The sequence below is a fragment of the Schistocerca americana genome, chromosome 1, assembly GCF_021461395.2.
Source record: "Schistocerca americana isolate TAMUIC-IGC-003095 chromosome 1, iqSchAmer2.1, whole genome shotgun sequence".
Taxonomy (NCBI): domain Eukaryota; kingdom Metazoa; phylum Arthropoda; class Insecta; order Orthoptera; family Acrididae; genus Schistocerca; species Schistocerca americana.
In genome coordinates this window covers 417,419,671-417,563,849 of record NC_060119.1, presented here as the reverse complement: position 1 = coordinate 417,563,849, position 144,179 = coordinate 417,419,671, and the positions used below count along the sequence as shown (strand labels likewise).

General features: G+C 43.0%; 1 protein-coding gene across 1 annotated transcript; it reads right to left on the bottom strand.

The window, feature by feature from the left end:
• Positions 1-46,076: 46,076 nt before the first annotated feature.
• LOC124555660 lies at positions 46,077-119,252 on the bottom strand. Its single transcript, XM_047129683.1, has 6 exons — positions 119,183-119,252; positions 103,005-103,172; positions 74,420-74,542; positions 68,910-69,026; positions 68,727-68,792; positions 46,077-46,204 (listed from the first exon to the last, which is right to left on the bottom strand). The coding sequence occupies exons 1-6, from the start codon at positions 119,250-119,252 to the stop codon at positions 46,077-46,079; spliced, it is 672 nt and encodes a 223-aa protein (XP_046985639.1).
• Positions 119,253-144,179: the final 24,927 nt, after the last annotated feature.

Below are 144,179 nucleotides of genomic sequence, written 5' to 3'. Positions count from 1 at the left end.
AATGTGAATGTGGAATTAGAAGACATTCCAAGGTCTTATGTGGACAAACAAAGCAGTTTCAAACAAAAAATTACGTTAGTGTATCTTATATGCAACGAACTGATGGCCCATATACAGGATGAAGAAATATTTTCGCACTCGGACTTCGCAAAGCGATTCCTCAAGTGCTAACAACACAAAAATGTCTATCACAAAATTTCTCTCTGCGCATGTTTTCAGTAGTAAATGGACGTCAAAGACAGGCAGTCTGGCAACACTGTAATCCACATGGACGGTAAGTACCTCTGTCATGTGGTAGTTGCATGCTGTGCAGTCGGAGCAGTGACTAGAGTTTTGGATCAGCAGGCGGGAGGTCGAGGGTTCGATTCTGGATCGAGGTGAATTTGCTTTCATGTGCTAAATGCAGTCTTCATGGTATGATATCTGTCGTCCTAATCAACATACAGCGATTACAGTGAATCTTCTGCAAAACATTTGCAGTTAAATGCTACGACCACAGAAATTGAAGTATAATCATTTTCATTGGCCAGCGTTTAAAGAAGCCTTTTGCACGTCGTGGACGCGAATTGTTTCGCACCACTGCATCTACTAGATTCCAAACCTGTTTTCTGTGCGCCCTCCCCAAACGTTCTATCTATTAGTACCAACTATTGTTCAAAATGGTTCAAATGGCTCTGAGCACTATGGGACTCAACTGCTGTGGTCATAAGTCCCCTAGAACTTAGAACTACTTAAACCTAACTAACCTAAGGACATCACACACATCCATGCCCGAGGCAGGATTCGAACCTGCGACCGTCGCGGTCATGCGGTTCCAGACTGTAGCGCCTTTAACCGCTCGGCCACTCCGGCCGGCCCCAACTATTGTTCTTGCCTCGTTCAGGTACGTTACATTTCGTTAGGTATGTACTATGTAAATGTCGGATATGTGTAGCTAAGGAAAAGGTGTATACTACAGTATTATGTGGCAGAATGAAAATGGCAAATAAAGCCAAATACGCCTTGGCTCAGAATCGAGCCCTCGACCGCCTGCTGAAAATCCAAAACGCTATCTATTGCACCAGCAGTACTGCCCTCCGCTGGCTAAGGTAGTTACGATACATATGATTACAGGGTTGGCAGGCTGCCAATCTTCAACGTCCATTTAGTGCCGGAAATATGCGCAAGGACGAAATTTTGTGAGAGACTGTTTTGTATTGCTAGTGAATCGCGCAGCGAAGTCCGAGTGTGCGAATTTTCACTCTGTAAGTTATATTTAGTTATTGCAAATGTCACAGCAAAGTTCATAATACAAATGTGATTCAGACATTATGTCACGGTTGCTACTTAAATTATTTTGTTTCATGCTTCGATAATATTTCATTAGCTGTGTGTAGCTACGATCACTTAGATACAAAAGTGGATGATGATTATGAAGGTATTCTAGAGGCACCAGTTCAACAGAAATTTGAAAAACAGCATGGTAAAATTAAATGCCATAATAAGAAAGATGTCTTTTATATGGATCATCAAATGTAGCAAATTTTATGATGTGGTAGTCGTGAAAACCCTTGCTCTGCCTTTCAATAAAGTGATCATGTCCAAAACGACAAAATTACAGAAAAAAAGCACTGTTAGAGGTAATCCATCTGTAAACAAGACAAAGATTAGTTGCCATCCAAGGCATTAGTTTAATTTTTCAGAGCATTGTACAATTAACGCAAGAAACTACATGCGTGTTATTGGTTAATGTTCGTCTGAACGAGACTCAGTTAGTGAAATTTCACTGACACCGATATCAAACCAACTTTTTTTGAGAGAAAGTACTGAAACATATTCAGATAATTTTAAAGCACTGTACTGTATCTGCAATGTTTGCATTCATAAAACGAGTGAAACCAGTCACATCCATTGTGTAGTACTTTTCCATGAATGCTCTATTTTGCACATGGTTAAGGTACTTGCAATAAAACTAATAAATTCAACACTTTTGGACTACAAGAATGTGTAAATAGTAGATTAATTATAGTGGATGGTCCAAAGTTTTCGACGGCCCTTTCATGAACGGCCACATTACATTATGCCAAAAACTCCTTTAATATTGTGTTCCACTACCCATATATTAAGAGGTGCTGTATGGAACGTAGGAATTTGAATTTTTCTTTTTTTCTTTTTTTTTTTGCATAGGATCTGAAAAAACAATTCAGATAAGTGCGAGAAGATCTCGCACACAGAGTTTGGAATACAAACTTAGTTATGTATTTAGACAGTTCATCCATCCTGGAAACAGAGAATCTCGACAGTTTTGGCCTGTTATCGATTTCAATACAGGCAAGCTATACGTGTACCCATTCCTGAGAAAAAGGACTGTTAACAGAAGGAGAGGCAGTCGGATAACAAATGACGAAAAAAATATTTTTTGAGTGATATAATTAAAAATTAACAGTTCTGTGATTATTTCCGTTCATGCACTGTGAAACCTTGCTTGTTGCCAAATTTCATGATTCTAGTTCGAAGTTTTAATGAATGCGTTTGCTATTTTAAAGTATGTGAATTAAATGGCCGTATCTTTTGATTGCATTGACTTTGAAGCTTAAAGTTTTTCCATAGCCAAGAGACCATAGACCTTGGTATGTGCCACAAATGTCGTGATACGTCAATATGTCCTGAGAAAAAGGGGTCTTAACAGACGAACAGACAGGCAGTTGGATAAGAGCCGACTGATTGCTTTTATCGATTGGCATGATAGGAGACAATAAACTTTTGGATTTGTTAATTTAGGTGTATTATGCAACATCGCTTCTTGTAAAATTTGATGATTCTAGGTCAATTGAAAGTACCCTAAAGGTTTTGATAAGTGAGTTTGCGAGTATCAAAACATGTAACATAAATGGCCGTATTTTTTGATTGTATTGGTTTAAGTTTTACATCGCCAAAGGACCTTAGACTCTAGTATTTGACGTAAATTTATTTTTAATACGTCAACCCATTCCTGAGAAAAAGGGATCATAACGGAAGGACACAACAACAGTCGGATAACAAATGACGAAAGAAAAAAAATTACAAATAAACAATTTTCGGGTTTTTTCTTTTATTTGTACTGTAAGAACTTACTTCTTGCCTAATTGCATTATTCTAGGAAATCGGGAGTACAGCATAGGTTTTGATGAGTGACTTTGCAAATATCAGAGTATATAGCATAAATGGCCATTGGCGTACTAGCTTCACTTTTTTAAACTGCAATGAGACTGGAGACCTTAGTATGTGGCATCAATATCAACTTGAGACGTCTAACTGATCGTGAGAAAATGAGTTTTTCACAGTCGAACAGACAGAGAGACAACAAAGTGATCCTGTAAGGGTTTCTTGTTCACTAGTTGAAGTAGCAAACCCTAAAAAATGTATGGAGTAGAGTTAAATCAAATGGCGCTTTATAATTTTTTTGTTGATTGAAAAATATTTTTCAATAAATGATCTATAACGATAATTACTGAGAAATGTCTTTTTTTTCTTACTTCACCAGTCATTTCCATAACCCAGCATTATCTTTTTCCTTTACCATAAGTCCGAACCCACGTTATACTTGTCTTCACATCTATGAAGGTGGATGCAAGTGATAGTGTATTTTTTGCATTGAGGGTATTAGCTTATATTATGCTGCATTACAAAAGTAGATGGGATCCAGCATATTGCTAAATTGTAGAGTGAAATTAATTTGTTATACCAAATACCTGGACACTGAGTTAGAATGGAGAACGTATTGTCCAAAAGCAGCTCAAAATAAATGGCGGCCTTTTATTATTCATGTAAATCTTTCTTTTAAGTACTTTATTCTGAACTCTCTGCAAATCAGCAACGTCATGACGTCACAATTACACACTTTGAAGTGTTGAAACACCGCATCTCATAATTTTTACAGCCAATTTTTGTTGAAGGGAGTGGACTCATAGTGATGTTATTGTGGTAATCAGCTAAAATTATGGTGCATTACAGTAGTAGGTGGAGTGTCTTGCGTATTACTGAATTGTAGAGCAATAATTTATTATACCAAACAACCTGAACTATGAGCTAAAATGGAAGACATACTGCCGAAAGCAGTTCAAAATAGGTTTAGCATTTATAGCAGTGGAGGGTGCTCATACAATGTTGTGCTTATAAAGAATGTCTTGCACTATGTGTCTTTGATGCCTCATTGGATTTGTAATGTGTGAGACGTCTCCAATAATAATTGTCTCTAGAAATGTCACATCTCACACTGTTACCGTCGTTGGTCGGCTCTCTCATGAATACGTGTTTATAAACAATCCAGTTTAATCGATTGCCATATAGCATACTACTCCTTCCTAAAAAACGACCACTTTGTTCCTTCGATCCCTGATAAGACACATATGTTGTGCATGTGCTTGTGGTGGTGGTGTTGATGACAGGATTAATTTTCACGAACCACACTATCCCGAAATGCAGCTGCACAGATTGAATGCATACTTTACATATTTAGGTACTGCTGCAACGTAAACATTGCATTTTATTAAATTTTATGACTCATTTTAGAATGTTGTGACATTGCAGATGTGGTAAGGTAATTAATTTGACCCTTGCAGAGTTTCTTCCTGTGCGTAACCTCAACTGGGCCCATGATAATCTATATGAAAAATGCACTTTTCGCGTTGCTGACGTATTTTGTAGACTCTTTTATAATATTGTGACGTCACAGATGCAGAAAATAATATAGGAAATACAGTCTATAAGGCTTTTAAAAAGTATTGCCTCCGTAGTTGTGATTGCAAACGGCTTCTATTGTATTTAGCCTGCAGCAGCATTTGCAATAGTAGCAGTAAGTGTTAGTACCGTCAATTATTTTTTTTGTTGTGTATGACATGATGCATTACCTTTGTCCATCCTAAAATGGTGCCTGAGAACAGCTTTAATGTGGAAATATCTACTTTGAGGGTGTATTTTGAGTAAGCTTAGTTAGTTACATTCAGACTGTCAACATGCTAATGCCTTGTCTGTTTAGTGTAGTATTTAAGGTAACACACATATTTCTGCAGTTATAAACCTCACCAAGTCAGTTTTACGACATTGATTCCTTAGGCCTGCCTTACAAAATGACAATTGTTTTATGCAAGGAGGACTAGCTTTGGAATACATACTGTCAAATTTTGGGCACTAATTTGGCGAATTTCGTATATGTGGAAATCAGCTTCCACTTTCTGTACATTTCAGACGTATTTTTGGAGACGTTTCGGAACACTGTCACCATAGATGAGATACAGTAATTGATTTCAGTCTCATAGCGCTATTTCTTGTACTTAACCTCAACTGGGTCCTAGATAATTGGCGTGAACATTGCACTTTATTGAGATACCGCCTTTTTTGAGACGTTTCAGAATACTGCAACATCTCAGATGTGCAAAATATTTAATTTACTACTGGGTTGGGTTTTTTAACAGTGAAGCCATCTGTTGGTGACAGTGGGGATTACTCACGGTACAACGAAAGAACAATTCACGTTATTTAGAGTGAATCCATCTGTTGGCAACAGTAATAATCTCAAAGAAAGTTGTGCTACAAAGGTCGAACTATTTCCCTATTCCAGTTCAGCTATCAGTTGGTGACAGGAGCAACTGAGACGTGAAGCAGGACTTCTTTTTATTTTGCGTTTTCGGGGTTTGTGGGACAGTATTTCAGATGAAATCCATATTCAACAAATGTGAATTTTTATTTCGTTATTCATATTTTAGAAGCAAATGTCAGTTTTTCATTATTTATGGAGAATTATGCTATCTACTTGAATCGTTGCTTTTTGAATAATAAATAGAATATGCTCCAATCGTTTAATTACGGCCAAAATACATTAAGAATAAATTTTCTCTAGGTAAACAAATCTCTAAAGTAAGGAGAAGAGGTCACGATTTAATGTAAGGAATGTATTTTTTTGCTGTTCCGATAAAGAATGTTCCAGAGAAATGTTATGTATCGAAACTGTAAAGCAAGTTGAAGGCAGTTGCCGCAATTTGTTTTTGGATTACATAAAAGAAGTAGCTGTGAGCTCTCTCTCTCTCCTCATCTACGCATCTGCTTTCCTTTTCTATTAATACCCCGTATCAAATTATTATGAAGCATTTTAGAACTTTCTCGAGCTGCAGCGAAGGATAGTTGCCGACGAATTGTTTGGTGGCCACAGCTACTAGAGTTCAATCGGCTATTACTTTATCAAACTTTTATTTCAGCGTCCCTGAGGTCTCTTTTACAGGTATTTTCTGTCAGTATCCGGGTAATGTAATTACGCAAACTGCGTAATTTTTTAGATCGGTCACTGGACTCTAAACATTGCCGTCGGTCAACGCTCTCGTCGGTCTGATGGGGATCTGAGACTGGTCGGATGGATGTTTAATTTCGTTAGCCACAAGTAAAAATTTTCTATGCACCCTTTTACTATTTTAGAAGCATGCCACCAACAAAAGCGATGATTTTTTTTAAACCGGTAATATTAAATACTGTCCCAGTACTAGATGAAGAATAGTATACAGCTTTAAAGATATTTACCAGTGTGACTGGTGGAAAAGTCCTTAAATGAATATTGGGAATTCAGTAATGCAAACATAGCTGATAGCCTTTTTAGTATTTTAGGAAATTCAGATACTGTGTCACTGCTGCTGGAGAACAATTTGAGCAGCTACAGATCCCAGTACGGCCTTGGAGATAAGGAAGTTCTGGTGCTCAAGTAAGCGAAATATGATATGCACAATTGTCCAAGCTGTAATATGACACCACAGATAAGAAACCGCTGACGCTGATGTCAGCGAAATTTCTCCCATATCTGCAGTGGCGAACTACCCTGCCAGGCCGACTGCGTTTTGCACAATTATTTTGCGCACTATGCCGCACAGGGTTCTTTAACATTCGCCATGGAGGAGTCTGACTACAGGTCCCCAGCTCTGGCACCACATCTTTTTGCTAGTTCATGCATCACATCCTCCATCCTGCATATTTCCTCCCCCTCCCCTCCTCCCTCTCTGTCCCCCCTCCATTCCCACATTTGGGAATTGGCGGCAACGCTCTATCTGTGCTGAGCTGTTGGTGTGGAAGAGTTTAACACTTTTTTTGGGATTTTCAGGTATTATCCTACTGGAAGAATTTTTCAATACCGCTCGAAATAGCGGGAAAAGCTCAGGAAGGTAAAGTTTTACCCTGTCCAGGAATTACATGCCCTGATTGCACTGCTAAACATCATAAGTCTAAAAACAATTCATAAGCACAGGTACAGATCAAATAACACATCGCAAAAAACGGTAACAAAAACCTCACCTACCGATCATATAATGATTTCTGAAATACTGCAGAAAACAGTACCCGAAAACAGCTACAAAGCTCACCCAAAGATTATATAAAGATCTGAACATACTGCAAATATAATGAAATACAGTATGCCAACACTCCCAGACCTCGCCTAGACATCATAAATACGCACCATACATACTGAAAATGCAATCTATAATAATACTTGCACTGTCTGATACCAGCTACAAACATGCGCAATGCTGAAAAACACTGTTACTGCAATGTGCTGAGTGCCGGGACAGCTGAAGGCGGGTCCACACTGAGCGTGCTGCGCCGCGCTGCGCGAAACGGCCTTGCGCGGCTCTGCGCGCTCAGTGTGGACGGCGAACCGCGCTGCGCCGCGTCGTGCCGCGCCGCGCTGCGCAGTTTTGCGGCTGTCGTCGGTACATCAAAGGAAGTGGCGGGTTTGCGCGCACTCAGTCTAGACGGGGCTTCGGCTCGCTCCATCTTCAGACCGTGCGCGCGCTCCAACTGGAACACAGTGCGCGCCTCAGAGCGGTGCGCGGACGGCGCATTCCCCTCTGTGCGCGGGATGCAGCAGCGCGGCGCAGCACGGTGCGGCGCGGCGCGCTCAGTGTGGACCCGCCTTGACAGCTCCGAACAGAAACATGTCGCGCACTAAGCCGGTTTTGCCGGCGGCAGCGCTAACTGCCGGGGTCTGGCACCACTAGAGGCGACAGGCACTCATCCGGCAGTTAGGTAATATCATTCTTAGGTGTTACATTGAGTGGTGGACAGCACAGCGAAAGTACAGCATGGGACAAATAAAAGTGGCCTGGAGAACAGAGATCCAGGTTACAAAGAAACACAGCAGAGGAAAGGAAATACAGTACTAACTGGATTATAGCAGCTGCTGAAATTGACCACCATTCAACTCTTGGCACTTTTGCGCCCTTGTCAGCAAGTTGCTCAAGGCGGAGCGAAGATGGACTGCTAAAACTGCTGCAGTATCTTCTGAAATGTTCTATTGCAGACTCTGAAGGCTATGAGAGTTATTGCAGTACACCTTAGATTTGAGGGCTCTCCACACAAAGTAATCGCACACTGACAGGTCAGGTGTCCTGGTCAGCCAGCTAAGGCCGTGACCAGACTGGTCTCTACTAACAACTCTGTCAGGCGTGAAGATTGTGTTAATGGTCTCCAAGATTCTGCTGTCTTATGGGCAACTGCTCCATCCTGTTGCAAGTTGCTGTAGGCCTTTTCCACCTCCGTTAATGCTGCCACAAACAGTTTCAAAATGTGCGCAATGTAACGCACCGAAGTCAGCATCTGACGAGAAAGATATACAAATAAAGCGGCGTGCAGACACTGCACACGAAACACAAACCTTCTGATTACACAATTGTGTGTTGTGGAAGCTATGTAGTCTCCACTTCTCAGATCCTGTGTTTCTGTGTGTTGAGTAACCAATCATGTGAAACCAGGGTTCATCAGACATAAAGAACAGATCCATGTCCAAGCCATTCATCGTTACCTCGGTGAACAGCCACTCACAAAACTGGAGGTGCTGAGGCGCATCTACTGGTTTTTAATGCATGAGCACTTGGTACAGATGCATGTGCAGGTCTAGGTGGAGTATTCATCTGCTCGATATACCAGTCTCTTGAGACAGGCGTTGAGTTGATTTGGTAGGACTCTGAAAGAATTTCTGGTGAACTGTAGCCACATTTTCCGGTGCGTGCGTTGGGCTCTTTTGGGAACATTTTTTGACTTGTGTAATGTCGTTTTCGGACGAAGTGTTGCGTGGCACTCTTTGCTGGCACTTTGACAACATTAAACCTTCCAGCAAACGACTGACCACACTGTTTCTGTGACTTTGTTGTCACGTAACTTCCCACACCAACAACTGCTCCATTGTGAGTGCCATCATCCCCTTTGCACTCCTCCAATCACACTGACACAGCCTGCACTACACTCTGAACTGGTGTGGATCACATGGCTGGCGTATGTGTGTTGCGTGCATCGCGGGGTATACACATACGTTCACATTCAGTCATATGCACTCACCCGGGCCACTTTTATTCCCTCAACCCTGTAGTAATATGACGAAATAAATATGGTTCTCCCTGCAGCCAAACAAATGGGGTTACAGTGACCTGTCATCTTCCACAACCCCAGACCAACCGACCTCAACCAGAGGGCGCTCGAAATTGTGGCTTCAGGGTTTTTTTCCACCTCCTCTCCCGTCTTCCCCACACCCACTCCTCCCCCTCCCCTCCCCTTCCCAATCTTGGTATTCATTATGTCAGGTACCTGCACTGCTGCTGTATCGACCGATTTGTCACTGGAGGCTGCTCCACGATCTCAGGGGGTTGCACACCATTCACTAACAGTTCCCAGCGGAAAAACCATTATTGCACTGAGCTGCGGCCGCTGAAAGGTTATCACAGGCGGCAAACACACAACGCAGATAGATCAGGGAATATTCACAAATAATCACACTACTAAAGACATCAACATTAACATCTGCTATGAAGTAGTACATTTCATGACACTCGAAAAATCTTTAAATTTATCTAGTTAAACCTCTACAAACAAATGGATTGTAATATGATAACGCTAAATATGCTGTCTCGTTTATTTTACTGACGTATTTCTCTCATGGACTGGCTGTGGCTGCCAGGTCTGTTGCGTGAGCTTCAGTAACAATTCCGGCAAATATCACTCAACCTTTCCACCATGCACCACTGGCGCAAGACATAAGTGTCATCGGGAAACACTTTGGGAGCTACCTGCAAAGCATAAGCTGGAAGGCGGTGTGGATATCCCGAGACCGCAGCCGCTACCTTCGAGCACTGCAAGCCGTGGGCACCATCTGGTAGTGGCTGGGGTATCAATAGTTTGTAGTCATACTGCACTGCTTAGATAGAGTCGCTTCACAAATCTTGCGCATGTCAGCTTATGTCTATCGTTAAGTGTGACTTTTTACGCCGAAGTGTGGAAGTGACATACAATACCAGCGGTCTGATTACGTATGCAGTCTTCCATAGGGTTAAGAAACATAGTTTCGTTCCCCTGCAGAATAATACTGTTAAGATCTGTGCTGTAGAGTTTTTTCATATGATCCGGTAACAGGTGCTTTGCTACATGTAGCCCCCTTTCACACACACACACACACACACACAACAACAACAACAACAACAACAACACAAACACACATACAAAGCTAGTAGCGACTAGCTTCTGTATAGAAGGTACTGCAGGGAGAAAAAGGAAATCTGAGTGCTGCCTAAGGCTATGTATCACATTATTTTAGTATAAAGCATTCTGCAGCATATGTAATCGGAGTTGGCAGTTGAAGGTGCTTAGTTTCTTAATGTGTGCACTATATGTTATATGGACGGATGATGCCATGTATCAGTACTTCAATAGTGAAATGTCTATGCACTCTAGAGGTATTGTATCATATTCTATAGTCAAGAACGTAGTGTACATTAGGAGAAATTCTTATGGATGTAGCGGGAATATAAAAAATCCGCATAAAGCAGAATTGGTTGACGCTGAAATGGACTATCAGCCTTTACATTTGCAATGGTCTTCAGCAGATGACTGCTAACTTGAGCAGTGGCATAAAAGGCTACTTTTTTTTATCAGAATAGACATGTGCTACTACATGATGTTTGGGGGAAACGTTTAAAACTTCCTCTGCTAAAAAGAACCTGGTTTTAAAGCTCTGAATTGTAGCTATGGAAATTGACTGTTCGAGTTTGATCCTGTCTAAATGCTAGCGATTTAGAAGTACATTTCTAAAATCACCATCGGACATATATTATGAGGAAGGTTTAATGGAACCTTTAATAATGAAAGAAGGGTGCAACATACATAGCACCAGTGAACTTAAATACGGCTGATACGGTCGCAAGTTCGAATCCTGCCTCGGGCATGGATGTGTGTGATGTCCTTACGTTAGTTAGGTTTAAGTAGTTCTAAGTCTAGGGGACTGATGACCTCAAATGTTAAGTCCCATAGTGCTTAGAGCCATTTGAACCATTTTTTGATCTTAAATAATCCTGACAGGCGTTTGGAGATTAAGTTAGATGCATTTCATTTCTTTGCAGCGCTGGAATTCTGGGCAATTTTTCTTTTCTTACTAAGAAAATTGTATTTCGAAATCAGGAGGCAATTTGTATGCATGGCATGGAAGACTGTTGTCTTAATGGAATATTTGTTAATGGTGGGAGGGAGTACCACACACACACATACACACACACATACTGCAGCATCACTTTACTTAGACAGCCCTAACAGATATTTTGTAACTGTGTTACATGCATCTGCTTCCATTGCTTCCCTGGATGGGTTGGTATTTTTTCGTTAGCAAATAACATTTCGAAATCAGGATGGAATGAATATGCACTTAAATGTCATGGCAGACTGTAGTTTTAATGGAAGATTTCTTAATGGTGGGAGAGGGTATCACACACAGCATCACCATACTTAAATAGCTCTGACTGACATTTGAAACCTAAGCGACAGTATTTCGCAAATAATTGATTTCTGTATGCTTTGAAGTCCACATTTATTGCATGCAGAACCTGATGTGGTAGGTACACCATCTTGCAATGAACTTTCGCTGACCTCAGAACGATTGAGTGGCAAAAATGATGAACAGGACATCTCCATCTCAATACTGCGACTGTCTTAAGCAAAACCGTACCACAGATCTACTCTTGCTCCACTGCAGCACATACGACTTCCTGCAGAGCACGAGTGTTCACTACACATTACTATTTCAGAAATACACTCCTGGAAATGGAAAAAAAACACATTGACACCGGTGTGTCAGACCCACCATACTTGCTCCGGACACTGCGAGAGGGCTGTACAAGCAATGATCACACGCACGGCACAGCGGACACACCAGCAACCGCGGTGTTGGCCGTCGAATGGCGCTAGCTGCGCAGCATTTGTGCACCGCCGCCGTCAGTGTCAGCCAGTTTGCCGTGGCATACGGAGCTCCATCGCAGTCTTTAACACTGGTAGCATGCCACGACAGCGTGGACGTGAACCGTATGTGCAGTTGACGGACTTTGAGCGAGGGCGTATAGTGGGCATGCGGGAGGCCGGGTGGACGTACCGCCGAATTGCTCAACACATGGGGCGTGAGGTCTCCACAGTACATCGATGTTGTCGCCAGTGGTCGGCGGAAGGTGCACGTGCCCGTCGACCTGGGACCGGACCGCAGCGACGCACGGATGCACGCCAAGACCGTAGGATCCTACGCAGTGCCGTAGGGGACCGCACCGCCACTTCCCAGCAAATTAGGGACACTGTTGCTCCTGGGGTATCGGCGAGGACCATTCGCAACCGTCTCCATGAAGCTGGGCTACGGTCCCGCACACCGTTAGGCCGTCTTCCGCTCACGCCCCAACATCGTGCAGCCCGCCTCCAGTGGTGTCGCGACAGGCGTGAATGGAGGGACGAATGGAGACGTGTCGTCTTCAGCGATGAGAGTCGCTTCTGCCTTGGTGCCAATGATGGTCGTATGCGTGTTTGGCGCCGTGCAGGTGAGCGCCACAATCAGGACTGCATACGACCGAGGCACACAGGGCCAACACCCGGCATCATGGTGTGGGGAGCGATCTCCTACACTGGCCGTACGCCACTGGTGATCGTCGAGGGGACACTGAATAGTGCACGGTACATCCAAACCGTCATCGAACCCATCGTTCTACCATTCCTAGACCGGCAAGGGAACTTGCTGTTCCAACAGGACAATGCACATCCGCATGTATCCCGTGCCACCCAACGTGCTCTAGAAGGTGTAAGTCAACTACCCTGGGCAGCAAGATCTCCGGATCTGTCCCCCATTGACCATGTTTGGGACTGGATGAAGCGTCGTCTCACGCGGTCTGCACGTCCAGCACGAACGCTGGTCCAACTGAGGCGCCAGGTGGAAATGGCATGGCAAGCCGTTCCACAGGACTACATCCAGCATCTCTACGATCGTCTCCATGGGAGAATAGCAGCCTGCTTTGCTGCGAAAGGTGGATATACACTGTACTAGTACCGACATTGTGCATGCTCTGTTGGCTGTGTCTATGTGCCTGTGGTTCTGTCAGTGTGATCATGTGATGTATCTGACCCCAGGAATGTGTCAATAAAGTTTCCCCTTCCTGGGACAATGAATTCACGGTGTTCTTATTTCAATTTCCAGGAGTGTACGTCCTGTGACGACTCTCGAGCTGTTAATTTTAACGTAGCAACACTTGGCACAATTATTATTGATGCACTAACACTGCAGCTGTCAAAGACGTCGCTCTGTACGTCAGGGATGCCCGTTATCGATGCTCTCCTTTGTTCTGGCTATCGACCCGCTAGTGAGGGCCTTAGGAATTGCAGTCAGTGGAGTACCTCTTCACATCATCACTCTTCGCTGCGTCGCCTACATGGACGACGTCGGCGTATTTCTGGCTGACACGAGAGACATAGAATCCACACGCCAAGTGTTGAGTATCTATGAACGTGCATCTGGAGCTGCACTTAACAAAAGTAAAACTGTCCTGCTTCCACTCAGTCTGCACCTTCCTGACGAACGACAATTGTATAATATTGTCCAGGAGCACAAACTGCTGGGACTGAAGGTGTGAGCCACACTCAAAAAATGCAGGCCCTCACGCCGAGACTATGTCTCCACACCATCAGGGGATTGTGCCGTTGCCACGCCAACCGACGTCTGAACCTTCACCAGGCAGTGTCGGTCATTAACACGACGATCCTCGCCAAGGCGTGGTATGTCGTCCAGGTGCTGACCGCCCCGAAGCTTCTGGGAAATTCGGTTATGAAAGCAGTTTACTGGCTGCTGTGGCGACACTCCATCTTCAAAGTGCGAGCCACCACCTGCATCCTCGATCGGTCAATCGGGGGACTGGGATTCACCGACTTCCCGTGCAAGTTCACGGCACTCCTCATCCGCCGAACAGCGACGCTTCAGACCGACCACCCGAACGGGACAACAGCAGCCATATTGGATCGATACCGGCCTCAGTCACAATGAGCTCCAGTTTCAGTAGTGGACATCCCCTTCAAGCTGTCTACGTCAGGGAATTTTATCTCGCACGCAGTTACGTCTTTGAGGGGCTACAGATCGGAATACGTCGGCTCGACGGATGTACGAAGCTCTCCTAGGCTGTCCACCAGCGCACAAACTGGAAATACGGATGCCAACCGTCGTCTGGAAGCAGGTATGGGCTAATATTAACAACTCATTCCTGTCATGGGACATCAGTTCGTTGTGGTACCGAGTCGTCAGTGACACCTTTCCGACTAAGCAGCGACTAGCAGACATTCACCTCAGCCAGACGAACGAATGCAGCCAATGCGGAACTGCCGACACCAGAGACCACCGTGTAGCGTGCCGCCACGTGTGGAGAGTATGGGAATTATGCCGATTGATGGTGGGGCTTATCAACCAGACTGCACCTTCCAGTGTAACACCAATGTGGATTATCCTTCCTAACCTTAAACTGCAGCCAAAAACGAAGAGCAACACCGTGGCCTGGCTACTGGGACACACTGCCTACGCCATTTTTGAGTTACAACTCAGTGACGCCGTGCAGTACATGGCTTACCTGTGCGAATGTCATCAACGATTGCAACGTTCACCGCAGTACCGCGAACATTTTGCCAACACATTATCGGTTGCATTATTGTACGGATACCAGAGGGCGCTTCATTTACAGTGAATACTTTCACTGGGAGTATCCCTTTTGTTTCTCCTTTCTCATTTGAGTTTTCCATTTTCTCTTAGTTTCTTACCTGATACACTTTTTTAAATCTTTGTTTACATTCCACAACTTCAACTGGTTTTTTTTAGAATGCTCTCTGTGAATAACTTGTCACACATTTCAGTTGTATTTATTTCTGTTATTAAAGGATTTCGATTATGTGAAATATTAACCAGCTATTCACAGTTACATTTTTCTGTTCATGTATTGTTGTAACGATGTTATGTTCATAAATAAAAAAATTAAAAAAATTCGCGTCACTCGGGCGCATAATTTTTGGTAGTCAGGATTGCGTTCGCGCTGTCCTGACGATTTACAACAACAACAACAAAAAAAGACAGGGGCGCTGATATATATGTCAGTTTGCTGCACAGCTTCCGCCACCATATTTGAACGAGCTCCACTGTCGTACCTCACTATACATTCTCAGTTTCAGCTTTTCAACTTTGAGTTAATTGTCAGTTGGTATCTCGACATAAACAGGCATAGACTTATCTGCAGTTAGATGATATATACTGGTGAACAGTAACATGTACTCGACAGCTCAGCACTTCATAGTCGCTGTCTGCCAATCCTGTGAGCTAACATCTGTTCGCATTACATGGTTGATCTGCAAAGCAATAGCATCATATTGATGCAGCTAGGATTGTATAGGTTTGCATACTCCATTGGAATATGGATGGAAATAAAAGGTCTTTGGGAAATACGACATATTTCTCCTGGAAACGTAAGGTTGGATTGGGGTATGTAAGGAAGTATATAGACAATCATTTTTTTACTCTATCAGTGCGTAGAATTTGGGTAGAAAGGTAGTCCATAATATTGCTGGGGTGGATCCTCCGCCATGCACTGTGCAGCCTCATACAGTGTGTTTGTTTTAGATGTAGAATCTTCGCAGTTGATGAAGTTGCCTGCAAGAAGGTGGGAAGACCTGTGGTGCAGTTTATAATTGACCTGAACATAACTAAACCTATTGAACATTAATAGGGTTAGAAATTCCATACACTGTCGTTGGAAGCATTAACTGCAGCAAAACGCCTAGCAGTAAGCGTCCGGGACGAACTGAAGTTGAATGTGCATATTGGGCTCTTATTAAGTGACTAGAAATTTAAGGGAAGTAACCCAGACACTGAGAACAGATAAGTCAATGAGCTAAAGCAGTAGAATATGTCAGGATCAAATTAATTAGCATGGATGTTTACTTGGGGTGTAATCCACCCACTAAGAAGTGACAGTGTAGGAGGCGAGTGGCCGCAAATCGGCATTTCACCTTGAGACTTGACATTACAATTCGGATCGAGATGTAAGCGGCACTAAGATGACTGTTGTTGCTGGAGCAAACATCGACATTGATTTTGTCTGGCTTATACTTGCTGGTTAATTGCCTCTCGATGTACGATAGTGCAACATTTTCGTCTTGTGTAACACTGAATCGAAACTGTAATGTATACCATCACATCTGATACAATTTTATGCAGTTTAGACATAAACCGAATCAATCAGTTCCCAGGTCGTATCTGACACCATATTTGCCGTGAACTTTCACTGCAAAAATACTGTAGCAAACTGTCATCAATGCTTTCCTTTCAAATTTTACCAGGGTTTAAAATTTTAGAACCGACTATGCGTTAGGGGTCTAACTACGGCGATGGTCACCCTTCGATTAAAAACCCTGTATTCCAATAATGGCCTCCACACACACACCATTCCCGCCAACCACTCTGGCGCATCTCGACACTCGCTCTCGCAACACGTCACAATCGATTGTTCGCCTTATCGACCTGTGCCGAGTGCAAAGTTATAGTAAGGGCCTACGGACCCCTTACAATGTGGAATGATGATCAATGTGGAATGATGTTCAATGTGGAATGAGGCTCGAATCCGCCTGGCAGATTAGTGTCGAGGTCTCGTGTGCCGGCCAGCCTGTGGATGGTTTTTAAGGTGGTTTTACATCTACTACGGCGAATGCGAGCTGGTTGCTCTTATTCCACCTCAGTTACACTATGTCGGCGATTGCTGCACAGACACTGTCTCCACGTATGCATACACCATAATTACTCTACCACGCAAACATTTGGGGTTATACTCGTCTCATATGAGATGTTCCCTGAGGGGTCCACTGGAGGCCGAACCACACAGTAACCCTGGGTTCGGTGTGGAGCGGCGGTGGGGTGGGTGGACTGCTGTGGCCTATTGTGAGGCTGTGAACAACTGAGAACTAAGGCGGGATGAAGCTTCTCCATCATTTCTAGGTCCTCGCTTTAATACACAATACACACTTGATGATAAACATATGAGTGGACACGTACAAGATCCGTGAAGCAACTGCAGCTAAGCGGTGCAGGACACCCAAGGATGAGTGATTACCCTGGCCCCCATCATGTGGTGCCCACAACGTGCAGTCCTCACAGGTCGGCAGCTGCGGCCCCAGTATGTCTGTACTGTCTTCGGGGTCATGCTTTGCAGGTAGCTCCTCAGGCTGTGTAGCTCATGTAAAATTATTTCCCATGGACCCTTAAGCCTTGCAGCAGCGGTGCGTGGTAGAAAGGAGAGTGGTATTTGGTGCAACTGTTACTGCAGCTCATATGTGACAGTCATGGCAGACAAGACCAGTGCTTGAGAGCAATGCATAAAAAAAAAAAAAAACAAAAAAAAAAAAAATACAAGACAGCAGATTTAGGCTTATCACGTTACAGTCTATTTACAGTGAAAAGGGTACACTGGATACATTTAAAGATATTTTCAAGTGATGTGAAAGGTACCACTTCATAACAGATGTTTATATTGATTATTTCTAGCAGTGTATTTACGTGCGAGTATTCCATGATCTACTTTCATTGTGTCTCTCCAACTTGCAGTAACCTGTCAGCAGTCCCAGCGCAATGCAGTAAAGGTGTTTCTGCTTGGAACTGTTAGCAGACGGTGTCTGCGAGACCCCTCAAGATGTTGGAGCGGCTTCCAACGGTAGTTCAATTGATGCAGTAGCCATTAAGTACCTGACGCAACGAACTGTTACAAATCGGTTACTTCAAGGACAGCTCCAAGCCAGAAGCCTTTTGCGTGTCATTTGTAGTATGTATGGTGTCTGTTTATGATCTCCAGATGAGGTTTTTCACGATATTTGCAGTATATTCTGATCTGTAGCTGTGCATACAGATGTTTACGATTTTTTTAATGATCATGTACGTAACTGGAACATCCCCTAACAGGGTAACGTTTGCACCTTCCCCACAAACAATCAGCTTTTCCCATCAATTTTCGTGCGGTAAAACCCATAGTGTTACATTTTCGAGCTTCCCCTGGTGGCGGTATTGTGAAAGAGGGGACTTAACACATACACACACAACCGCAATCAGAAAAAAGTGAAGTGGGGATGCCAGAAAGTGGGTGCATGGGTTGATATTGTCAATTCTTCTTTCAACAGGACAGCACTTGCACCCTCCACAAATGTCCTTCGACAGCACAGACTATTTCCCATAGATTCCCAAGTGAGCGCTCTAGAATGTTGGGTTGGGTGGTAGTATTGTGAACTAGGCCAGACAAATCCTATTCAAGACTAAGCTGGAATTCCAGATGGTTATATAAACAGCCCAGTAGGTTTGAACTGGTGACTGGCCTGTGTCAAGCTGTGAGGTGGATAACCCCTGAAATCAGAATTTTGAATAACCTCTGGTGGTGGTATTATCAACTAGGCCAATCAGCTCCACATGTAAAATCGAGCACATGTCTTTGGAAAAAGATGAGCGCTTGAGCTGGTCGAAAGTGGGGATGGGGGGGGTGATATTTTGATTTTTTCTTTCAATGGGATAACACCTTCTCATCTCCAAAAATGATGAGATAAAGAAAATACCAACCTATGTCTTTCTACACTGGCCACTGGGCACAAACAGAGCCTTCCCATGATATCCCAGGGGCGGTGGGGAGGGGATGGGACAATGGAGAAATGGGATGGGGAAAGAGAGGTGTAGGGGGAGGAGAGGTGGGAAAAACTTATGATGTCAGAATTTTGAGCACCTTATGGAGCCAGCATTGGGAAACAGGTTAGTTGGTCTTGGGTTGTGGAAGAGACAAATCACTGCAACACTGTCTCTTTGGCTGCAGGGAGAAACATTATTAATTCAGCATGTTACTACTATCAGTGTGCTGTTAACCACACAATGTATTATCTAAGAATAATATTACCCACCTGCTGGATCGGTGGCAATTGCCTGTTATGCTGTCAGACCTCCGGCAGTTACTGCAGGCTGCGGGCAGCTCTGCAGTAACCTTGCGAGGTGCAGGGATGGAGAAGAGTTAGTACCTCTTTAATTCTGACGAATTTTGCATGACAACGAGACATGCACTCGACCCCCTCCTTACTTAGCAGCTAATTAATTACGCGCACAATGGTAACGAAAGGAAATGATGGTGGATTCTACTAGTTGGTAAAATAAGGAGTGCACACTCACAATAATTTAATAAAAATCTTAATCTACTCAGGGGAAAAAAAAGAGGAACTTTATCATATCAAACAACAGGAAACGGGATTCTGCATATATCTACGAAATGATATGCGAATTAAATATTACAGTGAGATTTACTATAGGGTAAACCTTGGTAATTTCGTGAGGATTTCTATATTAACTTAATTTAAAGTACATAAAAATATTCTGAAAGGGTGCTGAATTACATATGTAAGCCTGTCCTTAAATGCATTACTCAATATGCACAATGTTATGATTGGTTGATTCTTCATTCTCTCCCTTATGACTTCATCAACTAAGAATTTGGTAGGTTATTTCGTGATACCACTTGGTAAGTTCGTGACATTACTTGGGTAATTTCGTGATAATACCCTAATTAAATGATGAAAGCATTGTACCTCTATAAAAGATTTTATTTTGACATTTTACGACATTGCGGCTTATTGATGATAATAATGATAAAGTACTGACGAAGTAATTAGTAAAAACACTGAATAGAATTTACTGATTAAATGAAAGCCTCATTTTAGTCTTCATCAGAAAGGTTTTGACACCTGTTGCAGATAAAAACGTCCTCACTCTCTTCAAAAGTATGTTGACACTTCGAATGGTACCACATTAAACAAAAACTACACTGAATCCATAGTGCCCCTGATTTTTTCCTCACGTCTTCTAAATAACTGTGGCCACGGGACCCACATTTATTGTCATTCTTCGTCCTCTTCTTTGTCACTCCAGAGGTGCTGGGTTGTGGATTTAATGTATCTTCCTTTCGTGGCCTACCTATAAATCAATAAATTTCATTTAACTAAATAAACAACAACTGTCAACTCTGTTAATGAAGCACGTGAGATAATATTTTAGAAAATGCACAGGCCTACCTCCGGCTCTTTTGGGAGCTGCTTCTTGAATTGGAGTCAGACATTTTGCCTTGCTATCTGTCTTTCTCCTCCGCTTGCATTTGTTCCCATCATCTGTTAAGACAGGCAGAGCAAGAAGTTCATTCACCTCTGAATGACTTTCTGAATCATCTAATGCTGGTTCCAGATTGTCTTATGCAGGTTTGTCTGTCAGCTATGATGTTGCTATTGCCTCATCAGTCACAGCTGCAGGATTAAATGGATATATCCCAGTCTTCCCAAATGCTGATATGATGATCTCAGGGCTGAAAGCACTGTAGTAAGCAGGTTTCAACAATTTGTGGTAATCAGATCTGTTGGATCTGAGACCTGGATTCTTGACCATGTAGCTATTTAAAGATTTTCCCCACGATTTTTTAAGTTGCCTTTACACCCCTACATCCAATGGTTGCAGAATGTGAGAAGGAAATGTCAGAAGAAAGATCTGGTTCTTCTTGGCCAGATCAGTGACCTCCTCTGAAATATGAGATCCATGGGAATCCATTACTAAAATTATAGGTCTTGCAGGAGGTATACATTGTATGAAATGATTGAACCATTCCAGAAAAGTACTCCTTTTATCCACCCTTTTGGTGATAGTTTCACAATGGTGCCAGGAATTACATCTTTCAGAAGATCTTCTGACATTCGAACACCCGTAAATATCACCATAGGTGGTACCCAGTGACCACAAGCATTGACACAGGGAGGCAATGTGTGATTTTCACCTCGATCAGCAAACGTTCTACTATATACATACTTTTTGCCAACTGCTGTAACGATCTTGGATGCTTTCACCACATATGAGAGCCCTGTCTCATCGCAATTCCATACTAGATCTGGACGATGTTGAACTCCTAGATCTGTGGCTAATGCTTCTAATTTTTGATAAAAGTCAGTAATTATTGGCCTATTTCCGATTGAAGACCTATAAGCAGCTATATTTTCAGGCACTCTGAAGCTAAGCCCATAACGTGTTTTAAAATATTTCCACCACCAATCCCTTGCAGCTTGTTCTTCTTCATTGAAGGGATGTTTCCTACCAGTTGCTGCAGCTAGCTTATATGCCAGTGTTCGAATCTGAATTACAGCCAATCCGAATCGTAATTCCTGCATGGAAAGTATGTAATTGCACATTCCTTGTTCCATTTGTACAGGTAAAGCAAACCGTTTCCGTAATTTAGGTAGACTTACACATTCACCTTTAGTCCTGCTAAGAAAGTCTTGCAGAGTAGACTATGGCACTTCACATTGCTTTGGTGCCTTGTAAATTGAGCACTTCTCCTCTTTTACCAACCTTGCTGCTGTAAGAATATTTGGGTTCGCATATTTGAGATATTTTGGAGGCATCTAACATGCAGACATGGTTAAGTTCGTGATAGATTGGTTAATTCGTGATATGAGATCTGGCTTAAAATGAAGTGCTCTATCTATACCACGGGCATGCTACTACAAATAATTAAATATCCGCTTTTAAATACGTTTATTAGCCAGTATTTACGAAGACTGTCTAGAGTAGCGCAAGATGGCAGTTAAAATGCTAAGATTTTTCGAGCGCTACTAAGGCTATTACGTCTAAACTAACTAACGCAAAAACACAAACCTTAATCAGAAAAAAATATTTATATCACATAAACAACTGTGCAAAATCAAAAAAATTTATCTTGTTAATATGAGGAGTAATCAGCACTCTGAAAAGATGTGGGATTCTGCAGCACGAAAGCAAAAGACAACTACCCCCAACGGAAGAAAACAACTCGCTGTACTGCCAAGGCCGCTGGTAGCGCGGCATGAAAGACAACCAGGTAGGGGACATGTGTTGCTATTTGTGGGTAAGCGACTGCACCTCTAGCGTGGTTGATAAATACGTGAAGAGGAATGCACAAAGTATCACGAAATAAACAATGCCACGAACTTACCAAGGTTTACCGTACATCAGAACATAAAGGCACATGATTACCGACACAAACAGTAGGTTAGAGGCTAGGGTATACTGAACTGTCATGAGAATAAGAGTTGGCTTGAGAAGAAGGGGCTCCTATTCTCTGTGATGCAGTAGACTGACGATAATGACTGGAGGTCCTAATGAATCAAATATTACTCTCCCGACTACATTGCAGTATCACGATTAGTAGTGAGAGCTCAAATGGGATCACATGGAGAAACAAGCAAGGTGGACTTGTAGCAAAGCGAGCGCGCATACTGTTGAGGACTTCGGTATAAAATTGAAATGTCTTATAATGCCGGAGCCGCAAAATACTTTACCGATCCTTAAATCTGTAATTCTAAGTTCTGCCGAAAAAGTGCGATTAAGTCGCAAGACTGTTCGACTCTGATGAAGATTAGATCCAGAATCCCCTGCGCCCGCGCAACGCAAGAGCGAAGCCAACATTGCTCAACTCCCTACTATACTCGAAAACCACGAATCAGCATTCAGTGCTGATTTCAAAATTACCGCACACTGTCTAAGAACATCATTCGCGCCAATAGCGACCGTTCCCTCCAATTCCGAGCAGGGCTTTATGACGTCGACTAGCCTCAGTTTAAGTTGTCGAATCATGCCTCTGCTAATCAGCTGAGGGCAATGAACTTGCCGTTTAACCAGCTATGGAAACAACAGGTCTAGATCACTGGCCACCTGGCGCCAGATAGTCGCACCCAGCAGGGCATGGTCCACAAGTATTCTCAGAATCATGAGGACAACGCAGTCAGTCGGTGCCAGCAGACTCAGACATCTCGCAGGTCATTTCGCCCTGCACACACTAGGCGAAACTCGACCGACGTCGGTCGTTCCACTAGGCGCTTAAGACCATTGATGTATGACCCTCTCAGTATTCTCAGAAGTGCAGCCCCCAACTGGAAACGCAGTGTGCCGCGTCCTCCGGTGCTCGCCTCGCTCAGGCCACCGAGAGAAGTAATCCAACATGCATAGGAATCAAGTGAAAAGTATTTTGAGCTCTCACTACAAATACTCTCATTACAATAACCTTATTTGGCCTGTTACCACCGTGCAATGACATAAAACATTAATAAAATTGATGAAAATGAGAGGCGACATGCAAAAGAGGGAATGGAACCTCTTAACCTGTCAGTGGTCCCTGCACAGTGCAGTAACAATGTTTCTGCTTGGAGCTGTCAGTGGTCAAGGCACGCAGTACAGTGCAGTTTCGGTATCTTCTAGCAACACACGTCTGCTCAGAGCTGTTAGGTGCTGATGCCAGTGTTATTATAGACTCCATTTACAGTATGTAGGATATGCGTTTATGACCTGTAGGTGAAGTTTAGGAGTGCAGCGTACATTATTTAACTATATTTGTAATATGTTTAGATCTTAGTATGATCCATGGGTGACTTTTTTAGCTGTGTTGAGGTACTATTTTCTGCATTATTTCACGAATCTTTTTATGATCTGTAGGTGAGATTGTTGTTATTGTTTTCTGCAATATGTTATTGGATCTGTAGCTGTGCTTAATTTTTTTTTAGATTCATGGTCTGTAGCAGTGTAATTAGGACAAATAGTTGTTGAACAGGGTAACACATTCATCTGTCTGAACTTTTCCCGCCAATTTTGAGTGGTATTGGACAGTTTTTCAACAGGATAACACTTGCACATCCCCAAAAATTATGAAATAAAGAAATCCTTCCACAACAAAATCCCAGCGCAGACTGTGCTTTCCCACCAACTGATAAGTGGAGGTGGGGATTGGAGAGTGTAGAGGACAGGAGAGTGTGTGGGGAAGGTGGGAGGGGAGGGGGAACTCATGACATCATCCACTGATGTCATCAGAGTGACGCTCCTGCATCTACTGACGCCATCTTAAATAAATTTGGCAATAATGGAGACTGGTCTCATATCGGCCTGTCTCCCTCTACTATTGTTCCTCAAAAAGAACATCGACTTCCCTCTAGGGATTCCCATTTGAGTTCCAGAAGCACCTCTATAATGCTCGTGTGTTGGTCGAACCTAATGGTGACAAATCTATCAGTCCACCTCCGAGCTGCCTCAACGTCCCCCACCAATCTGACTGGCGGGGAGTGCAAATACGCAAACAGTACTCAAAACAGGGTCGCACTAGTGTTCTATACGTGGTCTCCCTTACAGATGAAGCATACTTTCCTAAAATTTTCACAAAAAAGAAGTCGACAATTCACTCTACCTACTATAATCTTTACATGTCTGTTCCATTTCATACCACTTTGCAACAGTATCCCTTGATATTCAATCGACATGGATGGTGCCAAGCAGCACAGAAATAATACTGTATTCGAACATTATGGGATTGTTTGTCCCTCTTATCGGCATTAACTTACCTATTTCCGTATTTACAGGTAGCTCTCATTCATCACATCGACCAGAAATTCTGTCTAAGCAACTTGCACCCTCCAACAGTCCATCAACAAAGACCATCTTCCTGTACTTGAGAGAATCATCAGCAAACAAACGCAGATTGCTGATCACCCTTTTTCTCAGATCATTTACTTGTATAGACAATAACAGCTGCTGCATCACACTTCACTGGGCATTTCTGATGGTACCCTTGTGTCTGATGAATACTTGCCATCGAGGACAAAATACTGGGTCTTCAAGCCACTCACATATCTGAGAAACTGCTCTTACCTTCATTAACAGTCTGCGTTGAGAAACCTTGTCAAACGTTTGTCGGATATCTAAGACTATGGAATCTGCCTGTTGTCCAACATCCATGGTACGCAGGTTATCATGAGAGTAAAGGGCAAGCTAAGTTTTGCATGAGTAGATGGGAACTTTGCTGTCTCAAGGAAATTTATTAAATTCGAGCTGAGAATATGTTCAAGAATTCTGCAGCATACTAATATTGGTCTGTAATATTGCTAGGTCCATTTTTTCCACTCTTATGCACAGGAGTCACCTGCGATTTTCTTTATACCTTGGGACTTTGCTCTGGGCGAGAAATCCGCGATAAATGCAGGCTAAGGGGCAGTAGCATAGACTTGGCGACTTATTCGTTTTCAACTCTTTAAGTTGTTTCACTACGCCTATTACTGTGTTCTCTGTATGGAAGTTGGTGCGGTGGTCAAACAACAGTATGTTTCTACAATCCTCATGTGTGTACGATTTCTTCAACGTGAAATATAAAACTTCAGCTTTCCGTTTGCTGCGGTCTAGCGATTCTAGGCGCCCAGTCCGGAACCGTGCGACTGCTACGGTCGCAGGTTCGAATCCTGCCTCGGACATGGATGTGTGTGATGTCTTTAGGTTAGTTAGGTTTAAGTAGTTCTAAGTTCTAGGGGACTGATGACCACGGATGTTAAGTCCCATAGTGCTCAGAGCCATTTGAACCAATTTTTTTCCGTTTGCTGCCTTTTGTTATTGCACCAGACTGGTCAATGGGTGGCTGGATAGAAGCCTTGGCGGCCGCTGTGACCGAGCAATTCTAGGCGATTCAGTCCAGAACCGCACTGCTGCTATGGTCGCAGGTTCGAATCCTGCCTCGGGCATGGATGTGTGTGATGTCCTTAGGTTAGTTAGGTTTAAGTAGTTCTAAGTCTAAGGGATTCATGACCTCAGATGTTAAGTCCCATAGTGCATAGAGACATTTCGATAGAAGCCTTAGATTCACTTAGCGACTTTACGTAAGACTAGAATTTTCTTGGCAAGATCTTTTGCAAAACTACGACGATGGTAGCTGTTGTATGCTTCGTACATTGATCTTCTTAAAGACACACGAATCTCTGTTTGCTTTTGCTGTCGTCATTTCCATGTCCTCCTTTGAACCGATAGTTCAACACTCTTTGCTTCCTCAGCAAATTCCGAATTTTGTTATTAAACTGTGATGGGTCTTTCCCATTCCTAATCCACTTACCTGGCACATACTTCTCCAGAGCTGCTCCAAAATCCTGTGTGTGCGCAGACATCGCATCTTGTTAGGCCTCCTGCATCTTGTGCCGCATGTTAATTCTACCTACAGGCCCACCTCCAACTGGGACACACATGTTTGGCTGTCATCTGGGGTAGACCGAAGGGGTAGTTGTCATACACAGGAACTGACGGCTGTTCACTGTTGTCGGCACGCAATTCATCTAACCATCAACTGTAACTAGATCTAGGCAAACTGCAGTTCCAGTTGATGTCCCTGTCCTTGACTCCACCTCCAACCCACAGACTGGACACCAGGCTTGCTTCCAGCCAAGGCTAACACCCACGACCCATACCCCTGTGCCTGCCTATGGTCTGCATTCTACATGTACCTAGAAGGGTGAGGGGTTCACGGTTCGAGACAGAACCACTCCATCTGTCCCAAGTATTATGAATTCTGGACAGAGTCACAAGGTCACGTGGACTGACGAACAGCAACATGGAGCTAAGCAAGCGACGATGGGCCAGTCTTATTTATAACAGCACATGGACACTGTTAAGTCTCAGATAACCGCCATTCAGGTATCGATCTTGCTTTGAATAATGACTTTCTGGTTTATGTTATGGGTGTTTATACAGTGCTATGCTCACAACAACCTTGCCGTTGTACTGGGACACTTTAGATTGTAATAATGCTAATGATATGGTAGCACGATCACTTTTCTTCCTGGCTTTTGAAGTAGTAGGCAATAACTGACACATAATATCTATTGGAGAGGAGCTCTGAAAAGTGTGAGTAATTGCCTGAAGCTGGAGAAAATAAAGCCATATATTCAATGGTAAGTTGCATATGAGCAAATTGAGATATATTTAGATAAATAATGATGAAGTTACCTCTTTGAGCCAGATCCTTGGATACATACCGAGATGGGGTGAGAGTATGAGGAAAAAACATCCACATTCCCAAAGGTTTATGTCAGACAAATAAAAAGCATTTGCATTCTGATAATGTTATACATTTCAAGATATATGGAGGCTGCTTTTTGTGAGCCTAAGATACTATAAATATTTACTTTGCTAATTCTCATTGACAAGTGCTCTTTAAGCTATATGTTAAATCACCAATAGTGCTCATATGTGCTCTGCAGATAGGAATTCATATGGTACTGCTATGTCTTTTAAAACAAATGGGTAAATGACAAACAGCTTCTTGTGAGCATAAGATTATGACACTGCTTACTTTGCTAAATCTCATTGCGTTTTAGTATGCAAGTTACGCCAGCAGAAGCGTTCATGTGTGTATTTAGATGTATTTAATGTGTGGTACATAGATCGAACTGCGCTCCTCTACTAACCTATAATTTATTGAAGTAGGTTCAATAAGCGACTCACATGCATTTTAATAACTTACACAGACAACTCAGACATGGAAATATTTAATTTGAAGGTCCACAGACCCTCCAAACAGCAATCCAACTTTCGCCCTTCTTAATCTAAAAGCTGTTACCAGTAATGCCAATATGCAAGCTGCATGTATTTTAATATGTAATAAAGACAATTTAGAAATGGAAAAATTTAATTTAAAGGGGTTTTGTGTTCGATAAATTGAATTTTATTTTGCTTTAATGTTTGGATTTTCGAGATGTGTAATTATACTACTATGTGTTATCATAAATAATTTTAAATTCGAGACATTGACTCTGTCATCATCTTTGGCAATGCTTTATCTCTGTAACTGTTTTTGGCCATGTTGTGTGTAAACAAAGCAGACATTCTCGTTGTGTATCGCTGTTTAAGTCATACATTATAAGAAAAGCACCTCTTTCTTGCTTCTTTAAATGGTGTGTCTATGTGTGTATGGTATTTAGCACTTTGTTATTGTTTTAGGGAACAATAGTTGCAATTGCAACGCTTCATTTGCGCTTAAAATTTACTATTTCTATTACAAAAACAATGTTAGGCATTGATTATATTTGGAAGTTAAAAAAAGTTATGCAATGCCAGTACATTTTATAACACACGCTTTAAACTATTTCACCTTCCATGTATTGGATCCCTTTGTAAAACTTACAGATATGAAAATATTTGATTTGAGGTGCATTGAGTCTTACACCAGGGGTGGGCCTAATTAATTATATTAAAATGCCTATTTGTTTATGCGTTTCCCCGGTAGTTTACCTAGCTAGTGTATTCTGCCTGTGCAGGTTAGATTTACTCTGTTTAACTATTATGACTAACCTGAAATTTCAGCTCTCTGCTAATTGTAACTATTTGGCATGGAAGTAGCACTGGAGTAGTTTAAAATCTTGCTTTAGACACGAATTTGACAGATATGTGTATGTAGATGGAAAATAACATTCTGATACTTAACATAAACTTTGCACTATTTTGTATTGCTGACATATGTTTGCAATTATTTTAGACTTGTAAAGAACACTGTGACACTTTCAAAGGGTCATTGGTGTGAAAATTAATTAGTTTATGCTCTTTAGTGCCCAGCATTATGATACATTAATCGAACTATGAGCATTAACAAGTGCAACCATCTGTTTGTGTCGGTGACAACAAGCAACACTAGCATAAAACAGAAGTTGATCTTATTTTGCGTTTTGATCTTTTGTAGAATAGCATTTAAAGTAAAACTCATCTTCAGCAACTACATATTTCTAACCCAATAATTACAATGTATAAGCAATGTTGCCTGTTAACTGTTTACGGAGAATATATTTCATACACGTTCTCATATTACAAAGCGAATACTATACAATTTCCAGTGAAATTTACAGATACAGCTAGCAAGGCAGAAATGAAAATATTTTTTGGTGCAAAGGAGGAGGCAGTCACATATTTTGTGTGTGTGTGTGTGTGTGTGTGTGTGTGTGTGTGTGTGTGTGTGTGTGTGTGTGTACAATACAGAGGTACATATCTTACGCCATTTTACATAAATATCTTTGACTCTCGAGTGAAAGTTTTGGAAATAATGCTTATGACACTTCGTGGCAGATTAAAACTGTTTGCCGGACCGAGACTCGAACTCGGGACCTTTGCCTTTCGCGGGCAAGTGCTCTACCAGGAGAGCTTCTGTAAAGTTTGGAAGGTAGGAAAGGAGATACTGGCAGAAGTAAAGCTGTGAGGACGGGGCGTGAGTCGTGCTTGGGTAGCTCAGATGGTAGAGCACTTGCCCGCGAAAGGCAAAGGTCCCGAGTTCGAGTCTCGGTCCGACACACAGTTTTAATCTGCCAGGAATTTCATATCAGCGCACACTCCGCTGCAGAGTGAAAATCTCATTCTGGAATAATGGTTATATTTGACCTTGGTGCCTATTCAAGAGAAGATTGCGTAATTTAATTATGTATGTCTTTTAACGTGACGACAAAACCACATATAATTTCCACAGCTACATTTTCGTCTGTTGCCTCGCTTTAATGTTGTGCTGTAATTGGTTGGAGAGAGGGAAGAGGGTGGTGTACAAAGCACAAATGGACTACTTCCACCATCTCTGATTTTAATTGGCTGGACAGAGTAAGTGGGTGTAAGGGGAGAGTAGGGGGACGGAAATTGTGGGGGAGAGACAGTGGCTTGTATCGTGACAGATTAACTTTTCGACTAGTAAACAAAGTGAACGATATAAATACTGTGCCATTCCATCTGTACAGACATCACCATCTTTCACATCCATACTGATCAACGTCTAGTCCCAGGAGCAGCAGTTCTTTGTTAGTCACGTCTTCTATACATTTTACTTGTTTACTACAATGGAGGATGAAACGCTCTCTGCACAGTTGCGAGTTTGCCTGAACTTGATAACAGGTAGAATATCCAGATGGTCAGAGAGCTGCGACCACTTTGACCTGGCGCATGTGCACTGGGAGATGCTGGGAAAAATTAAAAAATGGTGGAACTCCATAAGCTGTAGTTATTTCGCTCCGCCCAAGCACTTGCCCACTGACATCACAGTCCCCACATCTCTGGCCAACTAGCCCGTATTTCCTGCACATAAGTAGTTTATTAAACCAAACAGTATCCTACTGATCAGTCGGCACCAGTTCGAATCCAGCTGGTTATAAAAGAAGCCTAACGCACCCCTTCCTATTATTGTCTCAGTTAAACAATTTGCATCCAACACAACCTTGAATAAACAAACCCAAATTTAAATTTCGATGCAAGTTCGTCATTGTCCACCATTCGACAACACAAATTTAGACCTCAAATAACAATCCGAACAACCTCGTCACAAAGTTACCGACACTAAGCTTCTCGAAAACACCATGTCATGCACTCACAACTTCTCTCTGCTACAACCGAAAAACTGAGAACAATATCCGCGCCAATGGCGCAAAATTACTGATGGCCGTCTCGAAACTTATCAATTACACAGATACCACAAGACATACATATCTTATAACAACCGCTTCATGCAAAGATTCGTATTGTTGGCAGCCCCTTGCAATGTTCCAGTACCTGCTTTATTTGGTGTTCCAGGTAAGCTACCGTAACTGAAATGAAAAACTACATTCAGGCGCGATAACAAAATGACAAAAACAATAAAACTCTTTCTTCAAAAACAGCCAATTCCGCAACTGCTGCTACAACAGAGTCAGAAATGAAACAATATCTCATGATATTAAACAAATATTTGTCAATTTGAAAGTCAACTTAAGTGAAAGAAGGAGAAAATTCTTGCATGTCAAAGAAAGTGCCAGTCATAAGAACAGTTGGCAACAGAAATACGTGTACCTTATGATTGAAATAGTGTGTTTAAGTTGTTTTACCTTCACTGGATATCATACGTAAGTTAGAGAGTTTTTCTTTCTTGAACACATTGTAGTTTATATCATTTCACCCATTAGTTTTCACTCCATTCTCATTTATTTTATGAATTTTCAGCACTCTTCATGTTTTGCTATTTCTTGGCACACACAAATACTCGTATGTCAAATACTTTGCAAATTAATTAGAAAAAGAATTATAAAGCAAACAGTATTCTTGTGGCAAATGTATTAGTAGGAGGACTTTTTTGCCTCTCGGGGAACTAGGGTGTCTTCAACTGGCAGGCGGTAACACTTTCACTGCCGTAGCACATCGACCACATATGAACATAATGCTGTGCTTGCTGCTGTACTGACAGCAGACGAGTACAGGATTTTGTTACTGTAATAGCACAACAAGGCCGATGTAGTGTTGCGAGGCAGGTTAGTTTGCTGAAACAGCAGACTCAGCTGTATGGCACAAGTTTGCGCAGCAAGAGCCAAGGCGGATATCCACATTGGCAGTTGCAATGGTGTTTGAAGAGGCGTGACTGGTAGCGGTGCAAATCCACAACAAGCATGCCACTGCCAACTATAAGTACTAGGCATTTTGTATCGAAGTTATTCTCTGTCTTGCAGCTCCAACGGGATAATGAGGCTAAACCAGATGGAAATGGCAGTAGAAGTCACGAGTACAAGGCCATGACAGGTGAACAGCTTTCTGCACTAAGTCCCTCCTAGACGTCTGCAGGAGATGTGGCATGAATGAGTATGCATGTGGCTGCCACAGTAGTCTCACTGCTGGCTTACATGACGAAACGCTGGCACGTGGTGCAGGCTCCTCACCAGTATTGTGGGCGTGCATGCAGCCAGTCAAGCAGAACTCAGTGGCCTGTTGACCACTGCACTGGTATACTACAAAGCACAGATGTTTCAATCACGAATCTGTTAATATTGCAGACACCTTTACTGATCCCACTGGGCTCCCACGTCACCTTCACCACCTGCTTGCATCATCATGGCTCATAGCTGCCCCTACATGCAGTGGGGAGGGGTGGGGGGGGGGGCGCTACAGTTTGGTGACAGAGTCAGCGGCATCATTTACGTTCAACACTGCATTTGGACAATGACCTATGGTGTCAACACACTGCGGTGCGTCATGAACTATTTAGTTATATTTTAGAGGGTGTAATAGACCTGGAAGTGAGGTGTGGTAGTCCTCTCAACTTTAAAGTTTACCTTGTTCAGGCCGGAAGAGACAACTGACTGATTTGAGTTTAGGGGTAATCGCAGAGAGCAGCATTTGGTTCCTGTAAGGTGTATGCAAAACTGCTTGGGCCCACTGCTCCATGCACAGAAAAGCGTCTCTAAACTGTTAAACGTGTCATCAGTATGGTCATATTGCAAGGCAGCGTGGAGCGCCTAGGTGGCTAGTTTGTGATGATTTTTTGGTATTGCGATGTCTTTTTGTACTATTGTATGTAAAGGAGACTTAGTGTCGCGTCGAGCGAAGTGGCGCGGTGGTTAGCACACTGGACTCGCATTCGGGAGAACGACGGTTCAATCCCGCGTTCGGCCATCCTGATTTAGGTTTTCCGTGATTTCCCTAAATAGCTCCAGGCAAATGCCAGGATGGTTCCTTTGAAAGGGCACGGCCGACTTCCTTTCCCGTCCTTCCCTAATCCGATGAGACCGATGACATCGCTGTCTGGTCTCCTTCTCCAAAAACAACCCAACCCAACTTAGTGTCGCAATGACAGTGTCAGAAACACAGGAGCTGCTGCAGTTGGAAACAGTAAGGGCTCTGTTAGAAAAGGTAGCACAGCGGGCAGCAGACAATACACGGGTGTATGGGTAGCTGACAGCTAGGGATAGGCAGTTAGCATTGCTTCAGGCACCACAGCGTGAAGTGGATCCAGCTGCCGCAGGGTTAAGTGTTAATTTTTCTGAAAAATTATTTCAGGATGTTCAGATGTATAGAATCGTCAAAGAATACAGCAAAGTTTGAGCTGTTGGAGAAGGGGCTCTTACAAAGGCGCAAAAACCAGAATGGTGCAAGAGTTTTTGGAAGCAGTTGAGCAGGATTGTAAAGAGGCAAGGGAAACTGTGAAAGATTTCGAATACGGGATAACGAAAGTAAATAACAGGTGTGCCGCAGGGGAGTGTCGTAGGACCGTTGCTATTCACAATATACATAAATGACCTTGTGGATGACATCGGAAGTTCACTGAGGCTTTTTGTGGATGATGCTGTGGTATATCGAGAGGTTGTAACAATCGAAAATTGTACTGAAATGCAGGAGGATCTGCAGCGAATTGACGCATGATGCCGGGAATGGCAAAAGAATCTCAATGTAGACAAGTGTAATGTGCTGCGAATACAAAGAGAGAAAGATCCCTTATCATTTAGCTACAATATAGCAGGTTAGCAACTGGAAGCAGTTAATTCCATAAATTATCTGGGAGTAGGCATTAGGAGTGATTTAAAATGGAATGATCATATAAAGTTGATCGTCGGTAAAGCAGATGCCAGACTGAGATTCATTGGAAGAATCCTAAGGAAATGCAATCCGAAAACAAAGGAAGTAGGTTACAGTACGCTTGTTCGCCCACTGCTTGAATACTGCTCGGCAGTGTGGAATCCGTACCAAACAGCGTTGATAGAAGAGATAGAGAAGATCCAACGGAGAGCTGCGCGCTTCGTTGCAGGATCATTTAGTAATCGCGAAAGCGTTAGGGAGATGATAGATAAACTCCAGTGGAAGACTCTGCAGGAGAGACGCTCAGTAGCTCGGTATGGGCTTTTGTTGAAGTCTCGAGAACATACCTACACCGAGGAGTCAAGCAGTATATTGCTCCCTCCTACGTATATCTCGCGAAGAGACCATGAGGATAAAATCAGAGAGATTAGAGCCCACACAGAGGCATACCGACAATCCTTCTTCCTACCATCAATACGAGACTGGAATAGAAGGGAGAACCGATAGAGGTACTCAAGGTTCCCTCCGCCACACACCGTCAGGTGGCTTGCGGAGTATGGATGTAGATGTAGATATACGAATTGGGGCAGAGGGGTACAGCAAGCAGAGTTTTGTTACAGGCAGCTGAGTAGAGGGCACTCAACGATTTTCTGAGGGGGTTGCCGTCAGATATGTTAAGAAGGCTGTGTAAAAGAGCACTGAGGCATCTGCATTTTATTAGGTTAGCGATGGAATGCGAAGAAATGGACATATCTACAGGGGTGCAGAATAGATGGGCATTTTCTACAGGCGTGGACGGACGGGGCATTTGCAGAGACAGCGTTGCCTGCCACAGGGAAAGAGAGGAAACGGAAGATACCAGCACCAGTTGTTTGGTAATGGATGTGGTGGCGGACGAGGAGATGGTGAGCAGTCGGTATATGCGAGGTGGCAACCAAAGTGCATGTAAGGACGCTCGCATTAAAAGCAGATGCAGTGTATACTTATACAGTGGTGGAACGTGTACTAAAGGGTATTGTAAGAGGAGAAGAGTACAAGTTTATGATGGACACAGAGACGGATGTTTCAGTTTCCAATAGAGACCTAGTGGATCAGAGGCAAAGGAACCCACGCTATAGGTTATATGGTGTTCAGGGATAATGATGTGAGGCCCTTGAGTTTGGTGGATGTAGGTTTTTGTACAATGGTGGCTTAGCAGTGCATAGAGCTGGTGCTGCATGTAAATAGGAGCTAAACCATGATCCTGGGCTAGACTTTTTGTATCAACATTGCGGTAATATTGACATTTGACAGCGAATAGTGCATCTTAGCAGAGTGACATTCCAATTAGGATAACTGTCTCCAGTGTAGAACTGTTACGAGGGGCAACTAGTATACTGGACGAACCAGTTGACCAATGTACAACTACCCTAAAGCTTGATTACTCACGACTGTGTGCCAGTTGGCACTGGGAAGTCGCTGGAGGTGAATGTGCAGCCTGATTTATCCGTGGCTGTGTTATGTGTTGTAGAGCCTCTGGAAGAGAGCGGTATACCGGATCCAGCAACTTATTTATTAAGAGAAGTGTTGCAAACATTCAAGATAGGAATTTTAGGAGAGTGTTACCCATAAATATAGATAGTTTTGGCTCCAAAATTGTGAAGTCAAGGAAGGGAATGTTAACAGTAAGCTACGCCATTTGAGATGAGGATGAGTGGTGCGTGTGGAGTGTGAACCACAATCAGCCACAAGCCACCGTTAGGAGTGCATTACATAGAAAAGTTGAGCATCTAAAGGGAACAGAGATAGAGCAGATGGAAGAATTGCTGTTCGAATATGAGGATATTTTTCCATTAGGCCCATTGTCAGTAATGCCCATGACTCAACGCCAAATATCAATAGGGAACAAAGCACTGGTGTATCAGAAACCATATTAGTTACCTAAATATTTGCAGGTGAGTATAGAAGATATTACCAACCAGTATTTAGTTGATGGGATAATAGAATGTAGCAGTAGTTTATGTTGTGTAGGAATCATGGTCATACAGAAAAAGTCTACAGGTAGTTACAGAAAATGCAGGTTCTGCTGTGACTGCCTTCACCTGAAGAGCAAGACTAATAGATGCACACCCTATCCCCAACATTAATGATAGCTTGGGAGAATGTCCGTACTTTCTAACCAAGGGTTTAATTAGTGGTTAGCATCAAAGGCTGACTGTTCATGAAGCCTGGCAAAAGACAGCATTTTCGGTACCATGGTGGCACTATTAGTTAAAGAGAATGCCGACAGGACTAAAAAATGCGCCTAAATTGTTTCAGAGTTAATTGGTCGGTTATTGAGAGATATGAAAACGTGACAGTGTCAAATTTAGCTAGACGATATCATCATGTTTGCAGAAGACACGGAGCACCATACACAGCGTCTGAAGGAAGTGAAGAGACTGAGGGCTACATACCTGACACTGGGCACAGAGAAGTGCCATTTTGCATCAGAACAGGTAAGTGATTTAGGGCATGGAATTAGTAAAGATGGAATAAGGGCTGACTCTAGGCTTCTGAAAGCTGTAGGAGAGTTCCCAGTGCCTAATTCGATTGAGGAACTACAATTCGTTTTGGGGATCTCAAATTACTACAGACGATTCATGAAAAAGTTTGCTGACATAGCACAACCACTCATGCAGTTGCTAAAGAAAGACGTGAAATTCATATGGACAGAAGATTGACGGGGTGCATTGAAGAATTAAAAAGAGTGGAGACATTATGTCTTATCCTAGTACCTACGGAGTTTCAGATGGAATTTATTTTTTTGTGACACATCTAATAATTCTTTGGGACGTGTCTTAAACCAGGAGATTAATGGTAAATCACATCGTGTAGCCTAGACATCGCGACAGCTGAATGTAGCAGAGAAGAACTGTTCAACGTCAGAGAGAGAGAGAGGTTGAGTCTAATTTATGGTATCATGTACTTTAGATGCTACCTTTACAGGAAAAATTTCGAGTAGACCACGCTGCTTTGAACTGGTAATTGGGACTGAGGGACCCATCTAACGGACTGACAAGAGGATCCCTGTGAGTGAGTTCGACTATGAAGTATTACACAAATCAGGGAAGAAGCATGGGAATGCATATGTGTTAAGCAGGAACGTAACAGTGTTGAAAGTTACGGGTCATGATATTGCTGAATGGCAGGCATGCAGGGTGCTGACAGTGACAGTAAACAGTACGGAACATAATCACAGATTAGCACATGCGACGGACTGTTGAGGAAGGAAATGAAGCTGGGGCCATGGTAGCAGCGTTGTTTAAGGAGAAGGTATTGAAGGAAGCACATGATCAGATGTTAGCTGATCATAAAGGATATGGGGAAACAAACCAGACAGTGGTCTAGAGATATTGATGGAGAGGGAGGAATGTCGATGTTGATCAATACGTGAGCAACTGCGTGCAGTGTGCACAGCAAGCTAACTTGAATCATAAGCAACTGCCATTGCAGAGTCTACTGAAAGCATCAAAACCATTCAAATGCTTGGAATCGACGATTTGCAACCGTTCAATCGTACACCAACAGGAAACCAATTCTTATTAACAGTAATGGATCACTTTTATTGGTATGTGGAGATGGTTCCATGTCAAATCAGCAGGCATAGCTGAGCAAGCAATGGTTCAGAAATGAGTATGAAGTGTGAAGTGCCAGGTACATAACTATGGACCAGGATACGAATTTCGTATCAGACATACTGAAGAAGCTGTTGGCAGTTGTTGCATGTTAATAAGTTAGGAACTAGATCTCTTAATCCACAGGCCGTTGGTAGAATGGAACGGGTACATAGAATAATTGGGAAGATGTTAAGGTACTACCTGAATGAACATTGCAGCAATTGGAATACATGTCTTAGGTACGTCTTCACGTAATTCTGTGAGGGGGTGTATCGTCGGAAAATGTCATCACCGCTCGATCTGATAAAAGTAAAGAAAAGTAAAGCTGGGGAGTTGGTCTGTAAGTTTGCGGAAAGAGTACGAGAAGTATGGAAACGATTACAGAATGTCAATGCAAAGACATTAGAGAAGTAGGAAGTAACAGTGAAGCATACGTGTATATTTGCATATGTAAAGCATTGGAGCGAATAAGTTATACTAATGTAAAAAAATTTCTGTTATTTTTGTTGTATGTGAATGGGATTGCTAGTAGCAGTGGGGTTCCAAGGGGGGAGAAAGGGTGATATTAATCTGCGTCGTCAGGTTCCGATATGTCGACGGCAAGAATGAAAGCCAAGGAGCATGGGATTTCATCATCTGGATCGGAGTGGAGACGTTGCAAAATCTGGACCTGGAAGGAGGAGTCATATTCTCAAGTTAAGAGGATATGATATTATGCGGAATGAGGTGAGGAGGCTGGAAGAAATATTCAACCGATTTCGGCAAAGTGCAGAAGCAGGGTCTGGAAGGAGGAGTGGTGTTCTCGAGAGAAGAGGATCTGATAGTTACAAGCCATCAGTAGAGGCCGAAAGTGGTTTTTAACGCATGGGAAATGTGGAATGAGGTAAGGAAGGTGGAAGAAGTATTCTACAGATTTCAGCATAGTGCCAAGAACAAAAGGATGCTTAAGGAAGTCTCAGGAAAGTGTTATAAAGTGCATAGATCCTAATTACAAGGATAAATGAGACAGGTAGTAAAAGTTGCGCCACACACACAGCAGAAAGAGGATGGTTGGATGCTAGGGCGAACATTTTGAAAACAGTATTTGGAATAGCAGATGAGGGTCAAGTAAATTGAAGATGGAGGGGAGAGAAAGGGAAAGAAAGGGAAGGAACTCATGATGTCGGATGCATCGGAATTTTACGCGGAGTAAGCAACGTTGAGTGAAAATCTTTACTAGACCACGATTCAAACCTGGGATCTCCCACTTTCTTTTTTTTTTACGGCGTCGGGTTAAAATATGTGCCAGACCTAGATTCGAAGCCAGGATCTCCTACTTTTATTCCTTTCTTCACTTTTGGAAAGGAAAGGAAACTACAAATAAAGGTATATTTGCCACCCTCACTTTGATGCTGAAAGAAAAAGGCATCTGCACCTCTTTGAACTTTGGCTTATAACTACGCGTATCCCGAAAGTCGTACCTAAACTAAGAAAGGAGGAAAGGAAAAGGAGGGAAGGTGGGGAGGGGGGCGTGGAGGAGAGGGTGAGAAATTCAAATGTGTATGACAGAGATAAAGCTTACCTTTTTTGTTTTCTTTAGACCTATAGAGTGTAGTCCATTAAAGCCACCCATAATCACGGGGAAATCCATGCACGCCTTCTCGAAATAAAGGGGATTAGCGTTGAGTTGGGGATCATTGTATCAAAACTAGTTCATCAAATCAACTGCTCATTGTAGGGACGTTCCAACTACATGGTGTATCACACAAAGTGCTCCGAAGGAAGTTTGAGAAGTATTGATCGTATTTCGGATTATCGACAATAGTGCAACGCATTCTTTAGCATTGTCCATTGTTATTCTGGCAGGAGTGGCACATGTGATAAAGGCCATAATTCGCTAGAGCAGCCGCCAGACGCCTACTGCCAGGCCACAAACAAAACATTGATCGTCCGTATCTGGCGTCTGTATGTGGAGCAAAGTGGGATGTTGTCAAAGTGAACTTTGTGGAGATAAGAATGATTTGTTGTTTCCCATTGACAGTGACATACCACACACAGCGTGCAGCAGCGTGAAGAAAAGGGCAACTCACCGCCTGCCATATATTGCGCCACTTGTAGTGCGGGAACTTTTGTTCTGTCACACTAGAGGCACGGGCCAGTTGCATCTCAGTGCAGATCACCTTCGTTGACAGTATATGCACAGGTGGCAAAGAGGCAGAAGGGTAGCTGTGCCCCAGGAAAAAGATTCCAATTTGTAGAAGGGCTCTGGACGTCTGACAACACCACCAGAGGGGCCAACAAGGCTGGGGCACATGCATCAAGCAGTAATCTGGTAAGCACAAAGGGCAAAGCCGTCACATCGTCGGCTGTGAGCTAACAAGAAGGGTCTCAGATCTATATGGAACATGATGAAAGCCCATACTTCCTCGAGCCTGGGGAAGGTTGAGGGAATCATAGCGGTCTTTGAAGATCATCTAACAGAGGAACCCACTGCAGCTAATGTGTGGCGGTTCAGGGTGTCTGGGACAGGAAGAGCCTGCACGACAGGAGGGTTCCATGACGCGCTGTTGGTGTTGACATAATGTGTTCATTATGGGAGTTCAAGGGAGTAGAGAAGATGTTCAATGAGTCCAGACCTGATCCGCTGCAGCAGCCATCTGCAGTTGAGGGCCACAGATTGCTGCAGGTCAGATGTAAAATCGATGCCAAGGCTGCCCGACACATCACCGTCTATGCAAGTGCCACCCTGCTATCATTGGCACTTCGAAGCCAGAGAACCAAATCGTCACTTAGGTGGTGCAGCAAAATCGATGTCGATCTAGCGACATCCCCATCAGTCATTGTCACAGGCCACATAACAATGGTTCTAGAGAAAAAGCGTACAGCTGCGCTGACAGAGGGTGCCTCTGTCATACTGAGCGCCTTATCTGGACCGGTTGTGTGAGCCTACCATTAAACAGTGCCTGGGATGTTGCACCAGCCAGGAGTTGTATGACTACCTTGACAATAGTTCAGGGTATCTGATATGACAGTGGACAGCCGAAAGAAAAGAATGGTAACTCGATCAAGAGTCTGACTGAAGTCAAAGGACGCCAAAGCTGCTGAAATGCATTGAGCTCAGATATCCATAGCGTCAGAGTACTGTCAGAAAGTTGTATCCTCTGCCCAGCGATGCCTGATCATAGGACAGGATAAGACAGGCCATCTTCTTAAGATGTGCTGCAAAAAAAATGTGTAAAGAACTTCATGTAACTATTTTGCAGGCTCAAGGGGCCATAGTCACTGATGTGCGGACCTCTGCAGGGTTTATGAGTTGGGACAATGAGAGGTTTCTTCAATGACAGCCAGTGAATGAGGGCGGTTAGTGTACAGCCTTGCATTATGGATGTGAAGGGCTCATCCAATGCTGCATTGGGTATCATGATGCCTGTCTTCATCATAGTGATGGTTTGAATCAAGACCCAGTGGTGTCATCGCCTGTCTTTCTAGAGCTTCAACAGAGCTTCCAAAGCCATATGGTCACAAGCGCAAGCTCACACCACCACCACATCAAGGTGATGGCTCATGAGGGCTGTGATTTGTGGTTTGGCACAGTTCACTACTGTACGTCGTTCAGGCGAAACGGCATTGTAGGGTAATCTCTCAACATCTGATAATAAAATTTGAGAAAATGCCTCCTCTAAGCTGCCGAATCTCTGCCACATGTCGTCATGGCCCACCAGAGGGCAGGTTTTGCACGGGACAGCCATCACAGAAGCGCCACAGCAGTGGTGACATGAATCCCAAGGCACCTCAATAAGCTGCCAATAGTTCTGAGACGCCAGTAGTGTCACCTTCAGCTTCCAAACACCACTTCCATGCCACATCCTCTGGCAGTCTAGGGTGATAGTCCAGACATACGCTGCATGGTCGGAAAAGCACCAGGCCAAATCTCAAACAGACACCCCCACCAGCAGTAGCGTGGAATAAAAGCAGTCAAGGCAACTGGAAGAAGGTCCGTCATAGTGCTTGAATTCTGGGTAGTCGCCATGAATGTGTTCCCACGTGTCCACGAGTTGGAAACATTTACAATTGTGGCAAGCTGTGGACAAGGCAAATGGTCTCTTGGGTGGAGGGTGTAATTAAATCACCACCCAGCATCGAATCATCTTGCCACACTACAAAAGATGTAAGACTGCCCATACAAAGAAGGTAGAGCGTTCCCTTCACTTCCTCGATCCTGGAGGAGCATAGATGTTAATAATCCGAACACCAAAGAGTGTGAGAACCACGCTGCTCAAGTCCAGGAGATATTGGACGTTGTCGCTAGGTAACCCTTCACGGGGAGACGAAAGGGATATACCTAAATGGGTTAAGAAAATCATTGATACGGACTTTGCGCTTCTTGTAAGAGGGCCAAGTCTAACAGCGCCACATGAAGTGTAATGTGTAGCAAATGGTTCAAATGGCTCTTAGCACTATGGGACTCAACTGCTGTGGTCATAAGTCCCCAAGAACTTAGAACTACTTAAACCTAACTAACCTAAGGACATCACACACATCCATGCCCGAGGCAGGATTCGAACCTGCGACCGTAGCGGTCGTGCGGTTCCAGACTGTAGCACCTTTAACCGCTCGGCCACTCCGGCCGGCTAATGTGTAGCCTCGCAAAGTTATGTGGGGTACAGATACCACTAACATACATCGTAGCTAGGCGATATATCTATTTCAGCACTCCTGCTGTCGAGACATGGGATCCATCAGTGACGTCCAGCTGGGCATCCCAAACAAGATCGTCAAAGCAACAGCATTCACCGTTATGAGGTACTGGAGGCACAATCAGTGGAACGCACCCATCCACGGCTCTCACAGCCCATTCCGATTTCTTCTCCACATCGTCTGCCCAAGCAACAGAAGCAACAGCACTGTGTTGCCCCGGAGTGGAATCATGAGGAGACGGCCACATGTCAGCGACTTACAGAGACGACTTGCCAACAAAGAGCAGAGACAGTGGAAGGGAACGTGTCACAAGCTGCGGAGGACGAACACCTGAGGCAGCTGGGGAAGAAAGCATGCTCAACAACAGGCCTTCTGAGATTGATGGATCGTCCAACGTCAGTTCACCATCCTGTGCGTCCATTCTGAGAAGACAATCGTCAGATGGTGTTCTACTGTGTTTCTTGCACTTCCTTGGTGACTTCTGCTTGCGAACTTGTCACTCCGTAATGGACTAGGATTGGCCGTCATCTGACGTCGCCCAAACTGGAAGGACGTTTGTTTGTACTACGCCCAAGTCGACGCTCATCGCTACAGTAACGTCGCTTCTCATGTACTTACGAGCATCTCAGGCGTCGTTTCCACCTATTATGATGGAGAGGGAATCTGAAGACGTGCCTTCCCGTTAGTAACGATGGTAGATCGAAAGCAATCTGGGCCATTGCATACGGCACCTTCACAACAGCGGCGAAGGTGCGATCGGTGGTGTGACATCCCCTACCAGCGTCTGAGTCAGGCATCTGCAGAAGATATCAAACCAAATGTGGCCCTTCTGACCACAGCCTACACAAGCTCATGGCTGACCATCGTACATCCTGGGCACTCGCACACTGCCTATCGTCATATGAGAAGGTACATGCTCTGTCAGTTCAAATTTTATCTGAAACATGCCATTTAAACATGGTAGGTCTTAGAAGCCTACCATTTTTCCACGTTGTGACTGATTACTTTTCTGTAAGGCCAAAAGGCAGATACGGCTATATCTTCCAGTACTTTAAAAGCAAATCCCTGGGTGAAACGTCGCACATCAGCATAAACTTGTTTGGTCCGCTGTTTGACGTACACGATGATGCTCGAGATGAAGAAGTGAATTCCTACTACATTTTGAGGTGCAAGATAAAGTTTGTCACATATGAACTGTTCCACTTCGTGCTCAGCACTGCTGACTATAAGTACTGGACATTATTTAACGAAATTATTGTCAGTCTTGAAGCTCTGTCAGGATGTTGGGGCTGTGCCGATCGAGGCTGCCACATGAACTGCCAGTAGAGGTCGCTGGTTTGAGGTTACGTTGGACCAACAGCTCTGTACACTAATTTCCTCCCTGGCTTAGTGCTATGGCGCAGCAGCCCATCCTGCATCTTATCCAGCAGCAAGTCCCACTTCTGCCCAGGGGCAGCAGGTTCTTTCTTGTGCACTCAAGCCATATTCCACTGCGCGTCAGTATCGTGGGGCATGCAAGCTGCAAGCCAGAAGTCAGCGACCAGCCGGCCCCTGAGCAAGTGTACCACACGGCACAGATGCTTCAATAAAGAAACTGTTACCTTTGCAGCTGCCTTTCTCTAGAAGCCCCTGGGCTCCGATCTCGCCTCCGCTCGCACAATCCTGTGTCGCAGTTACCCCTCCCTGCACGCAGGGGCGGTTTATTGCAGTGCTTTCCGTTTTTATGGCTCAGTTTGAAACGACTAAATGCTTTACAGCCAAAATACAGTATTAGCATAAACAGAGTTTGGTTGTTGATACATGTCACCGTTTATTGCTCAAGTAATACACTACGAGAACACGAAGATGTTGAAAAATATAATTGTTACCGTTATTGAGAAGTCTATGAGGCAATACCACTCCCTATTACAGCCTCATTCTGAAGGTTTCCGGTGTTTTCACAGAATATAACGTCATTGCCTTCGACAAAGAAAGGCATTTAAATCATTTCTCTGTTTTACTACACGGCACAGCAACTTTTCTTGAGAAGTCTTAGTAACAGCAGCCCACGATTTTACAAATGTGGTAAATTTTAAGAAACTATAGCTGACGATGCGGCACTGAATATTACGAAAGTGTTCATTTTTAGGATATTTAAACATTTGCATATTTTCCAAGTGTGCAGCCAAAAAAGTGGACTGAATAACTCTTTTAGAAGTTTATGGTGGTTTCAGAAATGATTCTACATTCTTTCTTTTAAGTTCGGAACTATAATTATAAACTCTGCTAGTTATTCAGTGTCTGTCATGCAGATATTTTTAAACATCGCAACGAAAGTGCTACGTTTTCTATTATAGGTACATCAGTGCTAAAGAGAATTTAGTTACTGTAGAAGATAAACTTACGACTAAAACACTTAAGTGACTAATTTATCTTAAACTACTAAATAAAGTACTACACACATCAAAAAAAGGTTTGCATCACCTCGGTTCCGAGAGTTCCGGAACCTATAAAGAAAACAGAGATCAACATAAACATCATTTCCGCCCTTTTTATTGCTCCTGAAAACCACACATTGCATGTTGCACCATCATACAGCGAGACCTTCAGAGGTGGTGGTCCAGATTTCTGTACACAGCGGTACCTCTAATACCCAATAGCATGTCCTCTTGCACTGATGCATGCCTGTACTCGTCGTGGCATACTATCCACAAGTTCATCAAGGGATTATTGGTCCACATTGTCCCACTCCTCAACGACGATTCGGCGTATATCCCTCAGAGTGGTTGGTGGATCACGTCGTCCTTAAACAGCCCTTTTCAATATATACCAGGCATGTTCTATAGAGTTCGTGTCTGGAGAACATGGCGGTCACTCTAGCTGAGCGATGTCGTTATCCTGAAGGAAGTCATTCACAAGAAGTGCACGATTGGGAGGGGGGGGGGCGAATTGTCGTCCATGAAGACGAATGCCTCACCAATATGCTGCCGATATGGTTGCACTGTCGGTCGGAGGATGGCATCACCTATCGTGCAGCCATTACAGCGCCTTCCATGACTACCAGCGGCGTACGTCGGCCCCACGTAATGCCACCCCTACACAGCAGGGAATCTCCACCTTGCTGCACTCGCTGGACAGTGTGCTAAGGCATTCAGTCTGACCGTGTTGTCTCCAAAAACGTCTCCGATGAATGTCTCGTTGAAGGCAAATGCGACACTCATTGGTGAAGAGAACGTGATGCCAATCCTGAGCGGTCCATTCGGCATGTTGGGCCCATCTGCATGGTGTCGTGGTTAAAAATATGGACCTCGCCATAGACGTTCGGAATTAAGATGCGCATCATGCAGCCTATTGCGCACAGTTTGAGTCGTAACACGACGTCCTGTGGCGTTGCTGTCATGGTTCCTCCGAGCGATAATCCGTAGGTAGCGGTCATCCACTGCAGTAGTAGACCTTGGGCGGCCTGAGCGAGGCATGTCATCGACAGTTCTTGTCTCTCTGTATCTCCTCCATGTCCGAACAACATCGCTTTGGTTCACTCCAAGACGCCTGCATACTTCCCTTGTTGAGAGCCCTTCCTGGCGCAAAGTAACAATGCGGACGCGATCTAACCGCGGTATTGACCATCTAGGCATGATTAAACTACAGACAACACGAGCTGTGTACCTTCTTGCTGGTGGAATGACTGGAACTGATCGGCCATCGGACCCCTTTGTCTAATAGGCGCTGCGCATGCATAGTTGTTTACACCTTTGGGTGGGTTTAGTAATATCTCTGAACAGTCAAAGGGATTGTGTCTGCTATACAGTATCCTCAGTCAACGTCTGTCTTCACGAGTTCTGGGAACCGGGATGATGCAAAACTTTTTTTGATGTATGTAGTTTCAGTGTAAGTATCCGATCTGAAACTCATCTCTCACAATGGCAGTCTAAATGTCAAACGAGGTAGCTTTACGCACACGTGTTTCCAATGCGATTTATCCTGTGTTTGTAAGACATCATCAACATGACCATTTTAAAACTATTCAGCAGAGGGTAAATAAGGGATATGAATGTGGGGTTAGCAGTATCACCGGAAGAAAAACTTAAGGAAACAATTGTTTAATGTTAATCTTGTTGCATTTATTTGATATGATGCTATTAAAAATTGTAAGTCAAGCATTACTCAATATCTGGTAGTAAGATCTCCAGTGGCTTTCTTGACGCAGCGATTTAGGCTCCAAAGTGCCGGGGTAGGTGACTTCATTGACCATACATCGTTTCTAAGCCGGTGACAGAAGGAAGGAAGTAGTTGGTTCCAGCAGTTGGTCAGAGATCTTCGTGTCTCATGTCTTGGTACTCGGGTTCCATACCAGCATACTCGTAGTGAGGGAGGTGCTCGTGGAAGCCATCATGATGCTTCACGTGCGGCCAGCTGTGATGATGAATCTTGCGCTCTGCAATGGTGGACAAACATAGAAGACACAATTAAACTGACATAGTAGAAGAAAGTTATCTACAACAGAATTCACACACAGCAAGACTACTTGTCATACCCATTGGCAGTATACACCGTCCATCCAAAAAGTGTTCAGACTATTGTTATTCCTGACATTAAAGCGAAGTCAGCGCTTTAACTGCAGTGGCAGCTTGAACTAACAACTGTTAGCAACAGATGAGCATTTGATTAGTTAGTTGAGAGCAGGCAGTGTTAAATAGAGGACGTGTGGCCAGAGTTGGGTAGACTGTTATATCACAAATAGCTATGGAGCAACATCTCTAAACCAAGTGTTCAAAACATTCTTCAGAAGACGCCTGCCTTGACTTGATTAAAATGCAAAGAGGGACCATTTTTTTTTAAATCCTGACGGGTGAGGAAACTTGGTGTTATCGATACGGTCCTAGAACAAAACGTCAAAGTGCAGAAATTCGCATGAAGGGTCAACCCTTTGACGACATAACCGAGGTTGAAGCCAGTGTGACCTACGAATTGAACAACATAGCAAAGATGGGCTTTTCTGACAGTTTCGGTTTGCTGTATGGACGTTCTATGCTTCGTACTCAAGTGTGTGGAGACATTAGAGAACACCTGAAGCATTAACATCACTATCTTAAGGAACTTCTATTTTTTATTAATCCGTTCTCGAACATTTGTGGACTGATGGATTATTTTCTAAAGTTAGTAAGAGCAGGCATTGCCTGAAGGGGGAGCGACTGTTAAAACTATGTTTTTGAAAACGACCGTAATTCCACTTAGTATTTTTTATTGGCCTGTTTCGATCTTAAAATGAACAATAGCATCATCAGAATACACAGTTTAAAGTTGGCTTACAGGATTAAAGACTGTGTTTAAAGTTGGCGCTTTCAATGTCGTCAAGTACTACTTTACTTAAAACGTACATTAAACATCAGTTTAGGTACTATAGTACCACCAGTTTAATCTTTGGAACGGTCAGCCAACTTAAATAATAATAATTAAAAATAAGTGCGACTTGTGTCTGTTTTCAAAAACTTACTTTATTTCCTAAATTGGTTGTTGGCAGACTTGTGAAGGAATGGCTATACGCACTGAAGAGCCAAAGAAACTGGTACCCCTGGCTAATACCGTGTAGGGCCCCCGCGAGCACGCAGAAATGCCGCAACACGCCGTGGCATGGACTCGACTAATGTCTGAAGTATTCAAATGGCTCCAAGCACTATGGGACTTAACATCTGAGGTCATCAGTCCCCTAGACTTAGAACTACTCAAACCTAATCAACCTAAGGACATCACACACATCCATGCCCGAGGCAGGATCGAATCTGAGACCGTAGCAGCAGCGCGGTTCCGGACTGAAGCGCCTAGAACCGTTCGGCCACAGCATCCGGCCAATGTCTGAAGTAGTGCCGGAGAGAACTGACACCATGAATCCTGCAGGACTGTCCACAAATCCGTAAGGGCGCGAGGGGGTGGGGATCTCTTCTGAGCAGCACGTGCAAGGCATCCCAGATACGTTCAATAATGTTAATGTCCGGGGACTTTGGTGGCCAGCGGAAGTGTTTAAACTCAGAATTGTGTTCCTGGAGCTACTCTGTAGCAATTCTGGACGGGCGGGGTGTCGCATTGCCCTGCTGGGATTACCCAAGTCCGTCGGAAAGCACAATGGATATGAATGGATTCAGGTGATCAGACAGATTGCTTACATACGCGTCACCTGTCAGAGTCGTATCTAAATCTATCAGGAGTCCTACATCACTCCAGCTGCACACGCCCCACTCCATTACAGAGCCTCCACCAGCTTGAACAGCCCCCTGCCGACATACAGAGTCCATGGATTCATGAGGTTGTCTTCATACCTGTACACATCCAACCACTCGATACAATCTGAAAGGAGACTCGTCCGACAAGGCAACATGTTTACTGTCATCAACAGTCCAATGTCGGTGTTGACGGGCCCTGGCGAGGCGTAAAGCTTTGTGTCGTGCAGTCATCAAGGGTACACGAGTGGGCTTTCGGGACCGAAAGTCCATTTCGATTATGTTCCGTTGAATGGTTCGCACACTGACACTTGTTGAAGGCCCATCACTGAAATCTGCAGAAATTTGCGGAAGGGTTGCCCTTCTGTCACTTGAACGATTCTCTTCAGTCGTCGTTGGTCCCGTTCTTCTAGGTTCTTTTTCAGACCGCAACGATGCAGGAGATTTGGTGTTTTACCGGATTCATATTGACGGTACAATCGTACGGAAAAATCCCCACTTCATCGCTACCTCGGAGATGCTGTGTCCGTCACTCATGTCCAGACTGTAACACCACGTTCAAACTCACTTAAATCTTGATAGCCTGCCATTGTAGCAGCAATAACCGATCCAACAACTGCGCCAGACACTTGTTGTTTTATTTAGGCGTTGCAGACCGCAGTGCCGTATTCTGCCTGCTTACATATGTCTGTATTTGAATACGCTTGCCTATACCAGTTTCTTTGGCGCTTCTGTGTATAATGAACCTACTGTGTGCTACGTCTGTCTAATTTAGCGTTCTATTTTCTGCATTATTTTGAGAGAACATTTGCCTGTGCCAGGAAAGAAGCACACAATTATACCCTCTGTCAAGGTTGTAACGTTACTGTTATGAGAGATATTGATTTTTCAAAATTTGCATAGATAATGACGCACAACATAGCTGAAGAGATACAAAGAACGCATATTTGAATCTTTTATATAAAACATGAATAAATAGAGGGGTGAACTTTACTTAGCCCAAAAGCAATGTATCATTAGTGGAGACACTAGGAGGCAAATTTAAAAATTCAAACTTTGAAATTCCTGCATAACTTTTAGACTGTTGTTAAATAAAAAAGATGAAATGTAATGCTGTGTTTTTGTAAAGAATTAATACACAAAATCATTGTATGAATATGAACCATGCATGCGATTAATTTGTTAATAGGAAATAGCAGTGTATAAAGCATCCATTCAGGACACCACTTCAAGTGGGGTGAAATGGTGGAACTGGTACCACAGTTTATAATGTAATGCTTTTGATGACTTTTTAATGATTTTAGATGCAAGATTTATAGAACAATAAGTATCCGTTTTCAAAACACACTTTGTGCACATGGCTTCACGACTGATTACGAAATATTCTCCGTTGTAATAAATAGTAAAATGATCATTCAATAATTATCATGTAAAATAACAATGATAATATTCAATTATACGGTGGAATATAGCGAACCAAACAAATCCGAGTATACTAGTGGTCACGAGCTGCTTCATACTGCTGCACTGACTTACTACTATTTTCATAGTGATCCTCAACAGTGGCAGCACTTGCGCGTGATGGAAGGACGCTGAACGTTCTCAAATGTATAACTCAGGTTTCCATTTGGGAGAAAATACTTATGTTTTAGCTAAGACACAGTAAAAGGTAGAGTACGCAATTGTAGCCAGAGGGTCTGAAAGAGTTAAGTGACAACAATAACAGTGTCATTTCAACCATCTGTGACAGCGTCTAGAGTAATATCATCAGAATTTTTCCGGTGCCTCTACAAAAAAAAGCACAAACATATTCAGTTGCTTTTTTGGAGAGCACCAGAATGAGTTTACCACGGGCCACAAGTGTCATGAGTGAACGACAGCTGTGGAGACGTGTCGGTCTGACAGACATGCAACTGTTGTACAACTGACCGCCCAGATGAACCAAGGGGCTGCCAACGATATCTTCTCAACGACCACACAGAGGACGTTGCTGCGTATAGGCCTCCGCAGCAGGTACCTGGTTCATGCACCCATGTTCACTGCTGTTCATCGGCGACGAAGATTGTAATTTGCACGCCAGTACCGGAACCGGGCGTCCACTGAGTGGCGATAGGTGGCTTTTTCCGGTGAATAACTTTTCATGCCCCACCAGAGAGATGGCCTTTGGCTTATAGAGCATGAGACGTCTGCAATCAGGAGAGAGTATTATGGTCTGTGTTATCTCGTCATTCATGAAGGCACAATGGATCTATTCTTGGGGATCATATCCACGCTTATATGCAGTTTGTTTTCCCTTATTATGATGGCATCTAGCAGCAGGACAATACAATGTGTCCCACAACTCGCAGTGTACGTGTGTGGTGCGAAGAGCGCCAGCAAGAGTTTAGCTATTCCTTTGGTCACCAAACTCCCCGGATTTAAGCCCAATCAAGAACCTGTAGGACCATCTCGAGTAACACAGCGTAGCATATAGTAACATATAGTAACGGTATTGGAGCTGCCACGGCTCAGCATCCCTGTCGATACCTTCCAGAACCTCACTGACTCTCTTCCTGCACGTCTCGCAGCGGTTCGTGCTGCAAAAGATGGTTATTCAGGCTTTTGAGGGGTGGTCACAGTAATGTGACGAGACTGTGTAAACAATGTTCACCAAACAGCTACAATGCAACAGTTTGAAGGCTGCATCTGGCAGCAGCTAAAAACATGATGTCATAGTTACGAAGTATATCGATATGTGCCGATATATATCGAGCAGAAAGGACATATACCGTATACCAGAGACCCAGACATACGACATATACGAGAAACCGTACTGAAAGCAATCGGACACTGCTCTGGGGAAGGACAGTAGCACTTGTTGTTTACATGAAATCCTGTGTCTTTTGATGATTTGATTATAGGAATTTTTTTATTTTTTAAAAGGCGAATTTCAGAACAGTATTTTTAAAAAAAATTAATTCATATTGTAAGTTTCATCAGAATTTTTCAGAAATCGAAACTTGTGATTTTTATGGCTGGTATGGGGTGGGGAGGGGGATTGCTGAAATTAAGCACTGAGAGAAGCAATATGGCTGTACAAACTCTCGAAGAAATTTCCCCACTGCAGACTGTTCCTGTTCTCCTTGTTGATAATGCATATCTCATCACACTAGCCATAGATCTAGAATTTCACAAGAGATGGAAATACATTGACGACAGCGTGCACTACATTCGTGGGAAAATTCAAGAAGATCACGTAGTCATCCAGAATGTACCAGGCAACGGTGAAGCTGCAGATAATTGCACCCCTTCAGTTAAATGAAATTCTTTAATTTATGTATTTAGCAATATAAACATTTAGGGGAAGACTGAAGTGCATTATTTATGTTGACCTTTGAATGAAACCTCTATGCTACGTAGTAGCGTATCACTGTATGAAACATGTGCAGTGCCTTTTGTTGTCCCAAACATACGTTCTAAGAATTACGTCTCACTTGTGCTTTATTAGTTTAGTTAAAAAATAATGTGAACTTTTCTTTGAATTTCTACAAATGCCTGCAAAGTAGGTATTGATCGTTAATAAGAATACTATTATCAGCAGCCGAATCCGAGTAATGTTCATCTCACTCAGTTTTGTCATACAAAAGAAATCTCTCTCACTACTAGCAGAATATTATGGCAATACTGAACTAGTATATTTTGTATCCGTATTCCGGTTTCTTCCACAGCGAAAAGATTTCCCTCCTCGATCAACAGGCATAATTTTCTTTGTTATGTTGAAAATAAGCAGAATGTGCGATGAGAAAACGTAATAGCGAGTTAACTGTATCAACACGATCGATTGTCGTAATGACATCAAAGGGGCCATCGCTTAGCTTCCCACGCTTGAACTTCAAATTATCGCGTGTCAGAGATCTCTGACAGTGCCCTAGTCAGGAGTTGGTGAAAGTTTGGTACATTCTTAAGATTTCGTTTTCATAAAGTGAAAATTTGATTACAACCAAGGTTTCCGAATGTCGATTATTCAGTAAGATAGTATTTTTCTTAACTGTGTAAATAATTTATTGACGCAAATAGAAATAAAATGAAAAGAGTAGTTTGCAAGTTCGAGCGAGCAGAATGAAATTTAAGCGTATTCGTCTGTTTTACATCTACTTGGTTAGTGCTTAATTTGCTATGTACTCTCAAGGGTTTGGCAGAGGTTTCATAGAACCACTTTCAGACAGTTGCATTCTCGAATAACACGTGGGAAAAGCGAACGCTCATATGCCTTATTTTATTATAAAGATCATTTCCTTCTATGTAGATGCGAGTCAACAAAATATTTTTGCATTCGGAGTACAGAGCTGGTGATGGAGATTTTTTGAAAATATCTCACCACAGTGAAAAATGCCTTTGGTCTAATTATTGCCACCACAACTTGCTTATCATATCTCTGATACTCTCTTCCATATACCACGATAGTATAAAACGAGATGCCCTTTCTTGATGTTCCCTATATCGTCCGTCAGTCTTATCTGGTAGGGATCCCATATAGTGCAGCAAAACCCCAAAATTCGACGGCCAAGCGCAAGACAGGCAGTATTTTCATTAGATCTGATGCATCTTCTAAGTGTACTGCCAATAACACGCAGCTTTTGTTTCATCTTTTGCAGTAAATTTTCTAAGAGATGGTTCTACGAGGGGCATTCAATAGATAATGCAACACTTATTTTTTTCTTCCCCCAAAGCAGGTGGGTCTTCTTCAGGATTCCAATGTACCATCATATTCCACACTCTTTTTGTTACAACATAATCTCCGTTCAGTGCGACGTTCTTGCGCCACATTACTGAGAGGGCATGTATGGTACCACTCCACTAGTCGACGTCGGAGCCAAAGTCTGGCTGCAACAATAATCTCCCCATCACCCACGTACTGCTTCCCGCGGAGTGCTTACTCCATTCGTCCAAACAGTTGGAAATTGGAAGGCGCGAGATTCGGATGTAGGAAGACTGAGAAGAACAGTTCAATGAAGTATTGTGATCTTTTCTCGGGTGCGCAGACTTGTGTGAGGCATTGCGTTGTCATGGCGAAGGAGAAGTTCGTTTACATATTTGTGGCGACGAATGCTCTGGAATTATTTCTTCAATTGCCTGACAGTAGTGTAACACACTTCAAAGATGACTGTTCTACTACCGAGAGAGACGTCCAGTTGAGCAGCGATCTGTTTGATAGTGATTTGTCGATCACCTCGAATGAGAGTGTCCGCAGGTTCCAACATTTCACGAGTCACAGCTGTCTGCGGCCGGCCGGCAGGCAGCAGATCTGACATGTCTGCGCGACTTTGTTGCTATGACGACAGACTCCTCGCCCAGCTCACTTATCGGGTTGCATTCTTCAAGCGGCCATGAGCGCTCTGGTTGGCCGCTAAATGGAACTCAATGAACAGCTCCCTGCTTCGGACGCATCTCCGTTACAGACGCCATTTATAGTACTTATAGTACCGATACCTATCAGAACGTCGTGAAACAACAGGGGCTGAAGCTGGAAAATTGCTGGCTCGTGTATATAGATTAAGAACAGCTGAGAGCCTAAATACTTCCTCGAAGAACTCGAGATATCACGCTGCACCACTTCCCGTCATAACTATGAACTGTGCCCTTGCTGACAGGAAATCACGAATACGGTGGCACAAGTGAGACGATACTCCACAGGCACGTTATTTAATTAGGAGCCACATGTGTAGAACGGTGTCAAGAGCCCTCTGAATATCAAGAAATACAGAATCAGCTTGGGAGCTCCTGTCGGTAGCACTCACCACTTCATTTGAATAAGGAGCGTGTTGTGTTTCAGAAGAACGATATTTTCTGAATACGTACTAGTTATGATATCCTTTTCTTCAAGGTGTTTCATTATTTTGGATCACAGTATATGTTCCAAAATCCTACAACAAATTGGTGTCAATGATATGGGTGTATTAATGTGACCTCTGCCATTTTCCATCCTTTACAACGGATTTTTCGTGTAGTGAACGGTAGTATATAATTACTAAAAATGGAACTCTTTTATCAGCATACTCCGAAGGGAACTTAAATGGTGTATTGTCTATCCCAGAAGACTTAACTTCTTAAGTAACTTGAGTTGCTTCCCTACACTGAGGGATGCACTTTGGAAGTACTCATATTGCCATCTATTCTTTATTCGAATTCTGGAATATTTACTGCATCTTCTTTGGAGAGAGAATTTCGAAAAAACGTGTTTGGCAACTCCAGCTTAGCGACGCTGTCGTTGGAAAGATCCTTTATGATGAACTGAAGCTGAAGGACTTTAATGAATCGTAATTTTTCTTCACTTCATTGAAAGGTGCTCTGTTAGTGATTTGGACCTCCTCCTCTTTGTTTTTCTTTGAGGAATACAGGACTACCACCGCTCCATCCAGTGTAACCACTGGAGCAGTTCACATCGATTGGGGAAGTTGTGCACGCAACGCATGTTACGTTGTTGGTTGTACCACGATTGACACATTGACACAAGGAGCCCCTTACGTGAACGTGACATGTGTCCATACCATTGGCATCTGAACCACCGCTAATGGATGGGATGAACGATTTCACTTTCAGACGGAGAGAGTCAGTCTTATGCACTCTGACAAGATAGGTGAATCAAAAGTTATTATAAAGGCGGCAGTTATTACGAGCCTATCATTTACTCGTTCCATGAAACTTTTCAATTCAATCACTTATTTATCAGATCTCTTCAACTGTTCACCTGAGTTTCGAAAATTTGGTAACCTTTCTGCTTGTTTGCCACTACATGTTTCTATTAGGAGCATTCCATTCCGGAATCGTTTCATGGGCCTCTAACGGTATTTTTATGTAGAAGGGTGATGCCTTCTGTAAAATCCCTTTCTCCCGTTTAAATACTAAGAATAAATTTTTGTACAGCTTTAAGCCAACATCCCATTTTCCTGCGGTACACGATGTCTACCGCCGCGCCGCACCGGGGTCGCTGACGCGTGATCATAGTTTACGGCTACAGAGGACTGGCGCCGTTCATCAGTTCCTGGGTTCGCCAAGCACGTGTCCAGCCTACGTAAGGAGACTGAGCTCCACGACATGTTCGCTATTTCACACTACCCACGACGCATATGTCTTATCGAATGCCACGCATGCACCGAATATTCCTCTCCCCCTCCCCCAAACTTCCTCCACCCTCTTTAATCAAAACATTAATAAGCTCCCAGAATACCTTAGAGATCACAAAGTATTAATGAACTGCTCAGATAACTAAGTTTAGAAATACTTTCTTTGTAGTATTTTACTAGGTTTTGGGACAAACTAATGACCAACATAACGGATTTAGTTTGCATATTTCCATTAATTAGTGTCATAATTTTTTTATGTAACTCATCACTTCTCAACTCCCTCATAACACATATATTCCCTAATAAAATTTGTCATAAAACCGCAGTTATCCAACAATAGAAGAAAAATGACTGCTATTACTCATTATTCATTACTACTCAGGCAGAAGATCATAGGTATGCATAAAAATACAGTGCTAGAAGAAAATTATTACTCCTGGAATAAAGACGTCGATTTTGATCTGATGGCGGCATATGTCGCCCGGGGGATAGTAGATGTACTAGCAATGATTTCAACCTCTTTTGGCATAAGTGTCTCTTAACATCAAGGGGTACCACATTTGTTCACATTAAGAAGAAGAAGAAGAAGAAAAAGAAGAAGAACATAGTATTGAACTTTTACTTGTCATGAAACCCTGTTCAGTGCTAATTCCATAAATCCCAGTTTGCTTCCCACTATTAAGGACGTGTTCTTAACCTTTTCCCCTTTCCTTTTTGTCATAAGTCGTCGTAAGTTTTTCTTTCGTATTACAGTTATTAAAATACAAATCAATAGCATGAAGTGTGTTCCATACCTATAGAGCCAAAGCTATATGGGCTATAGTGGCTACTGTACTGAGCAGTCTGAGACAAGGAACCGCAAGAGGCGAGGTGATAATTGGAAGAAATTTGTCACAACGGACAAAAATAGTCGTGGGATTTGTGTTGCGTAAGTCACAGGGACGTGTAGACGGTTCCCGAAGAAGAGTAGCTCGCACAGTAGATGCTGAAGAGATGCTAAAGTAGCCCATGAAATGTCCACTTCAAAGAATATGAGGGCTGGTCATAAAGTCTGCGTTATCACTCCGAAAACGTCAAGCTACATCCATTAAACTTGGCGACGCTGTTATTTAGCTCTTCTCTAGATAGTCACCCTTCCACGTGACATATTTTTGGCAACGATGGATGCCTTGGTGGACACCTTGGTTGTAGAAGTATGCATTTTGGCTGTCCAGTAAATAATATTCCCCTCGAAAATGACACAGTCATCATTGTGGAAACACTATACAGTTAATCGTTTCTTCAACCAAGGAAAGAGGAAGAAGTCAACAAGCGCCATGTCCCCAGAAGGAGGGGAGTGTAAGGCATAATTTAATAGCCCAAAGAAGCAGCACGAATGACTCTATCCTGTACAGAAGAAACTGTGGCTTTGTCGTGGAACAAAACCACAGACTTGGGCAGCTTTTTCGCAACGTTTCGTTTGTACAGCCACCGTAATCTCGTTAGGAGATTTTGCTAATATATTCCTGTCACTGTTTGCGTCTTATGAGCATAATCTGTTAGCACCACACCATGACAGTCTCTAAAATGGGTTCAGCATGATAGTTGATTCTTTTTCTCTTTCATCGGTGGTGAGCCACATGTTTTCATTGCTTGCTTTTTGGTCCTTTCCTTCGGGGCCGTTGTGATACACACAGCAATCGTTCACACTCAAAAAATGCTAAGGAAGTCGCCTGACACTGCTGCAACATTCCCCAAGCTGCGAAATGGTCGCGAATAGAACAGTGACCAGAAAGTGTAGAATAAACTTCTATATTTCCTTCTGTGATCACAAACTTGTTATGTTCTCAGACTACGAGTTTCGGTCAGCAATGACCATCTTCAGACCTGTTTTAAAATCATGTCCTAATATAATGGAGTCATAGTGTCATTGTCGAAAGATAAGCACAGAATCATCTTAGCGTCGTCACACATACATAAAATATGGTATCTACATGATTTTTAAATAGATCTGAAGATGGTCGTTGCTGACTGAAACCGGTAGTCAGAAGACCTAACAAGTTTGTGATCATGGAAGCAAATAAAGAAATTTGTGTAACATATCTGCTGCTGCCTCGATTCTGCGTTTTCTTTACTTTTTTTTTTTTAAAAAAAAAAAGAAAAAAAACAGGTAGCGACTAATGTCATGTTCCAGTTGCTGTGGAAGATGTTGAAACTGATACTCACTTTTTCCAATATAGCCACAATTGCGGTATGTTCGTCTTCGAGCACCGGGGTCTCGAATCCGATTCTCGGTTCTTCTCAGAGGGACGGCCTGCCACTTCGTTCTTCGTCATTCAGACTTGTTTGATCATACTGGAAGCATCTGCACCACGCAACCGCTTTGTCATGTTGTGGTACATAGTCGCTGTACACGTCCAACAACTCAGCGTGGAGTGTTGCAGCGTCACTCCCTTTCAAATGCAGAAAACGAATCACTGCACGAGACTGCTGTTTATCAGTGGGCTGTGCCATTTTGTTTTGGCTGAAATAACGGTGTAGAGGTAACGTCTTTGATTAGTAATTACAGCGTCTACTGTCCCGGCTTCGAAACCTGCCATCACTTAAGTTTTGATTAAAAATCATCATTAGGCGGCCGAAGACTTCCATCCAGAGATGTCACTTTCATTCTGCCAACGAACCTGTCAAAAGGGTGGAGGAGAGGAGAGAGGTTCAGGGCACTTTCTTGTCCTTGGGGTGGGAAACTGCCCCTAAAGGCGGAAGAATCAGCAACGATCAATGGCATGAGGATGCAGAAGGTAATGGAAACCACTGTATTAAAGACACATAACGTAACGTGTATCCACTAGACATGTGGTCCGTAATTGAAAATCTCTCCACTGGCAAGATTTTCCAGAGACTCCAGGAGCAGACTGCCAAGAGGGTGGTGATCATGAGAAAAAGATTGAATAACCAATGAAAGGATAACGTTCTACGCGAAGGAGCGTTTAATGTCAGAAGCTTGAACGTGGTAAGGAAGCTACAAAATCTGAAAAGGGAAATGTGAAGGCTCTGTCTAGATGTAGAAGACATCAGTGAAGTGAAATGGAAACAAGACAAGGATTTCTGGTCAGATGAGTATAGGGTAATACCAACAACAGCAGAAAATGGTATAACGGGAGCAGCATTCGTTATGAATAGACAGGTCGGTCAGAGAGTGCGTTACTGCGAACAGTGCAGTGATAGGGCTCTTCTTACCAGAATCGACAGCAAACAAACACCGGCAACGACTGTTCAGGTACACACGCCGATGTCGCAACCTGAAGATGAAGAGATAGAGAAAGTATATGAGGATATTGAAAGATTGATACAGTACGCAAACAGAGATAAACATCTAATAATCATGGGGGACTGGAGTAGGAGTCGAAGAAAAGGTTACAGGAGAATATTGACTTGGTACAAGGAATGAGAGAGGAGAAAGGCTGATTGAGTTCTGTAGTAAATTTCAGCTATAATAGCGAGTACTCTGTTCAAGAATCAGAAGAGGAGGAGGTATACTTGGAAAAAGCCGGGTGATACCGGAAGATTTCAGTTAGATTACATCATGGTCAGACAGAGATTCCGAAATCAGATATTGGATAGTAAGGCGTACCCAGGAGGAGATATAGACTCAGATCAAAATGTAGTTGTGATGAAGAGTAGGCTGAAGTTTAAACGATTGGTCAGGAAGAATCAATACGAAAAGAAGTGGGATAGAGAATGCGAGATACACTTGAACTTCCCGAAGGCTACAGATGAAGTAATAAGGAGTAGCTCAGTAGACAGCACAGTAGAAGCGCCGGCCGCGGTGGTCTAGCGGTTCTGGCGCTGCTGTCCGGAACCGCGGGACTGCTACGGACGCAGGTTCGAATCCTGCCTCGGGCATGGTTGTGTGTGATGTCCTTAGGTTAGTTGGGTTTAAGTAGTTCTAAGTTCTAGGGGACTTATGACCTAAGATGTTGAGTCCCATAGTGCTCAGAGCCATTTGAACCATTTGAACCACAGTAGAAGCGGAATTGACATCTCCAAAAAATGCAGTCACAGAAGTTGGAAAGAGAAGCATACGTACAAAGACTGTAACTGCGAAGAAACTGTAGGTAACGGACGAAGTAATTCAGTTGATCAATGAAAGAACGAAGTTCAAAAATGTTCAGGAAAATTCAGGGATACAGAAATACAAGTCACTGAGGAATGAAATAAATAGGAAATGCAGGGAAGCTAAGACGAAATGGCTGCATGAAAAATGTGAAGAAATCGAAAAAGAAACGCTTGTCGGGAGGACGGATTCAGCTTACAGGAAAGTCAAAACAACCTTCAGTGAAATTAAAAGCAAAGGTGGCAACAATAGCAGTGTAACTGCAGTTCCACTGTTAAATGAAGATCTGAGAGCGGTTAGGTGGAAAGAGAACACTGAAGGCCTCTATGAGGGGGAAGATATGTCTGATGTGCCAGAAGAAGAAGCAGGAGTCGATTGAGAGGACACAGGGGATCCAATATTACAATCAGAAATTAAAAGAGCGTTGTAGGACTTTAAATCCAATAAGGCAGAAGGGATAGATAACATTCCATCAGAAGTTCTGGAATCAGTGAGGGAAGTGGCAACAAAACGACTATCCACGTTGGTGTGTAGAATGTATGAGCCTGGGCACATACCGTCTGACTTTTGAAAAAAGATCATCCACACAATTCCGAAGACTGCAAGAACTGACAAGTGTGAGAATTGTCGCTCAATCAGCTTAACAGCTCATGCTTCCAATCTGCTTGCAAGAATAATATACAGAAGAATGGAAAAGGAAATTGAGGATGTGTTAGATGACGATCATTTCGGCTTTAGAAAAGGTAAAGGTACCAGAGAGGCAATTCTGACGTTGCGGTTGATAATGGAAGCAAGACTAAAGAAAAATCAAGACACGTTCATAGGATTTGTTGATCTGGAACAATCGTCGACAATGTAAAATGGAGCAAGATGTTCGAAATTCTAAGAAAAATGGTTAAGCTATAGGTAGAGATGGACAATATACAATATGTATAAGAGCCAAGAGGGGATAGTAAGAGTGGACGACCAACAATGAAGTGCTCTGATCAAAAAGGGTGTGAGACAGGAATGTAGTCTTTCGCCCCTACTGTTCAATCTGTACATCGAAGAAGCAATGATGGAAATAAAAGAAAGATTCAGGTGTGGGATTAAAATTCAAGGTGATAGGGTATCAATGTTACGATTCGCTGATGGCATTGCTATCCTGAGAGAAGGTGAAGAAGAATTACATGATCAGCTGACTGGAATAAACAGTCTAATGAGTACAGAATATGGGCTGAGAGTAAACTGAAGAGAGACGAAAGTAATGAGAAGCAGCAGATATACGAACTGCGATGAAATTAACATCAGGATTGGTGATTACGAAGTAGATAAAGTTAAGGAATTCTATTACCTAGGCAGCAAAATCACCAGTGAGTGACAGAGCAAGGAGGACATCAAAGCGGACTAGCACTGGCAAAAAGGCCATTCCTGGCCAAAATAAGTCTACCAGTATCAAACATAGGTGGTAATTTGAGGAAGAACTTTCCGAGAATGTACGTGTAGAGCACAGCATTGTATGGCAGTGGAGCATGGACTGTGGGAAAACCGCAACAGAAGACAATCGAAGCATTCGAGATTTGGTGCTACGGACGAATGTTGAAAATTGGCTGGGTTGATAAAACAAGGAATAAGGAGGTTCTCGGCATTATCAAAGAGGAAAGGAATATATGGAAAACACTGACAAGGAGAAGGGACAGGATGATAGGACATCTGACATCAGGGAATTGTAGAGGGTAAAAACTGAAGCAGGAGATAGCGATTGGAGTGCATTCAGCAAATAATTGAGGACGTCGTATTACAGCACACAACGAACTAATGTAGACACCGAAACACGTTATTACAGGCCATATGAAACTCTAACAGTGGTGTTATACGAACGTACTACTGTGTGCACTGTAATCGAAAAAAGGAAGAAACGACGCACCACCAAGGAGTTACGCAAATTAGTCATATTCATACAGGTATCGACGGAAGATGCAAAATTGTAAACTTCGGTGGCCGGTGGATGAATGTGTGACGCTGCAGTGCAGTTCCACTGTACAGCTGGCGAGGATAGTAGATTGGAGATATGTCGATACCAGAGTATTAAAGGCTCTGAGAATTTCACTCCGTGTACTGAGTTGGACAGTAACTATGCCTCACAGACAGGCGCGTGAACAATATATGCAGATGTCAGCACTTGTAAACTAACCGGTTGGAGTAATCGGCGAATTGCTCCACCTTTGAATAATAGCGATGCCACTATTCGTCGATTTGGGCATGAATGAGTGAAACATGGCCAAACATAGCGTCAAAAAGAAAGCGGTCGACCTACAGAGACGACAGAACGTGAGAACAGAGCAATCGTCGAGAGGCACTCAGAGGCCCATATTCATCATCGTCATCATCGATCCGACGTGCAAGTCGTGCTTTAGGGACTATAAGGGCCAATAACAGGCGGCTCACAGAAAGGGGACTGAACTAAGGGCGCACCTTTGCGCCGACTACCATTGGCATCTGTTTACACTCGTTTCGGACACATTTGACCAGGAGTCTCATTGGCTGGAGTAGAAATGTCTTCAGTGATGAGTCCATCTTCGAAATGATACCCAATGACCGGCGAAGACGACGCTGGAAAAGCCGAAGACACCGGTGGGATACTAACCTTACTGTCGCCCGTCATACGGTCCGACAGCCAGGAGTGATGGTCTGTGGTGCCATTTCACTTCATAAGGAGGACCCTTTTGGTTGTCATCTGCGGCACAGTTACAGCACAATGGTACGTCGACGATATGGCAAGCCATCCTAGGCTTATATTTCAGCATGATAATGCCCATCTGCATAGAGTGGGAGTTTCAATGCTTGTCTTCGTGTATGCTAAACCCTACCTTGGCCAGCAAGGTCGCCGGACTTCACCCCACTTGAGAACGTTTGGAGCCTTATGGGGAGGGCCCTCCAAGCATCTCAGGATTTTGACAATCTAACGCGCCAATTAGATAGAATTTGGCACTGTATCGCTCAGGAGGATATCCAGCAACTGTGTTAAACTATACCAAGCCGAATAACTGCTTGCATAAGGGACAGAGCTGGACCAACGCGTTATTGAATTTCTTAATTTGTGAAGATCTTTCTCCTGAATAAATCGTCCAGCTTTTCTGAAACTTCTACCGATTTGCAACCATTCGGATAATTTATTTGTGGTGCATCGTCTTTTTTTGTCTTAGAATGTATTTGGTCGGAAGACGACGTTGATCACACGAAAGCGTATTGGATAAATGTAGTACATGATGGAGAATACTTCGTATTTTTATTAGTTTCTGTACTATCCCAACTGTGCAAAGAGCGAGTGAAAATGACTATACTAATGCATCTGCACGTGCTCCTATCTATGATATCTAATTCTCATGATCCTTATGCGAGATATACGATGTATGCAGAAAAATTATTGCGCAATCTTGAGATACTGTGTCCCAAAAAAATGGTTCAAATGACTCTGAACACTATGGGACTTAACTTCTGAGCTCATCAGTCCCCTAGAACTCAGAACTACTTAAACCTAACCAACCTAAGGACATCACACACACCCATGCCCGAGGCAGGATTCGAACCTGCGACGTAGCGGTCGCGCGGTTCCAGACTGAAGCATCTAGAACCGCTCGGCCACCGCGGCCGGCACTGTGTCCTAGAACCAAGAAAGAATTGCTACTTTTTCATTTTTGCAGTAGAGTATAAATGCACAAGAGTATGCTATTTGCTGGTGATGTGAGACGTTGTTACTTGTTGATATATTCCACTCTGCTGCGTTGATCATGAGATGCGTTTCAGAAATTGACCCTTATACCACACTTCTTGCATAATGTGTCTTGAAAATGCACAAGGGATTGAAATGAAGAAATGGCCCATGAAACAAGCGTTTAGTTTAAATAAGAATAAACTATAGTATGGGGAAAGTGACAAGGATTTTAATTCAGCTGTGGACCCAAGCATAACAACCATACATCAATAAGTAGCCTCGTTAGCGAAATTATTGCCTGTTATATTTATGATCTGAAGCTCACATTGGGTGTAAATCCTTACAGATACAAGAGAAACTCGGAATATTGGCTACCAGACGTCTGCTTCTTTTCTGTAATAGAGTGTATTTTACTACAGTGAGGCGATTGGTCATTTCAATGGGGTGAATGGCGTGGCACTGTAAATAGACACTTCAGGTAGACGCGGATCGGCAGCTGTGGTGTGTCTTCTCAGGAAGTCCGCGGCATACCTGACTGAATCTCAGACAATACCTGTCATTTAAGTTATGTCATGCTGATGGTCTTCTTATTACCGTTCATAGCCAAAATTTTGAGCTAAGTCAAGCAGATGCCTCGATTTGAGATGTCACTGTGCAATTGCAAGACATAAGTCTTAAAGAATACAGACGAAGATATGCAAAATGTGTCAGGAGGTTGATTCGTTTGTTTCTAAAACTAGCAATTATACGAAGAGCAAAAGTAGCTGAACATTATTTGAGAAGCACAGTAATATGGTGCTTGTTCACTTTCATCGACATGTACACGGAAAAATATGGAGCACTCCACTCCATTTACTGGTTCCTGCCCACGTTACATATAAATTGTTGGTACGCCACTGTGTGTTGTAGAAAACTGAATATAATGCGTTTCCTCAAAATTTAGGGAGAGTACATTTTCAGAGAAAACTTAACCCTTGCAACACTAAAACTTTGAATACATTCTAATAGTTTTTAGTGATTTCTTATACCAAATTCGGTGTTTTTTTATATTTTTCAGTAAATGTAAACCAACAATTTAGGTCTTAGTACTGACTGCGAATTTTCGTAATAAATGTCATATTTATATTTTCAAGTTCTTGACTCTTCTTGGACATGTTTATATCGTTAATAAGTATGTTGTGAATTGAAGTCACGACAGTTAATGGAGACCTCTACTTTTTAAATTTTTTGAGGTGGTCATAAATCACTCTTCCTCTCTGCATACATAACACAGAAAGTGCACTACTAGTGCTGTGATTGTGCTAAAAGATATTTTCAGATTCTGGACCCTTCTTATACTACTTGTACATCAGCACCTAATTAGAAAGAATGTTATTAATACGGTTGTAGGCGCTACAGTCTGGAACCACGCGACCGCTACGGTCGCAGGTTCGAATCCTGCCTCGGGCATGGATGTGTGTGCTGTCCTTAGGTTAGTTAGGTTTAAGTAGTTCTAAGTTCTAGGGGACTGGTGACCTCAGAAGTTAAGCCTCATAGTGCTCAGAGCCATTTGAACCATTTTTTTGTTATTAATAAAAGTTGTCGGCAACTAATGAAGTATTTAATTTTCTTTTATTTTTTTGGTGGGTATAAAGCACCCTCTTGAGGTACAATATCTTATGGAAAATGCTTTGGTATTGCTAGAGTTAATAATACTTTGAACAACATCATTAACCATCTCTACAGTTGCTTTCACTCTAATGGGATAATCTGGAAAAAAGTATCAATTCTGCTTGTTGAAAGTTAAGTGGAAAGACATTCCCATAATTAAGGAATAGAAATCGACTCAAAATTAAACCCTGGGACCCCTTTGCGATATATCCCCATTCACTAATATTTTGTATTCTTCCAACATTGTTTGAATTATTCAGCATATCTTTTTGCAATATGTTTGTTAAGATGATTCAAATCCGTTGTGTGTAAAGTCGACAGTTTCCTAAAGGTTGGGTTTTTCAAAGAGTCCAACATGATTTACTCAATTAAATGCCTTGGAAAGATGACAAAAAATTCCAGCTGGCAATATTTTATTATTTAAGGCTTGTGATATGTGATGAGTAAATGTTAAATAGCTCTCTCAGTCAAGAAACCCTTCTGGAAGCCAAATTGTCATATTGTATGTAAATTGTTTTGACCTAAACGTGAGACTAGTCTTGAGTACATTACTTTTTCGAATATTCTGGAAAATATGTCAATAAGGAAACTAGTCTTTCTTGTCACCTATATTGTAAAGAGGTTTAACAATTTCATATTTTAATCTGTCTAGAAAAAGATCACTGTTCCCGTGATGAAATACATAATTATGTCATTAAGGACAACTTTTCAGAATTTTATTCGAAATTCCATCAACACCATATGAGCTTTTGTTTTGCAGAATTTTTATATTTCTATTAATTTCAGTGATGGATGTTCATGCTATTTCTAGATGTTAAAGTTTTATGAAATGGCATTTGTATAAGCTCTTGCTTTTTCAATTGAACCATTGAATCCATTTTTGCTGCTAAATTTAAGAAGTAATCGTTAAAAGTACTTGCAACTTATTAATTGTTAGTCATAGCGTTGTCATTTAGTTTAACTGTTATAGTATCTTGTACACAGATTGATTTTTTCTTTGCATAATTTTTCTTTTCCCTCTTAAATGAAATTTTGATTCTCTTAGTTATCCATGGCATAGTTTTTTTTTAAAATTGATCTTTGTGTGTAACTTTTCAGGAAAGCAATCCTAAAATATTGAGATAAATGAACTATGGAGTGGATGGAATTTCACATTTGCTCTCTTTCTATACAGGGTGAGTCACCTAACATTATCGCTGGATATATTTCGTAAACCACATCAAATACTGACGAATCTATTCCATGGACCGAACGTGAGGAGAGAGGCTAGTGTAATTGGTTAATACAAACCTTAAAAAAATGCACGGAAGTATGTTTTTTAACACAAACCTACGTTTTTTAAATGGAATCCCCTTAGTTTTGTTAGCACATCTGAACATATAAACAAATACGTAATCAGTGCCATTTGTTGCATTGTAAAATGTTAATTACATCCGGAGATATTGTAACCTAAAGTTGACGCTTGAGTACCACTCCTCCGCTGTTCGATCGTGTGTATCGGAGAGCACCGAATTACGTAGGGATCCAAAGGGAACGGTGATGGACCTTAGGTACAGAAGAGACTGGAACAGCACATTACGTCCACATGCTAACAACTTTTTATTGGTCTTTTTCACTGACGCACATGTACATTACCATGAGGGGTGAGGTACACGTACACACGTGGTTTCCGTTTTCAATTACGGAGTGGACTAGAGTGTGTCCCGACATGTCAGGCCAATAGATGATCAATGTGGTAGCCATCATTTGCTGCACACAATTGCAATCTCTGACGTAATGAATGTCGTGCACGCCGCAGTACATCTGGCGTAATGTCGCCGCAGGCTGCCACAATACATTGTTTCATATCATCTGGGGTTGTAGGCACATCACGGTACACATTCTGCTTTAATGTACCACACAGAAATAAGTCCAGAGGTGTAAGATCAGGAAAACGGGCTGGCCAATTTATGCGTCCTCCACGTCCTATGAAACGTCCGTCGAACATTCTGTCAAGGGTCAGCCTAGTGTTAATTGCGGAATTTGCAGGTGCACCATCATGCTGATACCACATACGTCGACGCGTTTCCAGTGGGACATTTTCGAGCAACGTTCGCAGATCATTCTGTAGAAACGCGATGTATGTTGCAGCTGTTTGGGCCCCTGCAATGAAGTGAGGACCAATGAGGTGGTCGCCAATGATTCCGCACCATATATTTACAGTCCACGGTCGCTGTCGCTCTACCTGTCTGAGCCAGCGAGGATTGTCCACGGACCAGTAATGCATGTTCCGTAGATTCACTGCCCCGTGGTTTGTGAAACCCGCTTCATCGGTAAACAGGTAGAACTGCAACGCATTCTCTGTTAATGCCCATTGACAGAATTGCACTCGATGATTAAAGTCATCACCATGTAATTGCTGATGTAGCGACACATGAAACGGTTGAAAGCGGTGACGATGCAGTATGCGCATGACACTACTTTGACTCAGTCCACCGGCTCTCGCAATGTCCCGTGTACTCGTGTGTGGGTTCATGGCAACAGCAGCTAACACACCAACTGCACCCGCTTCTCCTGTTACGGACCCGTTTGCGTGCTACGACCATACCTGTTGCATACAGTTGGCGGTAGATGTTTTGCAATGTGCGGCACGTTGGATGCTCTCTGTCCGGGTACCCTTCTGCATACACCCTGCAGGCTTCAGCTGCATTTCGTCGACACTCGCCATTGATGAGTATCATCTCCGCCTTTTCAGAGTTCGAATACATCATGGTCACAGTTCCTATAACACTACACTATCACAGACTTCTGGTAACACGGTGTACTACAGTTGGTCTGCGTGCGGAGACGAATGCAGAATAACAATAGCAGCAAGCGCTACATGCGGACACTGCGACAGCTAGACCAAACCACAACAGTGCACTACAGCCAACTCGTAAACACGGTCGTCATCGTAAACATGTCCCTGCAGATGCTGCTCGCCGACCGTGGCCCGTGTTTGTTACAACACGCAACTGAACGTCGGAGGTTTCAAGCGTCAACTTTAGGTTACAATTACGTATTTGTTTATATGTTCATGTGTGCTAACAAAACTAACGTGGTCCCATTTAAAAAAAACGTAGGTTTGTGTTAAAAAACATACTTCCGTGCATTTTTGTATGGCTTGTATTGAACAATTACACTAGCCCCTCTCCTCACGTTCGGTCTGTGGAATCGGTTCGTCAGTATTTGATGTGGTTTACGAAATATACCCAGCGGTAACGTTAGGTGACTCACCCTGAATATGCCTCTTCCCATGCATCTTCTTTCAACTGCCTCGCTGCTTTGTATGAACCTGCCTCAAGACTGTAAGGTGCTACATTTTTTATTTTCATTAATTGTGTATCAAGACAGATAATCTATTAACAATTAGGTACACATTAAATACTTCAGTCTGAGCACTGTCCGGAAAAATGTTATCAATCAGAGTCATACTGTTTTACCACACAAAAGTTGGAAAACTGACTGCTGAAATTAAACTGAAACACCTAAATACTGATTCCAGTTCATTTTTCCTATCTGTATCTTTTAAGAAATCTACATTGAAATCTCCACACACTACTAACTGTTTTTTTACTGCCTGCCAGGTGGCTCAATAATGCTTCTAGAATTCTCAGGAACAGCTGAAAGTTTCACAGAGGGGATCTTTGGACTATTACAATTACCAGAGAAGTATTCTGCTGTAACTTTTCACAAGCACATGGTTCTATGTTCTGCTCTACACAAAAACTGTTTGTTTCAATATTTTTGTCTTTGTGTGCAACTTTTACGTAAGTAGCAAATCCTCCTTCATTCAACTTAATTCTACACGAAAATGATGCTAGTCTGCAACCCCTGATACTTAACTTCACATCCCTGTGGTTACATGGTGTTCATAGTGGCACAGAACATCTGTCACATCAGAATTCTCCACAACTCATGAATCAGGAAATGTGCAGAAGTGACATAGACGCGGATAGCTGATGTCCACAATTCTTGGAAAAGTGTAGAGAAGGAAATTATGCAGTAGCAAATGTCAAACGATTGTTGATGGTGATGATCACTATGTGATGTCCTAATCGCATAATTTTGGAGACACATTTTTCTGCACCTTTACCATATGTAACGATCCAGCATTAACGAAAACAGCGATTTCATGTGTATGGGAATGACAGCAAGTGCTCCAAATTTGTAAGTAGACTTACCACCAAGATTACTGAGATAGCAGTCAACCTGGTCCCCATTTTTTGTGCAGCCGTACCAATCAACGACTGCAAGTAAACATAAACATAATATATAATGTTAAAAAACAACAAAAGAAATAATTCTTGACAAAAAAGCAGTATTTCTCTTACAAATTAAGCCTCGCTAAAGCTCATGGAACTTACCCTTCCCAGACAAAGGGAGCAGTGGCTCGTGTGACCACGGACACAGTCTCAGCTGGCATGCGAATCTGTCGTCTATAAGGTCGCAGTTGTACCAGTTCTCTTTGCACGGCGGTGGATCTGCAAAGTTACAGATTCTTATATCAGCATACCGTCATATATATGTTTTACGCAAAGCTATCTGTAAGGTGTGGTTTTGGTTATCATCTCTCTCTTCTTTCCTACGTAACTGAATATTTACCAATTTATTGCAAGTTTTCTGCGTGGTGCCTATGTTCAAGCAAAGACTTTCTCAATATTTTCTTTGCTTCTGTCTTCATGAAGTTCGTTTCAAGCTAAAATACTGTACAAGGTGCTTCAGTAAGTATTTTCAATAGATTAGTGTACTTTGTCCTGCTGTGAAAGGAATGATCAGCACGTAGCGATTAGAATGCTCAAGAAGCCGTTGTTGTTGTTGTGGTCTTCAGTCCTGAGACTGGTTTGATGCAGCTCTCCACGCTACTCTATCCTGTGCAAGCTTCTTCATCTCCCAGTACCCACTGCAACCTACATCCTTCTGAATCTGCTTAGTGTATTGATCTCTTGGTCTCCCTCTACGATTTTTACCCTCCACGCTGCCCTCCAATGCTAAATTTGTGATCCCTTGATGCCTCAAAACATGTCCTACCAACCGATCCCTTCTTCTAGTCAAGTTGTGCCACAAACTTCTCTTCTCCCCAATCCTATTCAATACCTCCTTATTAGTTACGTGATCTACCCACCTTATCTTCAGCATTCTTCTGTAGCACCACATTTCGAAAGCTTCTATTCTCTTCTTGTCCAAACTGGTTATCGTCCATGTTTCACTTCCATACATGGCTACACTCCATACAAATACTTTCAGAAACGACTTCCTGACACTTAAATCTATACTCGATGTTAACAAATTTCTCTTCTCCAGAAACGATTTCTTTGCCATTGCCAGTCTACATTTTATATCCTCTCTACTTCGACCATCATCAGTTATTTTGCTCCCTAAATAGCAAAACTCCTTTACTACTTTAAGTGTCTCATTTCCTAATCTAATCCCCTCAGCATCACCCGATTTAATTTGACTACATTCCATTATCCTCGTTTTGCTTTTGTTGATGTTCATCTTATATCCTCCTTTCAAGACAATGTCCATTCCGTTCAACTGCTCTTCCAAGTCCTTTGCTGTCTCTGACAGAATTACAATGTCATCGGCGAACCTCAAAGTTCTTACTTCTTCTCCATGAATTTTAATACCTACTCCGAATTTTTCTTTTGTTTCCGTTACTGCTTGCTCAATATACAGATTGAATAACATCGGGGAGAGGCTACAACCCTGTCTCACTCCTTTCCCAACCACTGCTTCCCTTTCATGCCCCTCGACTCTTATAACTGCCATCTGGTTTCTGTACAAATTGTAAATAGCCTTTCACTCCCTGTATTTTACCCCTGCCAACTTCAGAATTTGAAAGAGAGTATTCCAGTTAACGTTGTCAAAAGCTTTCTCTAAGTCTACAAATGCTAGAAACGTAGGTTTGCCTTTTCTTAACCTTTCTTCTAAGATGAGTCGTAAGGTTAGTATTGCCTCACGTGTTCCAACATTTCTACGGAATCCAAACTGATCTTCCCCGAGGTCCGTTTCTACCAGTTTTTCCATTCGTCTGTAAAGAATTCGCGTTAGTATTTTGCAGCTGTGACTTATTAAACTGATAGTTCGGTAATTTTCACATCTGTCAACACCTGCTTTCTTTGGGATTGGAATTATTATATTCTTCTTGAAGTCTGTGGGTATTTCGCCTGTCTCATACATCTTGCTCACCAAATGGTAGAGTTTTGTCATGACTGGCTCTCCCAAGGTCATCAGTAGTTCTGATGGAATGTTGTCTACTTCCGGGGCCTTGTTTCGACTCTGGTCTTTCAGTGCTCTGTCAAACTCTTCACGCAGTATCTTATCTCCCATTTCATCTTCATCTACATCCTTTTCCATTTCCATAATATTGTCCTCAAGTACATTGCCCTTGTATAAACCCTCTATATACTCCTTCCACCTTTCTGCCTTCCCTTCTTTGCTTAGAACTGGGCTGCCATCTGAGCTTTTGATATTCATACAAGTGGTTCTCTTCTCTCCAAAGGTCTCTTTAATTTTCCTGTAGGCAGTATCTATCTTACCCCTAGTGAGACATGCCTCTACATCCTTACATTTGTCCTCTAGCCATCCCTGTTTAGCCATTTTGCACTTCCTGTCGATCTCATTTTTGAGACGTTTGTATTCCTTTTTGCCTGCTTCATTTACTGCATTTTTATATTTTCTCCTTTCATCAATTAAATTCAATATTTCTTCTGTTACCCAAGGATTTCTATTAGCTCTCGTCTTTTTACCTACTTGATCCTCTGCTGCCTTCACTACTTCATCCCTCAAAGCTACCCATTCTTCTTCTACTGTATTTCTTTCCCCCATTCCTGTCAATTGTTCCCTTATGCTCTCCCTGAAACTCTCTACAACCTCTGGTTCTTTCAGTTTATCCAGGTCCCATCTCCTTAAATTCCCACCTTTTTGCGGTTTCTTCAGTTTCAATCTGCAGTTCATAACCAATAGATTGTGGTCAGAATCCACATCTGCCCCTGGAAATGTCTTACAATTTAAAACCTGGTTCCTAAATCTCTGTCTTATCATTATATAATCTATCTGATACCTTTTAGTATCTCCAGGATTCTTCCAGGTATACAACCTTCTTTTATGATTCTTGAACCAAGTGTTAGCTATGATTAAGTTATGCTCTGTGCAAAATTCTACATGGCGGCTTCCTCTTTCATTTCTTCCCCCAATCCATATTCACCTACTATGTTTCCTTCTCTCCCTTTTCCTACTGACGAATTCCAGTCAGCCATGACTATTAAATTTTCGTCTCCCTTCACTACCTGAATAATTTCTTTTATCTCGTCATACATTTCATCAATTTCTTCATCATCTGCCGAGTTAGTCGGCATATAAACTTGTACTACTGTAGTAGGCATGGGCTTTGTGTCTATCTTGGCCACAATAATTCGTTCACTATGCTGTTTGTAGTAGCTTACCCGCACTCCTATTTTTTATTCATTATTAAACCTACTCCTGCATTACCCCTATTTGATTTAGTATTTATAACCCTGTAATCACCTGACCAAAAGTCTTGTTCCTCCTGCCACCGAACTTCACTAATTCCCACTATATCTAACTTTAACCTATCCATTACCCTTTTTAAATTTTCTAACCTACCTGCCCGATTAAGGGATCTGACATTCCACGCTCCGATCTGTAGAATGCCAGTTTTCTTTCTCCTGATTATGACGTCCTCTTGAGTAGTCCCCGCCCGGAGATCCGAATGGGGGACTATTTTACCTCCGGAATATTTTACCCAAGAGGACGCCATCATCATTTAATCATACAGTAAAGCTGCATGTCCTCGGGAAAAATTACGGCTGTAGTTTCCCCTTGCTTTCAGCCGTTCGCAGTACCAGCACAGCAAGGCCGTTTTGGTTAATGTTACAAGGCCAGATCAGTCAATCATCCAGACTGTTGCCCCTGCAACTACTGAAAAGGCTGCTGCCCCTCTTCAGGAACCACATGTTTGTCTGGCCTCTCAACAGATACCCCTCCGTTGTGGTTGCACCTACGGTACGGCCATCTGTATCGCTGAGGCACGCAAGCCTCCCCACCAATGGGAAGGTCCATGGTTCATGGGGGGTCAAGAAGCCGTATACAACACAAACAAGATGAAACGGTACTGCCCGACCTTAACGAAGTTCAGAATTTCCTCAGTGGCTACTTTTCGCGGCTAGTCGAATGAGGATAACTGCATGGTTATTTCCTTGGGGGCTTTGATATCTTTTGGGTTTTGCTTTTGGGTATTTCACGGAAGGTAGCTTTAAGTACGTGCAAGGTATTAGAATGCAACAATATTCTCTCTCGCAGCCTCGTGAACTTACGGAGTATACGTAATAATTCACTGACGTACAAAATTGTTTTCAAGTAATTTATGTCTTTCGAATGAATGCGTTTCTCCGTATTTGCGCTACGAAGTTTTTGGGACTTTTTTGTTATTGCAAAGAACTGCATGAAAATTACTTTCAGTACGCTACTAAGTAGGCGACACAAGTTGACCTCTGAAAAACTACACTGCAGCTGAAGAAATTGCGCCCCACATGCTGCAGCAGTTTTGACAAAAAAATCGAATTACAGGAGGATGTCTGCCACATCACGAATCGAATACACTCTTACCCTTAAAAACTATAAGGTAACAAAATCATTAATCTTGCCCAACAATCGCCCAATAAATTTGTGTAAAATTGCAGAGTTGTGAAGATGTTATTGAAATTCCCGTTACTTGCATGTTATTAGTCTGGTCGTAGTATATCACTGACTTCAATAGAATATTAACGTTAACCAGAATCTGAGTATCACTTTGTATACAAAATTCACTTTTAGGACTGAAATTCCTTCAAAACTTAGTTCATCCTACTACTAATAGGATTTGCAGATCAGAACATGCAATGAGTAACATTTCAGTAGAGCTAACCTGTAGTACCCACTTGCATACCAATAATTGTGTTATGATTGTCGCAGGTCAACGCAAAGAGCTGTGCAATAAGATCTGATGCATTGGTAGTGGTGACAGCTTCATTGATTTTCAGCGAACAACATTATATTAAAATCACATCATTCACGCACTGCGCACCGCACACTGATAAAAACCGTCTTCTGAAATTGTTCTCTGTTATATCATTTTTGTTTGGACAATAACGCACCTGCGTAATTCTTCGAATTCAAATTACTTGTGTTCCTCAGATCTCTCAAATACAGTTCAAATGTGCATCATTTTACCTGTAAATCCAAAATTAGCTCGGTATCCTTCCAAGTGTAAACAGTATCGATATTAACCATATAGGAGAAGATCCACACCTTATGTACTATGTTTGGGCACAAATATTATTTCGATAACGGTAGCCGTTAGTGATGCATCAGAGGGTTCTTCAATTCATGGCGCAACCTATATCTTTTTCCACTGAAAATAAGCACAAGACGACTATGTCTGCCTAGAATTCTAGTACATACCTCAAATAAGAAGATGTGTAAAAGATGTATACCCACTGACACCCATTCTTTACCCACTCCTATTCGTCACAAACTTGCACACAAGCTAAAACAATGTGACTTCTTATCACAGAAGATATTTAATTAAACATCACTATGATACAGATATTTAATTAAACATTACTAGCATACAGAATTCATTATACTAAATGAGGATGCACCACCAACTTTGATACAAAGTGTTAAACAGTTCAGGGTCTCTTCTCTAATGGAACACAAATAACTGCATATTCTCATTGATATGAAGGTCTGAATCAGCGAAAATTATCTTTCACATGCTTAACAAAAAGCATTAAATTTCAGTTACACACTTAAATTTTTAACGTCTGTCTGTTTACAGTAACGTATGAAGAAGAAAAGAAACATTAATTACCTCTGTGATGCCAGTCAGAAGATTCGGAATATGTTCTTTCAGCTTCAAAACAATATCTCAACGAAAACTTTAAATGTCCTTCATAGTTGATCACGTTGTAGAGGAAGCCAAAATCATCCTGTCCTGTGGAAAGGAAAAAATGTTTGATGCAAAATATCATATTCATTCAGGTACAAGCGTCAACATTGGATTAAAATAAACTCTACCAATAAACAGTTCTAGGTGAATGGCAGACAACATCAGAGCACTTTGATATATGGAATTTGATATCTGTTGATCTTTATTAGTTTCATGTTCCATGCATCATTTGCACAATAGGTTGTAATGATGTGGAATGTGTCATTTTACATTCACATCTGAAATTAAACTTCAAAAATTTACTTATTTCTTTAACCTGATCTGATTAGGGCCATCAGGCCCTCTCTTGCATTGGACTAGGGTTTCACAAATACAGTACCTTTTTCACACCATAGTTACCTAACATATAACAATTTTTATACGACAAACAGTATGGCTACATGCTGAACATTTATAATTTTTTGCTTATTTTTAATTATTATTGCTACATACATACATTGGAGTTAGTAATTCCTATCTATCATCCTTTACACATTGAAATAATGGTAAGGCTTGTACACAATGGATGGAATTGTCAAGGTGGCACTGTTTCAGTTTCTTTTCAAATTTTGTTATGCTGTCTGTCTGACATTTTATATCACTGGGCAAGTCACAAAAATTTTAGTTACAACAATGTGCACCAGTTATTCTGCTAAAGGCAACCTTAATGTGAAGTAATTAATGCCATTTTCCTTATGGTTTTGCCATTCTGTACATCATTGTTTCTTTTTAAATGAATCATTTACAACAAAATTCCCAAGGGAATACATTACTGCAAATTAGTAGTCAGAATGCCCAAATTCTAATCAGGTGTCTACATGATGATCCAGGGTGAGCATCATATGTTATTCTCATAGCGAGTTTCGGAGCAGAGATGACATTTTTCCTAAAACATGAGTTACTGCAGAACGTTATTCCATATGACATTATTGAATGAAAATATGCAAAATCTGTTAACTTACTGAGTTGTCTCTTCCCAAGATTTGCAATGATTCTAAGTGCAAATGTGGCTGAACTAAGTCGTTTTAGGAGCTCCAATATGTGCTTTTTCAAGCTTAAATTTTCATCAATATAAACTCTTCAAAATTTTGAAGTTTCCATCCTATTTATTATTTTCTTATCATTTGTGTACTACCTCTAGATGTGCAGAACTTAATATGTATCTTTTTGAAATCGAGAATGAGACCATTTGCAAAAGTCCAGTCAATAAGACTGTTAAGAATATTATTTATTATTTCTGTTGTTACTGTATATAACTTGCACTGATTACAGTACTACTGTAATCCACAAAAAGAATTAATTCTGCTTCTTATATATTGGACAGAAAATCGTTTACATAAGAGCAACAACGTCGGACCTAAACTGAGCCTTGGGCAACTCCAAATGTGATTTCTCCCTAATCAGAGGACTTTTCCCTGATTACACTGGTTGAATTAGCAAATACAACTTTCTTCATTCCTTTAGTTAGATATGAAAAAATCCATTAGTTGGCTATAACATCCATTCCAAAAAATCACATATTATCTATAAGGATAGCGATGCACAAAGTCAAATGCCTTAGGCAGGTCACAGAAAATACCAATTGGTACTATTTTGTTGCTTAATGATGTAAAATTTGTCGAGTGAATGAGTAAATGGCATTCTCACTAGAACATCTCTTTTGAAATCCAACTGTAGTTTAGTGAGGCTATTGTTATTCCTGTGTTGGGTTTTTATTCTAGAATAATAAATGGAGAATGATTTCAGCAGTGAATCAGGTCAGTAGTCATTGACATCTCTCATATCATCTATCTTTTAGGGGGATTTAACAATGGCATATTTCAATCTCTCTGGAGAAATGCCTTGCACCAATGAAGCATTATATATTTCAGAAGAGACTGGGCTTATTATATCGGAAAAAATCTTTAGTGCTCTGTTAAAAACACCGTCAAGCCCATATGATCTTTTACTTTTGAGACAATACATAATTTCGATAATTTCAGAGGGAGAAGTTGATGACACGTTCATTTAACTGAATTTTATAAAAGTTCTTTTTTCAGTGTAATTCTGTGCTTCTCTTGAATTTTTTGTACATATATTTTCTACCGTATTTAAGAAATGATTACTAAATGCATTTGCTACCAATGACTCAGCATTTATCACCCTTCAGTTTAAGTAAATGATGATGTTATGCTGTTCTTTAGCTGGTTGTTCTGTCTTCCGTTTCACTACATTCCATAAAGCATGACATAAAGAGCATGTTCCAGATTTTTTAAACACCTTTCCTTATAATATTTAGTAGATCTCATAGTGTGCCACTACTGTAGAATCTTTTCTTATTCTTGCCAACAGATACTATTCCCTTCCTTTCACAAGATCCTTTAATCCATTTAGTGACCCACAGTCTTTTTACATAGCTGTTTAACCTCCTTTTCGAATAGCTTGTGTGGAAAGCAATTTTCAAATAATGATATCTATTTATCATGGAATATATTAAATTTTTCGTCAGCATCTCGTTCATTACGAATTCTACCGCAGCTCAACTGTTGTAAGCTATTCTCAAAAATATTTGGTCTGGAGTGAGTAATGATTCTGATTTCTACCGAGGAGTATTATCTCATTTATCTTAACTAACTGTGCACCATGATCAGAGAGTATTCGTTACTTGGTGTATAGTTATTTCCTTGCTTAGAGATTTATCAAACAAAACATTATCTGCTATAATCCACCAGTGGTGGAAAATTAATTACTAAGATTAAATAGTAAGATCCAAATAAGACTTCCAGATCATTTTTTCCTGTGAGAATCCTTTCAAAAATCTACACTGAAGTCGCTACAAACTATTAATTGCTTGCTACTGCCTGACAGACAGCGTAGTAAGGAATCCAAAATTCTCACAAACAGCTCAGAATTTCCCTCTGTGGATCCATATACAGTTACAGCAAAAAATGTTCAGTATTAATTCACAAGCACAATTTCTATGTTGAGTACCGAGTCTACTTGCCTCAACATTGCTGGATTTGAGTTTTGTGTAAATATATGTAACGACTTCTTGTTTTCCTTTGACCCTTTCTAAGGGCCAAAGGTTCCTTTTCCAATCGTATTTCCATCGCATAAAGATGGCGAGTTTTAAGCTAACAAGCACAAAGGCTATACAGAAAAATAACTGACTCACGCGTGGCAAATTTTAATTCGTATTTGGTGTGCTTAAGGGGAACAGTAACCATTTTAGATAGTCGTAGTATAGAGTAATTCGAATAAAACATTGCAGTTAAAATATGTCCAATTTTTGTTGAGTACAGAGATACAGCTGGTTACAGAATTACGTTTTGATATAGCATGTTGGTACTCCAACTGCTTTGTATTTATTCATCGATTGTTTTGAAGTTCAACTTGTGTGGTTGTGCTTAACTCGACATCATAGAATTTTTCGACTGTGACCATATTTATGACTTACTAATCAACATTACTCTATTGTTTAAGCTGTCCTACATATTTGCAAACTCTGAGTATGCCTATATGACATTTCTGTATGTTTTTTGTAATGGAAACGCTGCTGCTGCTTGTGGGGACAAGGATACACGATTTCGTAACTGCATAGTACCAAATGCAAGTGTGTTTACCGGTGTTTTCACTAAACTTCATGCGACTGGTGCAGTGCCCAGCAGTAATATTTCATCTCAACATGCAAGTGAACCGAATCTCAATGAAATAGAAACCATTATTCACTTGGTATGAAGTAGTGCTTAAGAAGCACACTCAGGTTTACTGCATGGAATTGGTTTTCCACAAACAGTGATATGGCGGACATATATGTGCATGGCCTCATTCCTAAAATTACTCAAAGTCACTGAGGGTATTTTCGTTCCATCGTTTCAACTACAAGAAAATGCGTGTTTTTCTCACCAGAAGCCTTTCGGTTTTTTGAGGTAAAGCATCATCAGTGGTCTGTAATTACAGATATTTACAATTATATTTGTTTTTAAGATCGAAAAAGAGTTCCTTAGCAATTCGTTGCGTTTTACTTGCGGTAACTTCTGCTTGGTTTCGCTACTACATCAGAAAATGCCGTCTGCTAGCACGTATTTATTTCTTTTCTCATTAGACTCTGTTACTTGTAGTCTAATTTTTCGCTGCTTTGCGTAACTATGCATTTTTTACGTTTTACACAGAACAATTAGTCGTACGCTATTGTTTACTGTTTATTTCTATGCTTCTAAATGTGTATTATGTTTCGTAGTATTGCCAACATTGTAACTAGTTTGTCTTTGACTTTTACTTTTTTAGTTAATTGTATCTGTGTTATTTAAATTAATTGTGTTGCTATGTATTTATATAATGTAATGAAGAAACAGTAATAGAGAGATTTTTGCGTGGTGAATAGACGATGGAGGAAGAAGCAAAGACTAACGCACATAAGTGCGTAGTAGTGTAATGAGTAGTGAGTTGGAGGATATGATGAGGAGCAAGAAGTGAAATGAATTTTTTTTTTGGGAGGGGGGGGGGAAGGGGTGGCGTTGGGTGGGAGAGGGTGAAGGATGGAAAAAGCTCTTTTCTTTTTCATGTAATTTTTCCGGTTATTTTATGTAGTGCTTGGTCTTTAAAACTTATTTGTTCTTTGTGCAACTGTTTATTTTGCTTTTAATGCTTTGTGTATATGGAAATTTTCTTTGAAAAGGAGAGGTGTCTGTCTTCACTGATTCTTATGCTGTTCATGTCTTTTTCAATATTGCTTGGTATGTGATATTCCTGTTTTAGATGATCTGCAAATGCTGAATTGTTTGTACCCTATTTAAATGACCTGATTGGTTCCTTATATCTTGTGTCAAATGTACTGCCAGTCATTCCAATGTATATCTTTTCACAATCTCTGCAAATGAGCTAATAGATACCAGATTGTTGATATCCATCTGGTTTTTATTTCAGTTCTGGGATGTGTTGTTTTCTGTTTCTACATGCACATCTACATTATTACTATGCAAATTACACTTAAGCGCTTGTCAGAGGGTTCACTGAACCGTCTTCACAATAATTCTCTATTATTCCAACACCAAACACTGTGCAGAAAAAATGAGTACTAATATCTTTCTGTTGGATTTCCTTTATTTTATTATGGTGATCGATTCTCCCTAAGTAGGCCAGGATTAACAAAATATTTTAGTATTTGCAGTTGGACGTTGATGATTGAAATTTCGTAAAAAAATTCCGCCGCAAAGAAAACTGCCTTTATTTTAATTATGTCCATCCCAAATCCTGTACCATGTCAGTGACACGCTCTCCCTCATTTCTCGATAGTACGAAACATGCTACTCTTCTTTGAATTTTCTCGACGTACTTCTGGTAAGGGTCCCACACTGCGCAGCAGTAGTCCAAAAGAGGATGGACAAGCATAGTGTAGGCAATCTCTCTAGTAGATCTGTTGCATATCGTAAATGTTCTGCCAATAAAACGCAGTATCTGGTTAGCCTTCCCCACAATATCTTTGTTGTGTTATTTCCAATTTAATGTGTTTGTAATTGTAATTCCTGGGTATTTAGTAGAATTTACGGCCTTTAGATTTGCTGATTATCGTTTAATCCAAGTTTAACGGTTTCCTCTTAGCACTCATGTGGAGGACCTCACACTTTTCATTATTTAGCATCAACTGCCTATTTTCGCACCCTACAGGCATATTTTCTAAGTCGTTTTGCAATTTGTTTTGACTTTCTGATGACTTTTCTAAACGATAAACGACATCACCATCTTCAAACAAATTAAGACAGCTGCTCACATTGTCTCCTAAGTTGTTTACATAAATAAGGAACAGCAGAAGACCTATATCACTACGTTGAGGAACGCCAGATATCACTTCTGTTTTACTCGATGACTTTAAGTTAGTTACTAACAATTGTGACCTCTCTGACAGAAAATCAGGAAACCAGTCACATAACTGAGACAAAATTCAATAAGCACACATTTTGACTATTACCCACTTGTGAGGCACAGTGTCAAAAGCATTCTGGAAATCTAGAAATAAGAAATCAATTTGAAATCCCTTGTCAATAACGCTCAACACTTCGTGTGAGTAAAGACCTAGTTGTGTTTTACAAGAACGATGTTTTATAGATCCGTGTTGACTGTTTGTCAGTAGACTGTTCTCTTCGAGGTAATACGTAAGTTCGAACACAATATATGTTCCAAAATTCTGCTGCATATCGACGTTAATGCTATGAGCCTGTAATTTAGTGGATTACTTCTACTGACTTCGTTGAATATTGCTGTGACCTGTGCAACTTTCCAGTCTTTGGGTATTGATCTTTCATTGAGGGGAGTGTTTCCGTATGACTGTTAAGTATGGAGCTGTTGCATCATACTCTGAAAGGGACCTAATTAGTTCATAGTCTGGACCTGAAGACTTGTTTTTAAGTATTTTGAGTTCCGTCACTACTCCGAGGATATCTGCTTCTAAGTTACTCGTGTTGGCAGCTGTTCTTGAATCGAGTTCTGAAATATTTACTTCGTCTTGTTTGGTGAAGGAATATCGGAAGGCTGTGTTAGTAACTCTGCTTCAGCAGCACTGTCATTAGTAGTATTTCCATTGCTATCACGCAGAGAAGGCATTGATTGTCTCTCCCCATTAGCATACTTTACGTACGACCGGATTCTCTTTGGATTTTCTGCTAGGTTTCGAGAAAAAGTTTCGTTGAGGAAACTGTTATAAGCATCTCGCATTGAATTTCGACCTTTTGTAAAAGATCGCTCGTCTTGAAAATTATGAGTTCGTTTAAATTTGGCATGCTTTTTTCGTTGTTTGTGCAACAGTTGTTTTGATCCATTTTGTGTACCAAGGGTGATCAGCTCCGTCATTTGTTAATTTATTTGGTGTATATCTCTCAGCTGCTATCAATACTACTTCTTTGAATTCAAGCTACATCTGGTCTACACATACCGCTACATTGTTAATTTGGAAACAGTGTATGTATTTTTGTCAACATGTCGAGGATAAATTGGCGTCACTACCAACGATAATTGTATGAATTGGGTATGTGTATGAAATTAGACTCAAGTTTTCTATGAATCTTTCTACAATTGTATCATATGAGGTGGGAGGTCGGTAAAAGGATTCAGTTATTATTTTATTCCCGTTGCCTAGAATGACCTCTACCCAAACTAACTCACGGGAACTATCTACTTCAATTTCACTACAAGGTAAACTACTTCTAACGGCAACAAATACGTCACCGCCAACTGTGTTTAGTCTATCCTTTCGGTTCTTCGCAAAAATTTCGGCTGAACTTATCACCGGTTTTAGCCTGCTTTCAGTGGCTATAACGATTTCAGCATCAGCGCTTTCTATTAGCGCTTCAAGCTAAGGCACTTTCCCAATACGAATACGACAATTTACAACTGCTATACCGATGGTTCCAGTATCTCGTTCTTCCTGCATTCGGCCTGCACCCTTTGAAACTGAAGCCCTTTTTGTGTTTTCCCCAGACCCACTAATCTAAAAAGCCGCCCAGCCCACGCCACAAAGCCCCTGCTACTTGTGTAGCCACCTCCTGAATATAGTGGACTCCTGACCTATTCAGCAGAACCCGAAACCCAACCACCCTAAGGCGCAAGTCGAGAAATCTGCAGCCTACATGGATGCAGAACCATCTGAGCCTCTGTTTCAGATCCTCCACTTGGCTGCAAATGGTGAGCTCTGCTTTCATCTTGCAAGGAAGATTGGCAGGTTTTACCGCTTTTGTTAGCGGCTCGAAACCAGAGAGAATCTCTTCTGATCCAAAGCAACACACATCATTGGTACCAAAGTGAGCCACCACCTGGACTTGGTTGCACCCTGTGCTCTTCATGGCATCTGGAAGAATCCGTTCCAGATCTGGAATTCCTCCACCTGGTATGCACACAGAGTGCACACTGGCTTTCTTTCCTTCCTTGCCAGCCATGTCCCTAAGGGGCCCCGTAACGCGCCTAACACTGCAGCTCCCAACTACCAATAATCCCAGTCTGTGACTTCTGGATCTTGTATGCTGATTGGTTTCCTCAGAATGAGGGCAGGCGACTGCATCTGTCTGAGGGACAGTGTCAGCCACAGACAGCACCTGGAAACTGTTTGTCAGACTAACTAGGCAGGTCTTACGTTCGGCCCCCAGGGAAGTCTTTTGACGCATGCTACACTCCAAGGCGACCTACCACTCGATCACAGATGAGAGGTCTGCGTTGGTGTGAGCAATAACTGAGCTGGCCACCGGTGATGACCAATCGGCGAATTGAGACGTGTTGGATGTCTGTTGGATCCCCATGTCTGGCCCACAACAGTGATGCCCATCCAATGCAGCTTCAAGATGCATAACTGAACCTATACAGGGCTCAGAGTGAGGTGTCACCAACTCGGCTTGCATCTGCACCCAGCAATCACACTCCCTATCCATACTGAAGACCGTAGAAAAATATACTACAAAGACAAACAAAGACTTGTCTACTAAATATTAAATTAACATGCTGAAATCCAGGAAACTAAATTACCAAATCACACAGATGACACTACAAAATTCGCTCCTGTTTAGGGACTCGTAAAATGTCACAAAATTGGTTACTTCCCTGCTTTTGCTTGTGTCTCGGCCGGCTGCTGCTGCCTGATGTTTGTGAGAAATGTTTGTGCCTTGTTTTTTGAATGTTAAGTGTGAATTAATTATGGTAGCTCATGTTTTTCTCCCGGTAGTGCAGGTTGTAGGTGTTGATGTGGTTTAGTTAGTTTATTTTATTTATTGTGTCTTTACTTGTATGTTTAGTTTGCTTAACCCTGTTTGTTTGTGTCCATTTTTAATGCAATTTGTTTTACAATGGCCAGCTCTTTTTGGTACTCAAAAGTGTTTAGGGGGGATCATGTTCAGCCTGTTTCTGATTCTGCAGGTGGTTTGAGGTTGCATTTTAGATAGGGTCACTTGTTGTGGGTTTTCTGTGTATGTCAAATATGTGTCTGTGATTGTCTTTTATTATAGTTATATCTAGAAAGTTGAGTGTGTTTTCTTGTTCTTGTTCTATTGCGAACTTCATGTTTTTAAGTACAAGATTTCTGTCTTTGTGTAGTTGCTGTATTCTGCTTTTGGTTTCATCTACTGTTCATATTATGTCATCCATGTACCTGCACTAGCAGATGATGAAGCTTTTCTTTGTCTTTATGTCTTCAAATATTAATCTTTCTGTATGATTCATGGAAGCGTTGGCTAATGTTACTGAAATAGGCAAACAGGTGGGTAAACTTTCTTCTTGTATGTAAAATTGTTGATTGAATTAGGAAAAATTGTTGTGTTATTAACTGTAACAATATTATTGATTCATCTGTTTCTTCATGATGTATGGCCAGACAAATTAGAAATTTATCAAAATAAACTTTGAACTTTATCAATTGTATTTGTTTAATGCTTTCTGTGAAAATGTGTTTGGTTTACATTCTCTGTAACTAATAAAGGTTGATAGTATGTGCTATATTAAATGCTTTATTTAAATTAGTCTTGACTACTAGCTAGTAAAATATTCGCTTCTCCTGCTGAAACCCCCTATGTATTTTAATATAGGAATGTATGTAGTAGTGGTGCTTAAGTTAGTATCTTATACACTAGGCAGTGGTTGTATTAGAATCTACATTCATTACATGGTAATAACTATAAATTGTTGAGATATTGTGTGCATTATGTCTATAAATAACATAAGCTAGTAGATATTTAAGTAAGCTGACTGGGGGTCAGGATGCAAACTGTAAGTGTATGAAAGGACGTACGGTTTGAAAATCAGCAGGAAAATTGAACTGGGTGCTGTTTTGGAGGTGGTGGTGGTGGTGGTGGTGGTGGGTGGGAGTAGGTGAGGAGTAGCGTGTATTTGTAAATAATATAGACTGCTGTTAAAAAGAGAGATGGTGCTCTTGTAAACATAACAACTTTGTTATTTGTTATAGATTCTGGTTGTTTTATTTATGGTGTTTCAAGAATGTCTAGTTGTTTTGCCTTTAGGTTAGAATGTAGAGTGCTGAAGCAAATGTTGTTAATGCAGTGTTTTGTTTCATGTAGCTCGTTGGCTACTCCTGATGTGTGGTATTTAATGTTTCTTAGTGCCCCCATGTGTTCGTTAAATCTGGTGTCAAATGATCTGCCTGTTTCACCTACCTAGAAACAGTCACAGTTAAAATAATTAATTTTGTACACACTTTTATAAGGTATTGGACATCTTGTGTTGCACATATGATGAAACTTCTGGGCAATGTTGTTCTTGTTGCGAATACATAGAAAGAAGGATCCTTTATTGTATGATTATATGATAGCGGAACAAACACTGGTAGCAGTTACTTCTGTAAAATATCTGGGAGTATGCGTACGGAACGATTTGAAGTGGAATGATCATATAAAACTAATTGTTGGTAAGGCGGGTACCAGGTTGAGATTCATTGGGAGAGTGCTTAGAAAATGTAGTCCATCAACAAAGGAGGTGGCTTACAAAACACTCGTTCGACCTATACTTGAGTATTGCTCATCAGTGTGGGATCCGTACCAGGTCGGGTTGACGGAGGAGATAGAGAAGATCCAAAGAAGAGCGGCGCGTTTCGTCACTGGGTTATTTGGTAACCGTGATAGCGTTACGGAGATGTTTAATAAACTCAAGTGGCAGACTCTGCAAGAGAGGCGCTCTGCATCGCGGTGTAGCTTGCTCGCCAGGTTTCGAGAGGATGCGTTTCTGGATGAGGTATCGAATATATTGCTTCCCCCTACTTATACTTCCCGAGGAGATCACGAATGTAAAATTAGAGAGATTAGAGCGCGCACGGAGGCTTTCAGACAGTCGCTCTTCCCGCGAACCATACGCGACTGGAACAGGAAAGGGAGGTAATGACAGTGGCACGTAAGGTGCCCTCCGCCACACACCGTTGGGTGGCTTGCGGAGTATCAATGTAGAATGTAGATGTAGATGTAAAGAAATTGACATTTTGATATGAAATATTTTACAGACAGGATCGTATCAGAGGTCTTACTCTCTGTTTTTTTTTTTGTTTTTTGTTTTGTGAGTCCCTGAAAATTATTGAGTATTTTAATGTATCTGTTGTGGAGCTGTTAAATCCATATGGCTCTTTGTTTTATTATTTCACTTTCTTGTTTAAACCTAACTCCAAGCAGTTTCATTCAGTTAGCCCTATTAACGAAATACCCAAATGCTGCAATTTGTATGTCATGAAATGATGAAAAGGAATGTAAATGAAAATGTGTATTGTGCTAAGTTTCTAATAAACTGGGTCCTCATTTAATCAAACAATCTCTCTCTCACTCTCCCTCCCTCCTCTCTCTCTCTCTCTCTCTCTCTCTCTCCTCCCCCCCCCCCTCTGGTGGACACACACACACACACAAAAATACAAATATATAAATGTAAGTATGTATTATTGTTATTTGTGTCAAGACTCTGTAGGACCACGCAAATTATTCTGCCTCATTTGAGCATTCTTTCTGATCATCCACGATTCTCTCATTTTTTCTCTGTGAAGTCTCTTTCTATCTTCAGTCCACTTTGTCCCATGGTTTATTTGGGACTTCATTCTCTGACCTTACATTCCACTCGTGTATCTTGTCCCTCTATGCATTCCTGTCTTAAGTTTCTATTGGATCGATTTTTATTGCTTCTAGGTCCAATTTGACTTAAGTGATCCATGGTGCTGTTGATCTGACCCCTTGTATGTATGTGAGAATTCTCTTGGTGTGTCGTTTTGGTGGCCGCCTGATGATGTGCCCGTAGAACTTCAACCTTTTTCTGACATCTGCTGCTATTATTTAACATCTTCTCTGTGGTTTTTCTAGAGTGTAATCCGTGTCCCTCTTCTATCAGCCTGCTTTAGGCTGAGAATTTTCCTCGTGATTTTCCTTTCTTCCTTCAGTAAGCTTTCCATGTCACTTTTCATGTAGAGTGTTAGCGTCTCATGTGCATACAGTACTTCAGGCTTGATTACTGTGTTGTAGTGCGCGACTATTGTATGAATGGACATGCATTTTCAATTATATACATTCTGTGTCATGCCGAATGCTTTCGTCATTTTTTCTAGTCAAGTATTCTGTGCGATCTTTTCTCCTCCTGTAGTTCAAGGATTTCACCTAGATATTTGAAGTGTGTAACTCTGTTTATTTTGCCGTATTTTGTGTCTAATTTTGTTATGGTTAGGAGTTTTGAGTAGAAAAATTCAGACTTCACGAAAGAGGTTTGCAGCTCAACTTTTTCCGCGCATTCCTTTAGTACTTCTAAGTGTTTGGTTGCTGTTGCTCCGTTGTCTGATAGTATGGCTAGGCCGTCTGCAAAAGCTAGGTTTCATATTTCTATTTTGTCCCAGCATCTTCCTAGTCGTGTTGGTTCTCAGTGTCCTTGAGTTTTCAGTTCTTTTTCCCATTCTCTCATTACTTTGTCCATGACTAGTATGAATAATAGTGGGGATAATCCGTCACCTTAGCGCACTCTAGCTTTGGTCTTGAAGCACCCATGAATTTAACTTTCGATGTTATGTCACCTAATTCCTATCGGATGAATCGTAATGTTTTTGGATCGAGTCCCTGTTCTTCTAAGACGTTGAACAAGGATTATCTGTAAACAGAATCATACACTTTCTTGCAATCTATGATGGTGCAAGTAATTGGCGCATTCCTGATGGCCTTGCATCTTATAATTGTTTTCTGATTGATGATTTGTTCTGTGCATGAACGACCGAGGCGAAAGCCTACCTGGTATTCACCAGTTTTGTGTTTTAACTGTTCTTGTGTTCTCTGGAGTAAGCATACTGAGAAAATTTTGTAGGTGACTTGCAGGGAGATTCCTCTGTAGTTGTTTACATTGGTCCAATCTCCTTTATTGTCTAGTGGGTGGATAAGTGCACATTTCCAGTCGTCAGGACGTTTTTCTGTTTGCGAGATGGTAGAGATTATTTGTGTAAGCTCGTGTTGTGTCTTTGATCCAAGGTTCTTTAGTAATCCCGCAATGAAGCCGTCTTCATCAGATGTCGTGTTGTTTTTTAGTTTAAGTGTGTGTTTGTTGACTTTTTCACATGTTGTTGGGAGTGATTCTAGTTGGGTGGACATACAATTCCGTACTGGAAATCTTGTTACAGGTTTAGGGCTGTTAAGGAGATCGGAGAAATAACGTGCCAGTTCTTGACAATTCTCTTCGTTAGTTTGCCAGTTTTCCATATAGTCTCCTGAAGGACAAATTTTGAGGTGTGTACCGGCAGATCCTCCTTGAGAGGGTCCTGTAGAATTGTCTCGTGCTGTGGTTGCGGAAGTTTACCTCTATAGCATCCGGTTACTCCTTTATATACTTTCGCTTAGATTGATTAGTAAGGTTTCCAGCCTGTTTTCTTGATTCTTGGAAACAACATAGGCTTTCTGGGGATTTTTTACTATTGTAGTCCTGAAAAGCTGTCATTGATTTGACATACCATTTTATGGAAATGCATCTTTTTTAGCAAGAACTGAGCTTTCAGTAAAACTGAACAGTTTCTGTAGGAAGATATTTACGTCAAAAAGAATTGGATCACAAAGTGACCAATTTACTCAATTAAAACTTCCCTCTCTTTCTGAGAATGGTCAAAACTACTTCAGCAGTCTTAACTTAGCATTTTTTCCAGTCTTTTAGGCTACGAAACACGATTTAGAAAAAAAAATCAAATGTTTCTAACATTGCCTTGGAAATGATAGCTTGAAATGGTTGAGACTGAAATTAACACTGTCTTTAAGAATTATTTATATATAATTCTCACATAGCAGAAAACTGCACTAAGTTCCCATTCACTTATAGTCTTTAAGAAAACTGATTGGAGAGTCTTGCTTGTCGTGTTGTGACTTTCGTTGTTGCTTGCGTCGTTTAGATGGGCGGTTGGCAAACCAAGATTGCACTGCCTCTTCACATCTCTAATACGTTAATTCCTCGTCGACCAGTATGGCGACATTTAGAGCCATAGTTCTTCGGTAGCCACAACTCCAAAACTTTGCAGTGCCACAAGTGTAGAAATTCTTACATCCGCACTTCACAAAATTCAAAGACGACTTAATTGCACGCACATTAACGCCACATCACATTATAGTTGTTAAAACGCACTTTTTACCACAAAATAAAGGTTTTCGTCGCCGCCACAGACAACATGGGTGCTCATTTCAAAGTCTCGCTCTCTTCTTCTCCTCCTCCTCCCCTCCTCCCCCCCCCCCCCCCCCCCGCCCTCCTTGGTACTGCGCACGATACCACTCGCGTCTCAGTTACGGAGCCAATCACAACTTGGGTACGTCATTATTATGACTTTTAAATTCAAGTAGTTATTTGATAAATCCTGGGAGCTGTGCCATAAATTAAGTTTACAAAAATAACTATAACAACACTTTCTCCATATTAACTAATACGTATTCAGAAACTCGCTACGTTTCTAAATTAGAAAGGCATCTGCTTTTCATTTACCTATAGGTAAGCATCGAATCTTATCGATCGTTGGCAACACGTCGAAAACATTTATGGAAAAAATTTTAATATTACTGCATTTAATTGCAAAGTGTAGTCTTTCTGTTACTATGTATGTGTGTGTGTGTGTGTGTGTGTGTGTGTGTGTGAACACTCTTCTCAATTAGCACCAGGGGAGGCACCGAACTTACTATTTCAATGTGACGAAGGGTATCCTCAAAAATTCTCATTTCTAGAGTCATTTAAATCCAGAACGTCTCTTGCACTTTTTGAATAAATATTGGCGAGGAAAAATTTCTCCACCGCCAAGATTCGAACTAGAAGAGCATAATATCATGTGAAGACTACCTACACTAGAGTCGGGTATCTATCCCGAAATGTAGTAATTAGTTCATTATTTCTGAATCGTTACCTCTCGCAGTCCATACGTTATGATTCAGTGAGTATAGTATGTGTTAAACATGTCAACGCTAAATTATGCGGTAAGAATATGTAAGAGACCTTGGTTCTTGCAATAATCTAAAGTACTTTGAATTCTGCTTCCCTTTTTCTAAACTCCTTATGTCATTTTTGGTTAAATGGCTTTGCTTTTAACCAAAGAGGGAGAGTTAATTCAGCGATTTTTAACAAGATGGAGATTGTGGCTCTAACAGCCTATAGTCTGGGAGACGAGGCTTTGGTATTGACAGCTCGGTAGCGTCTTTCCGTTGCCTAGCGACCGCAGGCAGGCAGCCAATGACGGCCTGACTTTGAGCGGGTAGCAAGGGCCACGTTGCCGCTCTGAAACCCGGTCGCGCGCGCTTATGAAAGTTACCAGTGTCTCGCGTGCAGGCGGTGCGGTCGTTCGTCGTTTGTCTGAAGTTGAATTCGCAGTTTATTTCGTTTTTGTTGTTTTTAGTGTTTCTTTGTTTATGTTTCGTTGTAAACAATGTCTAGTGCGGCGGGTAGTACCAGCCCAACACAAGAAGTGAAACGGAGGTAGAAAAGTGTGCTACACACCCAGGCCCGTGAATTCGCGTGCTCTGTGAGGGATTACTTTGAGAAAGAAAAGGACAAAGGTAGGCCCTTAACTCCTGTTGTTCAGGTTGTGAAGAGAACTGCAGCAGCATTGAAAATAAGTAAGAACACTGTTGTAAAGATAGGGAAAGAACAGTATAGTGTAAATTGTGACGAGAGTGGCACAACAAAGCTGCACACACCAGGAAAGAAGCGACCCAGAAATAAGCAGGTGACAGCTTTGGACGATTTTCAGAAAGACGCTATTCGTCGTCATATATACAGCTATTATAAGAGAAGGGAACATCCCACTCTATCTAAATTACAGGTGTCGCTTCAGAAAGACGATCTTTTTAAAGGGAGCAAATTTTTATTGCGTACAGTGTTGAAAGACATAGGCTTCAGCTATTCACTGTTTAACGGACGCAAAATATTAATGGAAAGGACAGATGTAGTTGCATGGCGGTGCAGATTTCTTCGCAGGATCATGGGTGTGGAATTCGAAAGTATGGTGTGGTTAGCTGAAACTTGGGTCAATGCCAGCCATTCTTTACGTAGAGACTGGAATGATGGAACGCCCGAGGGGACAATGGCAGTGCCTGTTGGCAAAGGAGAGCGTATTATTGTCTTACATGCAGGAACATCGAAAGGTTTTGTGCCAAACTGCTTGAAAATGTTTCGGTCAAAAAAGACGGGAGATTACCATGAAGAAATGAAGTGTAGTATTTCAAGAATGGTTCGAGACATCGCTTATGACGAATCTGACAAGTCCATCAGTGATTGTTATGGACAATGCGCCTTATCATTCCGTTGTTCACGATAAGGCACCAACCTTGGCACCAAAAAAAAGACGATATCATTCAGTGGTTGAAACGGCGAAAAGGAGATTTCAGAGAAGATTTAAGGAAGGCGGAACTGCTCGAAATTGTGGCACGAAAGAAACCCCAGTTTCCAACATATGTAATTGACGAGATTGCTAAAAGGCACGGGCATGAAATCGTTCGGCTTCCTCCATACCACTGTCACTTCAATGCAATTGAAGGAGTGTGGGCGCAGATAAAAAATTACATTGCTGCAAACAATAAAAAAATCACGATCTCTGAAGTGGAAACTCTCCTTCCAGCAGCTATCAATAAAGTGACAAGCGAGACGTGGGCTAAAATTGTAAACAGCACTGCAAGTGCCATCAGAGAGGCGGCCAAAACCGAAGGGGTTGTGGAAGAACGCATCGAAAATTTAATTATACATCTGGGAGAGAGCAGTGATAGTTCGAGTAGTGCTGAGGAAAACAATGTCAAATCAGATTCTGACAGTGATGTGAGTGGTGTTTTTCCATTACAGTAACTACAACGTATTCAGGTATGTAAGGAGGGAGTTTGCTATAGATCTACAACCAGATCATCATATTGGGAGTACTTTCTTCAGATTATAACTCTTAATACACTGACCAATTACTCTGTAGCTTGTAGTAGAACAAATTAATAATGCTAATACTTAACAATGGAAACCAAAATTGCTAATGTTCAACAACTTGCGAAAATAGTTTTCATTTCAGATGTGAAGTTTAACAAATAACTTTATTATGTTTCAGCATCTTAGATACTTGTACTAAATAGCTCTTATCAGTTTCGAGTTAATATATTTCAAGCATCAACTTTAAATAAATTCACGCGTACCAATACGACTTGTATTTTGTCTCGCTTTTATTTCTGCTGCTAGAGAATGCGTGTAGCAGACAGGGCGCCGCGTGCTGTGAGCCACGTTCGGTAACAGCGCCGTCTGCCGCCGGAACTGTCAGTACCAATCACTCGTCTCACGGACTATAGTACATCATGTTTGTGAGTTACTTTATTGACAACAAACATTTTTCCTTAAAAGGAGTGGCTGCACCCAGTATTAATATGACGCAGCAAACGAAGTGCGTATGGAGAAAATTTGTCTTTTTAATATGTGATGACATGATGCATGTTTCATTGGCATATTTTATACCGTTTCATGATTTTCATGACGAATAAAACTTGAGTTTTCGCATCACAGGCTTCGCACCCTGGCTTCGCACGTATAGAGCACTACGTATCTGTGGCCGGACACAACTTTTTTGCCTTAGCAATAATAACTTACGAACATGAACCTTTCTCATAAATCAGTTTATCTATTAGTAAAAACTGTATCAGAATTCCTACAGTATTTCCCGAGATCAGCCTTCACATACAGACAAACACGTGAAGGAGAACATTAATTTATTACACTGCGTGACAAAATAAGCGAAGCAACCACAAGAAACGATCGGACATCAAAGTAACTTCGTACCGTGCACACCATCGGTGAGTACGTAAACGGTTGGAGTAGCAATTCTCTGTGACAGGTAGAACAGCCACCAAAGTGCATTCGTGTTCAGTGTCGTTACCAGACCTGGTAGGCTGCCGCTAACATCACACCACAGCCGACCGTTGATGAACGGCATCGCATTGTGTTCATTGATGAATCGCGGTTCTATAGTCGTCGGATGACCATCGTCGGCGATTTCTGTGGCGACCTGCGGGAGAATTCCCATTCTTCCAATGTTTTGGAGAGGCGCAGTGGTGTTTTTCCTGGCGTCATGGTGTAGAGAGCAGTCGGGTACGTCTCCAGGTCGCGGCTGGTAGTGACTGACCGCATAACGGCGTGTTACGGACATCCTGCGTCTTCGCGTGTCAGATGTTATGCGACAGTGTCGTCGTGGCATCTGCCTTCGATACATGTGAGCTGTGTGCGTGGTGTTGATGTACTCCCGTTACCAGCAGGATTCCCAAGGCTATGGGAATAGCTCCGACGTCAACTCTGTCCCACTGCTAGGATCAAAGATATCACGGACGAGTTACAACAATTGTGAGTCAGCATGGCTCAGGAGAGGATACAAGAGCTTCGTGGCACCCCTCCCAACCGAATCAGAGCAATCATCCAGGCCAGACAGAATACAAAATCATAATTATAAGCATGCTCATACAGTCAAGCTCTTTGACAATTTCGGAGTAATTAGTCGATCTTGACGTACCAATTTATTATACAAGCATAGTCTGAAGCCCAAAACAGAAAGCTCTTCTCTTGGCAGTGTCCTCTCTGTGTTTGCAGGAATATTTATATCAGTTCCTCGCTGAATGATTTTATTGTACCTTCCTAAAAATAATGGCATTTAGGTAAGATTGACTTGTAATGGGCCCTCAGAAACTTCGTCTGATCTTGTTATTCATATTTTGATTTTCTATTGTTTTCTCAAATGGTTCAACGCGAACACTGTAATCGTTCCTGACAACTGGCCAATACCGTCACCTTTCCCATTTCCTGATGATTATCAACAACCTGAAATTAACGCCTTATATCAACAGATGATATTATTATTGTGTATTAATTAATTATTAACTGTATGAAGTTTTATGTGCTTATGTGGCAATGGTATTGTAGACATATGAAATAAAGTAGCCAGCAATCCTGAAAAGCTTCTCAAACACCAATATGAATGTTGCTTGGATTCAGTATAGCAAAAAACTAAATGTGGGAGAGAGGGATCTTATGCTGGAAGCCTAAAAGTTTTTCTTCTTTTTTGTAATGACAGTAGCAGAAGAAATGAATTAAAATTTGTGCTACAGCCAGAACTTGAACCCGTGTCTCCTGCTTATTTGGCAGATGTGCTAACTGTTTTTTTTTTGTTATTTCATTTAATTAACTAATTATTTTAAGCAGTAAGTAACTGAAACTAGTATGTACAATCATTGCGTCAAATTGGGGACACACGTAACTGCAAACACACTTATAGTTGCCGCAAAGGGCAAAAAGAAAGAGAGCAAAGTGTGAGGCTAAGGAAGCCATTAAATAAAACCGAAGGGTGGAATCTGTACCACCATTAACTGGTACTACATCTTGCACCGGATGGGAAACAAAAACTGCGAAGAAGCCTTTGCACTGGGGACAAAAAGAGGAAAGGGGGCCGGCCGGTGTGGCCAAGCAGCTCTAGGCGCTTCAGTCTGGAACCGCGCGACCGCTACGGTCGCAGGTTCGAATCCTGCCTCGGGCATGGATGTGTGTGATGTCCTTAGGTTAGTTAGGTTTAAGTAGTTCTAAGTTATGGGGGACTGATGACCTCAGATGTTAAGTCCCATACTGCTCAGAGCCATTTTTTGTAGGAAAGGGGGCCAATACTGCTAAACAGTGCGAGGGGTCACGACGAAACTCTCCATCTGCTTTATCATCCAGGTATAGCTTCTCGCAGTGACCAAGGTAGATCCCACCTTGTACCGTGTGGTGTTCCATCACAGTCTTGTAATTTTCGCTTCTCTTACCCGTGATGATCCAGCTGCGTGGAGAGTTGTGGAACGCATTCCATAAATAATTAGATAAATACTGTCGATACTTTGGGTAACGGTGGATCTGGCAATGTCGTTCCTGCAGATAGTTCCAAAAGTCTAAAGTGTCCTTAGTGTCGTCTTGGAACAAATAATGCACTGCTCGTCCACGAAGCCACGACACGACATTAGTTTTCGTGTGTGACTAATATGTCTCATCCGGGAATAATACAGTCTTGGGTTCGATATGATTTGCTGCTGTCAAGTTACGAGTTACGAGTTTTTCATTAACGAAGCAATAATTGTTACCGCTGATTGCGATGTATTTCAAAATCATTGACTGTAGGAATTGAAAATTAATCAAAAGTAAAATAGATGCCCTTAGCCAGATGTACGAAGTAAATGAACAGAACACCAGTTATTTATGGCTGACACCATAATATTATTGATAGACCACATCAAACGTACCGGTTGGAGGCTTTGCCTTAACAGCAATTCTTGCCAGTTGACATAAGTGTTCTTTTATACTGTAGTGTGAAGGCACACAAACTCCCTAAACTTTTACTCAGAACTGTCAAAGCCTGTTATCCAACAGAGGGACACATTTGCATAAACATCATAGATATAAAACCTACTACACGTACTGTTCATATTTTTGGTTCTGTTGCTGATGTTATATGTGACTGCCTGTAGTGCTGGTAAAGGAGGAAACAACCTAGCTTGCTTGTATCCTCTTTTAGAAGCTTGTTTGTGACTCTGTTGTATGTTGTGTATTGTAAGAGCACTGGTATAGATGCCTCTTGTAAGTTACTTTACCTGTTACCTTTTTGTATGATTTTACACCTTTACATGATAGTTACTGGATAATGTACCCATACTACTTATAAATGCATCATTAACACCAAAGTAGTTTGTTGTTGTGAGAATGTGTATTGCAAGAATTCAAAAGTTGCGCATAGCTCACCGTTCTCACCATTCTTCTTATTTAAAATGGCCCATACTGAAAGGGCCTAAACACAGCTGAGTAACTCAACCAAAATTAGGGAAAAAAGCTTAGTTCTCTCAGAATGTCCACCGCATTAACAACCTTGCAGACAATATTAATAGTCAAATCAGGTTTCCTGCAGATAATGCAGTTATCTGTAATCAAATGCTGTCTGTGAGAAGCTGCATAAATATTCAGTCGGATCTTGATAAGATTTCAGTGTTGTGCAGAGATTGGCAACTTGCTCTAAACGCTCAGAAATGTGAAAGTGCGCACTTCACAAAACAAAAATACGTAGTATCTCTTGACTATAACATCAGTGTGTCACTGTTGGAATCAGCCAACTCATGCAGATACATAGGTGTAACACTTTGTAGGGATATGAAATGGAATGATCTCATAGGTTCAGTCATAGGTAAAGCAGGTGGTAACCTTAGGATTATTGGTAGAATGATGGGGAAGTGCCGTCAGTCTGTTAAAGAGATTGCTTACAGATCACACTTGTGACCCATCCTAGAATACTGATCAAGCGTTTGGGACCTGTACCAGATAGGACTAGCAGGGGACATTTACTGTATATAGAGAAGGGCAGCATGAATGGTCACATATTTGTTTAATCCATAGAGAATGTCACAGAGATACTAAAGGAACTGAACTGGCAGACTTTTGAACACAGACATAAACTATCTTGATAAAGTTGTTAAAACAGTTTCAAGAACCGGCTTTAAATGCTTACTCGAGGGATATACAACAACTCCGTACATATTGCTCACATAGGGATTGTGAGGATAAGATCAGAATAATTACTGTACATGCAGAGGTATTCAGACAATCTTTCTTGCTGTGCTCCATATGTGAATGAAACAGGAAGGAACCCTAAGAACTGGTACAATGGGACATACCCTCTTCCATGCAACTCATGGTGGTTTGCAGAGTATGGATGTAGATGTAGATTTGCGTCACTCAAAGGAAGTACGCTGACATTTGCTTCACTAAGTGCCACACTGCCGTAGGTTCACCACAGCTGAGACAGTATTCATCGTTGTCTTGAATACCACAGCTCGTGCATGGGTGAGTCCACCACGTGGATTGCATGTATGCTTGATCTGGTCACCTCCTTGCCGTTGACAGTGGTATACCACATCGCCGTGAAGGCAATGTCCAGTGTTACGTGGTGAATCGTCCTCCACACTGCCCGCCAGTTGACGTTCGGGTGCTTCCTCTCCACGATGTTGTCGGGTCGTTCACTCTGCAGGACACGATAAACCATCCGTGCCGTCGCCAGTCGAGTCGCTGGTAAGGCAAATTGAACGTAACTGCATTCGAGGTAAATGACACCGATGTAGAAGAGTGATGATGGGACGTGGTGTATCGGCACAGGTGGCGAGAGGGAGGGCGGCGCTAGTTCTTCTAATAACAAACTCGTCAGACTGTCCGGACGGGAGCACCACCGTTTGACTAATGTCCTCACAAATAGGGCGATCGCTCTGTCATGAACGTGATAAAGGCCAAGCCCTCCTCGATCCGGGGGAAGGGTGAGAGTCTCATATGTGATCTTGAAAAGCATTCCTGAACTCACGAAGGACGCAAAAAACGCCAGTATACGGCGAGGTGACATCACCGGTATAGGTAATACCTGGGCGATGTGCGGAATGCGTGACGTTAAATGTGTCGTGACATACTGGGTCCGTTGGACGACGTCCAGTGCTCGTAGGCGCTTGTTTGTTATCCCAGTCCGAACATTTCGTAAAAGTCGTCGAAAGTTGTGAGCAGCGGTTCGTCGTATATCGTCTGTGAAATCAATGCCGAGGCATCTGGAAGTATCTCTGAGCTGTAACATTCCGACACCGATGTACATCGCCACTGATTTTGCGAAGCTAATACGACTATGAGTGGCCATGATACATGTGGCCATCCAATTCAGTGCGCTGGCGGTGTCGTCGCCGTTGCGGATGACAATCACCAGGTCGTCAGTATATGCTTTACATGGGAAAGTGAGGCCGTGTAACGTCATCATACCCGTTAGTCATTGGCGCAGGCCTCGTAATAGCGGTTCCATTGGTCATAGAGTTAAGTAAAGTGGACAGTGGGTAGCCTTGGCTTATCGATCGAGAAATGGTGAGGGGCTGCGTAGGTCGGCCGTTGACGATCACCTTGGATGTCGCGCCACGGAGTAGTCAAATGGTTCAAATGGCTCTGAGCACAATGGGACTTAACTTCTGAGGTCATCAGTCCCCTAGAACTTAGAACTACTTAAACCTAACTAACCTAAGGACATCACACACATACATGCCCGAGACAGGATTCGAACCTGCGACCGTAGCGGTCACGCGGTTCCCGACTGCAGCGCCTAGAACCGCTCGGCCACTGAGGCAGGCACGGAGTAGTCGCATGACGACAGTGGCAAATGGCTGTGGGTATCGCATATGTCGCAGGACCGCTTCCAGCGCACCCTTCAGACGACATGCCCTCGCTAGTGAGATCAAGTCATGACATTCACTGAGTGCTGTTCCAATATTATTGTCACCTTCTAATGACGTTTTATCGGGGGCGATGATGTGATGTAAAGTCTGGTGTACCCGCGCCGCCAGAAAAAAGATCTTAATTCGCAATTCAGTTGCGTCAGTGGGCTGTAGTCCTGCATCCACGAGCCGCCGGATGGTTTGTGAATAGGAATGATCATCCCTTCTATAAGGGCCATAGGGAGCGGCACTTCTGGGGATAGTAGTTCACGACAGATGTCCATCCATAGGGTGGCTAGTAAATATTTAAAAGTCTGGTAAAATTCAAAGGGGAGGCCATCAGGACCCGGAGACTTGTTTGCAGCTCCTTTTCTAATGGCATCGATCACTTCTTTTTCCGTAATTTCCTCCATCAAGGTCGCTTTCGTTGCCAGGGTGAATGTGCCGTAAATCGTCTGCGAGACGTTCTCCAATGCTGTAGGATCAGGAGGCTGAGCTGAATAGAGATGGTAATAATGATCGTACAATGTCTTGTTGCTTGGTGAGGCGACGACCATTCTCCATGTCGATCAAGCGTATCAGTGCTTTTTGGCGTCATTTACGTTCACGAAGTACGTGGAACATAGACGGGTGTTCTCTCACTAACCTATCCTGTGTCGTCGAGCGGATGACCACCCGCTGTAGGTGGCGTCGCATATTACCAATGATCGGAGCCTTAGAACGGTGGACCACATTTTGTCGTTCCAGAAATGGCGCCATAGCACTGCAGTCTCGCAGTTCCCTGAAGTAAAAATCGAGTGTGTGTGTACGCCAAGCAGCGTGGTCGCGACCGTAGGTTATCAACATTCGCCTCAGTGCCGGTTTGGTGCAGTCCAATCATCAGTGGATCGTTGTGGGATATGCACACAGGCGATTTTCACACGAATGCGAATCCTCAACGGCTTGGTTGTAATCCGGGTACGACAGGTGAGCAACGTTTAATTTCCACGAGCCTGTGTCTTCTCCACACTTGTTGTTGCCATATGGTGATGGCACTGATGTAAGCAGAGTGGTGAGAGAAAGCTGCAGGCCACAGTTCCACATCCTGTATCCCAGCGGCAAGAGAGCGTGAGACATAAATCCCGTCGATGTGACTGGAGGAGTGGCTCGCGAAGTATGAGAATCCCAGTCGGTGACCGTGAAGATGTTCCAAAGTTTCCACCATTTGCAGGTCTCTGATTAGCATCTCGAGTTCTGGGCAGGGTTTATGTCGAGTTCCGGGCATGATTTATGTCGTGGGAGTTAGTCTCTGGCTGCCAGTACGCAATCGTAGTCACCTCCAAACACCAGATGGTAGTGGCGGCCTTGGAAGAGCGGGACGACGTCTTCCGCAAAGAATCGTGAACTTTCACGACGTTTGTCCGTCCCAGAAGGAGCATAGATATTCATAAGGCGGACACCCAGTACTGTGAGTGCCATCCCTCATGCCCCAGGCAGAAGGACATCGCCCACCACTATCCCTTCCCGAAGAAGTACAACGACCCCACTGCCTCTGGGGGAAGCTGGAGAGACACATTCGTCCTAATAGTACATGTCTGGGAAGTTGTCGATGTACACCTCCTGGAGAAAGGCTATGTCGATGGAAGCAGAGTTCAACATATCCTGAAGCAAGGATAACTTAGCACGTGTCCATGTAGTGTTAATGTTTACAGTCGCAACACGATACCACATCATCTGTGTTGGCCATCAACACCCTTGTAAGGGGTGTGTGCACGTGACATCAGGCTGTCTCATCGCTGTCACTGATGGTGGAAAACGATCAACATTGGTGGGGTGAATTCCCTTGCGTGTCGTACGACATGATCGGCAAGGAGTTTTCCTTACTGTCATCCGCTGAGTCGCCATGAAATACCATTGGCTGTTGGTGGCTGTTGGTGGCTGCTGCGGCACTCGGCGCAGGCTCCTTCGGCGCTACTGGCTGGCAATCGGCAGCGGCTGTCTGCATGTGATCCTGCTGTTCAGTGGGATCGGAAGGACTGGAGCCGTCACCATGGCGATCTTTTGGATGGGATGTTCCTGCGGCTTCCGTACCGCCGGTACCGGCGTCGGATAGCCCACAGTCCATGTCAGACGTACGCTGCAAGCACTCGTCCGATGGAGAACGCCGCCGTCTCATGTGTTTCCTCGGGGAATGCTGTTTATGGACGTGTGTTTCAGTATCAGAAAGAGGGTGGATCTCTTCAGCTGCTCTGGTGTCTGGAAGAAAAGCCTCTGCCATGGGTCAATGTCCATCCTGTCATCAGTGCTTTCTCACAAAGTCGTTCAGTGACTGTCCTCAGGATTGAGCGCCGTTGTAGTGCCTGGATCCGGTACTACAGGATCTATCGTGGCCTTGCTATCGGGGGCGGCTATCGGACGAATGTGGTCGGAATCGGAAAGAGTGGCCACCTGTGCAACCCCGGCATAATTGACAGGCAGGGTCGTCACCATAAAAGGAGTCATAGATTCACCTGTCAGGATTTGAGCATGCCGTCGTTGGAGACAATCCGACCAGAAGTGTCCTTCTTGGCCACAATCAGAGCAAGTGCATGGCTGTCCGTCATTCAAATTAATCGCCCTACATCCGCCGTGACAAGATATGATGGTACACGTTTTGCCAGTTCAATTTTGATCTAGCGTACCCCGTTAAGAACCGGGTACGTTGTAAAGGTGGTCCATTTTTCTACCATGTGGCTGACCACTCTGCCATAAGGCTGGAAAGCCGCGGTGACTACGTCCGGTGGTACTTCGAGCGGGAGTTCGAAGACTCGTATAGTATAAAGACCAGACCCCGCATGATCAATAGAGATTGCCCCAATACGCCCATCAGAATGTTTGAATTTAAGATCGTTCACATGTGAGAGCACGATTCTGTTGCACACCTCGTCACTTACTAACTTGACGTAGACAACACTGCTCGTGATAGAGAGATGGATACCAATTATGTCCTGCAGATCAATTTTAACGTCGTCACGTAGAAAACGTTTCACTTCAAAAGCTCGCTGTTGTGCGTGATCGGTTCAAAAATGGCTCTGAGCACTATGGGACTCAACTGCTGAGGTCATTAGTCCCCTAGAACTTAGAACTAGTTAACCTAACTAACCTAAGGACATCACAAACATCCATGCCCGAGGCAGGATTCGAATCTGCGACCGTAGCGGTCTTGCGGTTCCAGACTGCAGCGCCTTTAACCGCACGGCCACTTCGGCCGGCCTGTGCGTGATAGGATTGAAAACTGATCTTGATGGTGGTTTGTCTGTATGAATGTGCCATATTACGTAGGTAGTGATGGACTCTAACTACCGGCGACGAAGTACACTACTGGCCATTAAAATTGCTACATCAAGAAGAAATGCAGATGATAAACGGGTATTCATTGGACAAATTTATTATACTAGAACTAACATGTGATTACATTTTCACGCAATTTGGGTGCATAGATCTTGAGAAATCAGCACCCATAACAACTACCTCTGGCCGTAATAACGGCCTTGATACGCCTAGTCATTGAGTCAAAGAGAGCTTGAATGGCGTGTACAGGTACAGCTGCCCATGCAGCTTCAACGCAATACCACAGTTCAAGAGTAGTGAATGGCGTATTCTGACGAGCCAGTTGCTAGGCCACCATTGACCAGACGTTTTCAATTGGTGAGAGATCTGGAGAATGTGCTGGCCAGGGCAGCAGTCGAACATTTTCTGTATGCAGAAAGGCCCGTACAGGACCTGCAACATGCGGTCGTGCATTATCCTGCTGAAATGTAGGGTTTCGCAGGGATCGAATGAAGGGTAGAGTCACGGGTCGTAACACATCTGAAATGTAACGTCCAGTGTTCAAAGTGCCGTCAACGCGAACAAGAGGTGACCGAGACGTGTAACCAATGGCACCCCATACCATCACGCCAGGTGATACGCCAGTATGGCGATGACCAATACACGCTTCCAATGTGCATTCACCGCGATGTCGCCAAACACGGAAGCGACCATCATGATGCTGTAAACAGAACCTGGATTCATCCGACGTTTTGCCATTCGTGCACCCAGGTTCGTCGTTGAGTACACCATCGCAGGCGCTCCTGATCAAGGGTAACCGCAGCCATGGTCTCTGAGCTGATAGTCGATGCTGCTGCAAACGTCGTCGAACTGTTCGTGCAGATGGTTGTTGTCTTGTAAACGTCCCCAAATGGTTCAAATGGCTCTGAGCACTATGGGACTAAACATCTGTGGTCATCAGTCCCCTAGAACTGAGAACTAATTAAACCTAACTAACCTAAGGACATCACACACATCCACGCCCGAGGCAGGATTCGAACCTGCGACCGTAGCAGTCGCGCGGTTCCGGACTGAGCGCCTAGAACCGCTAGACCACCGCGGGCGGCAAACGTCCCCATCTGTTGACTCAGGGATCGAGACGTGGCTGCACGATCCGTTACAGCCATGCGGATAAGATGCCTGTCATCTCGACTGCTAGTGATACGAGCCTGTTGGGATCCAGCACGGCGTTCCGTATTACTCTCCTGAACCCACCGATTCCATATTCTGCTAACAGTCATTGGATCTCTACCAGTGCCAGCAGCAATGTCGCGATACGATAAACCGCAATCGCGATAGGCTACAGTCCGACCTTTATCAAAGTCGGAAACGTGGTGGTACGCATTTCTCCTCCTTACACGAGGCATCACAACAACGTTCCACCAGGCAAAGCGGGTCAACTGTTTGCGTATGAGAAATCGGTTGGAAACGTTCCTGATGTCAGCACGTTGTCGGTGTCGCCACCGGCGCCAACCTTGTGTGAATGCTCTGAAAAGCTAATCATTTGCATATCACAGCATCTTCTTCCTGTCGGTTAAATTTCGCGTCTGTAGCACGTCACCTTCGTGGTGTAGCAATTTTAATGGCCAGTAGTGTAGTAAACAACTACGGATACTTGCGACCGCGCGGACCGGACGTAAACAGGACGTCATCGCCGCAGCGCTGCGGAAAGCAGACTGAAGTTAAACCACCGTAGCAGTACGGCTGAGAGAGTTGTATGGTCTATCCTAGTCCAGTATCCTCCCTAACACAAACTTCAGTTCATGTCTTCAGCCTATTTTCCCCTTCTTAAATCGTCAGTATTGCCGAAACTCTCCAATATTGGCATTTTAATTTATTCCTTCAGTTTCTGTCATTATTGAACATAAAGTTGAGACTCATATGTCTCGAGGAAAAATGTAATTCTAGCCAAAACGTTTGGTGTGTTTCAAAGAAGGCGACAAAATACCCACCTCGGACGTGACTTTGGTCGCCGGTCTCAATGGAGCGTGTCCAGAGTACGGCCACCGGCTCCACGGAACCCCACTTGAAGCTCCCCTCGCAGATAAGGCCACCCTCGTGGTGGCCCCGGCACCAGAACCAGTTGTACAGCAGGTCGCACGACGGCCACGGCTCTGGCACTGAAAGAGTCAGCCCAGACCACGAGGATGTGTATCACCACATCGATAGCAGAACTGTAGAATACTTCACCACAGGTTTGGTGTAGACTTGTGTACACTACATTTTTGTCGTTTCTTATACAGTGTCTCTCTCCTAAGAGTCGTCTGTCGCATTTTCTCTGGTGTTTAACAGTTATTTACAACTTCGCTTCTGTTCTCTACAGCTGGAGTCAACCCAGGCAATTGCTGCTCATCTCGTCTTTCAGGCGGCGCCCAGTGTCGACGGAAAGCGCCTGATTTGTTTCCCATTACAAACAAAATGAATTTTAAGGAGAAAGTTTTTACACGCCAAATCGATAGATCGGTTCCTGATTGTCTAGTCTGAACGATATGTATTAACAGGGCCACTAAAATACGAAGAAGAACCGGTACTCCATCAGCGACAACATTGCTTTGACCCCGTGATTGCTACCGCCAAGCATGTAGCGCTGCTGAGTCGCTCCACACATTGCTGCTTATTCTTACTGTTTTACTGTCCCTGTTAATGCACATCGATAAAACTAATATCGGACTACGTTGATTTGGGAGCGCACTGTCGAAAGGGCGCATAAAATTCAGATTTAAAAATGGGAAACTCATCGGCGCTTCCTGAAGGCACAGGCCGTTGCATTAAAGACGTGACGAGCGATAATTGTTTGGCTGACTCCAGCGACACAATGCAAAAAAGAGAAATATGTGTCGCAACACCAGTGAAAACGAGCATTACCACTTTTAGGAGACTGAGGTCAAATGACAACACATGTAGAATGTTACCACCGAATTCCTGTGGCGTCATCGAAAATTACTACCAGGTACAGATCGAACAATAGGTGACCTGTGAACCTAATGAAAATGCGGGTGCCATAACTTGTAATTTTCAGCTGGTGTCGTACCCAGCCGATATTGCATACATCAAGATTTCTGAGGAGTGACTTCCTTGATACTGTGCTATTAGAGAAGTAGGTGATTTCATCCTCCCAGAGTCTCTGGAGGAAGTCACTGCCCACATCTGCCACAAGGATCTGCAAGGCATCTGGTGCAAGCCAAGTCACTAAATTGCTGCTGAAGCAGATTGTGCCACAACCAGTTCCTGCAATTTGCAACCGATCCATACCAGTTGTAACCACCAATCAGCATGTTTCCACGCTGGTGCAGTGCTGATACCAAAGGAAGAGAAGGAGCCTTGAAAGCCAACCATCTGTACACCTATCAGTCTACTGCCTGCGCTCTCCACATTCTCTAAGCGACAGCAGTGCAGGCATCTCTTCAACACAATAGGGCTGAAAATCTGGTTCCAGATGACCAGTTTGGATTCTGATGCGGTCACGTGCCATTGAAACAGTTAGTTAGCTGGTGGAAGAAGCACAAGAAGCCTTAGGACACTAGGATACCTAGAGCAGGTATTGTTGGATTTTTCCACGGCATTTCACACCACAGAGGATAATGGGCTTCTGTTCAAATTACTGCAACACGAAGTACCTTTGTCACACGTGCTGCTGCTTAAATTTTATCTGGCTGGCAGAAACTTCCATATGAGGATACAAGGCAGCCGCTCTATGAAAAGACATATTCTGGCTGGAACACCCCAAGAATCAGTCCTTGGCCAGTTCCCTACACACTGTACACAGCTGGTGTACCACCGATCGATGGTGACCATCTTGTGCTGTACACCGATGACATGGGATCTAAACCAGAAACGTCAACACCTAGCACCGCTTCCAATCTGCCGCCGAAAATCTAGCAGATTGGACAACGAAATGTAGTCTCCAGTTTAATACTAAGAAAAGCCAAGAAATAGCACCCCTATTGATTTGTAGCACCCGTAGATCGGCGGTGGTGACGATCCATGTACCAGGACTAACATATCTAAGCATTACCTTGAATCAACTGCTGAATTGGAGAAAACATATTAAAGAAGTATAAGGAAAATCAATAGGGAGACTTTGTGTCCTTTACCAACTAATCAGTCTGGGTCCACTAATCAGTCACGACTCGGCTGTGGTCTACACAGGTCACTAACTCGTGCAGTATGGAAAATACTTTCATAGCCTGGCATAATGCCTCAGACACGCGCATCAAGAAACTACAGTGCTTGCACAACAGGACCTTGACGCCCGTCTATCACCTTTCACGAGACTTTTCTTCGAGAGACATCACCGAGATCATTGGAGTTCTCTCTCTCTCTCTCTCTCTCTCTCTCTCTCTCTCTCTCTCTCTCTCTCTGCAGATGCGATTAATAGAATGCTCTCATACTTTACACAAAAACGAGGTGGTCATACATCAGTTAATCTGGTTGCTGGGCAATAAAATCCACCACAATGCTCGAATGAGGTGGCTCGATCTTCTCCGCAAGAATTAGCTGTACAGTTGTAAAGCACGAAAACTTTTACATAGGAAGACACAGCAATAAAATGAAGACAAGACAAACAACATCAGGCTAATAACCGGAAGCATAACTTCAGCAGTTGATGAACTCCAAGACTCGCGGGACATGGGGTCCACAGATGGCGAGGAAGATGCGCTGTATTTGGGAAACCATTCTAGCGACGACACAGGCAGCAAATGGAGAAATCATCTACCATGAGCGACTCCGACGAATTGCAGATTGTTATGGCGTGACATGAGAACGAGCACCCCAGAAAAGGCAAAGTCGATCGGCTGTTTGAATATTATTTCGTGAGCATCTATCGAAAGTGGTCCGAGCGATGTGGAGCAGTGGTTAGCACACTGGACTCGCATTTGGAAAGACGACGGTTCAAACCTGCGCCTTGCCATCGCTTCAGGGAAATTCTGGGATGGTTCCTCTGATGGGCCCGATCGATTTCCTTCCCAGTCCTTCCCTAATCCGAACTTCTGCTCCATCTCTAATGACCTCATTGTCAATGGGACGTTAAACACTAATCTTCTCCTCCTCGAAAGTGCTTGAAGGACAGTGAAACCATGAGCAAGCGGCTAAGTGTTTTACGTCCAGATCACATCAAAGAGGATGGCCCGCTCTGAAAAGCGGGATAGGTGGCGATCTGTAGCAGATGGCATCTTCCAGCAGAATAACACCGTCACAAAGCTATAACCATTCTACAGCGGTTTGAGGAGTATGACAGTCATTTGATGTGTTGCCCACCAAATTCGCCTGAGCTGAACCCAACCGAACACACCTTCGACACTATCTGGTGCCAGCACCATGCCCCCAAACCACCGGCTCGTAATTTACAGAATTTACGAAAACTGTGTGACCATTGCGCAAACATATGGCGCGATATACCTTCGGAAACCTGCCAGGGACTTGAATCCGTGTACGCGGAGTTGCCGCCGTATTTCGTTCCAAAAGTAGGCCAACACGTTACTGAAAAAGTGCTCACAATGTATTGGCACAATAGTGTATCCTCTCTGGCACTGTATGCCACAGTCCTCCACCATCTCCAATCCTTCAGTAGGGTTGTTACCACATATAGGGGAGTGCCTTTGGTAGTAGTGTCTGGAAATAACTGATGGAAACATCAGTGGCAGCGAAGTTTGCATTTAGTCCCGCATGCGTACTCAAGTAGTCAGTGCAGAGAGCGACCTTTATTTTGCTTTAGGATCGAGATATGATTATTGGTCCGTACATCAGCTATCTAGCTGTGATCGAAGGAAAGGAAAATGCGATAGTGCGAGTTCTCTAAGATCTATGTTACTCTTTCCACAGAAGAAGAGCTCATCGATTCTAGTTACAAGAGATAAATTTCTGAGGCTGCTCTAAATAAGAAGGAAATAAATGTTCGACACCGAGTATGGCACAAAATTTTCAGATGACTTGAAATATTCGGAAATAAGTAAATGTAACTATCTAAATTTTAATGTTTTCGCTTTTTGATTCTTATATTTCCTCCAGGACATTTATTAGAATGAAATCAAGGTGTGACTCATTGTGATACGCAGACATCGCAGAATTTTCAGAACAACACGGCGTACCAAATAAATATTTTCTATGAACTGAGGAAAGAGTCGCTGCAGCAAGCAAAGGTGTCCCAAGGTGGTGCTGTTTCACTAGAAATAACTAAAGCTTGAAGAAAGATGATAAAAAAATTAACTTGCAAATGAGATGTCTTTGAAGCTAGGCAATTCATCAAAGCTTAAACGATGTTGTAAAGGATGTATTTCACAAGAAAGACAAGATATGAAAGCCACAGACCTATAAGTGAATTCCGTAATACACAAAAATTTAAATAAATTATTAGAATAGTAAAATGACCATCGGATTTAAATTAAACAAAGCAGAAGCTTGTTTCAGAAGTCGATATAGTGCAAGGGACCATTTGTGACTCGTGATTCAAATAGTAGAAAGGAGTAATGAACATTGTTTATCACTGACAGGAATACAAAGATCTTCAGGAAGCTTTTTACTCAACTTAAAAAAAATCTGTACCTGTATCCCTTAACAAATAAGTGATTAATTCAAACAGTGTTAATATAATGAATAATTACAAACACACACAGCAATTCTCAATTTCTTATTAAACTTCAGCAGTATAATGGGTATTTCCGAACTAACAATTCAGTTGGGTAAGGGCTTTCCACACCATAGAAACTATTATCAGAGCAGTCCTTGGGAGTGATGTGAGGTTTGTAACTGGAGACACGAAGAATAAATATTTGTTAACAGAACACCTCGGTTTTGTTGATGATGTGTTATTTACCTCTAACGCAGATAAATCTGAGCAACAAATAGTACAACATAATTAAGCAAATTTGAAAGTAGACTAATAAATAATTTATTATGTAAATAAAGTACTCTATACATCTAATGTAAAATAATACAATGTAACAAACTAGAACACAGAACGAGTTGACGAATTTCAGCATCCAGGATAGATGAAAATAATGACTTAAGTGGTTATAAAAAGAATACACCGAAATTGATGATGGCTTCGAGAGCTGATAGTAGGATAAGAGTAAATAAGCTACATGTGTCTGAAACGGAATGTGTTTTGACACGGAAATCCGTTCAAAACTTGAAGGCTGCATAGTGAATAGTAGACACAGTCTCCTAGGAAAATGTTTTAAAAGATAGGATAAGAAATTAATGAATCAGGGGAATGTGCAGTGGATGACCTAATTATGAATCTGATGAAAATATGATGGATTTTGTAGGCTAAAGGATGTATGATGGACTGAGGAAATTATGTGAAAGAGTTCAACAGATAAGAAAAGAACAGACGTAAAAGGTCGGTAAAGGACATTCGAAATGATGAGGAGAAATATACATAAGGTGCAAGACTGTAGTGAATGAGAATATCTGGAGGAGGTATCCATGCAACGGTGAAAGTAAAGTGACTAACGATAATTATGATGAAGTTTCATGGCACAGTAAACTCTACGGAATTACTTATATTACTATTAGTGGAAGCAATGCTTGTTATTGTTTTGTTGTAATGATATTCAGTTCGTAGACTGGCTTGATGCAACTCTCCACGCTAGTATAACCTGTTCAGACCTCTTCATCTCCGCATAACTACTGGAATCACATCCATTTCAACTTTCTTACTATGTTCATCCCTCTATCTTCCTGCACAATTTATATTCCCCACACTTTCCTTTATTACCAAACTGGAAACTCCCAGATGCCCTAATGTGTCCTATCAACTTATCCCTTGCTTTAGCCAAGTTGTATCACAAATTTATTTTTCCTGGGTTTGCTTTAATTTCTCTAAATTAGTTACTCAATATTCTCCTTCCAATCTTCAGCATTCTTCAGTCTCGCCGCATTTTAAAACCTCTATTCTGTTCCTGCCCAAACTGCTTGTCATATGCGTTAAACTTCTGTACACTGCTAAATACCTTCAGTAAACAATCCCTAAAATTTAAATTTATATTAGATGTTAACTAATTCTTCTTTTTCAGAAATTATTTTCTTCCTATAACTAGACTGCATTTTATATCCACTCTACTTCGGTCATCATCAGTTATCCTACTGTCTAAACAGCAAAAATGGTCAACTCATTTTAGTATTTCATTTCCTTGTCTATTTGTCACCATCGGCTGATTTAATTCGGCATCATTCCAACATCCTTCTTTCACTTTTTTTACTGTTCATCTAACTTCTATTCAAGGTACTATCCATTCCGTTCAACTGCTCTTCCCCTTACACAATTACAGTATCGTCGTCAAGTCTCAAAGTTTTAATTTCATCTCCCTGAACTTTAATTCTCTTCCCAAATTTCTCCTATTTCCTTTACTGCTTGCTCAATGTACAGATTGAATAATTTCGAGAATATTCTACATGCCTGTTTCACAGCCTCCGCTCTAGTTCTTTCCTTTACGTCTATCGATACGCATAACTGAAGTCTGGTTTTTGAGCAAGTGCTATAAAACATTTCTTTCCCTGTACTTTATCCATGCTATCTTTAGAATACCAAAGAGTGTATTGCATTCAACTTTTTCTAAATTTTTCTATATCTACAAATGGTGCAAACGCAATTTTATCTTTCTCTGACATATCTTGTAAAATACACTACTGGCCATTAAAATTGCTACACGACGAAGATGACGTGCTACAGACGCGAAATTTAACCGACAGGAAGACAACGCTATGATATGCAAATGATTAGCTTTTCAGAGCATTCACACAAGGTTGGCGCCGGTGGCGACACCTATAACGTGCTGACGTGAGGAAAGTTTCCGACCGATTTCTCATACACAAACAGCAGTTGATCGGCGTTGCCTGGTGAAACGTTGTTGTGATGCTTCGTGTAATGAGGAGAAATGCGTACCATCACGTTCCCGACTTTGATAAAGGTCGGATTGTAGCCGATCGCGATTGCGGTTTATCGTATCGCGACATTGCTGCTCGTGTTGGTCGAGATCCAATGACTGTTAGCAGAATATGGAATAGGTGGGTTCAGGAGGGTAATAAGGAACGTCGTGCTGGATCCCAACAGGCTCGTATTACTAGCAGACGAGATGACAGGCACGTTATCCGCATGGCTGTAACGGATCGTGCAGCCACGTCTCGATCCCTGAATCAACAGATGGGGACGTTTGCAAGACAACAACCATTTGCACGAACAGTTCGACGACGTTTGCAGCAGCATGGACTATCATCTCGGAGACCATGGCTGCGGTTACCCTTGGCGCTGCATCACTGACAGGAGCGCCTGCGATGGTGTACTCAACGACGAACCTGGGTGCACGAATGGCAAAACGTCATTTTGTCGGATGAATCCAGGTTCTGTTTACAGCATCATGATGGTCGCATCCGTGTTTGGCGACATCGCGGTGAACGCACATTGAAAGCGTGTATTCGTCATCGCCATACTGGCGTATCACCGTGCGTTATGGTATGGAGTGCCATTGGTTGCACGTCTCGGTCACCTCTTGTTCGCATTGAGGGCACTTTGAACAGTGGACGTTACATTTCAGATGAGATACGACCCGTGACTACTCTTCATTCACTCCCTACATTTCAGCAGGATATTGCACGGCCGCATGTTGCAGGTCCTGTACGGGGCCTTTCTGGATACAGAAAATGTTCGACTGCTGCCCTGGCCAGCATACTGTCTGTTGTGGACTGGCCAGACAGCCAATCCACTATGACCGGTAGCCGAAAGGCACGCGTTAAGCTCACGCAGGCTGGCGTGAGGTCTGGAACTGGACAATGTCTTGAGACTAGCAAAAAAGGTACGTAGCTTCTGGAATACTTAACTTTAATCCATAATTGGTGAACATCGCTCTTGACGGTACATGCATCACAAGATAAATAGCAAATGATAATGGCGCCTTGCTAGGTCGTAGCAAATGACGTAGCTGAAGGCTATGCTAACTATCGTCTCGGCAAATGGGAACGTAATTTGTCAGTGAACCATCGCTAGCAAAGTCGGCTGTACAACTGGGCGAGTGCTAGGAAGTCTCTCTAGACCTGCCGTGTGGCGGCGCTCGGTCTGCAATCACTGATAGTGGCGACACGCGGGTCCGACGTATACTACCGGACCGCAGCCGATTTAAAGGCTACCACCTAGCAAGTGTGGTGTCTGGCGGTGACACCACACTGTCCAAATCTCTCACCAATTGAAAACGTCTGGTCAATGATGGCCGAGCAACTGGCTCGTCACAATACGCCAGTCACTACTCTTGATGAACTGTGGTATCGTGTTGAAGCTGCATGGGCAGCTGTACCTGTACACGCCATCCAAGCTCTGTTTGACTCAATGCCCAGGCGTATCAAGGCTGTTTTTACGGCCAGAGGTGGTTGTTCTGGGTACTGATTTCTCAGTATATATGCAACCAAATTGCGTGAAAATGTAATCACATGTTAGTTCCAGTATAATATATTTGTCCAATGAATACCCGTTTATCATCTGCATTTCTTCTTGGTGTAGCAATTTTAATGGCCAGTAGTGTAAGTCGCTCGGGGAATATTGCCACATGTGTTCCCACATTTTGGGAACCCAAATTGATCTTCCCCGATTTCGGTTTCTATCGGTTACGGTATTTCATTCATTATTCTGTAAATAATTCGTGACAATATTTTATAGCCATGACTCAGTAGACTGGGATAATCAAACGTTTATAACGGGTGGCAGGGATAAAGAATCCAGTGAAATTTTTTAAGTGCATTATCTGAAAACTACCTTGAGCACTTAAACAGAGGACCGACTCGTGGTGATAGCATATTAGACCTTCTGGTGACAAACAGACCCGAACTATTTGAAACAGTTAACGCAGAACAGGGAATCAGCGATCATAAAGCGGTTACTGCATCGATGATTTCAGCCGTAAATAGAAATATTAAAAAGGTAGGAAGATTTTTCTGTTTAGCAAAAGTGACAAAAAGCACATTTCAGAGTACTTGACGGCTCAACACGAAAGTTGTCTCAAGTACAGATAGTGTTGAGGATCAGTGGACAAAGTTCAAAACCATCTTACAATATGCATTAGATGAGTATGTGCCAAGCAAGATCGTAAGAGATGGAAAAGAGCCACCGTGGTACAACAACCGAGTTAGAAAACTGCAAAGGGAACTTCACAGCAAACATAAACATAGCCAAAGCCTTGCAGACAAACAAAAATTACGCGAAGCGAAATCTAGTGTGAGGAAGGCTATGCGAGAGGCGTTCAATGAGTTCGAAAGTAAAGTTATATGTACTGACTTGGCAGAAAATCCTAAGAAATTTTGGTCTTATGTCAAAGCGGTAGGTGGATCAAAACAAAATGTCCAGACACTCTGTGACCAAAGTGGTACTGAAACAGAGGATGACAGACTAAAGGCCGAAATGCTAAATGTCTTTTTCCAAAGCTGTTTCACAGAGGAAGACTGCACTGTAGTTCCTTCTCTAGATTTTCGCACAGATGACAAAGTGATAAATATCGAAATAGATGACAGAGGGATAGAAAAACAATTAAAATCGCTCAAAAGAGGAAAGGCCGCTGGACCTGATGGGATACCAGTACGCGAAGATTTTGCCCCCCCCCCCCCTTCTTGCAGCGGTGTACCGTAGGTCTCTAGAAGAGCGTAGCGTTCCAAAGGATTGGAAAGGGGCAGAGGTCATCCCCGTTTTCAAGAAGGGACGTCAAACTATAGACCTATATCTCTAACGTGTGCTCCCTGTCGCCGTTGGATAAGCAGCTGCCAGCAGGAAGTCGTATACTCCTAGCTCACTTATTTGTTACATAGTTTAATTCTTAATTTCTTTGCGTGTTTGTGGTACTTGCATTGTTTAATTCATAAATTTCGGGCGTATTATAGTATTTGAGAGTTGTAGCATCGCGTTTTAGTACCTGAATAGTGTAAAATCGCGTAGTCTCCTTCCGCCGCCGAGTAGTGTGTCAACAATGCGCAAGTAGCAGCATTACTGCATTTACTAGGCAATCTTGTACGTATTTTAATAACCATTTAAATTTTGTGTCGATTTGTTTGTGCTCTCTGTAGATTAGTTCAGACGTTCTTTGCACAACAGTTTTTAGCATGGATAGGGATTGCAACTGCTGTGTTCGGATGCAGGCTGAGTTGGCATCCCTTCGCTCCCAGCTTCAGGCAGTGTTGGCTTCGGTCACACAGCTTGAGGCTGTTGCCAATGGGCATCACTGTGGGGGTCCAGATGGGGGTTTGTCGGGGACGGCCAGCTCGTCCCACGCATCCCCCCATCGGACTAAGACTGTGGCTGCCCGAGATACTGCCCACATTGAGGCTGATCCCTCACCTGTGGTAGAGTGGGAGGTCGTCTCGAGGTGTGGCACGGGGCGAAAGACATTCCGGAGGGCTGAACGGAAGGCCTCTCCAGTTTGTCTGACGAACCGGTTTCAGGCTCTGTGTCAGGCTGATACTGATCTTCGGCCAGACATGGCTGCTTGTCCTGTTCCAGAAGTTGCCCCTCAGTCTGCAAGATCCGGTCGGTCACAGAGGGTGAATCCGGGCGGTCGCAGAGGGTGGGCTTACTAGTAGTTGGGAGCTCCAATGTCAGGTGCGTAATGGGGCCCCATAGGGATATGGCAGCAAGAGAAGGGAAGAAAACCAATGTGCACTCCGTGTGCATACCGGGGGGAGTCATTCCGATGTGGAAAGGGACCTTCCAGATGCCATGAAGGGTACAGGTTGCACCCATCTGCAGGTGGTCGCTCATGTCGGCACCAATGATGTGTGTCGCTATGGATCGGAGGAAATCCTCTCTGGCTTCCGGTGGCTATCTGATTTGGTGAAGACTGCCAGTCTCGCTAGCGGGATGAAAGCAGAGCTCACCATCTGCAGCATCGTCGACAGGACTGACTGCGGACCTTTGGTACAGAGCCGAGTGGAGGGTCTGAATCAGAGGCTGAGACGGTTCTGCGACCGTGTAGGCTGCTGATTCCTCGACTTGCGCCATAGGGTGGTGGGCTTTCGGGTTCCGCTGGATAAGTCAGGAGTCCACTACACGCAGCAAGCGGCTACACGGGTAGCAGGGGTTGTGTGGCGTGGACTGGGCGGTTTTTTAGGTTAGATGGCCTCGGGCAAGTACAGAAAGGGCAACAGCCTCAAAGAGTGCGGGGCAAAGTCAGGACATGCGGGGACCACGCAGCAATCGGTATTGTAATTGTAAACTGTCGAAGCTGCATTGGTAAAGTACCGGAACTTCAAGCGCTGATAGAAAGCACCGAAGCTGAAATCGTTATAGGTACAGAAAGCTGGCTGAAACCAGAGATAAATCCTGCCGAAATTTCTACAAAGGCACAGACAGTGTTTGGAGAGGATAGATTGCATGCAACCGGTGGTGGCGTGTTTGTCGCTGTTAGTAGTAGTTTATCCTGTAGTGAAGTATAAGTGGATAGTTCCTGTGAATTATTATGGGTGGAGGTGACACTCAACAACCGAGCTAGGTTAATAATTGGCTCCTTTTACCGACCTCCCGACTCAGCAGCAATAGTGGCAGAACAAGTGAGAGAAAATTTGGGATACATTTCACATAAATTTTCTCAGCATGTTATAGTCTTAGGTTGAGATTTCAATTTATCAGATATAGACTGGGACACTCAGATGTTTAGGACGGGTGGTAGGGACAGCATCGAGTGACATTATACTGAGTGCACTATCCGAAAATTACCTCGAGCAATTAAACAGAGAACCGACTCGTGGAGATAACATCTTTGACCTACTGATAACAAACAGACCCGAACTTTTCGACTCTGTAAGCGCAGAACAGGGAATCAGTGATCATAAGGCCGCTGCAGCATCCCTGAATATGGAAGTTAATAGGAATATAAAAAAAGGGAGGAAGGTTTATCTGTTTAGCAAAAGTAATACGAGGCAGATTTCAGACTACCTAACAGATCAAAACGAAAATCTCTGTTCCGACACTGACAATGTTGAGTGTTCATGGAAAAAGTTCAAGGCAATCGTAAAATGCGTTTTAGACAGGTACGTGCCGAGTAAAACTGTGAGGGACGGGAAAAACCCACCGTGGTACAACAACAAAGTTAGGAAACTACTGCGAAAGCAAAGAGAGCTTCACTCCAAGTTTAAACGCAGCCAAAACCTCTCAGACAAACAGAAGCTAAATGACGTCAAAGTTAGCGTAAGGAGGGTTATGCGTGAAGCGTTCAGTGAATTCGGAAGTAAAATTCTATGTACCGACTTGACAGAAAATCCTAGGAAGTTCTGGTCTTACGTTAAATCAGTAAGTGGCTCGAATCAGCATATCCAGACACTCCGGGATGATGATGGCATTGAAACAGAGGATGACACGCGTAAAGTTGAAATACTAAACACCTCTTTCCGAAGCTGTTTCACAGAGGAAGACCGCACTGCAGTTCCTTCTCTAAATCCTCGCACAAACGAAAAAATGGCTGACATCGAAATAAGTGTCCAAGGAATAGAAAAGCAACTGGAATCACTCAACAGAGGCAAGTCCACTGGACCTGACGGGATACCAATTCGATTCTACACAGAGTACGCGAAAGAACTTGCCCCCCTTCTAACAGCCGTGTACCGCAAGTCTCTAGAGGAACGGAAGGTTACAAATGATTGGAAAAGAGCACAGGTAGTCCCAGTCTTCAAGAAGGGTCGTTGAGCAGATGCGCAAAACTATAGACCTATATCTCTGACATCGACCTGTTGTAGAATTTCAGAACATGTTTTTTGCTCGAGTATCATGTCTTTTTTGGAAACCCAGAATCTACTCTATAGGAATCAACATGGATTCCGGAAACAGCGATCGTGTGAGACCCAACTCCCTTTATTTGTTCATGAGACCCAGAAAATATTAGACACAGGCTCCCAGGTAGATGCTATTTTTCTTGACTTCCGGAAGGCGTTCGATACAGTTCCGCACTGTCGCCTGATAAACAAAGTAAGAGCCTACGGAATATCAGACCAGCTGTGTGGCTGGATTGAAGAGTTTTTAGCAAACAGAACACAGCATGTTGTTCTCAATGGAGAGACGTCTACAGACGTTAAAGTAACCTCTGGCGTGCCACGGGGGAGTGTTATGGGACCATTGCTTTTCACCAATATATATAAATGACCTAGTAGATAGTGTCGGAAGTTCCATGCGGCTTTTCGCGGATGATGCTGTAGTATACAGAGAAGTTGCAGCATTAGAAAGTTGTAGCGAAATGCAGGAAGATCTGCAGCGGATAGGCGCTTGGTGCAGGGAATGACAACTGACCCTTAACATAGACAAATGTAATGTATAGCGAATACATAGAAAGAAGGATCCTTTATTGTAAGATTATATGATAACGGAACAAACACTGGTAGCAGTTACTTCTGTAAAATATCTGGGAGTATGCGTGCGGAACTATTTGAAGTGGAATTATCATATAAAATTGTTGGTAAGGCGGGTACCAGGCTGAGATTCATTGGGAGAGTCCTTAGAAAATGTAGTCCATCAACAAAGGAGGTGGCTTACAAAACACTCGTTCGACCTATACTTGAGTATTGCTCATCAGTGTGGGATCCGCACCAGATCGGATTGACGGAGGAGATAGAGAAGATCCAAAGAAGAACGACGCGTTTCGTCACAGTGTTATTTGGTAACTGTGATAGCGTTACGGAGATGTTTAGCAAACTCAAGTGGCAGACTCTGCAAGAGAGGCGCTCTGCATCGCGGGGTAGCTTCCTCGCCAGGTTTCGAGAGGGTCCGTTTCTGGATGAGGTATCGAATAAATTGCTTCCCCTACTTATACCTCCCGAGGAGATCACGAAAGTAAAATTAGAAAGATTAGAGCGCGCACGGAGGCTTTCAGACAGTCGTTCTTCCCGCGAACCATACGCGACTGGAACAGAAAAGGGAGGTAATGACAGTGGCACGTAAAGTGCCCTCCGCCACACACCGTTGGGTGGCTTGCGGAGTATAAATGTAGATGTAGATGTAACGTCGATCGGCTGTAGAATTTTGGAACACGTGTTATGTTCTAGCATAATGACTTTTCTGGAGACTAGCAATCTACTCTGTAGGAATCAGCATGGGTTTCGAATAAGACGATCGTGTGAAACCCAGCTCGCGCTATTCGTCCACGAGACTCAGAGGGCCACAGACACGGGTTCCCAGGTAGATGCAGAGTTTCTTGACTTCCGCAAGGCGTTGGATACAGTCCCCCACAGTCGTTTAATGAACAAAGTAAGGGCATATGGACTATCAGACCAATTGTGTGATTGGATTGAAGAGTTCCTAGATAACAGAACGCAGCATGTCATTCTCAATGGAGAGAAGTCTTCCGAAGTAAGAGTGATTTCAGGTGTGCCGCAGGGCAGTGTCGTAGGACCGTTGCTATTCACAATATACATAAATGACCTTGTGGATGACATCGGAAGTTCACTGAGGCTTTTTGCAGATGGTGCTGTGGTGTATCGAGAGGTTGTAACAATGGAAAATTGTACTGAAATGCAGGAGAATCTGCAACGAATTGATGCATGGTGCAGGGAATGGCAATTGTATCTCAATGTAGACAAGTGTAATGTGCTGCGAATACATAGAAAGAAAGATCCTTTATTATGTAGCTACAATATAGCAGGTCAGCAACTGGAAGCAGTTAATTCCATAAATTATCTGGGAGTAGGCATTAGGAGTGATTTAAAATGGAATGATCATATAAAGTTGATCGTCGGTAAAGTAGATGCCAGACAGATTCATTGGAAGAATCCTAAGGAAATGCAATCCGAAAACAAAGGAAGTAGGTTACAGTACGCTTGTTCGCCCACTGCTTGAATATTGCTCACCATTGTGGGATCCGTACTAGATAGGGTTGATAGAAGAGAGAGAGAAGATCCGACGGAGAGCAGCGCGCTTCGATACAGTATCATTTAGTAATCGCGAAAGCGTTACGGAGCTGATAGATTAACTCCAGTGGAAGACTCTGCAGGAGAGATGCTCAGTACCTCTGTGCGGGCTTTTGTTGAAGTTTCTAGAACATACCTTCACCGAGGAGTCAAGCAGTATATTGCTCCCTCCTACGTATGTCTCGCGAAGAGACAGTGAGGATAAAATCAGAGAGATTAGAGCCCACACAGAGGCGTACCGACAATCTTTCTTTCCACGAACAATACGAGACTGGAATAGAAGGGAGAACCGATAGAGGTACTCAAAGTACCGTCCGCCACACACCGTCAGGTGGCTTGCGGAGTATGGATGTAGATGTAGATGTAGAATATTGTAACAAAGTAAATGGCAACATTTAACCATACAGTAGAAAGGTATGCATCCAGTAAAAATAACGGATGTAGTTCCTCTTTGCTCAGCCGTTCACAGTACCTGTATGGCAAGGCCATGCTGGATAACTTTACAAGGCCACATCAGGAGATCTGAGGAACTGTTGCCCCTGTAAGCACTGAAGAGACTGCTGCCCCTCTTCAGGGACCATAGGTTAATCTGACCTACCCACAGATACGCCTCCATTGTGACTACAACAGTGGTACAGCTACCTGCACATGGCTGAAGCAACCGAGGGAGTTATCGCAATGATTAGCACACTGGACTGATTCGGAAGGACGACAGCTGAAAGCCGCGTCAGGCCATCCAGTTTTAGGTTTCCTGGGATTTCAGTAAATCAGTCCAGAAAAATGCCAGGATGGTTCCCTTGAAAGGGCACGGCCGATTTTCGTCCCCATCCTTGAAATAGTCCAAGCTTGTGCATTGTTTCTGATTATATCTATGTGGATGGATGCTAAGCCTTAATCTTCCTTCCATCAATGAGGCACGTAGCCACATCACCTCCGCAAGGTCTATGATTCATGGAGCGAGTAAATGCATACCTTTAAAAAAAAAAAGGCCACAGATAATACCCAAGTGGCTTACATGTCTTTACGTTCGGTACGGAAACAGTATCTCCTAGACAGATATGTTTCAGTATTATCATACAATCTGTCTTCCATATTCTACGCTCACAACGGTGAAATACATTAACAACCGCATCCCCGTTGCCTAAATGAGTCTTCCCACTATCTAACTGTATTTACTATGTAGACGGGCATTTAATGATGCCAATTCCGTCCAAGATGTTCGCTCAGACTGGATGATATGCCGTGTATTTGCCTATATAGAACTTACAATGGGCCGCAGTTGGACAGCATAGCGTTGCCAGAAGAGCTACGATCGCAGGCAGCATCGATGGTGTCATCGTCAGCGCAGAATACCAACTGCGCCACAGCCAAAACTGAACTTTTCCGAGGCAGACACGCTTACGTTCCCCGATAAGACTAGGCGTGCGACTAGTCATGGCTTGCCAAGACTGTGATAAGCACGTATTAGACGTGCTGTTAAGTTAAACCGAAATATTCGCTGTTAGCTGGTGACCACAAATGGACCAAGTGTATATACACTCCTGGAAATTGAAATAAGAACACCGTGAATTAATTGTCCCAGGAAGGGGAAACTTTATTGACACATTCCTGGGGTCAGATACATCACATGATCACACTGACAGAACCACAGGCACATAGACACAGGCAACAGAGCATGCACAATGTCGGCACTAGTACAGTGTATATCCACCTTTCGCAGCAATGCAGGCTGCTATTCTCCCATGGAGACGATCGTAGAGATGCTGGATGTAGTCCTGTGGAACGGCTTGCCATGCCATTTCCACCTGGCGCCTCAGTTGGACCAGCGTTCGTGCTGGACGTGCAGACCGCGTGAGACGACGCTTCATCCAGTCCCAAACATGCTCAATGGGGGACACATCCGGAGATCTTGCTGGCCAGGGTAGTTGACTTACACCTTCTAGAGCACGTTGGGTGGCACGGGATACATGCGGACGTGCATTGTCCTGTTGGAACAGCAAGTTCCCTTGCCGGTCTAGGAGTGGTAGAACGATGGGTTCGATGACGGTTTGGATGTACCGTGCACTATTCAGTGTCCCCTCGACGATCACCAGTGGTGTACGGCCAGTGTAGGAGATCGCTCCCCACACCATGATGCCGGGTGTTGGCCCTGTGTGCCTCGGTCGTATGCAGTCCTGATTGTGGCGCTCACCTGCACGGCGCCAAACACGCATACGACCATCATTGGCACCAAGGCAGAAGCGACTCTCATCGCTGAAGACGACACGTCTCCATTCGTCCCTCCATTCACGCCTGTCGCGACACCACTGGAGGCGGGCTGCACGATGCTGGGGCGTGAGCGGAAGACGGCCTAACGGTGTGCGGAACCGTAGCCCAGCTTCATGGAGACGGTTGCGAATGGTCCTCGCCGATACCCCAGGAGCAACAGTGTCCCTAATTTGCTGGGAAGTGGCGGTGCGGTCCCCTACGGCACTGCGCAGGATCCTACGGTCTTGGCGTGCATCCGTGCGTCGCTGCGGTCCGGTCCCAGGTCGACGGGCACGTGCACCTTCCGCCGACCACTGGCGACAACATCGATGTACTGTGGAGACCTCACGCCCCATGTGTTGAGCAATTCGGCGGTACGTCCACCCGGCCTCCCGCATGCCCACTATACGCCCTCGCTCAAAGTCCGTCAACTGCACATACGGTTCACGTCTACGCTGTCGCGGCATGCTACCAGTGTTAAAGACTGCGATGGAGCTCCGTATGCCACGGCAAACTGGCTGACACTGACGGCGGCGGTGCACAAATGCTGCGCAGCTAGCGCCATTCGACGGCCAACACCGCGGTTCCTGGTGTGTCCGCTGTGCCGTGCGTGTGATCATTGCTTGTACAGCCCTGTCGCAGTGTCCGGAGCAAGTATGGTGGGTCTGACACACCGGTGTCAATGTGTTCTTTTTTCCATTTCCAGGAGTGTAAATCTACAACTATACTCCACGTGAGAACGTGGTAATTTACGTTATTCTTATTATCACCATGTAACACTGCTGCTTCGAATTTTGCCGTAAGATATGTGTTACGAGGGATTTAGAAGTGATAACAGCAAAAACAATGGAGTGTAAATGTTTGTGCAACCGGAGAAATTTTGCGCCTGGGACTAAAAACATCTTGCATGAATATTGTAGATAAAAAACAACTGGGACTAATAAAGCAGTTTGTATGTGTTCTTCCACGAGACAGACCCTGCTTTAAGTACCTTTCTATGAAATTGCCCTTCATCAGTCAGGAATAATTGATTCCTGGAATTTTTGTTGGTCCTCGGATTTACAAAATGAAGATAGGTCAGGAATTTGATGGTACAATAGAGAAGCAGTATTTTCTTTGGAGAAATTTGGAAACTTTGTGGCTAGAACTGACTTTACAGACGTCTGAACTTACGCTGACGTCTGGGAGTTGCTCTCTTCCAAAAATCGCCGCCTGTGGGCCCTGGCAGTGGTCACCTATTTCTTGAGACGGACCATGGTTGAAGTGCGACTTCACGACGGCACCGTTAATCGCAAGCATGCAACCAAAAGTGTCTACGGTATCAGCTTTGAAAGAATAAAAGCCTGAATGTACAGTGAGGTGGATAGCATTTCTGAAGCACTAGAAACATGGTCAAGGTCAAGATATTCCACCTGTAGGACCAAAAAAAAACACCATTTGTCAATGTTACACTTCAGATTGAATTGTTGAACAATAGCAAACAGAGTAAAAGAGTCCAAATAGTTCACTGTGCCAGGTACATACCACGTCAGCTGTTTGAAGTACCTTTGAAAACTAGCTGGCGCACTGACAATGCCAAAAGGAAGCCTTTTATAGCAGAATAGACCAAATGGAATGTCAGTCACCAGAATTTTACGTGAAGCCCCGTCCAGAGAGAGATGAGGATAAGCATCTCACAAATCACTCTTAGCAAAAACGTTGCGGCCTGTGAGGCTCGCTATAACATCATCCACTTTCGGAACTGGATAGATATCATGGTTGACTGTGACTTAACTGTAACCTTGAAGCCACCATAAACCCGAAGTGCTCCACTCAGTTTTTCCACAATAATGCTCAGGGTGGTCCTCTGAACCCTAGTGACTGCAATAAGAATCCCCTCTTTTTGGATGTATCTGTAGCTTATTCTGGAGAGCGAAGATAATATTCCGAGCTGTGCTGAAGCGAGAAACTGTCGTTGGAAGGAGGGTAACATCAGCCTCAGATTCAGTGACGCCGAAGATAGGGTGAGAAAACACTGACTTGCACGTGGAACGGAAGCCGTTTAAGTATGAGTTTGCCCTTGACGGGTGAACGCTGTAGATGGAGTCGTATACTTGCAAGCCCAAAGCGTTAAAAAGGTTGAAACCAAGGACGTTTGTGCCTCCTTCAATGTTAACCACCAAGATGTCATGATGACCGATGAATGACACTGAAAGCGAACCGTGAATTGACTTTGCACTTCGATAGTATTGTTTCTGTAACAACACAAATGTCCGTAAGACATGTGAAGCACTTGTGGACATGTAACACATGCGGAGTGTAGGTTTTGGGCCTCTTGTCAGATCCTGGGGAAGGAAAGTCAATGTGGGTATAATCTACACTTTTCTTGAGGACGATCAGCAGACTACCGATTTGTGTCTTGTCTTGCCACAGGAAGAACATTTACCCCAGCGATACTAGCACTTTTTCCATGGCTAATTGATAAAACAGTTGCTGCACGGAAATAGCCATTGTGGGTGTCGCCATTGGTCGAGGTTTTGTCAGCTGCAGATGAATTAGCAGGACGTGGCTGCGGCGAGTATGGTAGGCCGCAAACACTAGTGAAGGGTCCTGCAGTATCTCAGAGGACCGTAAAGACTGTCGAAAAGCCCTAATGATGGGGAGGCAAATCTCTAACGTGGGATCCTTGAGTTTGAGGACTTCTTTAGGAGGTCCGTCGTACAGCGTATGTACAACAATCGTGTCTCTAACGAGGTAAGCTGTCTATTACTGCTTACATAGACGAAAAGTCATCGAGTAAAACAGAAGTAATATCCGGCGTTCCCCAAGGAAGTGTTGTAGGCCCTCTATTGTACCTGATCTATATTAACAACATAGGAGACAATCTGAGTAGCCCTCTTAGATTGTTTGCAGATGATGCTGTCATTTGCCTCTCTTAAAGTCACCAGATGACCAAAGCGAATTGCAAAATGATTTAAATACGAAATCTGCATGGTGCGAAAAGTGGCAGTTGACCCTGAATAAAGAAAAGTGTGAAGTTATTCACCTGAGTACTAAAAGAAATCCGCTAAATTTCGATTACGCGGTAAGTCACACAAACCTGAAAGCTGTGTAATCCATTAAATACTTAGGGATTACAATTACAAATAAACTAAATTGGAACGGTCACATAGACAGTGTTGTGGGTAGAGTAAACCAAAGACTGCGATTCATTGCAAAACACTTAAAACGTGCAACAGGTCTACTAAAGAGATGGCTTACACCGTGTTTGTCCGCCTTATTCTGGAGTACTGCTCTGCGGTGTGGGATCCGCATCAGGTGGGACTGACGGGTGATGTCGAAGAAGTACAAAGAAAGGCAGCTCGTTTTGTATTGTCGCGAAGTAGGGGAGATAGTGTCACAGATATGATACGCGAATTGGAGCGGCAATCCTTAAAACAAAGGCGTTTTTCGTTGCGACGGGATCTTCTAATGAAATTTCAATCACCAGTTTTCTCCTCTGATTGCGAAAAGATTCTGTTGGCACCCACCTACACAGGGAAAAATTATCATCACGATAAAATGAGAGAAATCAAGGATCGCACAGAAAAATTTAAGTGCTCGCTTTTCCCGCGCGTCGTTTGAGAGTGGAATGGTAGAGAGACAACACGAAGGTGGTTCATTGAAACCTCTGTCAGGCGCTTCATTGTGAATAGCAGAGTAATCACGTAGATGGAGACATTGAGAATTTGCACAGTGGAATGGACACTCACAGGATAAAATGTGCTATTTGGCTATCCACTCACTGTAAGAGTGTGACACCTAACAAACGTACGGCAGGCAGACACAACATGCACTTCACACACCGAGGTTCCAGGTGGAAATAATTGGCCATATGGTAGAAACGTTGACATCTTCTCCATTGCGGAGGCCCCTCTCTTGAAGGATATCTTTCAGTTACGACTTTGGTGTCGAGAAGATGTTTGACATCATATGCTGCACCTGCCGGCAGACCGAGCGAGGTGGCACAGCGGCTAGCACACTGGACTCACATTCGGGAGGACGACGGTTCAATCCCGCGTCCGGCCATCCGAATTTAGGTTTTCCGTGATTTCCCTAAATCCCTCCAGGCAAATCCCGGAATGGTTCCTTTGAAAGGGAACAGCCAACTTCCTTCCCCATACTTCCCTAATCCGATGAGACCGATGACCTCGCTGTCTGGTCTTCTCCTCCAAACAATCCAACTCCCCCCCCCCTCCCCATCCCCTGCGGCAGAGTCACAAACTAGGCTGGCTGTGGTATTACCTTGCTGGTTTTCTCGTTCCGCGATTTAAATAGATGGACTGAGGTTTGTCGGAAACTAATTTTGTACAGAGTTTGTACAATTTCCTGTGACGTCAGCGGGAAGGTACTTGATGACAACTTTGAGATACACTATGTGATCAAAAGTATCCGAACACCTGGCTGAAAATGATTTACAAGTTCGCGGCGCCCTCCATCGGTAACGCTGGAATTAAATACTGTGTTGGCCGACTCTTAGTCTTGATGACAACTTCCACTCTCGCAGGCATACGTTCAGTCAGGTGCTAGAACGTTTCTTGGGGAATGGCAACCCATTCTTCATGGAGTGCTGCACTGAGGAGAGGTATCGATGTCAGTAGGTGAGGCCTGGCACGAAGTTGGTGTTCCAAAACATCCCAAAAGTGTTCTGTAGGATTCCGGTCAGGACTCTGTGCAGGTCAGTCCATTACAGGGATGTTATTGTCGTGAAACCACTCCGCCACAGGCCGTGCATTATAAACAGGTGTTCGATCATGTTGAAACATGCAGTCGCCATCCTTGAGATGCTCTTCAACAATGGGAAGCAAGAACGTACTTAAAACCTCAATGTAGGCCTGTGCTCTGATAGTGGCACGCAAAGCAACAAGAGGTGCAATCCCCTTGCATGAAAAACACGACCACACCATAACACCGCTGCCTCCGAATTTTACTGTTGGCACTACACACACTGGCAGATGACGTTCATTGGGCATTCCCGATACTTACACCATGCCATGGGATCGCCACATTGTGTACCGTATTTCGTCACTCCACACAACGTTGTTCCACCGTTCATTCGTCTAATGTTTACGCGCCTTACACCAAGCGAGTCGTCGTCTGGCATTTACCGGCGTGATGTGTGGTTTATGAACAGCCGCTCGACCATGAAATCCAAGTTTTCTCACCTTCCGCCTGTTATAGTACTTGCAGTGGATCCTGATGCAGTTTGCAATTCCTGTGTGATTGTCTGGATAGATGTCTGCCTATTACACATTACGACCCTCCTCAACTGTAGGCAGTCTGTCAGTCAACATACGAGGTCGGCCTGTATGCTTTTGTGCTGAACGTGTGCCTTCACGTTTCCACTTCGCTATCACATCATAAACAGTGGCCCTCGGGATGTTTAGGAGTGTGGAAATCTCGCGTACAGACGTATGATACAAGTGATGCCCAATCACCTGATCACTTTCGAAGTCCGTGAGTACCACAAAGCGCCCCCTTCTGCTCTCTCACGATGTCTAATGCTTACTGAGGTCACTGATACGGAGTACCTGATAGTAGGAAGCAAGACAATGCACCTAATACGAAAAACATATGTTTTTCGGGTGTCCGGATACTTTTGATCGCATAGTGTACTTGTCGGTTGGCGACTGGTGTGTAAAAACCTTAACTTTTTATCCTCAAAAATTCGCAGGCCGATCCTTTGGCCATCCAATGATGGGAAGTGATACTTGGTTTTATGGCGCTTATAAATCACCCTTACGGGTCCTTCGACATGTTTTTTTTTTTCAGTTCTCTGTGCAGGAGTAGGTGTCGCCCTGACTACTGGATGGTATTAGGTGGTATCCTGGCTGATGGTTTTGCGTCAGTGCAGGGTTTGAGTCGTTGCTCGTTCCTGCTGCGCTCTGTCAGGCTGTGGCGGTGCGTATTTGTTTGAAGTGGGTACAGGGTGTTGTCGTTTCTCGATGTCTTCCACTTCGTGACAGTTTTTGCGTTTTCTTCCAGATTATTGATGGACAACAAGTTGAAACCCTTGGTCCTCATCCTGATTTGGTTGTCGAGCATCGTCGTTGTCCGATATGTTCGGTGGCTTAGAATCTGACGAACTTTTAACTCTGTCTATTCCTCTGCATTAAGTGTGATGTCCTCTGCATTATCAATATTATGTGGCATTATTCACATCTGATGGCGAGTGCTTTAGCACGTTCTTCTCAGAGTCTTCTGTCTTGGGCGATGATACGATGGTTAGGTGCCGTCGACAGTTGTTGAATTGGGAAGCACGAGTGTATGGTTTGTGTAACGATTCTTCTTGATTCCACCTGCGACGTCCCCATTCGCGACCTGTGTCTTAGAGGGTGAAGGCTGTCCTCCTATGGAGGCGCCCTGGCGTTCCGTCATCCTCTGTGTGAGCTGCCGTACCATGTCCGTTGCCTGGTTCGTCATAATCAATTGTTCGTGCACCTTCACCTGGGTCGTCGTAAGTGGAGCGACCGATTGGCCCTGCGGCGGGACAAAACCCGCCGGTTAGCGATCAGCCAACTCTCTGCGCAGCCGAGCAGCACCCTCTAAATACCATTAGGAGGCGCTGAGGCGAGGTGCCTGCCTCAGTCGCGAGCGCACTTCGATGCGCCCTGCGAGACATCGCGCAGTCGACTGCTCTAGGCAGCGTGACCCCTTCGAGGAAAGGCCGCTGATAGACCATTGGAGTCAGAACAGATTCCACACTACAGGGTATACAGCCCATACACAACACAATGAAATTTAGAGATACTCTGACTGCCTTAAGGTCTGTCACGGAAAACTTTCTAGGGAACAGAGAATATCCAAATTACAAATGACAAACCCATGTTGAAAAATTTCAAGAAGTTGTGTTGGTGCATGAATGTGAAAGTGTACTTCTTGTCCACTTGTCACTTACATTCTGGATATTTCCCATTAAATCTGGGACATTATACAGGGCTATTACAAATGATTGAAGCGATTTCATAAATTCACTGTAGCTCCATTCATTGACATATGGTCACGACACACTACAGATACGTAGAAAAACTCAAAGTTTTGTTCGGCTGAAGCCGCACTTCAGGTTTCATCCGCCAGAGCGCTCGAGAGCGCAGTGAGACAAAATGGCGACAGGAGCCGAGAAAGCGTATGTCGTGCTTGAAATGCACTCACATCAGTCAGTCATAACAGTGCAACGACACTTCAGGACGAAGTTCAACAAAGATCCACCAACTGCTAACTCCATTCGGCGATGGTATGCGCAGTTTAAAGCTTCTGGATACCTCTGTAAGGGGAAATCAACGGGTCGGCCTGCAGTGAGCGAAGAAACGGTTGAACGCGTGCGGCCAAGTTTCACGCGCAGCCCGCTGAAGTCGACGAATAAAGCAAGCAGGGAGCTAAACGTACCACAGCCGACGGTTTTGAAAATCTTACGGAAAAGGCTAAAGCAGAAGCCTTACCGTTTACAATTGCTACAAGCCCTGACACCCGATGACAGAGTCAAACGCTTTGAATTTTCGGTGCGGTTGCAACAGCTCATGGAAGAGGATGCGTTCAGTGCGAAACTTGTTTTCAGTGATGAAGCAACATTTTTTCTTAATGGTGAAGTGAACAGACACAATGTGCGAATCTGGACGGTAGAGAATCCTCACGCATTCGTGCAGAAAATTCGCAATTCACCAAAAGTTAACGTGTTTTGTGCAATCTCACGGTTTAAAGTTTACGGCCCCTTTTTCTTCTGCGAAGAAAACGTTACAGGACACGTGTATCTGGACATGCTGGAAAATTGGCTCATGCCACAACTGGAGACCGACAGCGCCGACTTCATCTTTCAACAGGATGGTGCTCCACCGCACTTCCATCATGATGTTCGGAATTTCTTAAACAGGAGATTGGAAAACCGATGGATCGGTCGTGGTGGAGATCATGATCAATTCATGTCATGGCCTCCACGCTCTCACAACTTAACCCCATGCGATTTCTTTCTGTGGGGTTATGTGAAAGATTCAGTGTTTAAACCTCCTCTACCAAGAAACGTGCCAGAACTGCGAGCTCGCATCAACGATGCTTTCGAACTCATTGATGGGGACATGCTGCACCGAGTGTGGGAGGAACTTGATTATCGGCTTGATGTCTGCCGAATCACTAAAGGGGCACATATCGAACATTTGTGAATGCCTAAAAAAACTTTGAGTTTTTGTATGTGTGTGCAAAGCATTGTGAAAATATCTCAAATAATAAAGTTATTGTAGAGCTGTGAAATCGCTTCAATCATTTGTAATAACCCTGTAGTTAAGAGCAATGAGAAAGCCTGCACTACGACATTGTGGTGATAGGGAAGAGGTACCAGGGAAAATAGAATGATGCAGAAAAATGAAGATGATGTGAGGAAATAAAAAGTGAGAAAGACTGAATATTAAATGTAACAGACTGCTCATAATCTTATTAACACAACTGTTTGTAATATTTTGAGTATATGCCTAAAAAGAATAATTATAAAAATCTTATTTTAGCATTTGTGCTTTGATTACTTACATCATTAAAATTTGTCATCCTGTTTAGAAAAAAAGACTGACATGATGGGACAAAATGGGAGTGATTTTTAGAATAAATATTACAAATTCAATCTAGCACATCTACTCATCTGAAATTGTCAGACAATTTTTGAAAAATGTGTGCTTGTATTAACAGATACATTGGTCCATGCATTTAAATGCCAAGTAATACTCGGCTTGAAGTGGTGAGATGGGGAGCTGAGTCAGATAGCCTCGTTTATATAGTCAATACAGCCTCTTTCCTTTTGTGGCTCACACATAGCACGCTTTCAAACCATATCTCAGCTCTTCTTACCAGTACAAGTTCCTACAATATTCTATGGTGACCTTATGTATCTTCTTATCTCTTCATATAATAATAACGTCCATCAGAGGCACTTCATTATTCTGCTTGTACCAGGTTTGCCTCTCTCTGATTATGTGACTTGGCAGCTCCATCAGACTATGTCTGCATAAGCCTGCACGCACATACCTCACGCCTTCCCTTTCCTTTAGCGCTTTTAAGGCTACTTATCCAGAAAGAGCAACCTCCTGCTCCTCTCTGCTTAGAATTACATTGTAGTTTTACGTAGGGGGTGTATTGGATTATGGTTGCATAAGACACCATCATAGGTCGTACCCGAACTACTACTGCCAACCCCAGGATAGAAGTATCAGCTAGATATGCGTTATGTAGTCTGCTCGGATATGTGGTGTGTTTCTTGTTATAACCTTCCCTTATTTTGAAATGACTGAAGAGATTAATGTTGGTACATCAATAATAATTGCGTCATATATGCGATATCTCAGATCTGCTTTTGCAGAGGCATGCAATGTGGATGTTCTGTAGACTGTAGTAGTGGGGTAAAGCGGGCAGCCAGCCGTTTTCTAAGTGTGGGTTGCCTACATCAGGGGCAAGCATACACTCAAGGGCAAACCTATTGTTCTGCTCCATGTCAGCCATTAATCTAGTGTTCTCTTTCGATTGACAGGTCCTTAACCTATTGTCACATGCTACTTTATATCAAACTGATAGCAAATTAATGAATTAATCACCCCCTCTGATGATGTCATGGTACTCATCTCTCCTCCACCCTTGCCAGTTTCTGTTCCACTCTTAATTTCATGCGCTTTTGAATAGAGTTTCTGTGACACTTTACACTGTCATAAAACCTACTGGGAAATCCCAGAGACCCAAAGCTACTTCTGATATCAAAGTACTTGACTAATAAACTAAACTCATCAGAAAACAATTCGCAGGAAACAGCCTACTGCATCACTTTCGGTATTCACGTCCTACATCACATTGTTCGAATAGCCCACCTCCCAGTCTACCAAACTGATTGACTAATTAATTAAATCGATATCCTTCAGTTCTCCTTGGTGGATACTGAAAATATTATTTGACTGACAGAAAAATGACTACAGTGTGTGGAATAAGAACTAAATAATTTATGGAATACAAGGCAGCGTATGAAATTTTAGTGCTTTTTTTTATTACGAAACACATGTAATTGCACTATCACAGATCACACTAAATATACCTGGCGATCACGCATCGCTGTCTGCCAGGCTGCGCTGTGCTTCAGTTTCTGGGCTCCTCCACATTAGCCAGGGCCTAAGATGCAGTAGTTGACAAGGCTGGATGTCAGAAATCCTGAAAGACGCACATATGCCGTGTGCTAATGTCCCGATGTCCAAATGCAGTGTGCCAAACCCCTCATACACCGCCAGTGCCAACACTCACAGGTCGGTGAAAACTGCTGCCTTGATGGCAGCCACAGTTGTGGACGCGCGTGTATGCCAGAGTTCACCACCCCTGGCAATGCAGGGTATTTGGAAATGACTGGCGTGGTACGAATTCGGACGTTATCAATACGTGCAGCGCCAACACTTGTCAGTGATCGATAATGAATTACTCAAATTTCCATGCAACACACACCATCGCAGAGATACCAAAACACATACTATTAGTTCGCTATTCAGCTGTCCAGAGGATGCTACCGCCGGGGCCCACCCCCACAGCTGAGAGCAAGAACTGAGTAGCCGGCCAGCCGGATATTTTCTTTGTACCTGCTACTCATAAGAGCCTTAAGTCAGAAATATCCATTCTGGGCAGAGGCTACCTCCATCACATGCTCCACGTGCCAAACGGTGTCGTCCAAGGACAATGAAATATTACGATTGCAGCCTCAATCTGATGACATTCAACAATGAGCGAATTATCGGAAATACCTCTTCCTGACAGCTGTGGCTCTGGAATTATCAGTATTTACACTGAATTCCCAAAGAGACTGGTATAGGTATGCATCTTCAAATACAGAGATATGTAAATAGGCAGAATACGACGAGACGGTCTGCAACGTCTATATAAGACGACAAGTGTCTGGTGTAGTCGTTAGTTCAGTTACTGCTGCTACAATGGCAGGTTACCAAGATGTAAGTGAGTTTGAACGTGGTGTTACAGCTGGCACACGAGCGATGGGACATAGCTTCTCAGAGGCAGCTATGAAGATGTGATTTTTTCCCTGCAATCATTTCATGAGTGTACCGTGAGTATCAGGAATCCGGTAAAGCATCAAATCTCCAATATCACTGTTGCCAGAAAAAGATCCTGCAAGAACGGGGGCCAATGACAACTGAAGAGAATCGTTCGACGTGACAGAGGTGCACCCCTACTCAAATTGCTGCAGATTTCAATGGTGGCCGATCAACAAGTGTCAGTGTGCTAACCATTCGACGAAACACCTCTATTGTTGATGACTGGAAACATGTTACCTGGTCAGACGAGTCTCTTTTCAAATTATATCGAGTGAGTGGACACGTATCGACATGGGGAGAACTTCATGAATCCATGGACGCTGCATGTCAGAAGGGGATTGTTCAAGCCGGTGGAGGCTCTGTAATGGTGTGGGGCGTGTGCAGTTGGAATGATATGGGGCCACTGATATGCCTAGATACGAGTCTGACAGGTGACACGTACGTAAACATCCTGTCTGATCACCTGCATCCATTCATGTCCATTTTGCGTCCCGACGGACTTGGGCAATTCCAATAGCACAATACGACACCCCATACGTCAAGAATTGCTACAGAATGGCTCCAGGAACACTCTTGAGTTTAAACGCTTCTGCTGTTCTCCAAACTCCCCAGACAAGAACATTATTGGGCATATCTGGGATGCCTTGCAACGTGCTGTTGAGAAGAGATCTCCACCCCCTCGTACTCTTACGGATTTATGGACATCCCTCCAGGAGTCATGGTGTCAATTCCCTCCAGCACTACTTCAGACATTAGTCGACTCCATGCCACGTAGTATTACGGCACTTCTGCATGCTCGCAGGGGTCCTCCGCGATATTAGGTAGGTGTACCAGTTTCTTTGGCTCTTTATTGTATATCCACCTTATGGCTGGGCATAATTTGCCACCAGGAAATCTGATGTTATCAACGCGTCCAGTGCCAACACTTGGCAGCGATCGATACTGAATCGCTCAGTTTTCCAAGGGGAATAGATGCAATACGCATAATTGCAGAGACAGCCCAACACCTACTGAACATTAGTTCACTATTCAGTTATCCAGAGGGCGCTGCCGCCGTGACTTGCCCTGCTTGTGAGGGCCTTGAGCCGGATATGCCCATTCATACTGGCCACGGGCTACCTCCGCACACACGCCCCACTCTTTTGAGAGACTATGCGAGCTAACATCCCAAAGATGTTCGGGCTCACATGCGGTTCCTCTTCGTCGAAAACTTTGGCTAAAACTCGTCTAGAGGTTGAGCTATGTGTGTCGCATTACACGCCCTAAATTAGACACTTGTGACCCTTTGGTTAAATTATCTGGCTGATGGCAAGATTGTGAAATTGTATGAAACATACAAAGTTAATGACATATAATAACAGTAATAATAATATCGAGAGCTAAATTAATGACCCATAAATGCTGCATTTTAATTAGAATAACGTTTATTCAGAAAACAAACTAATAGCGAAAGTGGTCGTATTTACAGTTACTGTTACACTCGAACCCACATCCCTTTGACACAGTTCGATCAATCAATCACAATCTCATCGCGAAGTACAAGTCCAATCCTCCACCTCATTGTCTACGCGAAAAGTTAAGAGTTCACACCAGGCCGCTCAGAGACTAAGTCCCGCGATACCACAAACGCGAAATTTTCTAAGTCGTTTCACTTCCTAGCTACCTAAAGAACGACCGTCCACTCTCCCGTCTAAACCAGCACTGTCCTCTGCTCGTCTCCGGCCGCGTCCCCGGTGTGCCGTACGTCATCGCTTAACTGACTAGTGCAGTTCGCTTCCCTGAAGCCGGCTATCTGATTGGCTACAGTTTATTCTACATTATTTTACATTTTAACATATTTAAATAATCAAAGCTTGACAACTTTTACGTTCTAAATGAAGTAACAATAATATCCATTACATAATAAACATTAAATTCTTTTACATAAAACAAATACAATTTCCTTCTTAACTTTGAATGTCATAGCCAGTAGCATTGCACCAATGTACTTTCTGATAAATAAATAAAGAACAAAAATAGCTATTATGCACTGAACTTTACATAAAATATTCTATTACCTAATGATTCAATAAGGTGTCATGCTGCATCAATGGTTCAATGGCTCTGAGCACTATGGGACTTAACTTCTGAGGTCATCAGTCCCCGAGAACTTAAAACTACTTAAACCTAACTAACCTAAGGACATCACACACATCCATGCCCGAGGCAGGATTAGAACCTGCGACCGTAGCGGTGGCGCGGTTCCAGACTGTAGCGCCTACAAGCGCTCGGCCATCCCGGCCGGCCATGCTGCATCGTGTTTTGTGTGGAGGAAATGATGAACTGATGCTTAACTGAAAATACTGGTCATTTAAATTTACTGTATCTTTTAAACAAATAAAGTTACAGAGTTGATATTTACAACGTTTGTCATTTTAATGATGCGCTTTTATATGAAATGTCGATCGTTAAGATCGACCAAAGCGTTCAGATTTTAACATTCAGGTCTTCGTTAGAAAACTTGTTAGTTTCGCTTTAACAGTAAATCTTGAACTATTTTAGATAAGATAAATATTCAAGTTTTATTGGGATCACTATGAAAGTTTGAGAAAGATGGTAGATTAAAATTACTGTGGCTTCATTCCCTGAATTACTACAGAACTAAATAGTTTTCATAAATGTTTCCCTTTATGGCCGATCTTAGATCCGCCATATTTAACACTGCTACGTCTCCCTGGGCACAAACAGCTCCTACGGGGTTTTCCTATGATGTAGGTGCTCGTCTGTCTCACTCGCACACTACAGCGCTTATGCATGATTAGCCTGGCCTCATTCAGCACAATAGACGCCTGTGAATTTCCCAGTCTCGTGGCGAATCTGAACTCTATGTGGCATACGATCCTGGACGACTGGATTCATTTCACAATTCCTGGAACATACTTAAATGAGAGCGAAATGCTCGTTAACTCACAACTAGATGTTAAACCACGATCGCGACGACCAAGTCACCGTCATCCTTCATAAAATGCAGTCTTGGTTCTACACGCACGCACAAGTATCGCTAACAAAATCAATGTTAAAAACTATACATGCTTTACAAAGCGAGGTATTGTATTGCTTCCAAATGAAGTTTTTTTAACCCATGGCGTTAAACAAAGATAGTGTTAATAAGGTGTGTATTAACAGACTGAAAGGGAGGGTGCACATTGCCTGCGGTGTAAGCTCATAATAAAATCACCCTTATCACCGAATTTAGAAAGTGATTCGGTTAAGGAACGTAGTCTTAAGCCAATATTTGCAACTTATTATTGCTGCTGCTAGGTACTTTCCACAGTAACAAGCAGTATTCGTGATGCATTCAATCTGTATCTCATGTCGACAGTGCAAAAGAGGTTTTGCAATATATCCTCTGAGTTACAGGCAAGGGAGGGTGATGGTTGATTGAGAATGATCACATACAGTAGATGGTATGCTATGTGGGAAATACTTGTAATACGTAACGCTAGATTGAGGTCATAAGAAATGTAAAAAATCCTATGACCAATACACTGGCTTTTCAAATCCATAGCGTTACGCTTTCTGGTAGAAATGCTGTCTGCGATTTGGAATCAAGGCTCTCCATTCAACCACATACCTTCGTAAAATCCTACGGAGATTCAGTCGTATGGAGATGTCTTAATAATCACAGCCACGGGTGAATGATGTTCATGGCACACTCATATCTCAAAACGAGTAACCTTTTTCGAACCCATCTGCTAAGGACCAAAGAAAGCAAGACTTCAGCACGGTTTTAGTTAGTCCCTCTGCATCTTGTAACAGTTCCTCAGTCTCTGCCCCCACCCAGCTGCTTTGTCTATGTAATCATTCCAATTTAAGTCTGAACTGAGTGGCAGTCAGAGAGTGCTGTATCTAAGACCTTTCGCAGCCTGTGGAGAAACGAAGTGAGCTAATGCAACAGGACTGTGGAAACGAAAACATGTTGTCATAGCTCCGCCGACTGTGTACCATCTATCTCCTGCAGCACAGGGTAGTAGAAAAGACAGTATGAGCAGTTACAGTCGTGTTTCTTACCGGGAAAATTACGCGCATCATGTGGTAAGTGGAAGAAAGATGAAAATTTTGCTTCTGTACTGCATTGCATCTCCCAACTACATACAGGTACTGCAGTCCAAAGTAGATTTGCATCCCACAGGGTGCAATCATGGCTGCCTCCCAAACATTCTCTCTCTCCTCGTTATTTTGTACCACAGAAAAACTATGAGCTATAGAAACTCTGCTAATGCCATCCAGTACCGAACTCAATAAGATATTACCACGTCCCTCTCTTCCGATATATCAGAAACAAATACCGTCTGCATGCTGACATCGAGCATACGTGGCGATCGTATCAAATACCCAAGTATTGGTCTACTAGGATAGGTGGCCAGTGATCGATGTTGCTTGCACAGACCAGTATAGAATTTCGTACCCATACTGTTGGAGGATCATATCTCACAGACTACCAATCACGAGGGAGGGTTCCTGTGCTGCTCTTTCACAGGCAGTTTGACACATTGTTTTTCTACTGTAACACATCCAAGCATAGTGTGACACAGCTTTGTATACTGCGATACATTGTTTTTCTACCGCGATTTTGATGTCTGTGCCACGTACTAAACTGATGTTCACATGTTTTGATCCGTTGACGCTCTCAGAAAGCTGGACATTCCATGGTGTAAACTGCTGCCACATCAGAGAGGATTTTTTTAAATAAAACACAGACTTGGTGTTTCTTATTGACAAAAATGTGGAATACATCACAGCATATCGAAACTGGAAGAGTTTGCGGCATTGTGGTGTGTTTCCAAACAGCTGCCCACACCTCTACATTTAATCACTTGTGGTCTAGTGGCTAGCATTGCTGCCTCTGGATCACGGGGTCCCAGATTCGATTCCCAGTCGGACTGGAGATTTTTCTCTGCCTGGGGACTGGGTGTTGTCCTCGTGACAGTGGCTCCATTCGACTGTGTAAGAAATTGGACCATGTAAAAATTGGGGCCTTGTACAGGTGCTGATCACCACCACCACCACCTACATTTAAGCACATCTTTCACAGTGATGCGGTAGCAGAAGTCTAGATGTTCCACTTTGAAGAGACCAAGAGCATTGATTCCTTATATTGCAGCCATATACAAGATCACTGTTTCGATGCTTGCCATCACCCAGAAGGTGTTGCTCCCACCAAGACCCTCTCCATCTTAAATAAGTGGCATCAGTCAATTATGTGGTAATCAACAGCATACCAGTGGACTGATGGGATAGAGAAGACGCCATTGGCATGGGACAGTGCACTGTCATAAGCCCCATAGTTGATAATGCGATCAATTTTAGTGATTTTGTCAGTTTTCCGTAATTTCGACGCTGACCAAATGACATGGCCTCCCAGTTTCTGTATCATCGCTAAATCACCCTTCCACTACATTGCATGTACAATATACTACATTGCGACTGCACAGTATGTCCATTCGTGGTTAATTCTCTAACATACACACCAAAATACACCAGATGGTGTCCTATTATGATGCAGTTAGGTTATCTACATATTTCTAGCACTTCCATCACAGTGCGTAATTAGAATTATGGTTGTCCATCTTTCTGTATGTGGATGGAAGTCACAGAGTATTCTTCCATTCTTAGGATAAATTTGGAGACTGAAAGATCTCTCCACATTATCTTTGACCAACCATCCCTATAACACTGTCGCCGATTTAATTTGCAGTTGACCAGAAGTAGAAGGGTACTATACCCACTACATTCCACGTATTGTGAAGGAACAGAGCAACCTGAGTCCATACCTGCTGTTCAGCGACGACTGTTCCACACCAGTCTTACTCATGGCACCTTTGCAAGTGCACAACATCTCTCCAGATGCGCATTTGTCGAGGTGTATAGTGGATATGAGAGTGTTACGACAATATAACAGACAGTTAAGAAGAAACATATAGTTCATCCATGATGGAGTTCCAGACGGATGGAGTTTGATGCATTTTACATAAATCAACTGTGCTACCAGTTCTAAAGTATTGTCCTAGTGCCTGGGTCAGTACCAAGATGGTACTGGCAAGAGAGGAACGATCACAGAAAATAAACACGCGTTGTTAAGGCTACATGGTTCTGCACTTAAACACGCTATAATATTAAAACCATGTGGCCTCTGAAATATTAGTCATTTGGAGCCCAACATTCTTAATACTCTAATGAAGAACATATGTGTCGAACATCTGACATTTATCTACACTGCAAGTTTTTAATCCCTCTTTAAGATGATAAAACTACTTACTTCTACACCAAAGAAAAACAGATTCAACGTGATGCAAGCACAATACAGCTTCCAAAGGTGTATGGCGCCCACTGTTAAAATCCAATTAAGGTTCAGATATTATACTATGCTCGCATCAGGCCTATAAAATCTTCGTCAGCAGCAGAAAATGCCTCTTATAAGGAAACGAACAAACGCATAGCAGCAGTGTTTGACATGTAAAATTACACGCCATGCTGCAGTGAACCTTGTCTTGCAGTGGTATTTGCTGTTGTATCTACCCGATCACACATTAGGTCCTTCCTCCTCTTCTTCTGAATGTAGCTGAGAGAAACAATTTAGAAATTATATAGTGCTTTAAAAACCCAGCCGCAAATTCTAATTCATGATTGATAGCAATCTAGACATGACACCGACACCGACACCTGCTACTACTACTTCTACTACTACTACAGACTCGTCTAATGTGTCATGTTTAGTGCTTCTCAATACATCACAATGGACTTTGCCTTGCAGAGGTATTTGTTGTTGAATCTATCCTATTATGCAGGAGGCCCTTCCTCTTCTTTCAGAATGTAACGGAGAGTACCAATTTAGAAATTCTCTAGTGTTTTAAAAACCCAGTCGCAATGACAAATTCAATGTTTTGTTTCTGATATTTATATTGCAAGTACACATCTGTCCCACAAATTGTTTAAGGACATAGCTTGCAATTGAGGTGAAATTTTCAGTTACCTCCAATGTAAGGGACTTCCTACCAAATGTCCTAACTTTACCAGAATCCACCAGTAGGATGCAAGGGAAAAAATATCTGATAGAGTTTGGAAACTGAGCAGTTGAGGGCTCAAATCCACCAAATATACCAATCCTAGACTCCACCAACAGGACCCAAGGAAAAAGCCGGCCACACACAAAGGGTATCGATTTAATTAATCAGTTAATCAATCTTAGTGAGGAAATATTTCTAAGACATCCACTACTTTGTTCAGGACAAAGGTGGAATTAGTGTGGCATTTGAGAGACGCTTACGACTTCTTCTTGAATGTCTTTTTTCCATCCACTACAGATTTACATAGCAGTGGCAGTGTGAGAACAAAGGGATGTACCGACTACCAACTTCAGGTCTGTATGAGTGACGTGGGAGGGGGCAGGGGAAGGGGACGGAACGGAGGAGAAGTGTGGAGCATCTTGGTCTGCACGTGTTTGCATATGCTGGCTCACACAAGCAGGAAGCAGCCACTTGAGCAGAGAGAGGTGGGGGGGGGGGGGAGGGAGAGAGAGAGAGAGAGAGAGAGAGAGAACAACAGTTGTTTCAACAGGAATTTCTCAGGTATCAACATCAAAGGATTTCCACCACCTGAAGCATTTGTTTGGGAGGGTTAGAGAGAGCCCAAGTGCGCTGCTACTTGCAGCATTTCGGGCTCCGACCAGCGCGAAGCGGCCTGACAATCGATGCATTGTGCAGCCTGGTGGATCGCGAGATACGATCGCCAGATATATTTGGCATGATCTATGACGTGCAATTACCTGCTTCAGAATAAAAACAAAAGTGCAGCAATTGCGCACACTGCCTTGTATCCCATAAATTGTTTAATTCATATTCCACATACTGCAGTCAATTTCTCGCCAGTCGAACAATGTTTCCAGTATCCACCAAGGAAAACTGAAGGATATCGATTTAATCCATTAGCCAATCAACTTGATAGACAGGAAGGTGGGCTATTCAAACAATCTGAAGCAGCTTGTGAATACCGAACGTGGCACAGTAGGCTATTACCCATAATTTTTTTCGATCATTTTAATTATTTAGGCAATTAATTTGATACCAAAATTGGCCCAGTATATCTGGGATTACCAAGCGGGCTGGGTGACAAAGAAAAGTGGCCCAGGAATTCCATTCAAAAGCGCCAAAAATCAAAGAGGTGCAGAAACCGGCAGGGAAGGGGAGGAGGGGAGAAATCCATGGCTTCATCAGGGGAATGGTGGTGATTAAGAGCTGACGTGGAGCAGGACAATAGATTTGCCGCTGAACGCGTGCTTGCCCCTGATGCAGGTAACCTGCACTAAGAAAATGACCTGATGCCCGGTTTATCCCACTACTGACTGCCACCCTGCGACAAGAAGGCTTGGTTTGTTCCCCCATATCGCTTTTCTCCCTTCAGGTGGTCTAAGTTCTAGTTCGAGGGTTGTTTACTGCCATGATACAATATCGGCTTCATATCATTCTAACCTATAAATGGATAAGCTTTTTTCTTTTCTTATTACAAAAATATGAAGTGTGCATTGTCCAGTCATATTAACGTGACCGCCACCCATATTCGATGTCAACATTCAATGACCACTCGCAGGTGGCAGGCGGCAGCACTAGCAGAGGTGGTATATAAAGCTTGCCAGAGGGGCGGTGGGGGCGGAAACTATGCAGCCGTTGTCGTAATGCGGAAACAGAACAATGTAACTAACGTCCAAAATGGCATGATCTTTAGCTATCAGGCCATGGGTGCACTCATAGATGACAGGGGTGAACGGCGACTGCAGAGATGTGTACGGGTGAATACACATGTAACAGTTGAGCAACTAACCGCCCAGGTGGACCAAGGGGCTATCAACACTGTCACCTCAATGACCGTTCAGCGAAATTTGCTGCATGTGGGCTTCCTGAGCAGGCGCTTGCTTCATGAACCCATACTGAGTCCAGTTCACTGGCGATGAATGTTGAAATTTGAATGCCAGTACCACAACCTGACGTCCACTGAGTGGCGAAAGGTATCATTTTCAGATGAGTAACGTTTTATGCATCATTGGACAGATGACCGTTGCCTGTGCGGCGTGAAATGTCTGAAAGCAAACACTGTATCAATAGCGAGCGTTGTGGTCTGGAAAATGTTTTTGTGCCATTCCCTGTGTGATTTCGTCATTGTGCAGGGCACAATGAATCAACACGAGTATGCATCTATCCTTGGGATCATGTCCACCCTCACACGCAGCTTGTTTTTCTTCAGCACAATGGCATCTACCACCAGGAATGTACAACATGTCACACAGCTCGCAGTGTACATGCGTAGTCTGAAGAGCACGAGGAGCAATTTACCGTACTCGCTGGCCACCAAACTCACCAGATTTATACACAATCGAGAATCTGTGGGACCATCTCGATCAGGCTGTCCATGCCATGAATCCTCAACTGATAAACCCATAGCACCAGAGTTGGGATGGGCCCACATTCCTGTTAGTGCCTTCCACAACCTCGCTGACACTCTTCCTGCACATCTGTCGCTCGAAACGGTGGTTATTTAGGCATTTGACAGACGATGACACTGATGTGAATGGACAGTGTATCATCCCAACAGTCACCATTTATTACAAATTTTCATGTACATAGTCACTTACAAATTTTAATACGAAATAGAAAATAAACATCTATTTAATCATGCAAGTACGATGTACATTGTCGAAGTGTGTTAGCGTTACTACAGGTGATCAGCTTGTCTCCCTAATTCAACTTGTTTATTATTTTTACCACAATCATATATCCGGTCATTTTTTACTTGATGAACTTCAGGACACCTAAACATGGACAAAGGTACCGTGCAGCTTTGGGTCTTTGGACTAGCAGTGGCTCTAAATTAAAGTAGCACATCTCTCTCTCCTAGCCTTCATCGCACGAAGTCCGCTGCTTTCATGATTTTGCCAATTTGTTTTATCTTAACTGTGTAGCCGGATGACTTTCCAGTTGTCAGCAACCATAGACGGATTAATTCGTGAGGGGTATTCGGCTGTGACTGGCGTAAATTTTGTCCTGATTTGCCCCACTTACTTACCCGACAAGTACGAGGAGGTTAAAGTTGAATATATCTGGTTTATTACCTTAACTCCTCCCAACTTTATGAAACAAGGCGTACTGGAAAGAAATAGCGACAGAATTTATCATCTTGACACATATCTTTAGAAGCTGATAATGTTAATTACGCAAGAAAAGAAGCAGGAGATGGCAGTAAACTTGTTGAATGAAATGTTATGGCGTATGTTTGAAGTAATTCAGGAAATCCACTGGAAACTTAAATGAGGAAGACAAAAGTTAAGCATCAGAATTAAAACATAACCATCGTCTTAGAATGCAGTTGCAGTGTAATGTGTTTATTATTCGTGTAACACATACACATACACAACACAGTGTACAAATATGTCTTACACAGAGTATTTGTACATGTGAAAGTATGTATTGGGTAGAAGTTACAGGCTGTGGCTTGTTTGTTGTCGATCATATGGCTCATCACGCTAATGTTCTGCACGGAGGCAAACAACTTCACGGTGCTCACCCAAATATAGTTTCAGAAGAACTTCCATGGTTCTGTATTTTTATGCAAAGGCTATCATAGTTAACATTTGTGTGATGTATCCTAAGTTGTACATTCCTCTTGAAAATGCTCTTAGGTTAACAAACGGTGATAAACTGCTAAATTACGAACTATATATTGCAGTTACGTTTACATAATAGTTTCGTCGTTTCCATCCGATTCTGATTTAAAATGAGTAATAATTTAAACATCTCTTAAGCAACAGTGCATGATAAAATGTGTCACTATTGAGCCATTCAGAGTTGGTTTCAACGTTTACATTAATTTCTTCATGCTTTCAAACCCCTTTACCTCGACAAATATACTTTCACCAGTTCCTTACTGCTGTGCGTTAAGGCGTCACTGAAGCCACTTCGCTACAGTCGCATCTTTTTCTGCAGATGCGTCGGAAAATAAACTGATTTTGTGACATATTATAAGTTTCTAATCAGCGGCGAATTATTTAGTCCTGCCTGAGAACTACGGTAGTTCAGCTTTTGGATCTCTGCTTATTAATTAACTTATTGGATACATTTCTTACGTTTTCACCAGGGTCTGCAGTAGAGTTCCACAGCACATGTAGATAGTCCGTTTGTTTTAGTAGTGTAGTTTTCTCATGGTCACTTGCGCCATAGGGTGGTGGGGTTTCGGGTTCCGCTGGATAGGTCAGGAGTCCACTAGACGCAACAAGCGGCTACACGGGTAGCAGGGGTTGTGTGGCGTGGGCTGGGCGGTTTTTTAGGTTAGATGGCCTTGGGCAAGTACAGAAAGGGCAACAGCCTCAACGGGTGCGGGGCAAAGTCAGGACATGCGGGGACCAAGCAGCAATCGGTATTGTAATTGTCAACTGTCGAAGCTGCGTTGGTAAAGTACCAGAACTTCAAGCGCTGATAGAAAGCACCGAAGCTGAAATCGTTATAGGTACAGAAAGCTGGCTTAAGCCAGAGATAAATTCTGCCGAAATTTTTACAAAGGTACAGATGGTGTTTAGAAAGGATAGATTGCATGCAACCGGTGGTGGACTGTTCGTCGCTGTTAGTAGTAGTTTATCCTGTAGTGAAGTATAAGTGGATAGTTCCTGTGAATTATTATGGGTGGAGGTTACACTCAACAACCGAGCTAGGTTAATAATTGGCTCCTTTTACCGACCTCCCGACTCAGCAGCATTAGTGGCAGAACAAATGAGAGAAAATTTGGAATACATTTCACATAAATTTTCTCAGCATGTTATAGTCTTAGGTGGAGATTTCAATTTACCAGATATAGACTGGGACACTCAGATGTTTAGGACGGGTGGTAGGGACAGAGCATCGAGTGACATTATACTGAGTGCACTATCCGAAAATTACCTCGAGCAAGTAAACAGAGAAACGACTCGTGGAGATAACATCTTGGACCTACTGATAACAAACAGACCCGAACTTTTCGACTCTTTAAGTGCAGAACAGGGAATCAGTGATCATAAGGCCGTTGCAGCATCCCTGAATATGGAAGTTAATAGGAATATAAAAAAAGGGAGGAAGGTTTATCTGTTTAGCAAGAGTAATAGAAGGCAGATTTCAGACTACCTAACAGATCAAAACGAAAATTTCTGTTCCGACACTGACAATGTTGAGTGTTTATGGAAAAAGTTCAAGGCAATCGTAAAATGCGTTTTAGACAGGTACGTGTTGAGTAAAACTGTGAGGGACGGGCAAAACCCACCGTGGTACAACAACAAAGTTAGGAAACTACTGCGAAAGCAAAGAGAGCTTCACTCCAAGTTTAAACGCAGCCAAAATCTCTCAGACAAACAGAAGCTAAATGATGTCAAAGTTAGCGTAAGGAGGGCTATGCGTGAAGCGTTCAGTGAATTCGAAAGTAAAATTCTATCTACCGACTTGACAGAAAATCCTAGGAAGTTCTGGTCTTACGTTAAATCAGTAAGTGGCTCGAAACAGCATGTCCAGACACTCCGGGATGATGATGGCATTGAAACAGAGGATGACACGCGTAAAGTTGAAATACTAAACACCTTTTTCCGAAGCTGTTTCACAGAGAAAGACCGCACTGCAGTTCCTTCTCTAAATCCTCGCACAAACGAAAAAATGGCTGACATCGAAATAAGTGTTCAAGGAATAGAAAAGTAGCTGGAATCACTCAATAGAGGAAAGTCCACTGGACCTGACGGGATACCAATTCGATTCTACACAGAGTACGCGAAAGAACTTGCCCCCCTTCTAACAGCCGTGTACCGCAAGTCTCTAGAGGAACGGAGGGTTCCAAATGATTGGAAAAGAGCACAGGTAGTCCCAGTCTTCAAGAAGGGTCGTCGAGCAGATGCGCAAAACTATA

What these genes read in the sequence shown, in the direction of transcription:
- LOC124555660 (XM_047129683.1), bottom strand. Translation starts at nt 119,252, where the DNA reads ATGACACCATCGATGCTGCCTGCGATCGTAGCTCTTCTGGCAACGCTA. An exon ending in CGACCAAAGTCACGTCCGAG is followed by an intron (nt 74,543 to 103,004) that starts GTGGGTATTTTG and finishes TCCTTTCCACAG; the next exon opens with GACAGGATGATTTTGGCTTC. An exon ending in CTATCTCAGTAATCTTGGTG is followed by an intron (nt 46,205 to 68,726) that starts GTAAGTCTACTT and finishes CCACCATTGCAG; the next exon opens with AGCGCAAGATTCATCATCAC.